Here is a 144,179-nt window from a genome sequence, read left to right as displayed (position 1 = left end):
ATAATTCCAGTATGTGAAATTAAAGTGAGAGTTTAAATATCAGCTGAGGACAAAAGCCTGTTCAACCTTGGTAGTTCCAGTTATGCCAATTTGATATACACACAATTGACAGAGTGTGATGTTTGAATGTCATGCAGATGTTGTTTCTTAAAATCTATGCCAAAGACACAAGCAGCTACATTTGGAGAAGGCTAATACAAAAAATGGCGACGACAGTAGGGACAAGTTGCAAAGTTGATATAAATATGTATTGCTATGCACATAGTTGTGGCATTGCAAGGTCTACTTGGCAAATGTCAGAGGAGAAAAGGGACTCCATATAAATAGGAAATTAGTAGGGAAGGTGGTCAAAAGTAATTAACTCTCCTCCTCACCGCTGTCCATTAGCCCTGACACAATGACACAGGAGGAAAGTAACATCCATGTCAGCTCTGGCAGCCGCCTGTTCTGATCAGATAAACAGTTTTTTGTTTTGTTTTGACGGCTGATTACAAAATGATTAGCCAGCGTGCCTGTCTCCTCCTTACCCTTCACCTTCCCTGTTGTTTGACTGACAGATGTGGTGATACGCTGTTGGGTCTGGCACCCTTTTAGACACAGTCGCAAATACACTGTGGCTACTGTGTTTGTTAGTGGAAAATCATATATTAAGTTCAAATGGAAAGCGCGTTCAGTAATGTAAAGGTCATTGTGCTTTTATATAATTATTGCACATACTGGAGCAAGAGATTTACTAAAATAAAAATAATGTTAAATTTCAACTTCCACTACTTAACATTGAGACACAAATTGACGGCAAATATTTTTTAGGATTATCCTATTGATTACTTGATTAATTGGGTAATAAATCCCCCCCACCCCCAGCTGCACTTTTTTTTTTTTAATGACCAAGATGAACATCTTCGTTTTTGTCATGTATACAAAATTTGACATTCGACCATCACACAAATTATTAACTCACCTGAACTGTAACTGTTGTTCTTCACTGCCATAGTGTAAAGACAAGGTAACCACTTTATAATTAGTATAAATAAAAATATATAAATTTTGATGATGTGAGGTTCTCATTACTTTTGTTGTAGAAATCTCCCCAACAGACTTTACAGTGCATGTTTTTTATTCAAATTTCGAGAGCCCAAATACTTTTATCTTAAGGCCCTAGAGTATCACCAATAAATCCACATTGGTTAATATGTATTATTTTTTTTACATTGCATTTTGTAAAACAATATACCACTAGTTAGTTTTAGTTTTAGGGGGTAGGACTAGATAAGTTCATGTACTTCTTCCTACTCCCTTTGAACATGTAAACTATGAAATTACTTATGATTCTTTTCTTTCTTCAACTTTTATTTTATATTGTAATGTCAAATGTGTTCATATGTTTATATGTCCAATAAACCAAACTAAACCAAACTAGCCCCTTAGTCCCCATGATGATAACGTCTTGGCATGAACACTCTGTTAGGGCGGGAAAGCAATCTATTTTTATTTTTTTTTAATGCAAGTGTTAGAAAGATTACTATGTTGTGACATTGTGTAAGTTGCGTCTTTGTGAAATAATTAAAGGTCGCATATATACAACATAACTGTACATGTACAGTATATATTCAGTATCAGTTATCTGCCAATATATCGTATATCATCAGATATAAAATTGGCTTCTTCTTTTTTTTTTTTACCCCAATGTAAATTGTGTGTCAGGATGAAATGGCAATAATGGACAATCTTTTGAATGAGTTGTCAAGGAAAGCTTAGTTTGGTCTGACAACAATAAAACCTAATTTGAATTATAAAAAGTGTGCATGAAAGTGTAAACATAGCAGCAAAAGTCCAATGATTCAATGTGATTATTGGCATGTCCTTTGCCAAGACATATTTCTGTCAGTGCAAATTAAATATATAAAATGAAAGAGCACTTTTGCATGGGTATTTACAGCAGTAATCATGCTGTCACATCCTGGACGTTAATCATTTACCTGCTCCTGATGTTTGACACCGGCTTTGCACTGCCAGAGATAGCAACAACAGATAAGAATGTAATCAAGTACGGTCATGTTTTACACTTGAGGAGTGACCCTGGAATTTTACAAACCTACAATCAAAACTAAAACTTGGGACTTCTTTTTTTTTTTTACGAGCAATGTCATTGATATTTCGATTTTATTTGGCAAGTGTTTCAGAGTGGAGTGGCTTCTTGCCGAAGACATTTGAAGAAGATTGTGACCAACGATGAACTAATGAATTTTGTGATCATTTGTTTTGATAAAGATGGCTGGAACATAGGATGTCCTTGTGTTTGGTTCAGTAGCAGTAGGAATGTCCGCTCATCCATGGGGTGGGGTGTAGGAGCTTGCATTTTGATAAGGTTGCAATTAAACATGATAAGGCCACTATCTTAAATCTTTGCATGTATTGATTAAGTGCTGTGGGTAAAAATGGCGAGCAACACCACGACCACAGGTATTTTTTGAAAATGCATGTCTTCTCCACTCCTGGGTCAAAAAAAAAAAAAAATGCCAACACAAAATGGTATTTTAATAATTTACAAATGTGACACCTACCTTTGTTTCTTGATAAAGTGCAATATTTATAAGATTTCTCTATACTGTACTAAACATCCTGGAAGTATTTTTAAATTCAGCACTCATGTCTGTTAGGTATTGCACAAAATAAAATCATTATATATTTTCCATCATTATTGTGACCTAAAACAATGTGTGATTTTCTATTATTCTCTTTTCGAAGGGAGAAGTAAATGCAAACAAGTGAAATAACGTTTTTGCACAAATGTCCACACCCTTTCTTAACTGTGATGTGGCGGTGTTCTGAGTTAACCAATCAGATTCAAACTCATAGTAAATGTGAGTCATCATCACACACTAGCCACCATTTAAAGTACCTCTGAATAGCACCCAATAAAGTGAAGCTGTTCTAGTAGGATTTTTTCCTGTCATTTTTCCCCCTTTCTAGCAGAAGCCTGAAAGTTCTGTGCTCACTGGCTGCATTTTCGAACAATTTTTAACTCCATTCACCTTGTCTAAGGCCCTAGATCCAGCCTCAAAGCATGACGCTGAAGGCATGGTGTGTTACGGTCTGATGAGACCAAAGTTAAACATGTTTACAGTATTTATTAGAGAAAATCAAACACAACATACAATGGCATAAAAACATAAATTCAGTCAATTTAATTCATACATGATTAAAATGTATTAGATTTTCCCGAATGCTCTCCTCACTGTTATCTTCAGGTTGTACGATATATTGAAACAAATGTCTATCATCATTTCCACCTTAATAAAGTCATAAAAGACACCACTTTAACTTTGGACCCAATTGACACAAGTGCATCCTACGATTTTTGTGACCGGATGGCTGCATGGTGCCAATTACAGTACTAAGTTGCTCAGTTCCACTGTAAAGAGGTCAATTCATATTTATTAAGCATGGAATAGACTCTATGCAAGTAGTATGAATACATTTTCATTTGGTCAATGCCTCTAAAGTGAAACTTGTGCAGGTGTGGTGCCTTGTTTTTCTTCTCCCAAAAACACCTCGGCGCATTGCAGTGGTGCTGATAACAAGTGTTGTGCAATCAAACAGATGTTCTTGACGCCCTTAACCGACAGAATCATGTGTTTCCACACATGGTGGTGTGCCTTGGCCTTTGATCGCTGGGTGACTCAGTAACAGCAGTCACATTTCACAGCGTGCTCTTGGACGTGCGAAAAACTATTAATTAACTCACTAAGACTTGCAATACAGTAACGGTAAAAATTTACAAAAAAACAAACAAAACAAAACCGTTATTTTTTTTCCACAACAACAGTATATTTTCCATAGTTTGAAATGTTTTAGGTTTGCGCTACATTATTTAAACAATCACATAACTCCATGTTCAAGTCCACTAGTTTAATGCTGACACATAATGGGAAAAGCCATAGACAGACTAACAAATAGCACCTATGTGGCAGTGTTAAAATAACGCTTGATGGCTATTCAAACACAAAAAGTCCAGCAACACATGCTGACAGAAAATACAACAGTCCTCACATATAATTTTTTATCCTGTGTGAAAAATGACAAATATAATACAGATTACTGAGACACTTACAGTAGAAGTAGTGAAACTCATCTTTGTTTTTCTGCATGACTTATTATTATATTTGAATTATACTGACGCCCGGAGGCCAAGTTGCACATACCAGAAGGAGACGCATAAAATGTTCTTTACAGTCTTAATTATGTTGTCATTATTATTATTATTACAATATGTTTTTATAAAGTAAACTATCGGAAAGTGCAATTTTGATTTAAAACACATCGCAAATTTTATTTGTGTGTTTTTGGGGAGGCTGTAACAGATTAATGACATTTCAATTGATTTAAATGAGAAAGATGATTTGAGATATGTATAGTGTTTTGAGTTACAAATGTGGTCAAAGAATGAACTAAACTCATTGCACAGCAGTAGTTGAATGTCTCAGATTGGGATGTTCAATAAATAATTTTTCACACTAATACCAGTACGAGTACTCAACTCTTGAGTTGTCACCAATACCACGAGCACTGTTGATAAATACCACCTTCCTCCCCCAATAAAAAACAATGGTAGGTAATGTAAAGAAATACCTATAAATTTCAATATAATTTTTTTTTTCTTTGCATGACATTAATGGCATTTTTTCTATGCTTAAAATGTCTAATATCTCGTTCTTGAACGTAAAATAGAGGTCAGTAGTGCCGTTGCGAGTACTGATACCTTGAAAAAAAGGTCTGATATTGGACTGATACTGATACCTGTTATTGGTACTTGCCCATCCCAGGTTCTCGGAAATCATAAAATTTGGAATTTGACCACCTTCAAGGAAGAATATGCTTGTAAACATCAAAACTCTGTAAAGCGTAAAATAATGAGGTGAGTATTTTGGGCAAACAATTATATTACATTTAGTTTTATTGATGAGGTGTTAACTTATTTTTGACACTCATTTGACCTCAGGGGTTGTGCCGCAACGGCCAAAATATGCCAGTTTACAATGACGGTAATGCCTTTTACATACAAAACAAACTGATTAGTTGCAACAGGTGAAGTGGCTAGCCATGTTTTTTATTCTAACCATCTGGCGTGATAAAGAATGGCGCTGACCTACGGTGATTGCTGATGGAAATAGGAATGAGCCAACCCCTCTATCTCTCTGTGAAGGCTTCCTGTGGAATCTTCAATATTCATGTTGAAATGTGATGAAGTCATAGCTAAGTTCAGGACGAGCTAAGTTCGGGACCTTCCATTATGCCACAACAGAGACTGGACGCTTGGCTGATTATAAATCACCTTGGAAACACACGCTGATGCAAAATCCATAATGCGAACATCATGCTGGGAACCATATTTAAGTATTCAGGAGCATTGCCGCGATTGCCTGTTAGCATGCGTTTTGCATTTATTTACCAATTAAAAATGCATTTGGTATGGATTTGAGAGTACTATGCAAAGCTGCAGTGCTCCTGTAAACAGATTATGGTCCTGGGGGACAGTGTGGTATTGAATGTCTAAATAGGCCTGCTATGATTTATGATAATGTATAAGAGAACAGGGCCCATAACTCCAACTGGGAATTGGAATATTAACATATCACTACTATTATATTTTTGTACTTCTTAGTAAAGTTGACTTAAATGTAATACGTATCTAATGTAATTTTATTACCCTTCATAAATGACTTATAATAGACATTTTACATACAAAATATGATGCTGTTGATGCGACCTATCTTGCCAGTGGAATGGGAGCCACGTAAGATCGCCAAAAGAGTTCAAGTTTCCTTTCCTCCGAAGGAATCTGGGAATCAAGGCCAGCCTGCACTTGAGCAAGCTCTGATCTCCCAGCTTTAGCGTACAGCCATGGCGAGGGGCCGCGGCCCATCTTAAACAGCGACTCCACGAGTGGGAGCGAGGTGTTCATTAAGGTCTCTTTCATTTCCTTTGACGGCTTGAATGCTCAGAGCAAAGGGAGATTTGGGGCATCACTATATGTGACAGAAGAGCTTACAGAGGTAATCCTGCCTGCTTATCGGGGAATCATCTACTCTTCAAATTGCTCTTATTAACCGGTTTGCGCTCGCAGTCGGTGTAATTAAGCAGTCTCTTAATTTACACCTATGCGACTTAGTTTCTGTATTCAACAGAGCAATCGGACTAAATATCTTTTATTCCGTGGCTCAGCTATGTTTCAGTCTAAGGCCGAGCTATTATCCGTTTAGCTGCGGGTTTGCAAAGACTTTAGAAGAAGTAGTCTTGTAGTTTTGTATTACAATTGGCCTCGGCAGCAGTACACCTCATTACAAGGGTTGCTGGCAAAGTCAAAGGGTGTTTCTTTTCTTTCGTTTTTTTTCCCACCACAAGCAGATTTACAGAATCACGGGTCAAATTAGTTCTATTATATTTTCATTCGGCAAATCTGAGGTTATGTTCACATCTTTTATTTCTTTTGGCCTCCAAGCCACAAAGAGCGCTACATGCAGGGTAGAATATGTGAGGGTTCACATTTTATTGTGGGTTTTAAGAATTGCAAATAGCACCATTTAAAGCAGGGAAAGGAAATATGGTGTGCTATTTTTTTCTAGCTCTCCCCTTGTTTTAAAATAGAACAGAAGATGCACAAGTAAATATGTTTACTAACACATTTTGTCGGGTATAACCTTATGTCTGACCATCTTAGGGGGCAAATTTTGTTTTGTTTTCTTGAAAATATAGTCTTGTAGTTTTGACTTCCCAGTAATAAACAAACAATTGACCTTTAACCCCAACCGTCTTGTTTCTGAGTATGTTACAGTCAAAATGAAAAGGGCTTCCAATTTCCTATCCATCCATTTTACTTGTGTGCAGGAGTCGATCACAATTGTCTTTAGGTGAATGCTACGCTACAACCCGGATTGGTTGTCAATCACAGGACAGTGGGGGTTATAGGTCACTGGTTTGGCATCCATCCAACACCAACCGCATTTCTATCTGATATGTAGGCCACTACCCTATGTTCTTTTCCTCTGTATTTGCAGGATGATATTATTACTTTTTTAGTATTATTATTTGGTTCCTATAGAGTGTAGAGGGTGGGTGAGGGCACCTGGTGACACATTTGAACATGTAAAATAAAGTGGAATTTCACATCCACTACAGTAGGTGGCAGTGTCGCGCTCATTGTCAAAGTGCGCAAGCATCTGCTCCTCTGTAGAGGTGGACTTACACTAATTTTAAAGACATGCCACTATTTATACTTGTAACTATTTATACTTGTTGGGGTTGGGAGGGCGTTAAAAAAAAAAAAAGATTAGCAAAGCACTGCTGTATATCCTAACAATATGGAGGACAGTTGACCTTTTGAACTCCTTAATACTAAATTAAGTGATTCTGTAATCGCTCCATTATGCATATTTGCCATGTGTATATAAAAAGCAAATAGTCGGTATTAAACCAGTGCTGCAAAATATGCGAGGCGATCACTGCAACAGAGGGCTCTCTAATCCTTAAACCATCAATAGAGGAAGACAGAAACACGTGTTATACTATCATGATGGTAACATGGGTGTTTCCCTTTGTTGGGCCTGCTTTAGGAACCTTTGAAATGTAATTAGATTTTATCAGTCAGTAAAAAAAAGCCTTGTGTCGGGGTCAACTGTATATGTCATGTGATTACGGCATTATATTCTGATAAGGGACGTATTTCAGTATGAATGAACATGTGGCCTTTGGCCTTCTGTGCTCTTCAAGCCACACTAACTCCCGCTTGTAAAAAATAGTGACGTTGGGTCAATGGCTGTGAATGTCAAACTGTGAGGCTGCAGGAGCCCCTGAAGCATCCATCTAAGAGTGTTTGCAAAAGAATGCGGTGATGATCTCTATTGCAAAACACAAATGAATGCTAGGAGATGGAATATTTGAAAAACTTGACTTTGCAATGGCCTGTTTGCTGTGATTGCTTCCATTCAGTATTGACGTGTGGTTGTGTATCTGTGGAACCTCCTGGCAACAATAAAGGAATCTCTTCTTTTTCTTTTTTTTTAGGATGGGTAGGCATTCTTCTAAGGATGATAAAACATTAACTGTTATGGAGAAGTCACACTTTAAAGCTATCTATTTAAAAAAATGACCTGCCATTTAAATGACATACATTTCACAGTTCAAATTTAATATGACAGCTCCCATTTACATGTTAAGTCTCCTATATGCTTCTCCAATGTCATTAAATCAATCTCTAACTTGTGCTTGTGTAGTATCATCTTGAATTTTTGTGCTCCCTTCAATCAGGAAGACATTGCGTACCTGCTTGTAACTACGTCTAGCCTGCATCATAACACTTTACACATTTCCTTCTGGGGAAGGCAATTTTAATAAATACAGCATTAAAAAAAAATCATTTGCCGACTAAGGTCAAACTGCGGTTTACAGACATGAAACAGTCAAAACAAGAGTGGAGAAGCAATATTCATTGAGAGCAGCTAAAGCTACCCTGCTGTCCTACTAGAATTGGATTAGCATGCTAACAACCAAGCAAGGAAAATCTGGATGCATCCTGTTGCTTGGAGGACTTAAACAGTTTCCAAAGTTCCAAACTATTCAGACGGGTTTAAGACTAACGCACACATGCCTATTAAACAATAATTCTTTCATAATGCCAATATGTATTGCATTGCATTAAAAATACAAAGATAGCTCTTCAGAGCACATAAAAGTTGCATGATATAAATCTGAAAAGCAAAATGACTCGATTAATAGAATTCTATTTTTATCTTTGGTGATATTGATCTCATCTACAAAGTAGACGTTTCTTTCTCACTGGAGTTTGTTTTCCCAGATGTCTTTCTCTAAATTCAAATGATAGGAGTCTCACTGGTTTTTATGCCCCAATAACCATAAACACCAAAATCAATAGTAAGAGTTTAGAGGCAATAACCGAAATTAAATCGGACAACCATTTTGTTAGCTCTTGTGAGTTTTGCTCTGCAACATTTTGTGAAGATTACAATTGACTTAACACAGTTTTGCCTTGTTGTTACGACACAAAGTCTCGGGTGCATTCTGTGCCAAACATAACCTCTCACACCGGTTTCATTCATCTGTTCGACAACATTATTGCCTCCTTTTCAGACCTTAATTAAAGCACACTACCCAAGCCTACTTTCCAACCCAGTTGTGGGACCCCTGTGCAGGGGGATTATGGGATTATACCAGTAGGGTCCAGCCTGTGAAAGCCCTTGCAAGCACCCGACATACAGCGAGAACAGCCCCGTGGCACAGCAGAATCCTGTGCGGAATTCTTACGGGGGCTAATATAGCCGTGGCCTTTGTAAGCAACACGGCGGGTGAGCATCTGAGGGTATGTTTTCATATTGGCTCACCTGCAAGCGTACAAAAATGATTATCCATATATTGAGTGAATTAACTCCACTGAACTGGAATGTTGAGAATGCCGCTGAAGACGGTGCAGTGCGCCTTGTATTCGCCCTTAAGTGGAGCACAATTAATAATCAGAACATCACTAGTACAATTACAGCTCTTTGCAGGAGCCAGAATTCACTTCCATGGAAGTTCGATGCGTCTAATTAAAAGTGCCGCCGTCACTTTGGCCCGAGTGTCTCGGAAGATACATTTCCCGTCCAATTACAAGGACAATTTTATGAGGAAGAAAACCGAGAGCAATTATTCTATTGAGAATAAAGCGCTTTCTATCGAGCGGTGGCCGTGGCTGATCTAATATTAGTGCTTGTACGTAAGCTTGAAAATGAAGAGGAGGGCCCAAATGATTGTACTCCCTCAAAGGGTTGTAAAACAGAGGGTGTCCACCTCCTACCACGACTCCATGTGTGGCCAACGACGGTGTGTGCCCGTGGCCAACGCAGCAAGCATTTTCATGGGATGCATGCACACACAGACACATACAATTATTCAGGCCTAATATATCATGCACAGCATGATTATATGAGAAAAAAAAGTGTTTTAATGTGTGGAAGTTGAGTAACGTAATTTTCTTTAGTAAATCTACATTTGTCAGTTTGGCCATTGAACAGATTAGTGATACAGTATTTGCATTATTGACTTTGGTGAACATTGTTTTTAATTCACACCAGCTTCCTAACAGTGATTTAAAAAAAATATATATATATATATTTACCTTTGACTTTCCACCAGATGCTGGTTGTTCAACAAATATGCTGATTCTACCATTTTAATACCAATTTAATTTAAGAGAAATGGAGGTGAATCTGAATTTGACATGCCCCTAAATGCACTCGCACCATGGCTTGTAAACTGCATGCCACAGGATGTTCAAACACATCTGATACCAAGTGACCTTTCACAGAAGACCCGAGCGCAATGCTTGCCTGTCTGTGCCAATATACGAGACTCCTCTACATTTCCAGTCCGCACACATTCATCAGGCCTCCCACTAAGTCCAGCAGCACGTCTTCATCCTCCATTATATTCCCAATTAGTGTGGTCTTTCAGAATTAAAATCATTTTCTCTCGTAGTGCATAACGTTTAGTCTACCGCTGTGATTGTTTTAAGTCTCTAAAAGGTAGGTCATTGTTGACAACAGCATTCACTGTGGAACGTTCAGGAAACTAAACTGTTTGGTCAAAAACGCACATGAAGCTAAGCAATATATTCAAACTTAAATGTTTTCTACCAATGAGTGTGTCGAAACTTTAATGACAGCCAATTGATACAAACGAAAGAGCTATCAATAATGCCAAATAGTGTTACATTACACTATCTCATCTTAGCAAGGATGAGAGAAACAGCAACCAAGTGTCATTTACATGTTTTACTTATTTCACTTTTAATTAAAAAAGCTCATTGTTGCAGGACAGTTTTCTACTTTCGTAAATGAGACAGCAGCTAAGCAAAAAGTAATTAAGGTGAAAGCTGCTTGTTTTCTATGAAATTACTAATACTTTATGGGGTTTTTTTCTGTTAGAAAGTTAGGAAACAACATTCCTCATGTTTTGCTATGAAAATTGCTGACTTTTGCCCTGAGAATTCTCAGCAGTTTGGGCAATCCCTTAATTGTTCATGGTTGTGAGTTGAATTTGAGCAATGTTCAACTAAATTCTCTTCACTTCACTTCATTGGTCAACAATGTTCTGTAAACCCCCAATGTCTTGCTACTAATTTACATACATTCAATAACCCTTTCAAAAACTGGATATTAGCAATATTCGGGTTTTGAAGGGCGTGTAAACACGGACAAAACCCAAATAAAACCCCTGGCATACCCTTTTTCTAACCCAAATAGTTGGTCATATAAATGTGCAGGTACAGTGTTCCCTTGTTTTCTGCTGTTGTTAGGTTCTAAAAATACTCGCAATAAATGAAATCCGCAAAGTTGTTAGCTTTATGTTTTACATTTATTATAAATGTTTTAAGGCTCTGAAACCCCTCGCCACACAGTTTATACACTTTTCTCATCGAATCATTTATATTTTCTCACATTTCTCTCGTTTAAACATTCTCAATGTTCAAACCTTTGTAAATTATATAAAATAGGTACATTGTTGTAAAAAAAAAAAAAATGCATGCAAAATTGCACCAAAAAAATCCGCAAAAAAGCGAGGTCAGGAAAAGTGAACCGCATCTTAGCGCGATAACACTGTACCTCCAATGAACAGAATTTTGGTTTGTGTTTTACGCATGCTCTATTTGCAAGTATTCTTGGCCTGAACTACTTGTATGTGCGGCGGCCATCTTACGTTACCACTCACTAATTGAATATATCAATTTAGTCCGCTGCATTTTCCTGTTATTTTCTGTCTCTACAGCAAAAATGCCTCAGTGTGTGTGTGTATATGCACAACACATATGTATATAAGTTTGTGCATGTGGTACGTAACCCACTTGAAATAAACAAGCTGAAGTAAACAATAATGGCAAAACATGGCGACTCATGTTGGATTGAGGAGGAAACGGACTACAGGGAGTCCTTGAGTTACGTCATATGCGATCTACGTCGTTTCGACGTTACGGTGCCCGTGCCTCGTCCGTAGCACCTTCTTTTTAGTTAATTTCCCACAGATCAAGTGTAGTGTAGTGTAGTGTAATCACGCCATTTTAAAGTTTTTTAAAGTTGTGTTGTTGTTACTTCCTGCAAGGGACGTCCATCGAGCAGGTCGGCTTGCCATCAGGCGCATCATATTTCCGTGTTTAAGTTAGCTCCGCTTTGCCGTCCGTCAGCAATGAATGTCCGTGCGGAAACAAGAAATATTGGTTCCGGCTCTTCCGGTTTGCGCAAATATGTTTTTGAAATTTACTGTGCAAAGTATTTTGATGTAAATATAAACTTTAACCGTGAAATCAGACTTAAGACGAAATTCGGTTTTACATCGCCAGCGTATGAACGGAAATCGGCCGTAACTCGAGGACTTCCTGTATTAATAAGTATGGTGTATTTATGTTGACCATAGAAAGCTAAAAATGGAAATGACGTCTCTTTGCGAAATGACGTCCGTCCATCACAATGTATATTGGAATATATATGCGGGAGTAACACTGTCCGCTCACGCATGTCAATGGGTTGTTCCGAATGTTTGAGAAACTGGAATTTTGACCTTAACCCAAATATTGACCGCATGTAAATGTAGTCATAACAGTTAACATAATGTTTTTCTTTTTAGACTAGACTGAGCAACAGCGCTTGCTTCTGGTGGTAATAAACTCCATTTTTAACACTTGATCTACAATCATTTCCATACAGTCAACATATTGGTTAATTAATGATTGAAATGATTGAATCATTTTTATGCATATTTATTTACTGTTTTTAATCATGTATATAGCTGTCGCTGCCTGTCGCCCAAAGCCAGCAGGTATTGTTTCCAACTCACAAGTGGCCCAAATGAGGATAAGTGCTATAGGAATTGGAAGGATGAAAATCTGAACTATCAATGCCAGTTTAAACCACAATATGTTTTACCTACAGCAAAAACAGTCTATAGCAACACGGATATTGACAACAATTATAATCAAAAATGTAAAACAGTCATTAATATAACTTGCATTCACACTGTAGTTGTAACAAAACCTGATGTTCAATATTATGCTCTGTATGCTTGGCATCATCTGCCCTTTCTAAATAATTTGCTGAGACCAAAATGAGGCAAATGTGGTTCCATGTAAAACAGTATAGAGAGGGGAAAAAACAAACATTGTAAGCTGTATATCCGACTAAGTCCTCAAGTCTCCTGCACATCTGGCCGTTAAATTACAGCTGCTGAAAACGAGGAGAAATTTATAGCGATTCTGACAGGGTCTCAGACTGGGCACAGCGCCCAGTCGCCCTACCTCACACTGCATTGGAGCCCGGAACACACATGGGGGCTATTATTTGTAAAGTAGCTGCGGTGGCACCAGGGAATGATTTGAAAGGGGCACGTGCATGTGTGCGGAACATGCTGCCTGGGTATATTTACTCACCGTTATCACATCCGCATATCTCCAGAAGAGATTATTATGATGTTTAGACCCGAAACTCTGCGACATTGCGCCTCTTCTGTAATTGAAAGGAGGATTATCATTTCAAGTACACATTTATCTCTCGACGTTTCCTAGTGGGCCTTGTTTATTTTTGCGGTAGATAAAGCGCAATTTAGCAAGGGTAAGTTTCTGATGAAAAAAAAGTGTTTATGAATCTCTAAAAAACAACATATACTGTACCTGAACACACATTAGAAGAATACTCACAACATCTTAGAAACAAAGGCAAAAAAAAGGAAAAAGGGGATTAATATCTCTGGCGTGCAGCCCCACCGTAAAGCCACTGCCTGGTCATGGCTCTGGGCTGTAGACGGGCCGTCTCCTCACTGTGCCGGCTGAATTGAGCTGTGGTTCCGCAGCAAAAACCTCAGCCAGCCTCAGCAATGTGCTAAACCCAGACGTGACTTACGGCTACCCACCATAGATTTGGCCTCCAGACCCAAGACATACAGTTTAAAAATGAGATGTATCCCCACACAAAAAGTGAGACGATAGATACCATACAGGTAGGAACTGGCAAGATATGCTTGGTAGATTCCTACTCTATTAATCAGATTGAGCCTGGACAAGCCTTGCCAATGGGCACAGCTCTTTGGGGTGGGTGCACGACTGTAAGGACATTTTGGTGAGAACAGAGCTATGAGGCAGAGTCGTTCCTCTTCAGTCTGTGACCACAGTTCTAAGGTATACTTCCAAGTTCCAAGTAGGACGGACAAATATGAGGAATAATGACTGGAACTGTTAAATAACGTAATGTTGCTATTCCAAATGCTCCCATTGCAATACAATTCCACCAAATCTCTCAGTGGGAATTGGAGCATACATTATGACTGATTTCCATAATGTCTCTGCAAAGGCCCCACTGCTTTGAGTCGGAATGAGACGTCACATGTCCAGACTTGTAACATATTTTCTGAGGGGGAAAAAAAGACGGGGTATAAGCAGTATTTAGTCATCCTGCTACATGTGCAATGTATCGCAGTCATACCAAAGCCTCTAAAAGAAAAGAAAAGATCCAACTCTATGTTCAGGCTGATTCAGCATCCAGAGTCTAGTCAATCTCTTTAAGCTATCATAGGTTCATCCGTGCTCCCGCGTTCGCATTTTCTAAATAGTTCCATATCATTTATAGCGTTTCACTCAAACACTTTCATCAGTTATCAACTAGTCTTGCTTAAAGCTACCATGCATTTGATATACGGATCGACTTCCTTAGTGAGATGATGAAGCTTGCAAGAGGTACTGTAGGCAGGCTGGTTAGTGCTGAGCTGGCGTTTTTCTTTTTCTTTTACCATGTCTTCATGGTAATTAAACTGTGCAAGCAATTTGTTCAAATAGAAGGTAGCCAAAATAAATAAATACATAAAAAATGACAACATAGCAGAAAAAGATGAGACTTGATTAAGAATGCTCGTTGAAATACCAAGATGCAATCTGTGAGACCCAAACTGTTTGTGCATTTCCTTGAGCAAATAAATACTTGGGACTTGGTATCATGGATAACTACTGATTAAATTTGCAGTAACCAGAAGCAAAGAAAAATATTTATGTATAAAATAACCATTCAGCATAGTTTTTGGTGTGTAGGCTTTCCCTTTAGTTGTAAAATTGAATTTACAATATAATAGAATTCTATTGAATTTACAATGGAAGGAACACAATGTGTGGTCTGGTTATATTATTTGATAATGATCTGAATAATCTGAAATGTGTAGCACTTGTGGCTTTTAACTTGTGTTTTGTTGTTGTTTTTTGTTTGTTGCTGTTGTGTGTGTTTTTTTGGTTTGTTTTTTACAGTATTGATCCTTTTGATAATTGCAATGTGATATTAGTTGTATTAAGAGGTGGTTAATTTTATAAGTCCCTACTAAAGGCCAGGTAGCAAATCCATGTCCCATTATTGAGCAAAAAGTTAATTCTTAGTTGCTTGTTGAACCGAGGACTAGCATACTGAGCATGCAATGCTATTCTCCTTACAGTTTTAGTCTTGTAAAAGGAATACTATAAATGATTTGTCATTAGGTTTATATGCTAAAATGTTTTATGTAATAAATGGCCTTACTATGTGCAATTTGACAAGTACTAAACCTTGAGCCTGAATAGTTAAATATCTCTTGGCAACCCTGCTTTGTTTTCAAACTGAGAACTACGACCTTGTAGCCAGTAGCTAGAAGACAACATTGTAAAAAGCTAATGGCTCAACAATTTTAAACAGCATGTGAAGATATTTTGTAACACATGACACCGGGTAGAGGACTTTATAAGAGCTACTTGTGTGTATGAGCATGTTATTTCAGGCTGTTGAATATTACATGAAACAAAACAATATATATTAACCAATGCTCACTTGCCCCCCCCCCCCCCCCCCTTCCTCTAAAATAGAGGAAGCGTGAAGAAGAAATTAACAGTAAAATGCAATGATAACTCAAAGACAGAGTCTCATATGAAATGACAGATTTCACCAGTTTAATCCTTTATCAAACAGACTGCACAATGAGAATTCACAGGCCGTTTCCAATGTTTGGTCAGGGAGGATCCACAGGGGTGTCCTGTTCTATCTCTGCTATAACCTTGAGTAGAAATGTGTCTATTCCTTATGGCTTAGTCGCTCATATTAGTGAAACATAAATCCACTCCACACTTATTTCATAATCACATGAAGACATTTTCTAACTCCGTTATGTTGACTTCTTTTTTTTCTACACTCAGACTTTTTCTTCAACAGCTGGCTGAAGAAGAAGATTGGATTTCCAACTTGCACGCCATGTTAGTTTAGTGGGTTTACTCTGCTGCTTATAAACAATGGTAATAAAATAGTCACATTAAACAAGCAAATTAATAATTAAAGAAGATTTAATTCCATACTTTTGCATGTGTAAGTGGTCAAATATATTCCGGACAAAGACATAAGTGTGGCTCATTCCGGAGAGGAGGGTAGGGTTTGGAGCGAGGTGTTCCATTTCTTTTTATATGTGAATAATTAATTCTAGAAGCTAAGAAAATTTAGCTATTCATGACCTTGATAGTAGGCACATTAAAGAGGGGAGCATTTGCTAAACGTGAAATTATATGCGACTAGAAAGCGGTAGCTACATCACCGGAGTCACCCCAGAGTAAACAAATGAGTTCAGCAAGCAGAGGAGGGATTACCATATCTCCACTTAACTTATTTTATCCTGTGAGAATCATCAATATTAAAGGGTAAGAAGAGGGAGAGAAACTGCTGAGGTTGGCTTTTAGCAGCAGGGTGAACCACTGTTTAAGGAGAGAGATAAATGAGAGATCTCCGTGGAATCTACAAAGAGCGTAAACATAGTCTTTTTATCTTTTCACCGTACATGCTCTCTTCACTTTCAAATAGTTCAACAAGCAACCATTTTCCCATCGCAACATGTTGCTGAAGTCGTCGGGATTGTTAACTTCTTTATTCTGATCTTCCATGACCAGTTTTTTTTTCCACACTGCAAAAAGTTAGCGATAAATATTGACTCAACAGTTTTTATTTATTTATTGTCATCGTTATGTTTTAAATTCTTCAATCATGGCTTTATGATGTTGATGCTAAGTGAGAAGTGACCTGTGTTTGTCTGCCGTTGGGCTAAGAGTGAAATGCTGTGTGTGCTTGTCATGCCAAAGTATAACATTGTCTGGAGATGGCGTCCGCCGCAGGGCTGCAACAATCAGCACAGTTTCTGAGTCAACTACTGATACGGGTTGTTTACCTCACCTGTCACTGAAGAAAACCAGAACATGTACATTTCAACAACTCGCACAAGCGTTATGGTACTCAGTCCAACCGTAATATCGTAATTTAGATAAGTATAATATACTGTACCTTCACTGAAGACTTCCTCTGGATTATGCCTAAATGTTGTCAAAGGTTCAGCCACTATAGAGGAAAATGTCTGATCATTTAAAAAATAAATAAAGATCTACAAATGTTATATCGGTAAGGACTCAATTTTAATGAGTTCCTCCTTGGTCTATGCGCCTTATCTCTGTTACCATCAGGCAGTTCAGTTTGGTTGAGCACAGTTGATTTGGGCGAGAGGCAGGGTACACCATGGGCTAGCTACGGGCAATTTGAGGGCATATTTACAGTATATGGGCTTGTACTTTTCTACCTTTAACCCTGGAGAACCCAATAACCCTTTTCTTCTTTGGAAAATTATGAATTATACATTAAGTGACTGCTATAAATTCACTGAACTGTTTTTTCAATGCTTTTTTCAATTTATTCCTGAATTTAGGATTAGGGCGACATTTGACCCTTTGGGATTTAGGGGTATCATTTTGAAAAATCTGAATAACAAAAACTGTCAGTAAACTATTTCGAATTTAAGAAAATAATCAATCAAATACACAGCTACATTGAACAATATAATTTTTTTGTTTTATTTGTTGCATTTTAGCCATCTTTTCACCACCACTTTGGCTCATGTAAGTGCAATATTCATCCACTAGATGGCCCCATGCAGGGGTCAGAAGTGGCACTCTGGACTTTTGAAGTTAAATTTGTAAAAAAAAAAAAAAAAGGTCTTTGTTATTTGAGTAGCAGAATTTATAGGGGCCAAATTTGACCCCGTGGGTTCTCCAGGGTTAAGGCCTTTATACACCAATCTGATGTCAGATGTTGGGAAGTGGCCGTCATGTAATACGGCAATAGTTCACAACCGTGTCTGTCCGTTGCAGTGATTATTTACATCAGTATTCGGGCGTGACATGCTGACGGTCAGAGTCTTGGTCAAATTTAGCTGACGTATGATTGCTGTATAGAGGCCTTTTAAGGGTTTTTTAACAGGACACAGCATCAGAAACAACTGGGGGTTCTGATAAAATCTTTGGCACAAATAATTACTGGCGACTTGAGCTAGGCTGTTATATCGCTGTGACCTTTTTACTTGGTCCTACTTGGCCTTCCCTATCTATGGCATCCTTTGGCACACCTACTGGAATCCAGTTAAGGCCGTGGAGTCACACATTATTACATGGCTTAGGTGAAGTCGTTCCTCTATGTGAGGCGGCTAAGATAGTATAAGGACAGGAATCATTTTGGAGAGGGCAGACCTTCTTCTGTATCTAGCAGAAAAGTCTCCACGGTATCCATTTAATAATTCAATTCAGAATTGGGTTAGTCAGTGTCGGTGTTAGTATAGCAAGTATTCAAGAGCGGAAGTTTACACTTTGACATGGTCACAAGGGCTCAGGATCAAACCCATAGCTTTCAGGTTGGGAGACGAGCACCCTACTTCCTGGGCCATATCGCACAATAGACAATCACAGAAAAAGAACAATTCACGTTCACACCTATCGACAATGTACCCCCAACTCCAGAACCGCGAAGATGTGCAAATTACACTTTTGTAGAGTGGATCTAAACGCAGATACTGTACTTAAATGTTGCGGTGGAATTTAATGGGAACAAAACATTATGAGACGAGCTGACTGTTAAATTAAATTGATGGATCTTCTTGTCTAAGGGGACTTGATTTTTGGGTCTTTGCTTGCACCAGAAGGGCTTAAAAACAACTGTACTCCCCAAAACTAAAAAGTGGGAGGATGGGGATTGGGAATGGTTATTAGAGCGACACATAATCTTTTCTAAAGCACTTCTAAGGTAAATGAGGTACAAAACATCTTTGCCGGCATCCTCATTTTGATTTTCTTCTCAAATCCGTATCTATGGTTTCTGCTTGTTTGATTTTGGTACAAAATACCTGAACCCTCGAAACATCTGCTTGCTCAAAGACACATGTGCTAGTCAGGGCAGATGCAGCCTAGAAGGGGGGGGGCTCCTATTATATGTCAACAATTCAGCTCAACCTCCAGGTGATATCAGTTATCGATACTTAACTGTCTCCAATAAAACATTTTAAGAGGCTGTTATTACATACAGACACAAAGGAGGGCCTTCATGCAGTGGGGTCATATGGTGTTGTAAAGAATACTTTAAAAGGCTTGAGTTAATGATAGAAAATTTGCCCTCGTGTGAGACGCTGCGGGGTGGGTCGTTGCTTCTGTTTTGTGGTCTACTAGCCTCAATGCCTCAAGCCCCACAACCTTGGTGTGTGTGTAGGTGGGATATGGAGAATTTTTTTTTAGACAGAACATTGTATTAACTTCAACTTAAACCTGTCAATTCTTCTAAGTTCATACTATTAACACTATTTGAAAAGGAAAAGGGAGTAGAAGGGAAGTAAATGCTTATTTCAGTCAATAGCCAGGACATTCGTTCATTAGGTTTGTGTATGGATTTTGTTTTTGTTAGTGTGTGGGCCTAGCCTGGCACGGACTGAGTGAGGTAACTTTACGGCCTCGTGACACGGCAGTGTAACTGGCAAGTATTAAGTTAAAAAGTATTTATTGTGGTTTTAGTCTTGCATGTGAAATATCACACAAGTTTCCGTACTGACATTAATTTAGAAATAAACTCTACAGAGAACTATACATTTCTTTACTTCTGCATTTAAAAGCAGGGCAGCTCCCCCTAGTAAACCCCAGCGTATGCACTGATTCCATCAGACTGGAGCAAAAGTATGTTAAAGTGGGTTATTACAAATCTTGGCTTTACGTGTTTGTTTTTCTGTGGGCGTGTATCGAGGGACCAGTGTTGCTGAACTTGCATACATGCACATGCAAACAGTGCATACATCACAAAGAATGTAGCATTTTTCCTTTTGTTAAAAAACAAACAAAAAAAAACCTTATAGAAGTTCCTCACTAAGTACCTTAAGAAGTAGCCCCGACCTACCCAAACACTTGTGGGTGAAATTGAGACTGGGCTGCCTTCATACGTAACCGCTTTCACAGCTGTCACTGTATGCACAGGGAAACTAAGAGGAGATGTTTTTTAAATGTCACCAAAAAAAAGTTATCGAGCCATATTGTCTTGTCAATGCAAATGCTTCTGAATGATGTAAGGGCTGACTTGTAGCCACTCACAAGAAGGAGTCATGCCATATCACCTGTGACAAAACTGCTTCCAATTTTCTATTTCGTTACATCTAGGTCATTTCAGTGCATGGTGACAGTTGGTTGTGATCTTGCCAAGATCATTTGTCTGTGCGAGCTGATCCAAGTTATAATTACAATGTTACACAAAATGGGGACATACATCACTTTCCCAGGCATTCGGGATGAGCTAAATCAAACAAAATGTGGCTTTTATGCGGTTGCTGGCTTCCCCAAAATTATTCGAGTGATTGATTTATTCTCTGCATGTTCGTTTCTCTTCCACTAAAACTTCCGATTCCACACTTCAAACTTTATTTTGTGCTTGCGGTGCTGTCCGGAATGTTCCATGGTGGAAACCATCAGAGTTACTTAAAGTACAAACGTTCATAAATACGGCAGCTTCCACCACTTTTAAAGATGTTGACAAGCACATGCAATCAGTTAAAATTAACATTTTGGGATCTTAGTATGTTAGGACGCTAATGTTCTATTTCACTTGAATGAAGTTATCTCTATTTACGTATTTCTCCATTACACTCCTATGTTGGTCGCTCTTTCACCACCCTTCCTGATCTTCCATTAATTGCATGGTTCTCAATGTGCCGTTACCATTCCCGAGGGAGGTTCTACCATGAATAGCCAGCGAAGTTTAGCTCTATGGGCTGTCACCATGTCCCATTTGGCTTGGCTATGGTGGAAAAGCCGAGTGGCAACCACATAATGACTGGTGTCTGAGGGCCTGGCTAATTTTTCATGTTCAAACAGGCGACTGACTCCTTGGCCCAGACAGAGGCTAATATATGGTTTGCTGTGCCCTGAAGGGCTTTTATAAAACATGGCACAGCAAGCAGCTGATCTCTTAACGCAGTCCACACCAAGATGTGTTCGACTGACAGATTTGAAAACTTATTCCATACACATACTTGATAACCAAAACAACAAGCAAACAATGGTTGTCATCTGAACATCAACAATGAAACCGTTGCCATTGGACGATGGTTGGGTTCTTCATCGTAATCCAAACATCATCACCCCCGCCTCGGGGCGATTGCTGTACTGTTTTGCTCTCGATGTCTACCTCAGAACAACACTTGCCATTTAGAGTTTCCTCTGACCAGAGGCTCCCACAAACCCACAGATCGCACTGTAGTTCTGCCCGTTGAGGTCTTTATCATTTCCCGTTTCGTCGTCCAGAATCATGACTTCATTCTGTACAGCATTTTATACAAAAACACCCCAAATAGTATAACGACAGAATAAACTGGCATCCATTTAAGTGCTGGGTGGTACAAAGGAAAAGGGAAGCATTGGTTTGGGAATCTCGATTTTTAAAATAAAAAAGTTGGCTACAGAAAGACTTTGTAACATCAGGGAAAAAGTAGGTTAGCAGGAAAAGAGAAGCGCACACAGATGTGTTGGTGCTGTCTAGATGCACTAATTATTTGGAGGTATATAAAGAATAAGGCTCACAGATGAGGTAGAGTAAGAAAAATAGACCACCTATTTGCTGACCCACATAATCCATTATGCAGATGAAAGCAATATGACTGTCTGCATCTGCCTGTGTGTAAACCTTAAATACGGTACACGTACTGATATGCACTGGTTTTAATCTCCCACTACAAAAACAAAAAAAACCTTTCAGTTGGACTGAGTGGAAGAACAAGTTGCAACATAGCTTCCTTTAAATAGCAAAAATTGCTAACATGACCAAGTCAAGTATTATTTCTGTTTTAAAGATCAATGGAATTCGACTCTATCACTGAGTGAATGTGTTGCTGACATTTCTGTCATGCAGCGGGAATGGAAGTGGAAGAATACAGATGTCTGAGTGTGAAAAAGAAGCATCATTTACATGTAGGTGCCAACAAAATGTCCAACTACAGACATAAGATCTGGGAACATGTGGCGCCGAAATTGACAGGCAAATACAAAGAAGACTAAGTCACTTTGTTATTTATGTAGCAAATTACTAAAAAGCTTCTGGATCCCAGCCTGTTTCCCACCATGGCCTGTCTTGCGCATGACCAAGCCAGGTGCTCACATCATTTTGAAAACATGTGAGAGCTACAGACAATTACCACTAAGCAGTGTAAAGATGAGCGCAACATCTTTTTGCTATTGCACATTTTCTTACGGTGGTATAATGTGATTAAAATAAATAAATAATTCAAAGTAATGGCCTGTTTACGAGGTACCAAATGTTACCTAAAACAATGCCTGTACGGCACTATTAAGATAGTGATATTGGTATTGCACATTTTTACACACTCAATGTTTGACAAATTGAACGTCAACCAGCTTGCTGGAACAGTTTTTTTTAGAATTTGCATTAGTTGATGGTTTTTCTTTTGTGTTTTTTCTCTCAACCCAATTCCAAGTATTAGTATCAGGAGAACCAATGTAAAGCACTAAATAAGGAACCGAGGTTGATTCATAATGAATAAATAATAGATGTGTAATCGTTCCGATGTGCGATTTTCGGAAAAGCTATTCAGAATGCTGGAAGTGAAGATGGATACATGCAGCTGGACTATGGGAAGAACAGGTTTCTCCTTGGCAGTGTTCGTGCATAGAGACCCAGTAATAGAGTCGTGTTTATGCCAGTGGCTGGAAATCTAATGCAAATGTGACGCAAAAGAGGGCAACTTAAAGAGGGGGTTGGAAAAAGACGGGATAGTAACTCTACTTCTGGGTTTGTGGCTTCTTGGTAGCTGCCAACCCTGAGACAAACACAGTAATTTACCCACATTTTAGTCTGTTAATTCATGGTATCTATAACAGATCGTTGTAACACACATAAGCGGACCGAAAGAAACTCACACAGGCATTTATTGCGAGGGATCGAAGAGACGGAAAAAAAGTGTGTTTGGACTGGTCAACCAAGAAACACATTAGTTCACTATTAATTTATGAAATGCCTTGCATGAATGTTTTATGGCTGTGCAAACCTCAATAGGAACACACTCAATAAATCTTTACAAGTGTGTATTTGGTGTGAAATTGCTTTCATTCATATGAGAAAGGGAAAGCAAAGCAAAAAGAAACATTCTAAAAGCAAGCTGTAACATCTCTTTTAAGAGACACTTTTTAAGGCCAGATTAACCCAAAGTGTACTGATAGTCTACTTTAAGAGGTTAGCCTTTAAAGTAAGTATGTTTATGTCTTATATGCTGATAGATATTCATTTTGTGAGGCTTGAACTTTCCAAATATTTCAGCAGTTGTCCTATGAAGGGATGAATACTCCAACCTATAACAGTTACTTTGATGTAAGCACACATAAGAAGTCAAAAAATATTTGGCGTCACCACTATGCATACATGGCTTGATTCGCATTTCAAGTATTTATGTTGCATTTTCTATTTTTTTCCCCCCCTGTATGAGACAATGTCAGTGACTTGTCTCATTTGCAGACAAGCCCTCCATCCGTCAGGGCTTAAGTAGTTTTCCAACAGTACATTGACCTTGAGTGCATGTTATCGATTTCCTGTGGTGTCACACTGAGAGGGGTCGTTACCACGTGGCCCCCACTGTGGGCTGTGATCAGGAACAGATTCGTGAAATCCCGATGCGATGCTGATAGATTGCCGGTCCCTGCAGACCATCAATCCTCACCTACCGTAACCGGCGCGTCACCTGCACTGAATTTATCATCATACAAGCCACAGATGCAGCAAAGCCTAGCAAGCAGCGTGTCAAATAAACTACAAATACAATTGCTTCAGTTGCATACAAGATAATTATGACCTCAGCTAAGATCCAGCCAGTGTTTTGCTATCAGCGACACAATCTTGATCCAATAGGATAACATTTCGATTGGTGATAAGAGGATGATATAGGTCAAGATAAGACGGGTTGCAAAAATAAATAAATGCTCAACCACGTATCGAAGTCTCACATTGTAATACAGAAAGAAAGAAAAAAAAATGTTTTTTTGTTTTGTTATGTGTAAAAGCTTATATTTCATTATCAATTGAGTTTGAGGTGGGTCTGGTATGACAAGACTGCGAGAATAATCATCTTGTAGACTATTTAATTTCAGAATCATTTTAAGGTGTGTAATCAACTGAAGGTCTGTGTTCAAACATATTTGTCATGTTTTCTTAGCCCCTCACCCTCTCTCTGCGCCTACAAACCTGAATATTCGTTTTCTTGTTCCAGAAGCAGAAGTCCTACGGTACAGCCTGACCAAAATTGTGAGCCTCCAAAGCAGCCCCCATGTAGGGAAGAACGGCTTACAAGCGTTGCCCACCAGGCAACCACTCCCTCAACACTCCTTTTTACTGAGTTCCACCTGAAGGCGTCATACAAACCAGATACAGATACATGCAGTAAGAGGCATGAATCAGTTACACACACACATCACATACATTCATTGCATATCAAAAAGAGCATAAAAGCTCTCCGTACTGCTATCTATAGTGTGACAATGATGTTCCTTCCTGCGCTAAATGGGAGAAACTAAGGTTGGCTATTTTATATTAATTTCCATAATCAGCAAGGAACACTAAATAACTTTGAATTACAGTATTTTGTTAACTATACTCATAAGTGTATTGGACACCAGAAGGGGAAAAAAAAGACCATAAAATATCAGAAACTCAACATTTGAAGACATTATGGCAGATGTGACGGCAAATAAAATCATCCTTGCCATGAATGAAACATAATTTTATTGGTTAAAGATCGTCCTCATAAATAGAACGATACCGACATGTTCATATTTTCCTTCATATTTGTGGCTTTGTGATGGCACAGTGAATGCATGGGATTGGAGCGTTTGCAGTGGCTTTTCCTGTTTCCACTTGTGGTGTCGTCTCTGAGGATTACTGTAAGAACCAGTTCTGCGTATTCCCCATTAATAAAGTGACAAGGCCTTACTCATGTCCTCCACTCGAGGAACATTTGCATTTCTTGATCGTATCCATCGTGGAGAGTTGATAGAGGTGATGAATGCACAAGTGCTGTATTGTGCAAAAAGAAATCGACATGGTCAACGTTAATGTGAGTGGGAATGGTCCAGGGTGTGGACGGCCTGCCACCTGAAGCCAGCGGAACCAGGCAGCAGCTCACCCGTACCCTTGCGCAGGATCAGTGGTATAGAAAATAGATAGATGGGTGGACAAACAGAAGAGAATTGCGTCACTTTCAGCAAAGGATTCTTGCATGGCATCACATCTGAATTCTTTAGTCTTGTTCTATGTTTATTTAGCCTCTTTTAAGACTGCAGCAGTTTAATTAGTTAAATCCTTCCCACGAGTCTGATCGTTTACTTTCTGCTTGAAGAATATGTAGCATTGATTAGTTATCAAACCCTAATTGGAGTGTAAGCTCACTCTCTCACACAAACTGAAATGGAAGGAAATGCAATATAAAAAGATTTCTGGTGACTGGGCCTTGGAAACCCGAGATGAAGGATACACTCAAATCATTTCAAACAAAAAAAACATTATAGCATTTTTGTCTAGATTCCATGTCAATGCTTAATCTCCCAATTCTTTCACCTACCTAAATAAGATTTCAGCCTGAAAATCGGAGGAGTAGAGGCGGGCGTAGGCTCTGGCCACGCTTACCACACTGTGCGAGCATGGCGCAGTGTGTGGTTTCAATGGGAATAGACCGTTAATGGGCACTCAGAGGATGGTGAAGACATTTTCTTCAAGAGACATAGCGGTTTGGAGGTTTCTTGACCGAAGCGTAGCAGTGACATTCTCTGTCTCTTGATGTCCACAAAGTCAATTATTCAGCATGTTGACACTACAGTGTGTTTGCCCAGATGCTTGTCTTGCCAATCAATTTTTTTTTTTTTTAAAGTTTGGATATTTTAGTTAGAATACTTCTCAACCATCAGCCCGAGTGTGACTTCGACTTTGCATTGTTGTTCCTTACATCCACCTGAAAGTGTGGATCGTTCTCCTCAATTTTAATTCTTTCATTCATTCTACAGTATTCCATTCCTTTTGCATGTTTGGCAGAAACACGCGACTAGTCTGGTTACTGCCAGATGTGCAGCGGCTCTTGATTCACTAGCGTTAAAATGTTTGATGACGGGTACTGGCTGTGCCCCGAGACTTGCGTACTGTACAGTCCAGACATAGAATACTGTGTGAGTTTGGTGTCACGTTGGGCTAAGCTGGAATCAGCTGCACATTTTCCAAACTTTTTTCCACCCCTTGCTTTTTAACTGCATTACTACGAGGCTGTCTTGTTTCCGTTCACACCTCATATAAGTTGGGCCCGGGCTTCTACGCACAATTGATTTTACTGTCTGTATTTCCAAGACCGTGGTCGTTTTTACCACCTACAAGTCTTGAAAATTGTTTTATAATATGCAGTATATTGAATATGTTTATGCGATGAGGCCAGGTAGGAAATGGACCAAATCACAAGCTTGAAATTGATCAGCCTCCAAAGAGTACAAACACTACCTAACCTTTGTCAGGTTTAAATGGAGCAGCATACTACTAAAGAGTCATATAATGAGACTGTTGAAATGGTTCGGAAAAATAAGTTGGCCAAATGTTCTTTCATATCTGTATTTAAATAATAACATATTTGACAATTGAAAGTTTTCAAATGACTCCTACTGTACTTCTCTGACCTCATACGCAGAGTGTTTTTTTGCCACAGTACAGATTATTGTTGAAGTGTAGGTGTTTGTGAGTGAAGGATCTGTGCCTGTGGGAGGGAACAAATCTGCAATGGGAGGCAGAAGTGTCCAAATGTGACCCCCTCAGCAGAAGCCTCTGTAAATGCTATCTAATTGACTGGCTGGTGCCCTCATGGTTTTGTCCATCTCCGGTCCCTGTTGATAGCCGTCAGATGGATTGTGTGAACTCACCCGTAATCAAGACCTATTTACCACTAATGAGAATACACTTAATGGTCAAGTAATGCGTATGTACGTTTGGATTTGTAGGTCAATGCATCAATATAAAACAGAGGACAATTATAAATGGAATTAAAAAGTTGGATATATCTATTGAGGTCTGATAATTCAGCCATCAGATTCTTCATAGCAGCAGAATTTCATGGCTGGTTAATTGGTTATGTTTTACATTTATAGGCCTTCTGTTATCATAAAACATGCATTGTTCGTTTTGTCACCATGTTTTCCGTAATGGCATGTTCAATTACTTGGGGTAAAGTTTATACAACCCAAACATTCTCTTAACTAAAGCACTTGGATGCTTTATGGAAGGCATACATACCATACAGGCATGTTTAATGCCAAATTTTCATTCTACTGATAGGCAGTGACTGATGTGTTTTAAGGAAATGCAGAAAATGATTTGAAGTCAGATCATGTTCTTATGTCAACATAACATTTCTCATTGAACAACATCCTTCTATAACATTTTACATCACACGGTCGCCCTGGGAAACAATTGAGTGACAAAGTGGTGGGGGCACAGAGTCGATGGGTATCTTTCGCTGATGTCTGTATCGTATAATCTTTATCTCATTCTCGGAGTTTCTCTTATGATCTGTTTAAGATGAACATACAGAATTCAGTGTTCACTTTCCTTTCTTTTCTTTGGTCCTTCCTCTGGTCTCCTGACGGCCTCACGACTCTGGCTGGAAGTGTTCGGTTTAGGTGAACGGTATGGGATTTTTTAAATAGGTTTTAGGTGAACTAATGAATACACACACACTCGCACGCACGCACACGCACGTACACATACAATGATGATGACATGTCAAATCGGTAAAATTACCGAATGAACAATACTGAGCTCTCCAGAAAAAAAAAAAAAAAAAAAAGAATTCAGTGTTTGGCCACTCTGTAGCAGAATCTGCAGAATCCACTTGCATTACTTTTTGTGCCCCCAACAGAGCGTAACATGCCTTGAATGACCATTCGTCAGTCTTCCTTGCTTGTTTAAAAATAGGATAGTCCTTTAACTAGCAGATCTCATCCATGTAGTGTATTAAACAACAGGCGTCCGGATCCGCAATGCCACAGGAGAAACAACCAAGCCATCCATCACTGCTTTTTTGAAACCCTTCTACGAGGGGATGAGAGGCTAATAACTGTTTTGCTTCATCTAGTGATAGAGCCCTGAGGTGAAGGACGACTTTCTCGTGAGCCACAGATTTGTCCATGTATGATTCTGTGAACTAAATTGAATGTGGCTAAATTCAAACATGTTTATTGTGGATAAAGTCTGAATATAGTGTGGTGTTAAGTAAAGGCTTCTGTTACAGTGTGTTCTCTTCCCTCAGAGGCTACTGTGAGGGGGCCAGGAGGGGGACGAGAAACAGAAGATTTATGTCTGTCTGTGACGCATGCTGCTCTCGGTCTCATGTTAATGGAAAAGGAGATGTATAAGAATCTGGCAGATATATACAGCTCTCTTTAAATCCTCTGCTTGGCAGACAGTGTTTTAATAGCATTACAGTCTACTGTGATAAAATTGTTAAGAGCATACTGCATACAATACAGTATGTAACATTTTCATGAGACTTTCACAACTTTAATACATGGAGTGGTGCATAACGTTAGATTAGTAAATGGGTATAAGTAGTGAAAAAATGGGGGACACAAAGCCCTTCAAATAAAAACTTTTATGACTGAGAATTCATAATGATGCAGACGTAAGTTGTAAACATTACACACCCATTTTTCAACATATCTTCCCACTATGCATGTAGACAGAGACAGCTGTCATGGAAATGGCCTCACAATGCTTTACCTAAAGTGTGTGAGAAAATGGCTCGGGTCAGTCATGTAAGCTTTCCCAAACAAGGAGGGACCATTTCAGTTTGCAGCCATCACAATTGCCCTTTGTGCATTCAATGTGACGTCCGCATCATTCCCACATGTTTCAGATGCCTCCCTCTTCCTTGTTTCTTCAATTCTGTGACTGTTTACTTTCGAAAGAGATTTTTGCTGCCCTCTGTTCTCAGCCTTACTGCCCACTGCTCTGTAGGAGAGGAATTGAGAGTTTACTAGTTTCACAAATATGTGAATATTCACAGTTGAGGTGGAGTATATGATGAAGTGACAATAGCAAGTCAAATATTGTGGAAAAGTCTGTGTTACGATCAAGGTTATGGGAAATTTCAGATGAGAAAATGCATTATGCTGTTAATTCTTAAATTTGAGGGATTGATGTTTTGTCAATGAACAGAACAGTGGGCATCTTCGGTTTTGTGCATTCCCTAGAACACGATATATCAAATTAATCTGGTTCAGGGTCAAATTATTACCCTAGTAGTACCTTTAATAACTGCAAATGGATTTTTACAATCACATCTGTCATGTAGGACTATAAATTGACTTGAAGATGATGCAGTACCAAAAGTGGGGAACAGTGTACATTTTAGGACTTGCTCCTATCAAAGTCATGTGTCAAATGTAAGATTAGTCGGGGCAATGTCACTGGCTCAAGTGACTCATGCTAATAAGTTAGTGAGTGACCCAGAGTATCCCGAATCCATGAAATGAACCTTGTGCCCTCCACAACTCAACCTGAATAACTGTAATGGGAATCTTTCAAAGGTATTCTAAGATGAAAATAGAATGAGCGGTTTTGAAGATGCATGCGTTCAACTGCAGGATCATTCCAGATAACTCTACACTCCTGTGTGAAATACATGGACCAGCCCATTAAACTGATTGTATTAGCTGTTCATCATCAGAACAATGTATCAATAACAACAATAAAATGTAGTATAATGTCTTGTAACAAGCTTCTATGTATGTCTACTTCACAATCATTGATTTATGTACTGTATACCAAGTGAAAAGCTAACACATTTAGCGTACACCGTTGCTAGAAAGATCCAATCAAACCAAAGTAATGTTCACAGCAACAGCTACTGAATGATGATAGAAATGTGATCCCATCTATAATGACCTCAGACTTGATCTGGTTATCACTACCGGGCATCTCTGCTCATCACTCGGACCCTATAGCTCAGCCTCATCAGCCGACCAATCCCTAAAACAACAGAAGGGGAGATAAAAACAGAACTGTGTAAACCGCAACAGCCCCTCTTCCTCCTAAGCACACAAACCATTGGCCACCACTTCCCGTTGCAGAGATGGCAACAGGATTTCATCCAGGAAAGGATGAGTATTCGCTTAGCTAATCCTACTTCTGTGGTCTTGGTGGGATTAGTCTGACTGTGTGGCTAAGACCACTATGAGACTGTCATATATACTGCTAATATTAATGAGAGATGTACTGACAGCTTGGATCACAAGTAATTCTAAGTTAAATGGAATCGTATGCACAGCTATCAACATGTTTTTTTAAATATATATTTGTGTCATAAAGAAGGATCTAGTGTTCTTTACATGGTATCTACCGAGTAATTTGCTACATTCTAGACCACAAATTAGACTCTGTGTACACTGTACCATATTAAATCTCATCAAATATAACAGCCCAGATCATGTCATCTCAGTCTGGCACTCCTCGGAGACGCCAACAACTCGTCTATCAGGTCTGGACCGGGTTCAAAATCCTCAAGCAAAGCCAAATTTGTGTAACCAGATCTGGACCCTGAGACGCATGCCTGCCACAACAAATTGGCCTCATGTGGAGAAAGAGAAACGAGAGGAGGTAGGGGGTAGGCTGAAAAGTGAGCGAAGATGCGAGATAGCACGAGGAGGTAATCTTACAGCCTCCATGGCCTGGAGGGACCCTGCCCCCTGATGCTAAGCATTTGGCTTGGGCCCAAATTGTGAAGACAAACATCGTGTCTTCTTCAATTAGACACACGCCTCTCTGGGTGGGTTACACGTGACGCTCGAGCGAGCAGGAGGCCTACAAGGTGCTAACTCATATCTGGGTAACGATATCTGTCTTTTGCAAACGTTTATCGGCATGTCATTGTCTAAAGTCTGGTAGCTTTTACATTGAGTTAATGGGTGGAAGTAGCTATGGTTCAAAATGCTGTATTAAGTCATCTTCATGCTTAATAGTTCCGTTTTTGTTTTTTCATATTAGAACAGTATTCATGTCCTTGTAAAAAACAAACAAACATTTTTCTTTAGTGTCCAAAGTATTCATGTCCTTGTAAAAAAAAAAAAAAAAAAAAACATTTTTCTTTAGTGTCCAAATTATCGGTGTCCTCTATGTAACATTTGTCAGTCTCGGACTGTAAAATAAACATCAAACAATTACTGTTGATTTCCGTACCGTATTTTAGCGATGCAAAATGTCCTTTTTTTCTCAAAATGAAGCAATCATTTAATGCACAATTAACTCAACCCTTCCCTTACTCAGTTTCTCCTAACCGTGTGCAATTTAAGAGTTATTGACTTCTCTTCACTTCACAACACAAATGGTTAAAGTGACAAGGTCCCATCTTGGCAGCGGTCCCAGACTAGGACATGCCTCTGCAAGAAGAAGTGCAGACAGTGAGTACATACACATACTGCATCTGTACATGAACTGTGACAATGGATCATGAGCAAAAACATCAACATAAATCCTTATTGTTTTTGCCTTCCCTCCTTGTTGCTAGACGTGTCAAGTCAAAAGAGGCAAAAATGCTGTCTTCAGGCGACAAGTACTTTAAAGTGTATGTACAATGTAAGTCCATCCATCATGTTAATTACCCCCCTTTTTTGATTAGCTATAACTCAATTCTTATTATTATTTCATTATTTAATCTTAATTATAGGTACAGTACTATATACAATCCAATTTTTATGCATGCAAGATAGCGGCTATCCCATTTCATAGCACTGTACAGTTAAGTTAAACACAACAATACATGCAATGTATTCTTCATATTAAATTGTGTAGCCTAATTAGAGCTTTTAAACATGTAATATTTAAAAGAGAAGTCAAGTTATTGCAATAATTTGTTCTGTGTGCTACCACTGGTTTAAAAACTTGTGGAATCTGAATTAAGAAAAATACACCCTGTTTAATCTATCCGAGGAGGCGGCCATTTTGTCTTGCACTACCAGTTCCTGTGAAATGGTAAATGACAACACAGTGTCTAAGAGCTTAGGTAACGACCGTCACAGCCCACCTGTTTTCTGACGGTACCAAGCTGAGCCCTTAGGTACTACTTTACAAGGTACAATACAAGTACAATACAAGGTAAAATGGCCGCCCACTGAGATGGATAAAGGCAGGTCGATTTTTCTGTGACTCATTCACTGCCTTTGACAAGTAAACTTGTCAATTACATTTTTTTTCAACGGGGCTGGATAGGGGAGACACTTGGAAACAACTTTACTGATGCACGGCCTACAGTAAATGACATCATTGCCACATTTTATACAAAATTAACAGTTTGAGAGTCCATGGGAGTAATAGCAGCATTTGGTGCAACCTACATTTTTTTACTGTTGATTATAAAAGAACGGGACAAGTCAGAAAGGAGAGAGTCTATTCTGTCATTTGGCAGATTTGGTTTATACATAATGATTGAACATAATATTTCGTGGGTATTGAAAATTTTGAAATTTTCTAAAATGGCTGGCAGTGAATGTTAATTAATATTACACTAACACAATATTATTCATAAAACACCCTGTAAAGAAAATAATTTACTTGACTGTCCTCTTTAAATAAATAAATAAATAACACCCGCCACCCTTGTGAGGAATAAGCGGTTCAGAAAATGGATGGATGGATGATAATAATAATAATCAAAAATATAATAATATTAATAATAATAAAATCATTAAAAATCTGCTACCAGGGCTAGTGGAAAGTTATAGAAAGAACAATATGTTTTGGTTCCTCCAGTTGAGGTGGATGGTAAACTATATGAGAGGATCCTTTTGTTTACAAGAGCTCAACAATGTCTGATGTGTGGCACACCACAGAGCAAAACTGCAGTCCCCTGAAGCAAAAAATGAGAGGCACCTCCCTTTCCAACAACGCAATCAAAAACACCAGAAAAGTTTGACTGGTTGCCAATGTGATTTCTCCCTCCTTCTATGATATACTCAGCATCTAACACATCGCCTCTCCCTGCTACTACCTGCAGGTGGTAGTTTACAGGTGGAATTACTACCCTGACAGGGCCACTTGCCTCGTTCGTCTTCTTCTACAGCTGTGTTGTCTTTCAGTTTTATTCTTTCTTCTCAATTCCCCCATTATGTGGTGACTCTTGCTGGAAAGGTACGCCCTATGCTTCCAGTAAAGAATCATGAAGGGGTGTTGCACTGCCATCCATCTACACAGGTTGGAGCTTGGTTAGGCATACACTGAGCAAAAAAAAAAAAAAAGCACAGTAAGACTTTACAGTATAAAAATGTGTGTGTTTGGGGGGGGTGGCTTGATTGATTTGCACAGGCCCACACAGCAAATGCAGATTTACCCTATACATTAAAAATTTTGTTTTGCAACCTATTGCATTGACTGTCCATGACCTGTTTTAGATTTCATCTGATAGAAATATACACAGTGGCGAGCTGTTCTGGTTTGGTCCCTAATTGCATGCCTTAATTTAATATTGTTGAATTAAGTAAGGAATTTAAGATAATGGTAACCTTAGAGAGAGTCCGGTTTTGCAAGTCTCTGACTCAGTGCCCAGTGTGCAATAAAGACAAAAGTAAAACGCACAGCAGTGGGATAAGCTCTCAGACCCTCCATACACTCCTCTTCACTCTAATTGACAAGTGTAATTTGATGGCACTGGTAACAGAGTTAGAAAGCAATTAGCGTCATGGCCCATCGGCACAAAAAGTGCAGCGAGCCCACCTGTGGGTCACTTTTTAATTTGGTTAAGTGCTTAGTGCTTAGCACAGGACTCTGCCTTTGATATACTCAGTAGATGGTAAATCCTGTTAGCGCTAACTCTACAAACTATCCCACCGACTGATATCCATCTAATCCACTGGTTAGAGGCTCACCAAGCCCCACAACAAATTATTAGGGTGTCATCTGTCCGTCGAACAAAAAAAAACATACTCAACGGTGATAAAGAAACGAGATGGAAAAACAGATGAAAGAGAGGGCAAGGAGCGGCAGGGACGAGGCAATGAGGGGGGAGGGTGTTTAATTAAAGCAACTGATCCGTGCTGTTTGCTGAAGGACTAATTGTCTTTCCCCCTGATGAGGCTGTTTCCTCCAAATTACACCGCAGACGGTAAATCCTTGTTGGCTGTTAAGAGAACTGCACAAACTGGAATAAGGAAAGGAATGGTTATTGAAAATAAGTTAATGTCAAAGAAGTAAATAAATCCTTCTTTGATAGAGATTTAGTTGGTCTATTGTGGCTTGCTTGTTCTAATTAGGCCATTGTTGTTGATCTTGTCAAACACCATAATGTCCTATTTTGCCCCTGGGCAGCGTGTTTAACATGTCATCCGCAGGGTACCGTAGGTTCTTGACCTGACGTGACCTTTGACCTCTCATTAAAGTACCTTTCCTGCCCACGCTGCTCTGTCAGACAAATCATTCGTTTGCTACCTTTGACTGTAACTAGGTATGGGCCAGTAACAAATTCTGGTATGATAACATTTGCAATAATTGTGTCCCAGTATCGTGGAAGTAAAATTGCAGTTCTAAAATTATTATTTTTGAAATGTTACAGTAAGTAACATTGTTATTTATATTTAACTGTATGGTTTAAAGGAACAAATATTAAGATTTTTTCTAAATTAAGTCAAAATGTGCCACAAAGTGTAAGTAAAAGAAAATGTGCCAGAAAAATAAGCTTATGTTGGCTATTAAGCAAGTCTATAATAGTTATTTCACAAACTATCAACTTGCTAAGTCTCAAAGCTGGTTGCAAATGTTCATTTCAAAACAGCATTATATTAACATATTAATCAATTTGTCGATGAGTGATAGGTAAGCGCTCTTGTAAATGTGATATTGTGTTGGAAGTATTTCATCCCCTAGAAGCCACTCTTCATAAGCATGTTTGGCATCTTCCTCTACCAAGCCAGGTTACCCGAAAAACTCCTTAAAGAGCCGTTTTTTTACAACAAGGGGAAAAGTCGTAGGGCTCACTGACATTGCTTGCACCCACCAACAACTGGGGGTAATGCCACTTTGCCTGTACTGATGAAACCGCCTGCTAATAAAAATATAAATAAAATATAACTGCTCAGACTGCTAATTGAAAAGGCTAACTGGGTCAGGTAGGGTACCAGTGTATCAAGGTTAAACTGAAGTGGCTATCCACGTTTGGCAATATCATTTGAAATCACTTTTTAAAGTACTGTGCAAAAGACTCGAGGCACCACAGATTAGTTGTATTACTTTTTTGACAAAGCAACACAGAAAAAAACTTAGGACAAATCCAGTTAGTAGAATGGTACAAAAAATTTAAAAGCAATTTCCACTGCTTGTTGTGAAGGAGTAATGCATAGGCCAAGTTAGAATCCATCAAACATTGGTGAGGGTCGGGAAAAAAAAATGCTGATTTATAAAACGGCATCACAGTAACCATCCACACCAAATAATATTATTGGCACCTCCCATTCTTTCATGAATAAACACAAAGAAAAACAAATGTGACAATATTTTATTTTAACCTTTTTTTCATGAAACAAAAACAATTCACCCTCATAATCAAATAATCAATATACCGGAGGATGACTGACCTTTGGCTGTTTGCTTAACTTATTCACATATCAGCATACCTCACTGATATGACTTTTGAAATGAAAACATCAATCATTGTACAATCCAGACAAATAGATTATTCTCTGTTTTCTCGTCAGGCAATTGATCCCTTATCATGTTGTGCTTGCTCGCGTGCAAATTCAAGCCCTTTACAAGTCACAGCCTCTGATTGGTGGACTGGAAGCCGTCATTTGGTAAAACTGGTCAGAATTCTAAAAAAAATAATAATAATAATACTACAACCGCATGAACAAAGCCAAACATGGGCCCCTGCCTGAGCAAACAAAAGTGTAAAGCCACAGACCAAATGACAGCTCCCACAGCACGGGACAATGACATAGCGACGACGGGACGTGTGCGAGTCTGCTGAAAGACGGAGGCAGCATGTTAGCTCTTTGTATTCATGCTACAACAACATCGCTAATCACGGTCGTAAAATAAAACAACTTTCTTTTACTTATGTCTTGCTCTGACTGCAACACTGTAGCACAACGCGCATGTTATTTTTATTACTAGCATTTGCTGCAACATTTTACATCAGGTTGTATATTGGAGAATAAAATGCATATTGAGGTAAAAGCTCCCATGTCTTTTGTATTTATTGCTCTTATAGGTTAAGATAATATCACAAATAAATCCACTTTTAGGGCTCTATTTAGCTAAAGTGCATGGCCTATATAAATAAATGTGTGTGTTTTTTTGTATATCAATAATGGACCCTTTTAAAATTTAGACTAAGGGCCTACTAACACTGGGACGGTTCTACCGTGTTGCGCTTTGGCCTCCCCTGTCCCCCGCTGACCCGTACTCGCGCTGAGCTGCACTCATGCGTACTTGAGTGCATTTACACAAGCATTTTATCATAATACAACCCTGCATTCAGGCAACTTTTCTCATTTTGTCTTGTTGGGGGAAATAACTAGCAGACACTTGCACTGCACCTTCTGCCTGGTGTAATATAGAACCTTTAATCATGAAACCCAATTAAAGAAGATGCATTGGTTTATGCACTGACTTGTGTGACTATCTGGCATCCTTGTAATAATTCCAGTCTGGGATAATGCTTCTAACAGCCAGTTGCAGCCTGAAAGGAACGCAACAGGAAACACATAGCTGTCATCCAAACTCTACCAGCCAGAGTTCCCGGTGATGACAAAAGAGTTCAATGTATGCTGTAATTATTTTTAGATTTATAGTTTTTATTTCATATTGGTTTGGGAGAGTGTGGCGGTACAAAAAAAAAAAAAAAGAAGACTCATCTGGTATTCTGCATTATAAGAAAGTGAGTTGCCCTGTGTCTTGGCTTCAAATCGGTATGGAGTGGGAGCAGCAGACAGATGGCGGACAAATATTCTTTTGAGGGAAAATTGCACAAGACATGGTTGCTGAACAGCAGCAGCAGCGGTGAGCAACCTTTGCCGCAGACGGCTCAAATAGCGACACAAGGGAGGGGGAAAAAAACACAAAAAATTCTTCCATCGGTGCAGTACAATACGCCATGTCATGCAACTGAAAAGGTGGGACATGATTGGTTTATAGTATTTTTAACATTTGTGGCCAAGCACTTGCCAAAGCATTTCAGACATTCACGTTGATCCAAACATTGTTTTAAAACTTTCAGCCTCAGGATTTAAATATGATCAACTTTTTTTGTTGTTCATTCGTCACTGTAAAACCTAACAAGAAGGAGTTCATTACCTACCATCTTTACTACAGTTGACTTGCTACAGTCGATGACAAGTGGAAGTTCTTAACATACAATCATTCCAACGTGGCATAAGGCAAAAGGTTTACATCAGGGGTGTCAAAATCAATGTAATTCAGGGGGCACTTTGACCCAAATTTGATCTAAAGTGGGCTGGACCAGTATGTCCATGGCCTAACTCATAAATAACGAAATGTTAAAATACATCAAATTTTTGGGTGCAAATATTTACACATATTTAAATATTCCCATTTTTTAAATTAAATGCAGAGTGATCTGAAATTTTGTTAACAAAAATTAGCGTCAAATATTTAAAATTCTGAGTAACAGCCACATGTTTGTCAGTGCGCTCTCCAGTGGACAAAACAGTCATTTTTTGTGAAAACCTGCTATTTGTGTTCAGTCCTCCCGGGCCAAATTGGACTCCTAACGGGCCAATTGCCCGCAGGCGATATGTTTGACACCCCTGGTTTAGATGGATTTCCTTGGACCAAATTGTCCCTCCTTTATTATTATTATTATTTTTAAATAACTTTACATTGTGCAGGTGTACTTATTGAAGTGTATGTGAATGTATATACCCCATATTATTGTGCCTGGATGAGAACATCTTAAGTAAACTGAAATCCACTTTTGGATGGAGCATTTTCCAAGAGTAGATAGGATAGAAGGATACTTAATAAGGAATGATGCCATTTGCATTACATATTGAATATTTCATTTCACACCAAATTGCAAACCTGGACGCCTCCCTGGGGAGGTGTTCCGGGCATGTCCTACCGGCAGGAGGCCCCGGGGACGACCCAGGACACGCTGGAGAGACTATGTCTCTCGGCTGTCCTGGGAACGCCTTGGGGTCCCGTCGGATGAGCTGGCTGAAGTGGCTGGGGAGAGGGAAGTCTGGGCTTCCCTGCTAAAGCTGCTGCCCCCGCAACCCGACCCCAGATAAGCGGAAGAAGACGGACGGGCGGACCAAATTGCAAACCCCATTTCGCTCACAAAATTCCTTCTCGGGCCATTATCACATACTGTATGTAGTGTGAATAATAGTTGTATGATATATAGTACAGGTTCCAAGTGTTGGAATGTTTTTAAATGGGACTTGAGAAATAGAATATGAAGGGACTTTGTTGGGAAGTTATCAGGTCAGGAAAGGTGGGTAGTGGAAAATGTCAAAACGTATTTATTACTTATTTAAAACACATTATTTCCAGAAAACAAACTTACTGCCTGGCCTATTGCCAATGCTTTTACACTAACGTGAGAGTGTGCAATGACTGACAATTGCTCTAATGATCCAGTTAAGTTTGTTATCAAGACTGGAGCAGAACAACAATGTAGAGCGTTTCTCTTGTATGCAAACAATGGTGCTTATTGTCCTGGTGAGGAGGTGTATTGGTCTGGATTGACCCATAGAGCTGTAATTGCTGGCTGGAATGTCAGACGTGTCCAAGGATGTGCTCCGACTACTGGGTATCATTGTCCATGTGAACTCTGATGCCACAGCTCTGGAGTCACAGATCATAATTTGGATGATGAGCATTTATTAGCCAATTGAATTGTAAACGCATTGCAAAACATGTGATGTGTGGAGAAAGAATGGGATTCTCAAGGCTTGTCAGCAGGTGACATCCATTTGTTATTTAGTTGTTTGGCATCTTATTTCGCAAAAGCGCAATTTTACATGCATGACTATATGGTATTAAGGAAGTTTTACTACAGTGCCAAAAAATATTGATTTTACACCGCTTATGTCCATACTGGTGACCATTCTTTATTCAAAAATACGGCAGGGATAAACACAGCCATGATTGAGTCTCAAATAAAACTCAACATTCATTGTACACACCACATGTAACAAATTAAGGTCGCTAACAAAACCTTCGTGTTTAGTGTTGATATATATATATATATATATATATATATATATATATATATATATATAAGCGTCAAGATCAAAGCAGTCAATAAGTTCAGCAAATAGGAACAAAGCTGAAGTAATGCTAACTTAACAAGCCTGTGTGCTAATTGCCTTCCGGTTTTACACTCTTTTCACTTCCCATCATTTGGGACGTTTGTGGGCTACACAAGACACAATTAACCTAATCAACAATACTTTCAACTTAATCATCAGACTACTCAAAAATCAATCTAATTATTATTTCCATCCATACCAAAAGCGTCAACAAATTATGTACATTTTATTTATTTTAAATAAAATAATCACTTTGCATACATGACATTCTGATAAAGCTTGCCATAACACATTATTATCAAAAAGTATGAGATTCAGACACAATTACTAGTAAACATGTAATTTGTCTCCAAATATACATCATCTGTAGCAATCTGTCAACACACACACGGTATCCCCGGCTGTGTCAGAAAAGCTTGGCGACTCATTGTTCAGCAGGAAATGCTCTCAACATACAAACTGTAGGTTTGTATACTCTAGATTTAACCAATAGCGTCGCAGTCTTTTACCATACAACATCCGTTTGCTTTACATTGAAGCCGTTACCAACACAAAATAGAACGGGTCAAGGTTTGTAGGAGACTGACGCTGCAAGCGATTATAACATTTGGAGATTTTATAAAGTAAAAAGAAACATTGTAGCTATCTTTGTTTTGACACTTTTGCCTCAAGCTAACACGCTAAAATGTACAATTCTATCCTGTTCTGCCTCAAGGCCAATAGTTTTCCAGGAACTGAGATGACTACAGGGATACAGCTGCTGTCTCTTGTACTCATATTGACATGGATTCACCCTCCGGTCTGACTTTGTCTCCAACACACAGCTGGGGTGCAAAGGTGAGAATGCAGGCCTCCCATTACTGCCAGTGGTGCAGGTGTGAATGGGTACAGACATTTGGCCCACCTTAAACAACTTTCCAAAGGAAGGTGTTTTTTTATGGTCTTGGCAGGAAAACTTGCACTTTAACTATTGCCTCAACCCGCTCGTTTTATGACTGACAAGTCATGTCATCACCACTTAATGCACCGGTTGAACTGTACGTAAAATGAAGTTTGCTTTGCCAACTGTATATTGCCCATGTTTTTAAAGATATTTAGTTAACAATTAAATACTATTACACTACATAGCCTTGTAGTTGAAAGAATAAAAGCTTTGTCATTGACAGCATGAGCCTGACTTTGCATCTAGGCTAGGCAAAGATCTGCCACTTTCAAGTGATGGCTTAATTATACCACGGGAAACACTTTTTGGGTCAAAGTCAAAAAGTAAGCAGAGCTGCTTTTCGTTGGGATGGATGCAAATATTAGCTAACAGTGTTAGCTTCTGATAAGCGGCACATACTTGATTGCTCAGTGAAGTCGACTCAGTGGGGTTGGCAATGTGTCTTGTCTGTTGAATTCTCTCCCTGCCTCTTCACATTCCATTAAGACTCACTCAACACTTCAGAAATGTCTTTAATTACGCTCAGGGTGTAATTAAATGTTTTCCAAACAAGTTAATTAAAATCATCTTAATAAATTGAGTCTGGTTTTAATGCTCAATGTGGCGCTCAGTTTTTTACCCACGGGAAAGGTTTAAAAGGGCCAAGCTCACGCTCACAATCAGATGACATTTCACCAGCTAAGCCAATGTAACAATTGAGATGACATCATTAACTGGGATAGATACAGACTGCAGGATTGAAACAGACAAAGGCCTTTATAATGCTAATTAAAGTGGCAGCACAGAGATGGAGGTGATGCACATTTGCGGGTCAGATGTCTCTGAATAAGATAATTCCATAACCCTAATTTTCGTCGTGGTTGTTACTCTTTATTCGGCTGGACCAAATATGACATTCCTTGTAATGACTTATATCACTATTTTAGATTAAAGGCGATTAGACAAAGATAATAGTGATGATCTGAGAAGAGACAAAATCTATCTACTCACGTTCCAGCAGGCCAAAGGTTTACCTCATAAAACTATAAAATCTACAACAATATAAGTCTCAAATGTCACTGCAAGAACTGCAATTAGAAATGGATAACATTTTTACAGTTGCAAAATATTACGAGGAGGTTGATTAGCCCTGAATTCTAAGTCCTCTTTGTTATTAAAGCAACAGTAACTGCATGATATACTATACGCTTTAGGTTCATAGTGGCCGTGTGAAACTTTTATTCACGCTTTTGCTTTAGGTCCAGTCCTAACCCTGAACACTCCCAGCATAATAAATGCAATAATTATGCGTTTGTGAAATAACTGTAAATCATTTAATGACCCTACAAGGCGAGAGTTATTTTTAAAAGGGGATTCATCAATATTCTCCAGGGGTACACGCGGAAAGGTCAGAAACTCTCTCATTAGGCTATGGGGCATGCGCATGTGCGTCTCAGCGTGAGCATTTACGCAAGCGTGGATTCAGTCGGCAGCAGATTGGCGTCATTTGCGTGGGGATTGTCGTCTCTCCGTGGGTGACGTGCGGGTTACCAATTCACAATTAAGAATCCAACTTATATCATTTGATATAACAGTATATTAAAAAAAAATCATGATGCTGTGAATTAGAGCTCAGTCCTCCACCAAGGCTGACCAATCGTAATTGAGATCAGCATTTGACATTAATCATCAGCAGAGGTGAATTTTTACAGCTAAACTGCAAAAGGCAGTAACATTTCTGTATATCTTTCCCAAGTTGACCACCTGTATTGGTATCTACACACTGTGTTGTACACAATAAGGTGGACTCATGTAAACAGTACTTAATTCATTTAGGGGATTAAAGCCAAAAATACTATCATGCCTGTGAGATAATCGTATGATTACAATGAGACAGTGATCAACCTCCAAAATTGTTCAGATTTAACAATTTCGCCCATAAGAAATAATATAAAAAAGTATAAACAATAACAACTAAAATCCGACGCCTAATGAGACCAAGGTAACTGTGATTTGTGATAGGATGAGCGAGCCAGGGTGGGGCATTGACGATCGGTAGGAACGCTAGATATTTTCTTTGGTGACATTCATTCATGTTTACAATAAAGAAGGTCACTGATCAACAAATGCTTTGTCTTTGCTTCTTTTCATTTCTAGTGTTGCATTTTCAGATGGGTATCCATTGCAGTTGTGCTTTTCTTACATTTGAGGATCAACGTGCATATTTTGCAAGTTTGCCGTAGTAGTACAGGTCTTGTTGATTTTAGTGAGGCGTCCATATTGTTTCCAAAACATGTGATTGACAACTAATCGACCACAAGCTATAATTGCCACTGTGAAGAAGTGAAGTTGATGCATCGACTTGTAAGTTTAACCCATAATGGAAAGTGAACATTATAATCTCTGTATATTTGTCACTGTTGTATTGGTTTCCATCAGATTTTCCAAGTGTCTGTTCGGTGTTGGATTTCACTTTCCTTTCTTTTCTTTGGTCCTTCCTCGGGTCTCCTGACGGCCTCACGACTCTGGCTGGAAGTGTTCAGTTTAGGTGAACGGTATGGGATTTTTTAAAAGGTTTTAGGTGAACTAATGAATACACACTCACACACACACATACTCACCCACATACAAAATAAAAATAAATAAATAAATAAAAAGAGAGAGCAATGATGATGACATGTCAAATCGGTAAAATATACCGAATGAACAATACTGAGCTCTCCAGGAGACAAAAAAACAAATAAAGATTTGTACCAAATTAAGTGACCAGTATTGTATGTCTGGGTTGTGGTTGTTTGATATCATAAGGTATTAAGCTGGGGAACATTTTTTTTTTTTTATAAAGTTAAGCCTTACGGCTGTTTTAAACACAATTTCAGGTGCAGAATCCAAAACTGATATCATTTTTTTCTCTATCATGTGAAGTTTTTGAGATGTAGGATCCCCGTTCTCCTAAAATATTCAAAATAAGTGTGTATGTAAATAAAACACTAACATTGAATATTTACAAGCTTTGAAAACAACAACAAAAATCTGCATAAAACAAAATAGGTTACAGGGTCAAGAGAAAGCCAGCACTAATCATCTTAATTCCTACTATGCTAGGTTTCTTTTTGCAGATACTGATAGTACTGACCAATTGGGAGCGGAACAAACAAGTTGGCACACAACTGTAGATGAGTCAATTACAGCTAATCAGTGGAATTTTGCTTTTCTGGAGGGTAAGCTGTGGAGGAAAAACTGACTGCAATTCTGGAATCAGCATGCCAAGTTTTGTTTTAATCATCATACAAATCTAACTCAACTGTTATTTACTCGTTACATTATCTTAACTGTATGAATGTGTGTATGTAGATGTACTGTATGTATTGAATTGCGCTTCTGGACCTAATAAAGTATTCGAAAACAGAATCTGATGCACAAAGACAGGCACACACGTGGGTAAATGTGACAAGCAACACACACACACATACAAAGCCTTCTTGGTTATAAAGCCTAAATCACGTGAATGCATGTATAGGACCTGAGGTGATAATCTTAGAAATCTATCCAACAGTTCATATATCATTCAGTTCTATACACATTAACTTAGCCATGACAGTAAACCAATGTTTCATGTGTATTTGAATGTAATTATGGATAATTTGTGCAGTATTGACTCAAAGGTGCTCAACATGGACCGTGCAGCTCACGTTTGTCGTCAACCGGGAAAAAAAATAGCAATTTAATAGCCTACATATTAACCAAAAAATGTCAAAACAGTTTACTACTGCAGGTCTGCTCATGAAAATCTTAAGACAAAAGTCCTCTTATCACACAGAGGCCACACACTGACTAAATAGTTGCCACCAGTGTCAGAGAGGCCATCCAAAAATCCACGTCAGAGTCCAAGATCTGTTCTTCTTGTGGCCTTTTCTGTCCGCTCTCTCCTTTGTTGCACTCGCCACAGCCTCGCCCTGCCTCAAACTAATGGATCAGGGTCATTATGACATGGCTGTGCCCACATTCTGTTGCTCGGGTGAAAATTAATATTGCAGCTTTGTTGTTCTCACTTGACTGCTGATGAAATTGTACAGGCAGACAGCAACGCTTTGTACAGGCAGAAAACAAGTGTGTGTCTTTCTTGAGATGTACACGACTACACAATGAATGGGATTTGTGCTCTTCTCAAAAGTTGTGTGACGTTCAAGCTTATATTTGCAGCGGTATTATCGGCTCACAGGTTGTCTTCAGGACTGATAGTGTAATGGGCTCGTGTTAAGGCCTGAATGCAAAAGTGATGGAATGCAAAGGAGCTGATTAGATAGCTGTCTGGACACACACAAACGCACACATATAGACTAGCAGTCATACAGCAAACAATTCAGTGACCTATGCTCTCTCCACTCACTCATTCACTCACGTCTGTCACGGAACACTCTGCAGGAGTGCAGTCGTCAAACTCGCATTTCAACGACAAGCGTCACAGTTTTAGTGATTAAGTTACGTTTATATTCGCTGTTATTCAAACAGAAGAGATATTTGAATATCTTAAATGGCAAAAATATGAAACATTGCTGATACTGTACATAACATTACAATGTTAAAACCTCTTTTTCTTTCACATTGTATGAATTTGGTGGTTGATACCTTCCCTCTCCTCTTCTCCACGCACATCTCCGCTTGCGCGGCATCATCAATAACTTCAGCCACACAAAAGCAGCTAATTTAGGTCCGCCACTTTCTTCTGTCATGACTAATGAGCTCTCCCTTCGTTTGTGTATTAGTCTCGCTCTGCTGTGGTCGCACCCCAGGGAACGGGCCACTGCTGCGCAGGTAAGCCCAAACAGATGACAGGGTAACCGAGTGGAAATAGAAACAATAGGCTTCTATTGGAAATTGTGTTCTAATCCAAAACTCCGAGTGCCGTATTGACGAGCAAGCGCACAAACACCGGTTACGTCTGCGCCCATTGTTGATTAACTTCAGTGCTGACCTGCTACTCAATGAGTGTGTAAAACATTACAATTAAAGGGGTCTTAGAGCCACATTTACAATTTTTTTTATTAAAGATAAAATCAAGAGAGGGAAAAGGGAAATCACAAAAAGATGGGAACACAAGTATTTTCCCCTATAATTATAATGCCATATTTCTAGGTTGCTCTTCAACGCAATCAATATGACATTGTTGAGATGATGCATAGCACATGCTGTTAAGGGTGTGTAGCATAAACGATACATTAAAATTGAACTAGTATTAATCATTAACTCGTTGGGTTTTGCGCATTGTGTCACATACAGTTACTGGTTGGGTACATTACATATAACTTTTATTTTTGGCCCATACAAAATGACAATTATGTTAGTTTTATATTATGTATATGAAAAATTGACAATAAAATTATTAATTGTTTGACATTTGGTGAAAAACATTTAAAAAGTATACTATATACAGTAATGGAAAATGTACTATTAAATAAGTCAACCCAAATATTTTCTTAACAATAATATTTTCTATGCAGCCCCACTAGTCTAAAAACATACATATAGCAGCAAAATCCACCCATTTTATTCATCTCGGAAGGCGGCCATTTTGCCACTTGTTGTCAAATGAAAATGACATCACAGTTGCTCGGGGTTCAGGTAACGGCCAGTCACGGCTCAGCTTCAGTAAACAGGTGAGCCGTGATTAGTCGTTTCCTGAGCGCTGAGAAACTGTGATGTCATTTTCAGTTGACATCAAGTGTACAGTACAAGGCAAAATGCCCGCCCCCTCAGATGGATAAAAACGGGTGGATTTCACCATGTTTAGACTAGTGGGGGGTGCATAGAACATATTATTGAAAATAAAATGTTTGACCTGACTTCCCCTTTAACTCACAAATACAGAAGAATGTACCATGTTTAATAATAAACTTGTATCGTCTTGCACGGTTATTGGCTTGCAAGGACGCGTCAGATCCAGCCTAATATACAAGAGACAAGAGTAAACTCAATTGGCAGTTAGTAGAGTGCAGACCTTGGCCAATTAAGACCAAACAATCCTAACTGGGATTAACCTCCAACTGTCTATTTAAATAAATACCAACCTCTTGCTAATTTAGATCCTGACGTTGAGAAACATGTATTACCAGGGATGTGATTTGACCAAAGTGAAATTATCTGAAAATTTAGCCGGGGGTCTGGGGGCCGCTGGCACCCAGCTAGGTCCAGGGCAGTGCCCTGGTGGGGGGACAAGGGGAGCGAAGCCCCCCGGAGCTCATGGGTTTTCCGTGTTTTTAAGTACTTTCAATGCACTCACATGACAAAGAAATAGACAAAACAACACCATAAATTTTCAATGTATATTGAACTATCCCATATAAAATGGCAGTTTTAGTCAACTCAAAATCAGTCACATTCAAAAACATTGGACTGCCTTTGCTTTTAAAAACTATCACTGAGAATATCATCATATCTAATGTGATTACTAAGTTAACACATAAATAATGTTGAAGAGTTCAAATTTCATGAACAAATAATTGTATCATGACCAAATGAAAAGTAACTCATATTAGAGCATACCACAAATGTCTTTGTTATAGCAGAAGATGTTATCTGTCGAGAGTCATGTGCATACACAATGAAATACAAAAAAAAATAAAAAATAAATCGGATTTTTTTTTTGGGGGGGGAGATAAAAAAAAGCGGAATTCCGCGAATTAGCGGAAAAATCACATCCCTGTATTACACACAGAAAAATAAAATATGTGAGAAATGTGTTCACACAATAAAACAACTAAAGAAACAAAATGCAATTAAGCACAAGCTAAAATATGAATGGGGACAAATTACAATAGTGAAAGAGTAACAAATAATGCTTCTCTTCCATAAAAAAAAAAAAAAATGCAATTTGAAAGCACTATGTCAGTCGGTTCCCCTCTCTTGCCGTATTCTTACTGAATGCACCTTGTGCCCGCCGTTTATTGCATTTTTGTCATTATGGTGCACACAATGGGGAACTCATGCAAACGGCCTTAAATTCCACATGAATGCAATGCCTTTCTGGTCTTGGTACTGCGTGAGAATGAGCATTATGGAGGAGGAACTTTATCAGAAGTTAGATTTGAATTCCTGGCACCACGCCACAATATTTAATACCAGCCAGCTATTTGTTTGCTCCACTGAAATATGTGTACAACATTAAAAAGATAAAATCAGTTGTACTACTTTTTTCTTTTTTAAACATCTGTCACATATGTCCAATAGTATTTTTATCAGGGCTCTTCAGAATAGCCTGACGTTTAGTTTTTAGCTTTTCTTTTCTTTTTTATTAGCTGTGTTTGTTTTTAATTCACTTGGAAAAAACATGACCTATACATTTCGCTTCTAAATCCCTTCATATACGTATTTCGCTTTCTTTGCACCCAGCACAGCTTCAAGACATTCTGTGCCTGATTTGTCAAAGTAGAACAGGAACACAACCAAGATCCCTTCACATTTCACACTGAGAATAGTGTTCTTTTCCTTGTAGCCTTTTGTTAAAGAAAGAAACATTTAACATTGTCGCAAGAGTGTTATCCTAGAAGCATTTTTGGCTTGTTGGCCAACAATCCCACAATATTTTAGTGATCATTGTGTTTTTTCTTTCATAGAGTGCTACCAACAACTTTGTCCATGTGTGTATAGTGAGTTTTTGACAATGGACATCGGGGTGAGAAGGTAACCAGGGTCACAAACTGTACAGAAGTCGAATGGCTGCGTTGCACACAAGTCAAGTCAAAGTAGGAGACCTCTGAACTGAGATAAAGTGCAATGAAAGTGAGCAGATTATACGAGCGCTCTGCAACATGACAAGCCAGTGCTTAGATAAAGGCATCTTTATGGCCATGGGACATGATAGCTTGGATGGAACATTGGGTTCATGTTTATGCACAACAACATCTTCAGCTTTGACTGCCTGATAATACCAAAACTTAGTATTAATAATAATGGCTGTTGCATTGAGGAAAGTCAAACATTGTAAAATAAACACTTTATTATATTTCTTTTTTCCTCAATATGATTGTGAGAGAATTTGATTATTTTAATATTTGCTATGTCCAAAAGGTGGCAGTGTTGAGTTTAATACTGGCACTAGTGCATGCAGCGTGCTCTTTAATTTATTTTTTATTTTTCAATCATTTTATTCAACATGAACAATACAACATGCATCTGGATCATGTAGGGTTTTATGTTTAAAAACGTAATTAGTGCCAACTTAGTAAAATATATGCATAAACAAATGCATTTATTGCAGTTTATAAGTTACTAATTGACAATAAAATAATGCACAGAAGCTTTACTGTATATTCAAATAGAAATAGATTAAAAGTGATCTACCGTTTCAGAAATAAGACTAAAAAATAGGAATGAATCAACAGCGTGCCTGTTTTTCTAATTTCCACTGACATAATTAAACAACTGTCATTCATGCAAACAGAGGTAGAGCAGGGAGATTGTGCTTCCCAGCTGAGTGTCAGTTGACGGCCTTTGACAGTTGACACGGGAGGGGGTGAAAATTTTTGGGCTCCTGTAGTCGACTAATATGCTAATTAGCTATCGGAGTGTGCGACCCCATTGGCTCCTCGTCCGAGACAATTTCCCACTTGCAGCCTGACGTCATGTGAGCTCCAAAGCTCTTAAACTCAACTGCTGTGTGATGCCTGCTTCAAAAAATCGCTCCCGTGTCCAGCCCACGCTCGCTCGCTCGCTCGCTTGCAGCCGGCTGCTTCGGGTCGCGATGTCTCCGTGAGAAAAGAAGCGTGAAAAAGTTGTGTTAAATGTTTGAAATACAACACGCGCGCCGAGAAGGGACTCCGCTCCTCGTGTGCGCGACACCCGGCCGGTGTGTGTGCGCAACAGCCTCCGAGCGACGGCCAAAGTAGTCCGAGCCAGGACGCTAGAGAAACTCTTCTTCTTCTTCTTTAACAAAGTTCCTCAAAGTGGCTCACGTTCTCGCCAACCAGCCCGGCGCGACGGCTGCTCTTCAGCCCGTCTGGAGGACTGTGAGCAGCAGCAAGAGGATGGCATCAGAGCTGGCAATGAGCAACTCCGACCTGCCCACCAGTCCCCTGGCCATGGAATATGTTAATGACTTCGATCTGATGAAGTTTGAAGTGAAAAAGGAGCCGGTCGAGCCCGATCGCACCATCAGCCAGTGCAGCCGCCTCATCGCCGGGGGATCCTTGTCTTCCACGCCGATGAGCACGCCCTGCAGCTCTGTGCCCCCCTCCCCGAGCTTCTCGGCGCCCAGTCCGGGCTCGGGGAGCGAGCAGAAGACACACATAGAGGACTTCTACTGGATGTCCGGTTACCAACAGCAGCTCAATCCAGAGGCGCTGGGCTTCAGCCCCGAGGACGCGGTCGAGGCGCTCATCAACAGCAGCCACCAGCTCCAGTCGTTCGATGGCTACGCCAGGGGCCAGCAGTTCGCAGGCGCAGGCGGCCCGGGGGGCGCCATGGCCGGGGAGGAGATGGGCTCCGCCGCGGCGGTAGTTTCGGCGGTCATCGCTGCTGCCGCCGCGCAAAACGGGGCTCAGCACCACCACCACCATCACCACCACAACCACGGCGGGGCCGGGGGCGGTGGCGGCGGAGGAGGTGGGGGCGGCGGAGGTGCCGGCCACCACCACCACCATCACCAGGCGCCGGGCATCCAGTCCAACGGCGTCTCCGGGACAAATCACCACCCGCACATGCGCCTGGACGACCGCTTCTCGGACGAGCAGCTGGTCAGCATGTCCGTGCGGGAGCTCAACCGGCAGCTGCGGGGGGTCAGCAAGGAAGAAGTGATCCGGCTCAAGCAGAAGAGGAGGACCCTCAAGAACCGAGGCTACGCGCAGTCGTGTCGCTTCAAGCGCGTCCAGCAGCGGCACGTCCTGGAGGGCGAGAAGACGCAACTGGTGCAGCAAGTGGATCACCTCAAGCAGGAGATCTCCAGGCTGGTCCGGGAGAGGGACGCGTACAAAGAAAAGTATGAGAAGCTCATCGGCAACGGCTTCAGAGAAAGTGGCTCGAGCAGCGACAACAACCCTTCGTCTCCGGAGTTTTTCATGTGAGTCTCAACATATTCACGCAGAAAAGAAAAGAAAAAGAATTGATGAGTTACTTTGCCCCAGTATAAAAGTTTGTTTGAACTTTTTTTCCCCCTTTCCCCATTTTGGCGTAAATGCCTAATAAGAACTATTTTGTCTTTTTTTTGTTTTGTTTTCATCTGACACATTTTAAACAGGTTTATATGGAGCGATGCGTTTGCGTTCACAAATCTCATGTAGTCTACAAATGACCCATTTGTCACTAGTGCTCAACCCTCATTAGATTTGCAGTGTCTGATTTGGATCCAACTTAGTTCAGCAACTTGCCCTTTGCCATTTTTTTTTCCAAGTTTGAAACCAGTGTGCAGATACTTGTTAAAGTGCATTCATGTAATTTTGTTTTGTTTGCCAAACTTGGAGGATTGCCAGCCATTTCATGCATTTGCTTCTTCTTCAGAGACTTTTATGTATTCATTGTTTTTTCAAAGAGTTATTGAACTATTCCGCATGCTGGACATGTATGTTCTTTTTATTATGTTTTATTTCTCTGTGCTATGTCTTTTTTTAATTATTATTATTTTATGAGGTGACTCCAGCATGGCATTCATATTTCATTTATGCCTCCTCACTTTTTTGGGACAGTTACACAAAAAAGTGACAGGATTTCCCACCTGTGTACTGTACAGTGCGATGGCGTTTCAGCTGTGTTGAAGTGCACCACCACCCAACGTCTTTAGGGTGCAATGAATATGACGGAAGTGGATCAAGCGGGGATCCTGCATGGTTCGGGGGTGAAGGAAATCATTTGTTAAAAACTGTTATTTAAATAGTATTCCTCTGCATTTGACAAAAAAAGATGAAAGTGTAATATAAGTACAAAGTTTTATAAATTTAAGGAGAGAAAAGTGCCACGGTTTGAAGCGTCTAGATGACTAATGCAGCTGATGAGCAAAAGCATTCGGTTTAATGTGACTGGCTCGGGTCAAGTGGATGCAGTGAGCAGGATTGTATAGCACATTTGCGACAGATGAGCGAAAACTCCCTTTTGCCACTATTTTCCAAAAACAAATTTGTTCAGCTCGTAATGCTTTAAAAGGAGTTTTGTGAAGAAGCTGAAGTATTGTGAGTGCAGTGCACTAAACACTCTGGCCTGTCATCGTGATATGGAGGGAGTTAGGTTTCCCACAGTTATTTGGCCCATGTTGGTATTTGTAACATGCAATACTTTCAATATCACTTCAGGAAAGAGGATGTTGTGTTGAATTCAACAAAGTCAATATTTGCAAAGCAATAATTGATATAATTGATAATGTCTGGACATTGTTAGATGGTCAGGGATTGATACCCTGCATGTATAAATTTAAAGAAAAAAAGAAGAGGGAGCCTCCTTTTGAAAATATGTGAATTAATCTTACATCATACATACATATAAATATATATATTTTGCTGTGCAAAATGATTTCACTCACTAACCATATGTGATGTTCATATGTGCTCGTTTTTGTCATTTCATACAATTAAATGATATGCAATAAATGTATAATTGCCTTCAATAAGTTTCTTACTTTTCTTTAACTGTTCCTCATAATTTTCACTGTGATCCCCAAAACAACAACAAGCAGAGAAATCCATCATAAAAAGTTCTGCAGCACAAAAACTATTATTTTCTTCATGTATTGTTTTCCCACAGACCACCCAAGAATTTGGTTTTAGCAGCTGGTATTTATCCCCAAATTAATATGCCAAAAATGGGAACACAGCACATGTTGAAATTATTAGAGGCATGCAAACATGTCAATACACATGCAACATGAACACATAACACAATAATTAATTCATGCAGTGGTTTTTATTGTTACTTTACTTTACTTTAATTACAGTTGGCAGTTTGATAGATGTTTCCTATTCTACATTAAGTCTGAAAACACTTTCTATAAGAGCAAGTCAATTTGGAATTTGATTCACAGCAATGGAAAGGGCCCATGAATCAAAACATAACTAAGAAAAAACAATAGGATGTATTTTATATAGTTAGACCCCCCCCCCGCCCCCCACACACACACATATTAGATGTTTACATTCTTTTAATTGCATGTTCCCGTCAATAAGTGTGTGTATCTCAGCAAGCATGTAAGTAAATGTGATATGTGCATGTATTTTATTCCCTCTCATGTCATGTTGATCAGATTTTTTATTTTTTATTTTTTTGACTACGCGTGTGTGCTCACACTTTGTTATTTGTGGATCTTTCAATTCCACTCCACTTCATCCTGTTTGTCAGAGGGCCTCATGGATGTTGGCTCGGAGCTTAGTCCGAGCAGAGGGGGGAGGGGGGTCAGTCATGTCATGTGAGGGGGCGCTGCTAAAGGTAGAAGAAACCAGATCATGTAATTTGGGTGTTTTTGGGATATTTCTTTAAGATTTTTAAAAAATATATTTTGCCTAATAGAAGTCACTTAACTTTTCCTAACAGTGGCTTTTTCTTAAATACAAGAAACTTGTCTAGGTTTTGAGCCAAAGAAAGTGTAATGGACATTTTTTTCTCCATTGTTTCAGGACAATCAGTTGCATAAACCAGCAGCCACTTAAAGGCACTTTTTTTTTTTTTTTTATGAAAACTAACATGTGCCTGTACAAAGCTACAAACGAGGCTCTGTTAGTCCCCATAGTATAGTTTTATAATAAAAATGCATCTTACTGGTAGTAATGTGCAACCCATTGGGTGATTTTTGCTAAGCAACATTTGCATGTCTGCTTTTATTCCAGTGATTTCCTCAGAGGTGTCTGCTGTTTTGCCCAGCCGACAGACTGCAGAGACTGAGACAATAGTTGGGCTTGTGCTGAATTAAATGCTTTTGCTGATGATTAATAGTGGTGCGGCCCGCTAGCTCCTGCGATGTAGGGATGATAAATCGAGAGCGTAGCTCCGTGCAGCTGTGCCGTTCTCGGCTTTTTGCATGCGTGCACATGCTACGCGAGTCACAGCCAAGCCGCTCGCCGTCTTCCTCAATGTATCTAATTACATCTATTTGATCAGAGATGCGGCAGTGCTATTTTCATATTTTGTTCTAACAACGCATTGGTAGGCCCTTAGATTAGACAGACACTTGTTTGCTTTTCTTCCAATTCAGAGAGCGTCTTTGCAAACTTAAAGGGACAGTTGGACTTTCTTTCATTTATTTTACAGCCAAGTGTTGTGGGTTCTTAGTGGCATGTAAAAAATGACAACATGGTTTCTGGTTAAGATGTCCTCTTTCAACTCTTTTTGCGTGCTCGTTTTGATTGTTTTCTCATTGGCACACAGCGATTTGAGCCAAACTAACAACACACTTGCATACTTTTTACAACTGAAAACACACTCAAACAAAGAAAGTCGACGTGCATTGTTCTGCCCGATATTCCATGAAATGAGTCACGGTGGCATTTGCAGACAACATGCGTACAAATCGTGGATAAAAATCCTTTCAAAGATTCACAAGCAACTATCTGGATCTGCTTGTGTGTGTTCATGTTTTTTTGTTCAACGTGCATGTATGTACAGTAGGTGTGAACACATGAGCATGAGTATGTGCGCATGTACAGCTATCACCTTGTCATCTTCTGGAGCAGACGATGAGTAGAGGTCAAAAGGGACGGCGCACAAGGCTGATTTCAAAGTCATTAGAGTAATCTCTACCCCGGGGAGCCCACACTCATTTCCTCTGCCCAGAGCCTAACAAATGAGATGGACAAGCACATCCGAGATACAACACAACTCAGTCAGTTCCAATAATTTATTTATTTATTCATTCATTTATTTATTTATACCCATTTTCTGTTTGGCCATTGCCAAATTATTTAAAGTAAAAACCTTCTCTATTGTTTTTGAGGAAAAATGTCATCATCATTTGCTATATAGTGGGTATAATAAGTCTGCACACCCTTGTTCAAATACCACCATTTTATGCTATTTAAAAAAAAATAAAAATAACTTTTTGGGACCTTAACGTTAATGTGACCTAGTGTATAACTCAATTAGAAAAAATAATTTTCAAGCTGAGGAGTAAAAATAAGTGACTTACACACCTACTTATAACGAAGACCGTGTCTGTATTTAGAACTCACCAATCACGTGCAAATTCATGTTAAATGGGAGTCAGCATGCACCTGCAACTATTTTAATACCTCTGAGTGACCCCAAATAAGTGACAATGTTCTAGTAGGCTTTTCCTGACAGTTTTTGCTTTCCAACAGAAAGCCTGGGTGTTTTGTGCTAACACTGACCGCTATTTTTAACTCTTCACAATCACGTCCACCTTGTCTACAGCCCCAGTTCCAGCTGAAATAAAACAGCCTCAAATGTTTCCCTGCTGGTACGGTGTCATTTTGGTGAAACCTACTTTTTGGAATTATGATCAATAGATAAGACTTTCATCTTGACACCCAATAGCCATAGACCAGACATATAAAGAAAACAGGAGATTGTTGTCACATGTCAGAAATGGCAAGTGCTTGCCAGAAATTTCTGCAGCTTCTTCAATGTTGTCTCTTAGCAACCTACCTGACCAGTTTTCTTTTTGTCTTTTCATCAATTTGAGAGGACCATCCAGGTCTTGGTAATGTCACCGTTCATTATTTTATGAACTTGATGATGACTGTCATCATTGTATTCCATGATATATTTAAAGCTACTGAAGGCTGAAAATTCAATTTTGAATCACTACTGCCACCTGTTAATCAGCTTAATCAGAGGTATAAATAGTTGCAGCTGTGTGCTTAGTTAAAAGAGTGTGTGCACGTGTTCTCTTTACTTTCACCTCTCAAAAATATTGATTTTGTTTCAATCATGTTGTACAGGTCATAGGTCTTATTAATGGTATGAAAATGTTTTGAAATGATTTATCTTGGTCTCATTATTTTATATCACAAAAATCTGGCATCTGAACAAGGGTGTGTAGACTTTTTATAACCACTTGAATGATTATTGTCATTCCTTAAGAACACATATTTTTCAGAGATCAATTTCACTCCAATTAAATTTCTTTCCCGTCACAGAATGACATAAATTTGTTTCAATTTGTTTGTACTTTTTTTTTTTTTTTTTTTTACAGTGTCTCGAATGGCTTTCACATCTGAGGATGGTATTTACAGATTTGCAGCAGATGAAGAAGATAATGAAAATCCGGTCTCCTGTCATTCTATATGAGCGAGATAGAGTGTGGAAACACTAAACTCCTTCAGAATTAAACTGACATCAGGGAGCCATTAAGGTGCTTATTCAATCCGAGAATGCTTTTGCTATTTCTATAAATTCCCCCCGCCCACCCCCTTTTTTTTTTTTTTTTTTTGAAGTGGGAAGTGACTGTGTGCTTCAAATAGACATTAAGCGGATACGTGTGGTGTCATTAGAGAGTTGTCCTTGAAAGACTGGCTGCAGGTTATGTTGGTAATGAGGTGCTCGGGACCTGCTGCCGTAATTTTATATGTCTGTAAATGGACCCAGACCAAGAGACGGTGACTTTTAAATAAATGCAACATCATCCCTCAGCAACCCCTTTGCACATAATGGTGACTTGTTCAAAAATATGGGGGGGGGGGGGGGTAAGAAATCACACACTTGTAACAATCCCATAGCACATGCTGAGATTGTAATGGAAAGATCTATTGAGAATTTTTCAAACTAAAAACAAAATGAAGATACTTACCAGTAATTTGTTTGTACACAATTATTAAAAGTGATCTGTGCGCCATTTATTTGGAAATACAAGATTTTCGTTTTCTTTTAGTCATTCTTCCTCACCGGGCTTGTTCGGCATCCCAGCACAGGGAGCCGCCATCCAAGCTAACATTTCCACATAACATTTATTGAGCCACTGAGTAACTGCACACACCTGCGCTACTACTTGAAAATGAAAGTGTCTCTCATGAAGTGTCAACGACGAAGGCCACAAATGCCAAGCGTCACAGTTCATTTCTCTGCGTGATGAATGTAGTCCCTTTTTGAACAGTTAATTGTATCATTTAATGAGCTGAGCAGGTAAAAAGTATTTTGTCTTCTCTGCGCAGCGACACACCGCACGCTTAGATATTTCGTCTCTGGTGGTTACAGTGTTTTGATGCATGGGGCTCTGCCTGTAAAGTCTATTTGCATGCAAATTTTTACATTTCCCTCTGCATCAAACACTTACTGTGATCCATGTACTGTATTCAACCAGACAGACAAGGCGAGGGAGAATCTTGCTCAGAGTGGAACTATTTGTTTCTTTGTGAAATGTGTGGTGCATTTATTTGTGTGTGTTTGACAGGGTGGCAGAGAATGACACATGCTGGAGAAAACAGAGGAATGAGAGCAAATGGCACCGTGTGTATTTACCTTGATAGTCATTTATCCTCTCCTGTGTTTTTCTCCAATCTTATCTGCTTCTCTAGGTCATCCAGAAAATTCCTCCATCTGTGATTTCAAGCCCCATTCCTCCGCGCCCTTGGTACCCTGAGGTAAAAAACAAAAAAAACTTCTATCAGTCAGCTTTTTTCCCCCCCATTATTTTTCTTTTATAAGAATAAGTGCCATGACAATTCATTCACAATTCATCGTCAGTAACATTTAACTCTTGCATGTACTAAAACTGTTGCTAGAATATTTTAAGCCTAAAGGATACAGTGTCTTCCTATTTATTGTAAATTCCATCCGTATGTAAAGTCAGAGTCATGAGAATTTAGGAAGATTTAAAAGCACTCTAGGTAAACGGAAGCAAGATTTTTTGTAGTAAAATGTTAAATATCGGTTGTGTCATTTCACACTAAATGAGCGTCGAGGCACTCTTGAGACTCAACAATTTGGATGTAAGCAATTAAAAAGTACATGTCCCATAATATATCCCATTAAATGGTCTGCTGCAATGCTTAACATTCTCTACAATTTTATGTTAATGTCAATGTCCCACAGCACACAAAATAGCAGCTACTGCTGGACATTAGGGTGGTGTGATTCCTGAGATCCATTCACACAAGCATAAGAACTCATAAACCAAATTTATCTCACTGAAGTGAAGTTGTAGGATTGATTAAAAGCAAACCTTCAAGATGTGAAGTGTGGAAGAAGCTTTGTGTTTCAATGTTCATACTGAATTCACGTATGGACGTGTTGAATGTTTTTATATTTACTTCATTGTGTCTATGTGGGCTGTGCGGTGTATGATCAGAAGCTGGCCTTTCTCCAGCTCTACTTTACTTCAGAAGGGAGGTAGGACAAAAGCCATCAGAAGAGACAAGGACAAATCTTGAAAAGATGAAGTGTTTTAAGTGATCCCCGCTTCCACACGTCATCACTGTGAATTAGGCGCCCTTTGCTCACGGCTGAGGGCTGGGGAGTATAAACAATGCCAGAGGAACGGATGTTAAACAAATTAAAGTGGAAAACTATGAGGATGTCTATCTCAGGCGGCCTCGTAAATCTCTGCTCCCTGGCCGCATTGGTTGGCGATGCGGCGCTCTTACAGCCTGCCAGCGGAGCGCAGAGGGGCCCCGTACAGTGTGGTCGGTTGTCAGCGGTCTAAACCCATACGGGAGGTGCGTCTTTGTTTTATGCAAATCCGAGTGTATGAGAAGTGTGTGTGTGTGGGGGGGGGGGCTATGAGCAGTCTGACCACGTAGCTCCAGAGGGACAAGCTGAGTGATGGAGATGGAGAGCCAGGTCTTGGTGTCCTTGCCGGCAGAAAGTGTGTCCGACTCCGGCCAGGATCGAAGAGGTGTCACCAAAATCACTGTGACTCGACCGAAGCTACGCAGAACTGTGAGCGAGCTAGATTTTGAGGGGATAATCTCAGATAACCACGCCAACTGGCCTGTGTGCGTTATGAAAGTAGACGCAGTAGACAAAGAAATGCTAGAGTTCAGAGTCCCGAGAGAGCGAGAGCGCCACGATATGCTGACACAGATAAAACACCAGGTGTGCGTGTGTATATATGTATCAGTGTGTGAAAAAAAAGGTGAGATGAATGTGTGCAAATATAGATGGCAGCCGGCTGGTGTGTGATCTCATAAGCATTCTGTAAGGGGCAAACCCAAGCCCAACTGACGTCAGCCAAATAGCTGCAGGGGTCCGAGTGCTGCTTCGCCTCACTGCATCTGTGTCGCACTTCAACACGTCACAAACGCCAGCACACATTAATTGGGAAACGATTGAGACGTACCACTTACTGTATGCAAATATTTTATCAGCATATATCTTACTTGCTTTAAAAGCTTACTAAGATATTTTGGACAATTCTGTGTTTCCAACACTCCAGTGAAGGCCATTCAGCCTTTTTAAGGTATACTTGGATGACTTTGGTGTGGAAAAGGCCGAGGTCCCTATCAGACTATGTTTGAACAAAGTAGAACCAAGATTGTGAAGCAGGCCCCCTCCCATCTCCTGAAAAATGGTCTGAATAAATGGAGGGGATAAAAAAGCTTAATTGTTGAAAGTCTTCTCAGAAGAGTGGAAGTTGTTGTACAATCTGTTTCTGGACGCTAATCAAGAGAAGTTTTCAAAAATATTGTTTGCCTTAATACAATTGTACTAGGTAAAACTGTTATATATATATATATATATATATATATATATATATATATATATATATATATATATATATATATATATATATATATATATATATATATATATATATATAAATAAAGACAAATATGTGTTCTGTGTAGGATGTTTAGTACTGTAACATTTTACCCCTTTTAACAGGCATATAATTGTAAAATGAGATAAATCACTGTCTAAGAAAGCAAAGCAAATTTAAATCATATTCTATTTTAATCAATATTAGATGATACGACAAATGCTTAGGAAGTGAAAGGAGAGTTGAAATTATGATTCATGCTTTTTAGCATTCTTCACTATCATACATGAGTAAATAAAAATAAGTAAGATAAAAAATACTGAATGCTAAAACTTAAAAAACACGAATTTTGATACCACTTTTTTTCAGACTGATACAAGTATTCAACTCATCAGTACTCACCGACAGAAATGCCAAGTGCCGACGCCACTAAAATAAATAATAGTTCCAAAGAAACAATGACAGATAATTGTAAAGAAAAACCTATATATACCAATATAGCACATTTCCTTAAAATTGCATAAAATTAATGGTCATTTTCTATTATCTTCTTCCATTTCTTCAAAAAAATACATATTTTTTAGCTATAGAACACACAATAAAATGAATTAAAAAATAAATAAAATGAAACAAATAATCCAGTGGCCAGAAAAATCCCAATCAAAATATGTGGGATTACGGTGAAGTGCATAGCATCAAATTTAATACAATAGTGCTTCAAATAACATTTAGGAATATCTACCATTTAACAGAGTTGTAGCAACACGAGTTTGTCACTGATTTAACTGTGGCATCTCAGTCTGACCATGATGGCAGCTACATAATGACGTACTCAAAGAAGAAGAATTTATTTACGTCATTCATAGCATAGCTGAACTGAAAAAAAGAGGTTGGAAAACGTGAAAGATAAAGACAAATACAAAACTGGTTGTTTGCAATTACAACACTGACCAATCACGAAATTCTGGTACAGACACACCTTACTTAAAATTATATGTAATTCATGACAATTTTCTGTTCTTCTAATTTATAATTTCTTGCTCCTGATTGTAAAAACAGGTCATCGTCGCTAGTACCAATGCCTTGAAATAAGGCCGGGTATTAATCCAATACGATACCTGGTATTGGTATTCGCCCATCCCTACATAATTAAATGAAGTCCTACAAGATATTCTGACAGAAAGACAGACAGTCTAATAGAGCAAATGTCTATCAAATTTTTTCGCCGACCAAAATTAGTTTGCCACCATTTTCACTTTCTCGCAAACTGATTTATTGAAGCTGACCAGGCAATTAGACCCCTGCTGCCAAATCAACAGGCCCAATAGGCTGGAAAAGCACACCACTCAGACCACAAATCGATGAGCAGCGGCCGACCCTCTGCCCATTATGTGCACGACTTGCCCAGGTTTCACTCAAATCCACCTGACTTCAAAAAGGTTGTCTCTTACTTTTGTCACATTTCAAAATGATCCAGTTTCCCTTTTCAAAACTATCATTTGTATCCTTACGTCAGTGTTTTGCCCATCATAGCAGTTGGTTCACGTCAGTCACACATGCTCAGAGCTGCATGTAGTTACAGACAAGCTCTTCTATCACAGCGAGGTCTATTTCTGGGTCCCAGGATGTTGCTCTCTGCAATGGAGGGCAGGTGACATCGATCCAGGTTGACCTCTCGCGTGGAGGGGAAAATTAATGAGACAGACGAAGGTGCAGACGCCTGAGAGAGACAGAAAGGGGGCGCGCGGATAAACATTAACAACCTTCTGGATGGTTCATCCAAGTCTGGGCGTGACCCCTTTCCAACTCCTTCTCCAGGTGGGAGGGAGAAACTGGACACTTATCAAGAGTTCACTATTTTTAGGCCTGATGACCAAAAGACACTTAAAAGTTAAAAATAAAAACAACGGTGTACAGTGAGATGTGAGCGGTTTGCGTCACGAGCACATATCAGTTTGAGCTTTAAAGGTGCCGAAAGGGGGGACGTGGGGCTTCATTTGTATGTGAAGTGGTGCTAGATTTAGTGTAGCGTGCTTGGGCAGCGCTCCACTCTGCTAATTATTTTTTTGAGTTTTCAGTGAGGAGCACCTCTCTCGCTCAGACGAGGGAGGTTTGGCAGTAAATGCTTAGTCAGCCGACTCCGCGTTTGAGATACTGTTGGGTCTCTGGTGGACTGTCAGGTAGGCGGAGCAGCCTGGGACTTTGGGGAGAGGGCATCATCACCCATCAGTGCAGGGGAGGGGAGTAAAATGCTGCGGTTGGGGACATTTTTGTCTGTAGTGGCCTGATTTGGTCGGTTACTGTTGGAGAAGTTCCGAAGAACTCATTGCACGAAGAAAAGAAAAAAAAGCAGCACTATCACTTTTGAAAAAGCTTAAATTCCTAAAAATAGTGGTTCATTGAGATCATTCCAAGAGGTATGATTGTCTGGCTGCTTTTAATGTATCTTTTTTTTAAAAATTTTTTTTACCTGAGCTTGCAAGCAATAATTTGATATATGAGCACTCAACACAGTCAACTCAACCCAACTCATTTTACAACAAGCAGCAGTTATGCAGCTAGCGAGCAATTCTTAAAATGTGTTTTAATTCCACTCCCAGTTCAAGTTGACTATTTAACTAAACAGAAAATAAATATACATTGCATATTTTAAACAACCACACAAGTTTGCCTTAAAGTCCACTAGGTTAACACTAACGTATATGAAAGCCACAAACAGGTTAACAAATAGCATCTTTGTGGTGGTGCTTTAACACCTTCAATATTTGTATAATGTAGCTAGTGTTCCAAGCGTATGTTTATCCTCTGTAAATAAATTAATTAATACAATAATAAATAATGATAATAATAATAATCATCATCATCATTATTATTATACTGCAGCTTTCTGAGTCACAAGTAGCTGGGGAACTTTTCTTCATCTGTGTTTGTGTGTTATTACACACCACCCACTTTGGGGCCAAACTTGGAGGAGAATCTGGCGCAAAGACAGACCTTTACGTAGTTTTACTTTTAAAAGTTGCTCCACAGATCATTAGATAAATAAAAAAATATATTTGGAGGGAAACTAAATAAATAAATAAATCACACCCTATTCAAGTTACCTCCACGGGGCTACAAATCAACGCAAGAATAGTAATACAAAGTACAAACAAAAGAACAGTTGTGTAACGCGGGAATTGGGTATAAACAAAAACACCAAAAACAAAGCTTCCAACTGAGATCTAAAGTAACCAAAACCAGAACAGCAAAAAGGTAAACTAGAGTAACGATGACAGAAGGTACTTACGCAAAAGAAAAGACTCAAAAAAGTACCCAGGACTGCTGACACAAGGAAATGGAGTCTGGCTATGGCAGTAAGCAATTGACTTACAATAACCCAACACTGGCCCTCCAGTTGCAGTGTGCTTAAATATCCTCCTGATCACAATGACTAACAGGTGTGGGCCAGGAAGCTCCACCCATTGGCCAGCCCCTGATAACGGAAAAGAAAAAGAAAACAACAAGCAGGCCAAGGAACATGACAACTTTACATTAATTCCAAAATGTTACTCAATAAAATATTTCTTACAAGCTTTGTATAAAATAGTTGAAAAATGTGATCATCCCGATAAAAATGATTGTGATTAATTAGTTAAAAAATATGAATCGCTTGACAGCATATTGACAAACAAATTATTTTCTTGGGCGGGTGAACTGATATCATTTCCATTCATTACAATGGTGTGTTTACGAGTGTAGTGACAATATCTCAAGGCAGCATTGTAAAGGAATAACAAACAAACCCAGTGCAAAATAAGTGAACACAGGTCAATAAAATCACACATTCTGGAAAATAAATGAATAAATAAGCAAAGTATCAAATAAGAAAATACATGATTTGACTATAAAAATGACTGTAAGGCCTCTTAACCTGCTTTATGCAAATGTCTCCATATCAAGCATACTCGGTCTAACCGTGTCCTGTTCCTCCTTCTAAACAAACTTCCTACTTATTCCTTCCATCCCAAAATTAAGTTTACCTCGCTTCTGACCCCTCCTCACCACATTGCACCTGCTTGCCTAAGCTCCCTCTCCCATTACACACATACCCACACACGCACCCCTACACACACACCTTCTCCACTTCCATTCTCCCCCTCGTTAGCTTGATGAATGGCTTCACTGCAGGGAAAGTGCTGATTTTCATCCCTCTGTCTGATTTCTGCTGGCTGTTATTAATTTCAAACACTCAGAGAAAAGCAAGCGAGTCGATAAATAAGGAAATGAACACACTTCATCCTGCCATGCCGTAGCATTCGCAGTCAGTCACCCTCAGCAGATGCCAGGCTCGCATTTAGATGGTTCAGATCTACGCTTGAATCACTACAGGAGTCAATATTTTTATTTATTTTTAAAAACAACATTCAAAAGTATTTTGCTGCCGCATGCTTTCACTTGTTTCTGGAGCAAACAACACAAAAATAAAACCACCATAAGAGTCAGACTGAAAACAAACAAACAAAAATGAAAAAAAATAATAATAAATGGGAAAAAAAAGAGAAAACAGCAGCCAAATAACTTGAATGTATTTAATTAAAACCTTGAAGTGTATTTCAATAAGCCGAGTTGGCCCAGCCAGGTACTGAAACCTCAAATATTAGAAAAGAGAAAAGATAAACTGGTGTGTTGAGTGCCCAGTTAATATAAAGAGTCTTGAACTCATATTAATACATATTATCATGGTTTATTATCCCCTAGGCAAGATGAAACAATCATAATAATAAACAGAGAATTCTTTGGAAGAGAGGAACATAACATAAATATTAAATGAGAGTGAGCCAACAAGGAAGGCAGAATGGATAGAAAAGAAAATGGAAGGAGGCGTAGAAAGGAAAGAAAAGGCGGAAGAAGAAAAGATGTGGAAAGGGAAAAAAAGCAACAGAGAGGAGAGAAAAGTGGAGTAGATGGACGGGAATGAGGAAATGAAAAAAGGGAGTGGAGGCGAGCTTGTAGTGCAGCGGAGCCTGCGAGTCTGCTGCAAGGCTCGCGATTGTCAACAGAAAGGCCCACTTGCTCTTATTGTTAACTTGTAATGCTGGCGCTGTGTCGGAGGCGTTCAAATCAAGGGAGGGCGGGGGGGGGGGGGTGGGGAGTAAATATTTGTATCGCTCAATTTCTCTCATACTTCTGGTTAACCAGCCAGGGAATGTTCATGTTTTGGTTTTATCAGTACAGTCTGGACAGTGTCAGCCGGAAGAGAATATGCCTTTACAAGCCTAATGAGGAGGCGGACAAGCTAGGACGATGTAAGGGAATCACGCAGCGAGATTTACACTGGAAAGTGACACTACGCTAGTCCACTTGGATGTCTTTTGGGTGGCATTGATATTTATTTGGAGACAGCTTTGCGCTTTGCTCTTTTCCATTTGTACGTTACAAACAATCCTCTCTGCATCAGTCTTTATTTCTTCATGTCAGTGCATACAGTAGCTCACTATCTTCACACCTGCGATTTTGTAACACTAACGAGTCACATGAGCCTGGGAGGGAAAATGACTATGCTCAATTTGTACATTTTCACTTAGGGGTGTACTCACTTTTGTTGCCCAATTTTGAGATATTAATGGCTGTATTTTGAGTCAAGTTGAGGGAGCAATATATTTATACTGTTATATAAGCTGTACAATGACTGATTTTCATTGTGTCAAATTGTCATTTCTTTAGTGTTATCATACATGAAAATACATCATTACATATTTGCAGAAATGTGAGTTGTACTTTTGTAAAATAGTGTGGTTATGATACAAGGAGGGTGGCTGGAGCGATGAGTTCCCAGCTGATGGGCTCTGGTTGCGAGGAACGGACAGCAGTGTAGGATGACATTATCGGAAGTAACTGCACATTGATACCAAATAGGGGAAAAAAAAAAAGAGTATACATATTTCCCTCAATATAGACACCCTGCTACATGCATTACATCAAAGACATTGGACAAAACAAAAAATAATAAAACACTGTTTGTTTGCTTGATTTTTAAATAGAAAGGTCTAAGCCTGAGAATATGTTTTCTATTTGAATGTACAATGCAAAATTTATTATGACCAAACATACTGCACGTTAGCAAAAAAAAAAGTGTAAACAAGGATCAAATATGTGTAATCTAACAACAAAACCACACCAAAGAGGGATAATAAAAACAAAACAAAATGTTACCTCCATGGCAGATGCAACCAGGGAATTAATGAATGACTTGGTCCCTACAATACGCGTTAGCCAATAAGTACTCATACAACCATGACTTGATCCCATGGGTGATCACGAGATAGATATCAAACAAATGCAATTCCAAGATTTGATGCACACATACAAACTCTCATTTCCCTTCCATGTCTCTTGATAGTAACCCTAATAGACCTCCTTTCCCAGTGGCACGCTGCACTTGCAAACACTCACCTTCGATGGCTTTAATGAGATGTCTGTGCAGTGTGTGCGACTGTATGCCTGCCTGAGAAAGATGTTAGCGATCCTCATGGCCCTGTTTATCTCCACCCTTGTGTCGGAGTAGAGGGAGGTCAGAGGAAAGGCTGCCTGGATCCTTCTCCATTCCCACGGCTGCTGTCTCACAGGCACAGTGGCCACAGGAGGATGAAAAGACTATAGATTTCTTTTTTAACCTCTTCTTCTCCCTGTTCTCACCGAGAAGAAGGATTACACACAAGACGAGCACATTCTGGCCTATTCAAAGCAGCTTTAAACCCAACATTAGATGGAACTGACCCGAGCGCTACAGTTCATGGAGCAAGTGCACACATACACACAGACACACGGTAACGTAGACAAGATAACTTGGTCTCACTTTCTGGTTCGCTGCCTTGTCATTTACAGTAAAGCTTTGGTGTTTAACGCTGATGTGCTGTTTACACAACATAAGTCGGAACAGAAAATGGGATTTATTTGAAGTAGTGTACATGCCATCAACACTTTTGTCTAAACCAGGAGTAGGGCTGCTCCATTATGAAGAAAATATGAATCATGATTAATTTGGTAATAATTGAAATCACGATTAGGACATTCATTTCTTGTTTCGGTACAAAACAAGAAATAATTTAAACATGTAAAAAATATTAAGACAAACACATTTATTTGAAACATTATAATTATGCAAGTTCCTTTTGGACCAAACAGGATTTATTACATTTGGAATTTTAAAATAAAAAAGGTGCAAATATATAAATTTATACAACTCAAAATTTGTATTAATAATCTTTAACATTTATTTGTTTATTTCGAGTGTAATAAATAAATAAATGCGAACGTTAGTAACTCGGATGTTCGAAACTAGAGGACTACCTGTATTTATAGCTTACTCACGGACATGTTGGTCTGGCCCATTTTAGTTCAAATTTGATTAAGAGTGGCCCCTGAAATAAATTTAGTTTGACACCCCTGGTCTAAACAACGAAAATGGTAGTGTATAAATTAAATAAATGGTTGTTTGTCTCTATATGTGCCCCGTGACTGACTGGCAACCTTTTCAGGGTGTAGTCCATCTTTGGCCCAAAGTCAGCTGGGATAGGCTTCAGCACCCGTGCATTCCTTAACAGGATAAGCAGTGTGGTAGGGACCTGGGGGTTGTTGTTTAAGATTACATCATATACAGTGGTGTATAGAGATGTAGTGATATGTTATAGGAAGGTAATAAATATGCCCCCCCCCCCCAAAAAAAAATAAAATAAAAATAAAATTAAATAAATATATATATATATATATATATATATATATATATATATATATTTTAGTTTTTATGTTCATTAGCAGCACAAACACCAACAAAGGTAACAACATCGCTTATACGGTCAGTATAGTATTGCTTATCACGATACCATACAAAGGGTCTTTTCAGGACAACACAAAACATATAGCCACATTTTTATGTCATTATATTAGCAGCGTTTAACTCATTTTGCTAGCTTGTGGATTTAATATTAACTTGAGGGACGAGATAATTAGCATCTTGACATGCATCAAGAGTCCGTCATAGACAGTTGAAACTGAGAGAATCCGGTCACTTTTCAAAATAAAATGATTAAAATAATAATAATAATTTTTAGCCTAGAATAAAATGGAAGTACTGTAAAGGGACAACTGCTGTATTCTATATTACAACTATATATTTGAGTGCACATGCATTTTTGGGCCCGACACAATGCAATATAATTAGCATATTTAACAAAATGGAATCTTCTGGATAAACATTAATTTCTCATCCAAAATTACACTTGCGGTCTTTTGAGTTTATGAGCTGATATGTCACTAATATATGCCAAGTATGATGGCCATGCCTGGTGCAAGACAAGCAATTACGGCATGTTATTCTGTATGCATCAATTGTGAGGTTTGCTACTTGCAACCGACACCAGAGAGTGAGGGCAACTTTCCAGTAAGCAGAAGGCCGACGTCATGGCACGAGAAGGACACACTGACTTTACCATAGACACTGGCACATATGGAGTGGACAAGGTCACGCACAGACACACACATTTATTGGCAGAAAATATACTGGATATAATCACAAATCACTATTGCTTGTATTTTTAATAAAAAAAAAATCACTATTGCTTGTATTTGGGAAAAAATGAAAATCTGTCCTTTACTTTTCCAAATTCATTTTTTCCAAGTCAGTTTATGCTATAGCAATCATGAAGCCTCTCTGAGCTACACACCTTGGCAGCATCTTGCACTTGCGCTGCGTGTGCTGTAAATAGCCAGAGTGCGTCGAGCATCTCTGCTGCGTTTGGACCTATTTTAGAGCTGACACAGGAAACACGGCCATCCTGACAGTCACCCTGCCAACCGGTTCTGCACACAGCAGCCCCGGAACCTTCTGTCACGCGCGCATATGTACACGTACTCACACAAACGGCTGCTATTTTTCATATATCACGCCATTTATTAACTTTCCGGCGCATCATCCGACGAGCAGACCTCCTCGGATCGTTTATTTTGGTGCATCCCCTCTAGTTTCATAGTTCTACTTCGTTATTCCGCAAACATTCACTGGAAAGACAAGCGCCCCGCAGTGTCACTCGCTGTCCACCACACATCCCCCATCTTGTCTTTTTCATCAAAAAAAAAAAAAACGCATGCATCCGAGACAGCTAAAAAGAAGCATACTATTTGTGTCTAAAGCATCTGCATAGTAAGCAAAAGGTAAGCAAAGGTTCACTTGAGCAGAGAGCTCAATTACTCACAACACTGATTTCTGCTTTTAGCTGCTCGGGACAGCTGCAGGGCTCGTGCTGAATGGACAGTTAATTTGGATCTAATTGAATTATTGTTTCTTTACTGGTCTGTATTTTTGGTGCGAGTCGATTATTCATTAACCTGCTAAACATTTTGGTCAAATTAAGCGATGCTGCGCGAGCATGCTCATTTAAGCATAAAGACATAAACACTGCTTCAAACACCTCCTCAGCAGCCTCTCATATTTGAGCTGGAAGATAAATGTTGCTGGTTTCTTCTGCTTCCCTGTGTAATTATGTGCGTGGTGATGTGCTTTTACAGCCTGCCTAACAGTCGGAAATGATCTCCTGGAAATGAACTCCAATTAATTGTGACACTTTGCAGGCACACCAGTGTGCAGAAACACTGTAATGACACTTAACGGGAAATTGGCTCCAGTTGAAATATTTAATCAACTGTATTGTGAGTCGGAACTACTGTACCTCGTATGATTCTGACAGCTAACATGGAACCTTGCAAGGAGTAGACAGATGGCACACTGACCAGATAACATGACAGAACTTTATGAATTTTTACATTATTGTAACTGAGGAGCTCCAACTTTTAGTCAACTATCTCTGTAAAAAGAGTAAAATATGAAAGTACATAGTGCACAATTGCTTATAAATAAACATAACATTGTTGGTGGGTTTTTTTTTGTTTTTTTTTCGAATAGGGAAGTCTATAAAAGGAAACAAAAAGAGACCTTTAGGTCTGTTAGTGTTCAGTGACATAGTGTGTCATGCCACGGCTGATACCTTTTGTTACACACATTGTGATGAGCCGGCACTTTTGCAGAATCACACCTATTGTTTTGGGAGGATCAGGCATCATGGCTGAATCTATGAAGGCCCAAATTTTTGTCCACACAGTCCATTCATGAATTATACATTTCTATTTTATAATAGAAGTGGTCACCCACTGACAATTAGTGCTTTTGTGTTGATTACTACTAAATGATTACTTATTAATTTATAATGCTTTACATTTTTTGGTGAAAGATATTTTTTTTATTATGGAAACAAGCTCATGCTTAATTAAATTAACACTTCATTCCGGGGATCATTGCTGCAAAAATTAAGCTTAAAGAGTTCCAAGTAGCTTAAAGGTACAAAAGTGCTTTTTAAGTGAAAGCCCATTTTCCACTTGAAGGCCCGTTCTTCCATTCCAACCCCTTTAAAATTAAACTTTTCCTAAATCTCAATTGCATGTTTGTTTTCCTTCAACAATCACACAGCTTTGCAGGGCTTTATTGAAACAGATAATCAACTACTAGATGCCCCGAGCATCCCCTAAATCAGCACCTCGTTTTGCCTCCAGTCTTTCAAAAACAAAAAGGAAAGAAAAAAAATATATAAAGCAAAGGAATCTCCTCCAGAAATTAACACAATTTTTTGCACACAGTGCAGAATAGCATTAGCCTGCAGCGCTTCACTTGCAACTACTAAAATACTTTCCTCCAGTAAAACAACTGCGGAGGAGGAGGTGCATCCCCTGTGCGCTCGACCTAATCTGCATGAATTCTTCCGTGCTTCATCCTTATATTTTGGGGACGTTGCTACCAAACAGCGTGAAGGACTGTGAATGGCAAAGGAATCTATTTCACATACAGTTGCACAAGGCTTGGCGTACAGAAATAGGATATAGAACAAGGAACTGATGTGTTTTCAATTTTACTCTGCCTGTATAAATATATATATATATATATATTTATATATATATTTCACAGAGGCCCCAGGATTGAACCCTGTGGAACACCATACGACAGTGGGGGCAGTACGGGACTCAGGGTCAGCTGCATCTCTCTTGGCACTAGAATATTTGGGGGAAAAAAGTTTAGGAAGGGGATGTATCTACGGTTGCTTATGTTTGTGAATTATTTAAGGCTTTTTGTCTGTATGGGTTGGCCTGAGCGCACTATGGTATCCCTCCATTGGAATCAATGACAGTAGAGTAATATATCAATTTTTTAGCATATTAAATTCACAATTGAATATGAGGCTGTGTTGATGTTGGTGGTAGCAATGTTTGGGCATTCAAATAAGATAGCTCTTTTTTTAATGAAAAGTTGTTATTCTACAGATGCGAGTACAGTAAAGAGAAGCTACATGAAAGTGCATTAGCAAGGTCAAGAATCCCAATGAATTATTCCCCTTATTTTTCTTCAAGAAAGATATAAACTAAATTCAAGGACGACTTTTCATCAATGGTGGGAATATATTCTGGGTATTTCCAGTAATGTCATTATGTTGATACTGTATCTTCTAAGTACAGTGCATTAATTTTTTTGTGAGTCCCTAACAAATTATTACAACTGACACGCTCATGTGTGTGTATGTGTGTGTGTGTATTGAATGGTACCATGGCCACAAAACCAGTGATGGTTGTTGAAGACCACATAAAAAAGATGAGTGTTTCAATCAAACAACCACAATTCATTCAGAAACGCCTAGCTTGTGAAACCAGAATTTTTTTAATATCACATCACCAGAATACATATTTCTGATAAAAAAGACAGAATGTATAGACGTACTATGGTATTGAGCTCACCATCATAGTTCTGCGGACTCAGTGGAGAACTGAGGAATCGTACTGAAGAGTTTTCTGTCAACTAGGGGTCAAAATCTCCATTAGGTTGTCTCATTTGGCTTTAAAACTCACATGCTATACCTCGTTCCCGCTCCCTTACATCCACTTCATATCGCGGCTATTCCCACGTGTCTCGCTATGTCATTGTCTAATCCATCTCAGGTACTCAGCCTCCATCGTGGAGCCGTGTTTTAGCTGACCCTATTAATGACAGGCAGCTTTCAAGCAGCAACCCTTTCTTACATGCACCCCAATTGTTCGCAAAGAGCAATGGGAACTTGCTGTTACAATTAATGTAACAGCACATATCTAAACGTAAAAAAAAAAAAAAATCCCCATTCAACATGTTAAATGTGACATTCCAAATCTATCTGGTTTGATAAGATATGTTTCAACTGAGTGTGCTTGAGGGAGTGAGTGCGCTTGAGTGTTGCGCTGAGAAAATGTTATTACATAAATGGACTATACAAGACAAAGACGTTGATATTATCATAATTAAAAGTGAACAGCACCATATGGCGAGGGAGAGGAAGCGCTCATAAACAATCAAACTGAAAGCCTCTCAGTGAACGCAAGTACATGAAACCCTCATTTTTCAACTGCGACAAGTGTGAGGGTGTGATGATATGCCTTGAATAAGCGCAGCACAGGTGTCATTGTGGGGTGCTCGCTTGTTTGGATAGCAAATGCACGAGCGCCCATGCGCGTGTTCGTATTTAACGTTGTGGCGAGATGATTTACTGGTGCTCTCTGAGCTTGATGGAACTGAAACGTGCTGTGATGCTAGCAGTGTTGCCACAGTTACCTTAGTTACTTTACTGATTACTTGCTTTAAAATGTACCTTAGTTACTTTACTGATAACCTGCTTTAAAAAGTACCTTAGTTACTTTACTGATTACTTGCTTTAAAATGTACCTTAGTTACTTTACTGATTATTTGCTTTAAAATGTACCTTAGTTACTTTACTGATAACCTGATTTAAAAAGTAGCTTGTTACTTTACTGATTACTTGCTTTAAAAAGTACCATGATTAAAACGTTACTAAGTTTAATTACAAGTTACTTTAGTCGTTTCATTTAGCAGATATCGACAACTCTGTTTAACATAAAAAATATTTTTGCCACTTACTGGTATTTGGATGTCTGTATGGCTATTTTTAGCAGTAGCATTTAAGAACAAAATTTGTTTTTATTAAAATCACAATAAAGACAGCCTTTAATAATAAAAAAAATTTTTTTTTACTTGTAATTATTTTTATTTAAAAAAGGAATGTTTTCAGGATCTACTCACAAATTAGCTACTTGTTTTTAATAAAAAAAAAGTCTTTCTGGATTTCACTTAATAATACATTTGTAAATAATTTCTAAACTAAAGGCAGTCTTTATTTTACTTGATATTATATATATATATACAGTATATATATATATATATATATATATATATATTTAACTATTAATGTTGCAATGGCAAAACAACATTAATCATGTATGTACATTGTTTAAAAAATGTAACAATTACATTTGAAGAAATCCTGCAGCCGCACAATCTCGTGTGACTGAACGCATACTGCCCTAATATCGTTCTTTATTTATTTTTGGGGGGGACAGTGTTGAAGCTACATAGATAACGCTGTTATACTGCTTGTTTTTAGGTGACACAAACACAAAATATCATCTTGAAAAGACACATCCCTCTCTTTCCTCTTGCTGCTTATGGCCACACGAGTCTTAATACGCTAAAATCGATTATGTCACTCCCTCAGACATGAACATTAATTTGAATAATCCCGCAATGCATTCCACTATGTACAATACAGTTCCCTTACGAGTTCTATAACGTATAGTTTCTTGTTTAGTGACTTTAGTGAGTACTGTAGTGCTAGGAATTAGGTGTCCTCTTGTATTTTATTATTCACTACCAATAATTTTCAATAAAATGCTGTATGTGTGTGAGGCGGACACCGTTGCTGAGAAGTGTGTGTTGTTGTTTTTTTTAAGTCTTGTCAATTATTCCTCACGACTGCATTAACTGTAACTGTGTGTAGCGGTATAATATCCCACTCTCTCTGAAATGCTACTCTTGCTCACAAGTAGAAGCATATGCATTCTACAAAGTAACTATTGGGGGGTTTGAAGAGTAACTTTAGTCTGATTACCTGTTTGGAAAAAGTAACGTATTAGATTGGTCGTGCTATTTTTTAACGTGTTATTGACATCACTGGCTATCAGCCACATTGAAATAGCAGCGTGGAATTAATTGTGGTTTACTGATGTTAATGATTATAATTCAACGTACCATGTCTGTGTCACTTCAAAAAGCCCTCTTGCATGTGTTCGGGTTTGAATCTTCACTCCAAAAGCTGTCAACTCCATTGCTTATTTTAATGTCACAACACTCTTGACGGGATTGATTAGGATCTCATTGCTTTGCTATCAACTTTGAAAAGGACTCTCTGGGAGGACCAAGAGTGAAGTGTTTATCCTCTGGAACATTGCTTTAAAAGAGATGACTGAGATGTTTCCAAAGCCCCCCGCCCAAATACCTTTGCGCCCCATTTTATGCGTCATTTACATTTCACTGCATAGTGCGCTTTGGATAATTGAAATGAGGCTCACGGCTATACGGCTCAATGACCCTCTTTTCTCTCATCCCATATAGGAATATATGCCCGGTGAGTGTCTTGGACCGGCTATGGTGCTGCAGGTCCAGAAATAGTTGAGTCACGTGGCTGCTCAGTGGGATCTGTTCCCCTGGCAGGAAGCTGTTATATGGTTACAGTTATTTTTGTTGTCTGTCTGGGGATAGTTTTTACAGCGCTCCAGAGGATCAATACGTGTCATAAAAAGACTGCGTCACCCGTTGCCCTCTTTATGCAGGACAGCAAGGATGTGCGTGCGTATGTGTGTAGGTTAAGGAGGTGCATGTGTGTGTACATTTCTGACTGTGTGCATGCATAAATAAGTGTACACAGCCATGTGAGAGCAGGGACCTTTGTGTAAGTACTGACAGTGCATGTGCAGCTATGTTAACATTATAGATAGGCTGGGGACGTGTATACATGGGCTTGATTCTATGGAATCTATGAAAGGTCTTTTACATGCAAGGAAATGAGTCACAGAGTGTGAGATTTGAGGTGATTTGAGAAAAAAGTTCCCACGAAGGGTCACATGACACATAGGTCAGTTACTGTTACTCTGTTCGTGATCGAAATCAAACAGTTATTAAAATGATGCTCTCTGGGTTAAGATTTATTTGTTGATGAGATGCCACAAAATACACATTATCATTCTGTACAGGCCAGAGGAGGTGCGTATTAAGGTTTGGGGCAGATTGGAATGTTTGTATTGATTTTTTTCTTCTTCTAGTATACAAATTTAGGCAGGGGTATATTAGTCTGGAAATTCAGACTCACTCGTGGCTTTGAAACGACTTGCAGAGAATGACGTTGCTCACGAAGACGACGTCACGCAAATGGACAAATTTGATTGGCCGGCCTGTTTTCTGCCGGTGCCGAATTGATGTCTATGGATGCCTGTCCAGACCCACTTTCTTTTTCATGAAAGTGGGTGTGGCTTACCAGGCTAGGGGTATACGCTCTCGACAGGCCTTCTCATTTTAAAGTGGTAAAGTTCCTCTAAAGGGAAAATACATTTACTGCTAAATTTGATGCGCCGCAGAGAAGAGTGTTGTTGACAACACTGGGAAATTTGGATGATTAAAAAAAAATCGGGACTTACAAGCTATAAAATTGTAAAAATCAAACCCCGCCATAAACTGTCAAACAGCTACCACTATTACGACCTGGAAAAATGGATGCTACTTTGTCTAGTATCTTTCTTATGCCGACACTGCAAAATACAGTATATCCACTTGAAGCCTCTATTGACTGTCTAACCCCTTTCTCTTAATGGTATTTGCACACTCACAGCCAACAATGAGACACTCTAAAGAGACCACACCAGTGAGCTATGCGAATTGAAGATGAATTTTCAGTGGCCATCACATCTGCACCAGATAGCTGCTGTTGTAAACTAACGTGCTCAAGTTCTTATATGGTTGGGGAGTGGCAACTCATGACAGGGCCCTCTTTTAGCCCAAATTAGGGAAACCGAAATCGTGAAAGTTTAACGCTATATCTCCACAATTGAGTACTACATTGTTCAAAATCCTTAGATTTTTTCAGCAATTATCCTCAAATAAGTATAATATAGTTAGAAACAACTCTCTGAATTCATTTTACAGGGTCTTAGCACTAAGGAACTTTTCAAACTTAAAAAAATATTTTCAAAACTCTTGAAAAACTAGTTGAATGATACCTTTGCCGTGGCCTGACGGGGTCTGTATCCTTTTTACTGGCACTAAACAACTTTGAGGAGGATGGTAGGAACACTGCCACACAAAAAAACTACAACCACAACTATGTTTACTGGTTTATGGGATACATTACTTCCCACTTTATCCATTCGTTACAAAGACCGAAGTCAATTTGACTGTCCTGAGCTCAAAAATGGCGCAATACGCTTGTCCACATGGGAAATGTGGTCTTCCTTTAGGCATAACATTACCGCTTTGTCCATACGGAGCCTCCATAATCAACATAAACTGAAAGATCCATAGTGTTGCTTTAATATCAATATATAGTAAGTACTGGTAGTTAATTAGCATGAACAAAATTATCCAGAAGCTATCATATGCGCTTATTTCTTTAGCCTCAGGGACCACAACCATTCACTTTCTACCTGCCAGTAAAAAATACAGAGCTATATATAGTATAGTCACACTAAAAACAAACTTTTGCTTAAAAATAGCCAAAACAATTACATTCCTGCTTTATTCAGACAGGTAAATCATTGAATTGATTGCACACACACAGCTAGTAGATGCCACAATTGCTTCAAGACTACGGCTACATTGATATCAATGTTATATTGAACAAGATATGAAGAATGTATCACTTGACGAATCAATTTTACATGCCCTCCTAATTTCATGGCCCATATGCAGAATATCTTTGCTATATGTGCCACCAAAGTTGCAGTCAAGGCCTGGGGACTCCCAGATGAGGTCCTGTAACAGCACACAGGCAACGGAAGCTGGCTTCCAGCTAATTGGTTCCTGTGTTAGCAACACAGGGATGGTGTCAGAGTCAGCACTTTCCCTCTCTTTCCTTTTCCCTAACAGTCTTCCCACCTCTTCTGCCAACCACAGATGCTTTAGGTCTGACGTCTGTTAAAAACGACCCAAGCTCATATGCTCATAGCTGCGACTGGATGTGTTGATAAAAAGCAGTTACCTCAAAGGTCGATCATAAGCCGATTTTGAAACTTCTGATGGCAGTTAAATTTTTTGTTTGACTTTAGAGACATGTTTTTCTTAAATACTTTTCATAAAGTCTGAATCGAACAACCTCAGAGGTATTCAACTTTAGAGGTTACACTACTTTTCCCCCATATTACCACTATCACAGCGACACACTGTCTTTTAGACCATCTAAACCCTCAAACAAAAGCTTACAGCACTGCTACTGCAGATGAAGGTCACGATGTAAGTGCGCTTCAATTGACCCTCCCCTTTCAAAGACACACCACCTGATGACCACAATGACAGTGAAGGTAGACCATTGCTGGTAATCACAGGTTGTGGGGGGTAATACGTGTGCAGCCGACTGTGCTCTACTCTAGTATTCTTAAGAGTTTATGTCTTTTCCAACTGTGGAACAGAAGAATGTGAAGTGTATCCCACTGTGACGAGAGTGGAACTGACGAGAGCAGACTTTTCCTGCTCTGATCACAAAGCAGACGTCTGTCAGGCCGCAGGCTGCTGTTGCGTGTTTATCATGGCAGGATGTCCTTTCGCAAACAGCCTCAAATTTATGAGGCTTGAGCTCCCCCATAAACTTTATCAACACTCTCTTGGCTTTGACAGAAGACACATGGCTGGGCTGTATTTTCTTGACAGTTTAGGATGCTGGGGTGATTTGTGAACAATCTGAATGAACATTTGATTCAGCATAGTTTATTGTGGTCAAGGATCAGTGCGGCATCACTATTTTGCCTCATACGATGTTTAAAGAGGCTTGAAGAAGGGTCAGATTGGCCGTTGCTATATTTCTGCAAAAGATTTTTCAATTCAGTAAAGTGATTTTGGAGCAGTAAGCACATTATTGTTTGTCGATTACGTTTCCGTGTTTTAGACCAGTGGTTCTCAACCCCGGTCCTCAAGTACCCCTATCCAGCCTGTTTTCCATGTCTCCTTCTCCTTCAGCCAACACAGCTGAGTATCGTTATTAAGCTTCATGCAAAGCTTGCTGATTAGCCGATCGTTTGTAACACCTGTGTTGGCTGTTGGAGACATGGAAAACAGGCTGGATAGGAATACCCGAGGACCGGGGTTGAGAACCACTGTTTTAGACAATGCATACCCATAGGTTGTAAAATTCTACATGAACACAAACATGTCTTAGGGTCTTTGTTTTTTTGCACGCCTGGCTTGTCCACTTTCAAGGTGTGACGAGGATCCCATTCAGACTTCTGACATACCCACTGATGTGTAATCAGGAACATACTCAAGAGTGTTACAAAAAAATAAAACAGTAAAATAGAAACACAAATGACCATAAACATTTTTATATCATCATCAACTCATTTTAGACCTCCCATGACAATATAAAAAAAACGGGATTCTCAAGATCCATCTGTAATGTACCGTAAAATAGTGTGAATAACACACACCCATGTATAACACGCCCCCCAAAAATCACCCTTAAAAGTTTTCTTTTCCCTGTATTTGTATATACAGTAACACAATTTCCCAATTTGCTGGTACCTTTATTATCAGATTGAATAATATGAATGAAGATTCAAAACATACCAATGAAGTGTCAATGCTTTTAAATCCTGGATAAAAACTGCTTTTTTTTCTTTCACAGATTTTTTAAAATCATGTTTTCAAAAATTGTGTGGTTGCAGTATACATTCTATTAATGACTTTAGAAAGCAATTGTTTGCATTTATTTAATTTGCTTTTAAATCTCTTTCACAGTGTTTGCAACTGCTTTTAAATGTTGCACTTTTATTTATTTTCCCACAATGCATAGTAAATGTCTAAACAATGTATGTGTGTGTTGTTGTTTTTTATATTACTTATTAAGACCCATGTATAATACAGATTATCGATTTGGGATTTTTTGTGAGGAAGGGGGGGGGGATTTTTTTTAAATTTCTATTTATTTATTTTTTACTATGAACAGGGTTTAAACTTGTATGCCCATTAAGAATCTTAATTTAGCCCGTAAAGGTTTGACAAATTCACCTCAAATGCGTTTGCACTGGGAGCTTCATGTGCCTGCTGTCAATCCTTAACAAGACTTGCGCGCACACGCCAACCTGACAAATCCACTGTTGACCTCCTCTATGAGGATGACAGCTCAGGCTGGGCCCCACTATACATTAAACATTGATGAACCTTAAAGCGAAGGCTGTGGAGCCTGCCTCACACTGTGGTCTGGTTATAGCCCGCAGTAGCCAAGTCTCATCTCTGGTTGCAAGTGATCTCTTTGTTAAAAATTGAATTCCTTTGTCGAGTTGATTTTTCCTTGTCCTAGAGTAGCAATTATTTACACTTGGCCATAAGGCGCTGCCTGCAGCTGCATGTGTTGTCAGTGTTCATTGAGACACATCAAATCTACAAAAAAAAAAAACGGGAGAGATAGCAGACTGCTGTTGCTGCCTGTGGCCCGTTTCACAGCAGTTAGACGTGGCTTCCTGGAAATGACTGTATGTGTTCGATTCCTGTATTTGCATTACTGTCGATGTGAGGTGCATTTATGTTCTGCGTTATGAATCTTACCACACGGCTCGGCTGTATGAAAGGAAGTGGTAGGAGACACCAATACTTTCCTTCCTTTATCAGTGTGTATGCCTGTGTGAGGGTGTGCATGTATGTTCCAGTATCGCTGCATAACATCCGAGCATGAGCAAAAAAAAAAAAAAACATACTAGGCCTCTTGCTTCGAAATCGCAAAACATTTACACATACACACCTCAATGTGTGATTCACAGTGGAGAACAGATATGAGATGTTTCCAAGGAAGAATGTTTTCGTTCTTTCTTTTTTTCTATAACTACTTCAAAAATCCATATTAAATAAAACCAACGTATTTATGGAGGCATCCAAGTTGCAACTAAATTATTGTGATGTGAACATTAAAAGATTGAGAGATATTTTTTGCATTGTTTTTGTCGACTTTTGTTATCGAGTTGAGGCTGAGCAGCGGCCTGGATGTGCAGCGTCCCGTTACGGCTGTACATGTCAGAGCAATGTGTGTGTATTCATAGAGGGAAATATGAGCTGTGTGGGATCAGGCACGTGTGTGAATCAAGGGTCATATAATATTACATGTGAGTGTGTGTGAAAATATCAAACATCAAATTGTTAGTATGCCTGGGTTTGCTAATTTATGTACAGTAGGTCAAACCTGTGCTTGGAATGGATCAGATTTTAAAATATATATATAGTGCACTCCTTAACAAACTTGCAACCTCCCAGGTCGAAAACAATCATTTCCGGAACTCTAATCATCTATGTTTTTTTTAATTGCAGAACTACTACTCGTTTAATAAGGGAACATTAGTAATCAGGGAAGCTGAGTGATTGTTGTGAGTGCTGTATACATTAAAATTAAATGAAATTACCCTTTGGTGATGTATACACAAGGGGAGGGAGAATTCTGAAGGTCAGTGGCTAGAAGGGGAAACTGAAAGACAAAACATAGCCGAATTGGCTGTTTATTTGGTTCTTCTTTTATTATTGACATAGAAATATTGCACCATGCAAGCTCACAGGGCAAAGATGCCTGTTCATATTCTGTTGCAACACAAACCACGACACTGTGATAAAATACAGCAAAAAGTGGAGTGTTAAAATGACTGCCGAGTGTCAATTTCAACACTTTTTTTTCTGGGTTTTAATTGTGCAACACTCTAGAGAGTTGAATCAACACTTTCTAAATAGTTAACCAATTTACACTGTGCCATGTTACTTAACACCGTGGGAGTAGAATGGTAACGCTGGTGGGATATATTTAACAACTTGGTTAGTGTTAGTTTCACTCCCATATGTATTACAATAATTCAATTGATTATAGTTGTTATTGTTTATTAGCAATAACACCCATTACAAAAATTAGGTTTAATTACCTTTATATTAGCTTTTTTTATTTAACAAAAAAAAAAGACTGGCTCATCTGAAAAATTAATAAGTGATTATACTAACTTTACCCAAGTTTGACACACGTTGCCCCCTCACTACAACAACACTTAAACACTGATGTATTAGTGAACTTAACACCTCTTTGATTGTTTAACAATAAAAAATGTCAAAAAAAATAATAAATAAAACTAACTGTAATGCTTAGCACTCCAGAAGTGTTTGCATAAGATCAGTTCTAGTCAAGTTGGCTGAGCCTACTTTGATTAACTAACTCTCTGCAGAGCTGGTTTAACATTGAACAAATCAACTCTGTCAAATGAACAAATATTGACCTCCATTTAAATCAGACAGTGTTTAAAAAAACACTTTACCTTATAAGGTCACTGTCATGAAATCTTCACTGATAAATATTACAAAAAGACAAGCGGTACTGTGTTTTTTTTAACAGACACATTTGGTCAAATTCCAAATTTTCCAACTTAAGGAGCATTTTAAATTAAGTGTAATTTGTGATAGCAGTAAAGTGCATTCTTTAAATAGATTTTTTTTTTTCAACCTGCAAGACTCCAATTGACAAAATCATCTATATTGGCAAATAAGCTTAAGGATTTGTATTAATTTGAGGAGCTCAGAGCAGTTTTTCTGATTAAGGTAGAAAAATCACTTGAGAATAATCCTCGGTGAGAAAATCACAGCTCTAAGCAACAGCAAACGGCGATGAATAAATAAGTCTGTTTAAATAAATGATCAGTGATTGTTCGGCTCTAAGTGGCGTTGCTGTAGCGCAACATCCTGATTTAGTCGAAGCCTTCAGCCATCCCTCAGCGGAGCCGAAGTCTTAGCGGAAGAAAAACAGCTCAAAAGCCTCATTCTTCTTCATACCTTCAATATTCATTGAGAGCACTAATTGCACCTCACAGACAGAAAATAAAGGAGAGGTGGGAGGTAGGCTATCTACTGGCTAATAGTATGTAGGGGAGGAAATAAAGGAGAGCAAGAAAAAAGGGAGGCATTTGGGAAAAATATCCTCAGGAGGTTCCTTCTTCTGTCTTTTCACCTGTGCATCTCTTAGCTGTAATGTTAATGCTCATTAGCCAGTCTGTGTGATATTCAACGTACATGTATCCATAACATGGATACATATTCAATATTCATTTCTCACCCCCTCCGCCTTGTTTTTTAAAACTTAAAAGTTAGTTGGAAAGATATTTAGGAATATTCGCTCAAGGTGCACCCATTTGATGGTGCGGTGCATCTCTTTGTGTTTAGAAACTACAAGCACAGCACTTTTCTTTTCTCACATTTTTCCCCTTTAATCTTTGCTGGGGTTGATACAATAAGTCTTCATAATCACTGGATCGCTGTCTTTTGACTTACTTGGGATGAATGAATGGGCTTAAACGAGTGGGGAAGAAAAGACAATTAAATTGAAAACAAAACAAGGCATAAGAAATGCCAATTTTGTTTTATAGGTTTTTCAGGGTAAATGTGCTCCCTTTGACCACTAGGGGCAGTGTGTGCAGGCGCTCTGTTGTGTCCCCTCTGCAGCGAGTACTCTCTCTGTTCCCATGTTGAGGGCACCTGAAATAATGCTGATTTGCACATTTCACATAAATCCTAACATTTCCCAAACAAAGCAATAAACATGTTTGTTTGCATTACTTAAACTACTGTTCTGTAGGTCAGCTAAACAGCAGTGTGTGTGTGTGCGTGCGTGTATCAAGCATCAAACAATTGTTTCTACACTTGTATTAGTGTTGATATTTCAGAATTTCCAGCCAATCAGCAATTAGTCGTGTGTGCGTCAGTTAAAAGAGTTACTCCACATTGGGTGGTTTTACTTGCTTTTGCATACAAATTGAAGCCTATATTTTGTAGATTTATGTGGTAGGATCATTAGATCAATTCTCTTTGTTTGTATTGATCAGGAAAGCTACTGCAACATGGATTCCCCCCCCCCTCCCCCTTTTATGTTCACTTTGAAGACCAGCTATTCTTTTTGCTTATCAAACAATTGCCTTATATTTATAAAATCAGAATGAGTAAGAATTTGATCCAGGATGTTGGTTGAACTCAAATTTGTTTGAATTCTGATAGATTTAAAAAAAAAAATGGTTTTAGGGTCATTTTGTTGCCATCCAAACACATTTTGTTGACATTGTTAACATTCATATACTGTACAATGCTACTCTGGCAGCTGGTGTTGCTATTAACATTTCTTGCAGAGCCACAAAAAAAACTAATTGTGTAAAGCCTAGTTATATGACAGTGACGATTTTACCTGAAAACTAATGATCTAACTATACATTGCATGTGGGGCCTGGAGTTTATTCTCAATGAATCAATTAGATCGCTGATCGGCCGAAAAATCCTGCTTGTGTAAAGCCTATCATAGACTAATTAGACAGGACGTATGGGATCATGTTGTGTATTGGCCATTATGATGCCCTAAGTTAAAATTCCAGGTCTCCATTCATGTGAATAAGAAATAAGTCACTGCAAGACCTGATCAAGCACTCCAAGAAACCCTCTTTTTGTTCTTTGCCCACTATTGCAACATGTTATTGTCCTGTTGACTCACATTCTTTCCGCTTCATTCATTTTCCTCCGTTGCTAAAACTTTGAGTAAATCACTTGCCAAAGTGAGGAGGTATCCTTATCCTATTTTTGTTATCTTGACACGCAGCCGTATGAGACAAGCATCAAACATGCAGCATCCTCACTTCACACAAGAAACCTCAAAAGGAGGGTGGGGGGAAAGCCCCCGGTGACATGGTCAGTGGGGTAAGCGTGTCCTGCATCATGGACTTGGCAGCTTTATGTGCCCTGGGGGACCATTAAGATACTGGCTTCCAGGACCTCAGCTGCTCCCAGAGTTGGGGTTAGAAAAGCATGAGGGACCAGTGACAGGATGCCTGTTTGTTCGGACCGCATTCTTATCTATGATGTGCCTACCCATGCAACAACAAGTGGGTCATCCAACTACTAAAGGCATAATGAAACGTAACCACTCTATAACGATATAAAATGGCATGCAATACCTAAACAGTACCTGTGAAAAGACAAATAAAAAGGAATGTTTTAAACATAAACAGCTATGTAGAAGTAGAGGTACACTTGACGAACAGATTACTTCCTGCTGTGCACGTACCTGTGGCATGTCACTGACAGATGGATGGGTCATTGTTTGTTTTAGCAGTGAAGTCTTTCCAGAAGGAAACTCTGTAATCACTATATCAGTGTTTAGACAGTTACTGTTTGGCCTAAAAGATACACATGCTTTTTGCCAAGTCAAAAGGACACGGATATTACCCAGGGCAAATACAGAGAAAAGGCCAAAGACGCTTTCTAGGAATCAGAATAAAAGAGGAAATGAATACATCAAGAATACATTTTATATTAACAGGCTTTCATTAAATGCCTGTTGTTTTTTTCTTCCGTGTGTATTTTTTCTCTCCGCATGACCTTGTTTTCATTGTGAGTATAGTGTCCCACTTGGCAAGAAGTTTAAGAAAGATTCAAAGAGATACTGTACCCCCTCACATTAAGGAGTTAATAAGATCAGGTATATAAGACTGGGACTAGATGAGCAGCACATAAAGGTTTAGACACAATGGGAACACTTGCAAACCTGTTTTTATTGAGATGACACTGATGAGGATCGAGGACCTCGACTTCACCGCCTGCGACGGTGGCACCGATAAACTCATACATATACGCTCAAGTTAAGTCTCCACTCAAAGTCAACATTTAACAAAATTGCCAAAATGCTGTTTGATGGAAACAGGACTATAGTAATCCACATGCAAACTTGGCAAAGACTGAAAGTACACCAGCAAAATATAACTTTCGAAACAATATTGTCAAGGTTTGAAACTCATGGCTATAGGAATAATAACATGGTGTGTTTCCCTGCTGTCATGACTAAAAGCCAACTGCCAAAGCGACAAAGGAGAAGACGTGAGTCAATAGAAGCCTCAGTGTTCGAGCTGTGCGCCGTTTTCTTCGAGGCATGAGCAAGTGTTCCCTTTACAACCTTTGACAGTAAAATGTGAATCATCCGGCATTTCATCATCATCATCATCACACTCTGCCTCCCTCAAGAACACAGCATGGGGGCTGTGACCGCTACGGCCCTGTTTTCTAGTAAGGTGTGAGCAATTTGTTATTTCACCTCGTTATCGCAAATCACCACCCTCTTTGCATCTGCAGCTGCTAAACACTGCGAAGTAAAAATACATCCATAACTTAAGCTACTTTTGCTTGGTTTTATCTAAATAAGATTTTGCAACTGTGTCAAAAGTACAAGAAAAGGCAAAAGCACAACTACCTTAACCACTGTGTTCCAACGAAAATCTGTGGTTTAGGTAGTCGCACTGAGGTTCACAATTGTGTGTGAGTGTATGCTAGAATGTGTTTAGGGTGTTTGGTCACATCTTGTGCAACTTTTAGCGAGGACAGAAGATAACATGGTTGGTCCTATGTGAAGTTTCTGTCACCACAAACAATGTCACTACTTTTCTGATCACCAGAAATTGAAACTGAAGGAAACAGCAACTCAGAAAGCTGCCTAGAAAATAATTAAGTGGGATTTTTTTTAGTAGTGTAATTGTGCAAATGTGTGTGTGTAGAAGAAGAAGAATCTTTAATGGTCAATCAGAAGAGATTTTCATAATTATTTTGTCAGCCAAGCGGTTCTTAACCTTGTTGGAGGTGTTGAACCCCACCAGACTCCTATCCACATTCAGCAAATGTGAAACCCAGGGGCAGCAGGTACAATGGAAACAGCAGAGGCCCCAGAATTGAACCCTGTGGAACACCATATGTTACGTTATACACGTGAATTCATATTGCACATATCTGCCTGACCCCTTTCTTTTTTTGCTGGACATTGTTCATATGAAGGGATTACAATAAGCATCACAACAGCCACAAGTCTGCACAGATAGGCCAAGCAATGTAGCGTGATCGCCTGCAGCCTCTAAACTAGATGTAAACTCTTATATCAAGACATAAAGTCTTATTGATCTTGTTCTGAGAATTATATACTACGTAAGAGCACAATTTTTAAGATACTTAACTTTGTTTTAAGATTATTTGTCTTATTTCTTACTTAGTTTTGTAAATCCTAAAATGTGTTAATTTTCATGCACAATAAGCTAAATGCCTTAAGAGTCTCTGCTTCTTGACCTCCACCGAACAACTGAGACTGACTCATCCAACCTCTGTTTGCCTAAACATTGCTATAACTAAGTGTGTATTGAACTGCCCTTAATATGCTTTTCTCAAGCCCATAAAAAAATGTGTTAGATGAGAAGCATCCACACCAACACTGTCATGCTACACTTAAGAGAAAGAGCAAGCCGTCTTGCCCTGCAAAAAAGAAAACAATACTGAACCAAGTGCAGTTAGATCCACCTTAAGAAAAATGTCTGTATAGACAAAGTAGCAGCAATATAAAACCCTGAGAAAAGTTACGACTAAAATAAATCGGACTCAAAACTTTCCCTCCTCTGTCGCAGTGTTTCACATTACAACAGATGGTCAATAATGTGTGCAGCTTGTGGTGTTGAGCTGTTAGAGGTTGCAGGGGAAACGAAACTGAGATCAAAAGAAAACGTTCATTTATTTGTTTTTGCTTAAGAATTATTTGGGTGACTCCGGGAGAGCATGTAGTGTGCCTTCCACTTGGGTTGCATCTTACAATTGTAATTGTTTTCCATTTTCAAGTGATTATACGATATAAGCTGCACCTTCCAAGCATTGCAAAAAGGATGGTATCTGTTTCTGCTCCTTCCTGCAATTGCATCTATATCTCACCATAACCCTATCATAGTTATCAAGACTAGTATATCTGTCAGCCTCGCATGTGTGAAGCTTCCTGTTTAGTTTGTGTGACCGCTGCCACCGCCTCAGTGATCTCCTTTGGTTTCGTTAAAGGGAGACACAGCAAGCCAGTCCAAATTGTGATACTGGGCCACTAGAAATAAACAATGCATGACGGCGATATATTTGCTGCACTCCACGGGGGTGTATATTAGTCAAAGGTTTATATGAAAGAGATAGAGTTTAAGGATGTGAAGGAGATACAAAAAGCAGACCAGTGTCTAAGCACCATTGTCATCTGAATTAATAGAAGCACTGCTACGTCCATTAAGGTGAGGTGTTTGGAGAATAAATCATCTAACCTGTTCCTGTTCAAAGCCTTACCTTGTCAAAGCTAATCTAACCTACCTCTGCTGCTACCTCCCATGCCACCATGGGCCCCCCTCCTCCCTCCCCAAGTGAGCAAAGCCGTTTACAGCCTCAGGCAAGGGCTGGGGAACATAAGAGCAAAGTCACAGCAGAGCCGGAGACACCACCATTGTTTCCATGCAGGCTACACTATTTGCATCACACGGAGGGTCCCTCAATGTGACCCGAATAACTTCTTCCATTAGCGCTTGGTCACCTATCAGTTGAACTACTTTTCTTGGAATTTAAGAAAAAGACTATAGTCAAATTGTGAAAAGAAAGCAGTTTGAGGGGACCGATGTTGGAATGAACATGGATGAGAGCGGCCTTCTTTGTGTCTCCGCTGTGTCTGTCCACAGTGTGGTTTTCACCACAAGACACATCCTCTATTCTTCGGGGAACTATAAGGACAGCCTCCATGGCTGTACGGCCAAGCAACAAATAGACTCTGACCGCGACTAAGGAGTTTGGGGAAAAACCTACACACTGATGGTATCACAGGCGCAATTTCATGAAAGACTACTTCCATGCGATAGCTACACTCACAAGTTTGACTGTCAGTGTGAATGTAAGATGGTCCAGAAAAGAACTACAGTATTTTCAATTCCATTCCAGCCCCAATTATAAAAAGGCCGCATGAAAATGGCAAAAGAATTCAATGAGTTGTAAAGAACTTATTGGAGCCAAAAATGGCTTGCTCTATAGCTAATATATCTATAGTCTCCAAAACTAGCTAGTAGCATACAAGCTAACGCATGCAGCATTCAGGATGTTTGCAGTGAGCACTATTTACGACACTTTTACAGCACCAAAGTTTGCAATAACCGACCGAGATTCTACTATTGGTCACAACGCAACGCAAAATTCTATTTAAGGTAAGCCATTTCAAACTTAAAAGAACAAGTATTCTGTTATTACAGCAATGCGTATCCTGATAATTGTAATGTTTCCAAATAATTGAATGTCAAGCTTTGTAAAACGGTTTGGACACCATATATTGTCGATAAAGCGCTGTTAAGTCTTCTCCATAATTTACTAATTTGGTAAAATCGGATTTATTTTCCAGGATATACCTATGTCTTTCCTCGGAAATACGTCACAATAATTTGCAAATCCAACCTGAATTTCTTCGCTGATGTAAGCACGATTAGTTAATCGAGATTTTAGGAGCGAAACGAGCCCCTAGTTTGTACTATTAGCTTAAGTATGCACCTATGTTTAGAGCATTATTCAGTGACTGACAGTGCTGGATAAGGGATAGTGTGTCTGGCCACAGTGCAAGCACGGCTGGAGGTGATGAATGGCAGAAACCTGATCCAGAGACCAGTGACACCTCTAACTCTGATGGAGTTCAAACTCAATGCTTTTCTATTTTTCATGGAAAAGTCTTGATATGCTCGAGCTCCAAGTTACATACATTTGTAGATTTTATAGTTTAATACTACTGTCTAATGGAGACAAACTGAACCGCTTGCTCAAAGCGTGGCTTTTGATGACTTGATGATTGACGTTTGCTTTGCTGTCAATCACACTTCCATCACAAATGAAATCTGCCATCTGTTTGCCGCCTCTCCTTGATAGCTGCTTTCAGTTTCTATTATTCCCAAAGCTACTGCTATTCAAAATTCCTGTTGGGCCAAAATAACCTTAGCATTCTTTACGTTCTGGAATATTTATTGAAAGTTTATTTTTATCAGTATTTTATTGCTACTCTTGTGCAAATAAGGCCCCAATAGAGCGTCTAGCCCCTGCCCTTGCAGTAATGGCAATGTAAACATGGGAAAGTAATTTGAATTCTAACAAAGTGGAGATTAGCGGGTGACAGTTTGTGGCATGGATGATTATTTCTAAAATAATCCTGCTTTGATATGCATCTGCGGCCCGGCAGGAATTTTCAATTTGTTTTCCCATTGCTGCATGTAAACAAGCTCTAGTGTCTCCTTATCATGGCGTCGCATGGACGTGGAAAATGCACAAGTCCTCAACCTCCCGCACCCCCTCCATCTTCCTCGTCTCTCCATCCTGCTTCTGGCAGGAGGAGTCCAAGCAGCGGTGCTTGTCTGGGTTTCAACAAGTCACTTTATCAGAAGCATGTAGCAGGTTTTATGTGCGTAGTTGCAAGTCATTTGCAAACATGAAGTCCTCACAACGGGCCTCCCTAAATGTGTTCTGCTTGAGGAATTTGGGCCATTCCCCTGTCTGAATGGGCAAATATGCAGCATGGCAGAATGGACTCCTCTGTGCCAAAGGAGCAATCCCAACTACAGGCCTGAGGCCTGTGATAAATGTTTACACTTTTGATTGTCAACTTGGGAGTTACGGAAAGAGCTGGATGCTTATTTGAATAACTTTCACAGAAAATTCACTTCAATTTAAAGTTACAGACTTCATCCCAAATATGGACGGAAACGCGTGCATTTTAAATGCATTTGGTGTTACGACCACACATGTGATTCGGCCCTCATTAAAAGTGATAGTAATGTATTTCACAAAGTGCCAAAGGTGGTAATGAAAAATCCAAAGTAAAAGGTTGGTATTTGTTCATGAGCATGGAAAGCCGGAGGGCTATTTATCACTCTCTGATTGACTGCTTTTGCCTGAAGCTAATCAGCATGTAGCTCGCTGTGTCTTAATGTTTATGGGGATTATAGGAGGATAAACATGGTAATCCCCAATGCGGTGCAGGACTTCCAATTATCACACCGCTTCACCAAAAATAAGGTCACCATAGATTTAACCTATTAATACAATATAAGCCAACCGACATCCCCTTTGCTAATTTTCACCAAAGTTACACCTGACTTTAAACAAGAACTTGGCTGGGAGTCAACGCTGATTCATCTCGGCAACAGTAGGTTGTGACTGGAGATGACGAGCTCGGGAAAGCTGCGGTCGCCGCCGTGACTGTGGGGGGCTTCATTACTGATAACAGGCAGAGGAAAATGTCTGGTCTATGCTGACAGTCTGGATCGATTCGGGGTGGATCATTTACACAGAGCGATCATTCCAGCCACACCCCAGTGCTCAGGTGGAGCCAGGGAGTGACTCATGTCATCACAGGGACTTGACAGCCCTGACTTCTGGGGCGTCCTTGTCACAGCCACTACCTGAGTTAGTTTGAACTTGGATGGCATGATCGATAAATTCATCAATTGTGTATGATCTGTAAAATAAGCTCAGTAGCCTACTGGTAGAGTGTCCGCCCTTAGACTGGGAGGTTGTGGGTTCAATCCCTGGCCGGGTCATACCAAAGACTCTAAAAATGGGACATATTTGCCTCCCTGCTTGACACTCAGCATTAAGGGTTGGAATTGGGGGGTTAGATCACCAATGATTCCCGAGTGCGGCCGCTGCTGCTGCTCACCGCTACCTCAGGGGATGGATCAAATGTGGAGAATGAATTTCGCCCCACTTAGGTGGGTGTGACAATCAGTGAATCTTAATCTTAAAATATAAAATAAAAACAGTGGTCCAAGCAACCATCCATTCTATAACCCTTATCCTGTTCAGGGCCACTGGTATGCCCACATGAAGCCTGGACTAAATGATTGAAGGTGCATTTTCCTGATCAATAATCAATCCAAGTTCATCAAATACCATCTTTAGTTTGAACCGTGTGTCACCTTTCATCAGCAACGTCGGTGCTGAAACAACTTTTTTCATGCCGTGTGATAACTTTACTTGATTGAAATGGCACTTAAAATAGCCCACCCGTTGTTGTTGGGTTTACAGTCAAGTTTAATGGTAGGGATTTGGTCAGTGTTTAACCTAAGTGGTACATGCTTCAATAGTCGAGCTGACTACCTCGTAAAACTGACATATTAACTTGCAGAGAGAGGTCTTGAGCATCAGGCAGTGGAATTTTGTTGTTGTTGCACATTTCACATTTTATTGTATCGCTTATTGACACGTCGGTTGTCACAGTGTAATGTTTAAATAGCAACACTCGTGTCTCACTATGTGTGACGAAAGAATGTTGGGAATGCACAGGCAGTGTATTGGAGACAAGCAGGAGGGTTCCTTCAAGCAATGTACCTGAAGTGTTTGTGTGTGTATGGCAACATTAAGCCACCTAATTAGCATTAAATTCAACTGTTAAGCGGTCAGTAAATAAAGCCCATCTCGGCAGAGTATATACACGTTGGCATTGTATGGCGTTACTTGGCTGTTGGCTTCCATGCTGTTCTAGCAAGATACAAAGCGAGTTTGCAAACTTGGATGCTGGACCCAAGAGTCGAACTCCCCAGAGAGCTTGGTTAGCTAGGATGAAGCAAGAACAACACAACGTGGACGGCTTTATAAGACGAAAACCAATAAAACACTAAATGTTCTGCCATTGGCCAGTGTATAGCTTTTTTAAACTAAAAAAGGAAAACCTTTCTGTAGGACTTATGCGTCAACACACTGGTGTACACGTTTTCAAATTAGTTCCATGTTTCCATTGAGTGTTGGCAATGTTCAATTGCTATCAATAATGATCAATAATGTAGCACAATTCCAATAACCCCAAACAATTCAAAACATTTCTTGAACGTGCATTCCCCACAAAATGGCTAATATCATTGACAAGTGTCAAATAAAAACATTGGATTAATGAGGGACTAATTTCAACGTGGTATATTGGACATTCTTGAAATCTTTCAAGATGCCTCCAGGTATATAAAAAAAAAAAAACTGTGGTAAAAATCCAAGGCAGGGAGCGATAACGAGAGAAAAAGAGGGTTTATCTTAGAAGCTCCGTGTGTGGCTTGACTCATGTCGACGTTGAGCCAGGTGAGGTTTCCACTTCCCCTTAATATTTGATAGTTTTCTTCAAAGAGGTCCTGCAGCACATACTCAAGTCTCAGTGTGGGTTTAAGATTTCGACTTCCTAACTGGTATCTTGGACCTGTCCAGTGGTATGCTTCACTGATCTACTTCCTCTCACAGTTTATCTCCCTGGAACAGTGACTACACAATGAACTAGGACACATGAGGCAAGGCGGTGTATCAGACTCCCAAACATATTTTTTAGCTTGGTTAGAAGATGTGCAGTTTATTGATAACCATTTTTATTTTATCAATGCGCTTTAAGTTGAACACTGTATTTTCTCATCTAATCTCCTTAAAACATTATATGCTGCAAATTATATTTGACAACTAGATTTAGCATTAAAGTCAAAGTGTAGACTAGAAAATAATCATCACATTTGCATGCATTATTTTTCTGCGGTATAGCATGTGACCAATTAGATTGATTACAAATCACAGTTTTCTAAGTAGCTCAATTGAAGGTTATATGATCTGTAAATGTCTATTGCTGCCACTCTTCACAGGTCACTATACAGGATTATTTCTCTGTGCCAGAGTAAAATCACAAATTACATGCTATGCTATGGTTACAAATTTGGAGCGAAAGACCACTGCCAACAGTCTCTCAAACCACACTCTCTACCTTATGTCGTCCATTGACTCGATCTCATTTGCTCCCAAAATGTATTTATAATTTTTTGGGGTTTTTTTTAAGCTGAAGAATACAGATGGCTTTGATGCAGCCTCTGAACTGCAGAGAACGGTGAAGCAATGGTCGTAATTACAAAAACGACCTGCAGGTGGAAGTAGAGTATAAGAGATCAACCAAGGCCATGTTGAAAACAAGCTGATTTCCCCAAAGTTCTAAACAGATTTGTGAATAGTGAGGAAATTTATCTGCATTCTAATGCTAATTGCTGCAAAACGGAAACAGACAGAAATACACTTTTTGTTTCCTGATGAAATAAGACACTCTAATCTTTCTTTTGGTAGGTTTCATGTTTTTATAGCAATAGAACACAATATTCTGTGGGCCTTGCAAAATCAGTCAAAATCCAGTTAAACAGCCAGGAGCGAAGGAGATTGCTTCAGTGAAAAAAGCTTGGAGTGAATGAGTTATGGACATCAGCTTCTTCCTTGACAATTATGCTATCTTTTTGTGGTTCTATAAAATAATAGGGTTAAGTATATTGAATATGGAGCTTCAAATCCAATACAGGGTCACAGTTTTTCTGTTGCAGCAAGCCAGTAGACATACAGAGCTCAATCGTTTGGGTTGTGCTGAAGAGTCACCAAATGTAAATTTTTCACAATTGTCCATTGAAGTTCTGTTCGGCCGGGGCGCTCAGTGTGTGGGGAGCCATGGCTACTGTAAATGTGCATGATGATCACACTGAGAAGCAAATCCTAGGGGTTGGCTTTGCAGACTGAACCAAGCTGTTTGACATTAACATGTCACATTTTCAAGTGTATACATAAGTTGAAAGAGAGAAAGAACATATACAGTACAGTATGTATGTATTCATAATCAGTGCCTAGTTACCATCAATGAGACTGAATTTTTGAGAGACAGATAAATCTGGTATTACTTGAACTGCAAAGCGAGAGAAGGGTATAAAGTTTCTAAACTCACCATACATATTATAAAACTGTAAAGTTACACTTTCTGATCTATGGCAGAAACGTTTTGAAGTGGCCGAGGCTGCCTCATTCGGTCGCTCAACATACAGTAGCTGAGTGGATGGCCGGTCTATTAACTATTTAGGTGCGCACAGAGATAGACGTGGTGGCAAGCATTTTGATGAAAAATAGCAAGTTGAATAGCTCCTGCTGGGATGACACTGGTTCAGATTAACATTGATATATTTCATATGCTATGATTTAGATGTCAACATCTGTCTTATTTTGTATCTGATTACACATATTTAAACACCCTTAACCAGATGTGTGGTGCATTGCCTCCATACAAGCAGTTTTTTTTCTTCTCCTCTCAATGTCCTCAGGTCTCGAGAATGAAAAAAATGCAACAAAGTCCAAATAGGTCTGAGTCAACACCAAAGGGTCCTTGCATTTCCCCTGAGGGACTGTTCGTCAATCCAGCGTTTATTTCTTGGGGATAGTGTTAATGAGGATCACGGCTTTTTTAAACTTGGAGAGGCACTGTCAAAAATCTGCTCCAAAACTCTGTGTGCTTGCCCGGGGACACTCTACCTTTGGGATGACAGATGGAAGAGTTTGAATATATTGCTGCTTCATTCAGTGTTGGTTCCTAAAATAGGGTTGTGGGCTAAGTAGGTACATGAGTAGGGATTGCTAAAGCAGTCACAGCTAAGCCTTGAATCTTGATACCATATGTGGCAAAAATTAATCATGTCTCTGGCAACAAATCTTTACAGTATTCTGCAGACATATCCAAATGTGAAGCAAGTTTTCAAACATCTCAGGCAAGATCAGATAATTGTAAAGTTTGTTTGCATCTTATTACAATTTTAAAACTAATCTGGATTCTTATGAGACTTCCCAGATGTCTTAGACCCATTAAATATGATCATTATTACATGTCTCTAAAAATATTAAAGTACGTACATTGCCTGTGTCAAAAGTTATTTCCCCAAGTTGTGAAGTTTACTTCTCACATTAGGTTCGTTTGAACTTCTTACTCTTAGTACAACAGGAAGCCATTTAGCACGCAAGCTCAACCATTGTTCCAGTCTGTTTCTTTCAAAAAGCATTTATGGCGAGTCTTAAGCGGTCTGCCAAGGCAGAAACAAAGATTTGTTGATCATTTGGTTCAGTTAAAATTGCACCCATGAGGTTTGCACACTTAGCACATGGAATAATTACAAACTAAGTGAGGCAAGAAAGGGTGCTGGAGGACGTCACTATGAGTGACGACATCAGCGTCACAAAGTCTAGTCAGGACAGGTAACTTCGGGGACACTGCAGCTTCGCATTTCGTTTTTCTCAGAAATGTTTCCAGTCAATCCAAAGCATATCCCCTCTCACCTTATCTGATTCTAAAAGCACGCCTTACTAAATGCTTGTGACTGACTCCGCTATTTTTAGAGACAACAAGTGTCCAAGTGTTGTGTTTCACAAGTAACTTGATGGTTGAATTTTGCGGAAAACTGTAGAGATAATGATTTGGCATATTTACTTATCACATAATAAAAATACAAACACAACATTTACGCAAGTATATATTATCAAGAGCTAAAATCAATAAGTGTGGTCAACCATAACTTTGATCAGTAACACACAGAAAAAATCTCTCTATGATAACATATATAGTACATAAGCAGCTTGCAAAAATGTTATTCTTATTTCTTTTTTTGGGGTAGGTGAGCAACTTAAATCAAAATGCAAAGCTTGATGACCGTGCTGCAGAGGCAAAGGTCACCTAGTTTAATTTGCATGCAAGGAGTATGACTAATTAACCTACAAATCTAAAGACAATGACCGTGATGTTCAAAGTCAAAATATACTGTAAGCTGGCCTTGCCAACTGTGAGTGTTACAGTGCTTTTGAATTATCATGGTATGCGTTCACACAGTATCACACATTTTGTCGGAAGCTGTAATATTCTGCACCACATCGTCATATGGACGTGATTGCCCCTTGACCTATCTTTCCCAGTCTTTTTCAATGCTTAAACTTAAGTCTGTTCCTTGACCCTTGCTGGTGTAAGCTGCTTTTGGGTAGTCAATGGACAGAAGTTAAAGTTAATTTCCATAGCACAATGTCAGAGTCACCAACGACTTACCATTAACAACAATGTGTGTGGGCAGTTGTAAGAGGATTAGAGCGACCAGATGTCTGAGTGTTTAGTTTGGGTTTTAGCTCAGACAGGTTCAGGTCCAACGGGCCTTTAAATACTGTACATTACTGTACTTCATTCAGGGAAAAACAAGGCTGAATTTCATATACTGTAGAGTCAACCTCACAGTTGTAACCCAACTGCTCATTAAAGTATTAAGTAACAGATTTTACTGTAAGTAGCTATGAAGCTTTGTTAGGTCCCCCTTATTTATTTTGTTTTATTTATTTATGTTTTTATCCAATATACTCAAGTGTTTATTGAAAAAGACACTGTTGTATTGGTTTGTGATAACATAATATTTCCAAATGGGTGTACAGTATACAAGAATGCTGAGCTACAGAAGATCATCTTCTGCCATTTCTTCTATTATCTCATAGAGTTTAATCTGTAGCTGTTCACATATAATGCAAGCCAGTGGTCGTCATCCTCTAGAGTCACAGATGATTCGGAGAAGCATTTCTTATGAGCGTAATAGCAGCTGGGGTACCACAAAAGGACAACACAGAAGTGGTCCCACAGAGAACTCCCAAACCTCAAGACATCAGCTTTTAACATCCATCAAAAAAGCCACCTGGTCCCCCCTCATGTGATGTGGCTAGGGGCGGACCTGACCCGCAGCTGGATATTAGCAAGGATTTGAGGCAGGAACTCATATACCTGGGCCAGGAGTCAACCGGCTCTAGTACACACTATTAGTGCTCAGTTTGTGCCCTTAAGCACATGTGGGAATCCATTACCTCAGAACTGCAGCTGTCACATCAGATTGATAGATAAAGGTCTGAGTGCGACCTGGCTGACTTTCAATCTTGTTATATGGACATATTTAAATGAGGGGGCACACACTGCATTGTGTCAAGTCTGCCTGAGTTTATGTTGTAACTGAAGGCGGTCGAGAAGAATCATTTAAAAGATTTCTAGATGAATAGCAGTTTGAACTGGGGGTGCACCGATCAAAATTTTCTAGCCGATCACAAATCCCCAATCTTTAAAAAGTCTAACTTGACTTTTTCAGACCTCTGCGAAGGGAGATGAGATCTGTGGAAAGATCGGTTTTATTTAAAGGAATTGGTTGATTACCAATCCCGTAACAAAACCCCAAAAATCGGCACCAATTCCGATCCCATCTGATTGACAGTTTAAACTGTAATTATTAACTTAGAATGTCAATTAACACACATCCTGAGACTATTAACGGAAACAATACAGTTCACAAAATAATTTAGGAAGGCTGTGGCCAAGTGGTTAAGATTGGCACCTGCCACTATGGGGACCAAGGTTCAAGACCCCAACACATGGCAGTGCTGTCCTTTAGCAAGACACCGATACACCGACTTATTCAATGGGAACTTAAGCAGCCCACTGATCCAGTGGGTGTCACTAAAAGCGTGTTCCAACTGTGATTGATCAAATTTTGTGTACATGACACACACAAAAAAACAAAAAACAAAAAGATTCTTTGTACTTCATTTTGTCCCCCAAAAATGTAGGCTAAATTGAAAATGTTATGTTCTTAGGGAAATTGGAGCCCATGTATTTTTTTTATTAAACATTATATATTTGATCTAGATTAAATTAAATTAGAAATTGTAAATTTATCAACATTTATTCATTAAAAAAATATACTAATTTAAAAACTACGCAAAAAAACCATCACATCTATGTACATTTTTCTTTTTATATATAATCATAGATCTAACAATCGCTAATTAGATTACATTGGTTGTGTCGTTCCTTACAGGAGGCTGTCATGTTGAGCCTTAGATCATGTGCTTTGTTTTGTTTTGAATGTTTGTTTATGCACATTTTGTGTGTGTGTGGGTGTGTGTGTGTGTGTGTGTGTGTGGGTCGGTATTGTGGGGGGGCGGTGGGCTGGGGATTTGTTTTTAAACTATGTAAAGTACTTTGAGTTGCTTTTTTTTTGAATGAACAGTGCTTTACAAATAAAGATTGATTGATTGATTTTCTTTCTTTTGCCCCCCATCTTTCTGCTACGGATACCCGAAAGAGGAGGACTTTGCGAACATAGTAATTGGTGGCAGGCTTGCGAAGTGTGATCACTCGGAGGCACCGTAGTGCACACGCTTCAAAATGCTCGCACTTTGACCTTAGGACGTTGAATTGTATTAGTTCACCACTAGATTTGTTCACCACTAAATTCAACATACAGCCTCCATATTAATACATGCTTTATAATTTAGACAATGTAAGAATATCATGCTGAAGTGGTGATATGTTAAATAAATGCAGTTTAGCTTGAATTATTAAAATAATTCAAAAGGCAGAATCCAAAAGTTTGTAGAAAGTCTTTCCACAACAATGGAAAAATAGCTTTTTTGGACGATGTTGTTGTTCATATAGACAACCATATCTAAAGAGTAGCATTCTTTTTACGGTCACAGTTGTTTTGAGATTCATAAAACTCTGCCTCCGTCTCCTCCTGTATGTGTGACGTCTGTTGGCATTGGAGGTGACGGCCTCTCGGTAGCGGAAGAGCTTTGAACCTGAGGGCTACGCTCTCCTTCAGAGGCTAAGCACCACTTCAGATCGGGGGGGGGCTTCCCCTAAACAAACATTTACTGCAGTAAAGACAGGGTCGGGCCCTAACGATGTAGGTCAGCGGGGCTTTTTACAGCAAGGCCCTTTATGAAGAGGCCAGGGATGGACAAATAGCAGGACATTAGCGGTCAGCAGCATCAGCAGGAGCCAGATCTGGACGCACTTTAATAGCTGTTTGTTGGTGCAGAGGAAGAGGCTCATAAAAGTGGAGACTCTTATCTTTTGTAGACCCCGCGTGTTTGTCTTATAGTCCATTTTGATCATGGTGAACCGCCATGGACCAGCCTAAACCAGAGATGGACTGCATGCAGGCCATGTACTAATGGTAATGCAGCCTTTTTTTATGTATGCCACATGGCTGATTTCCATTTCTTACACCTCCAGTAGCGTCTAGTGATCATAATAGCAAACATGATGTGTAAACATAGTAAACACAGACTGACAATGGTGTAATAGATTTTTTTTTTTCTAACACCGTAATCAGTTCATCCAACAGGGTTTTATTTGGTGACTGCTCCGAGGGTCTTTCTCTGCCCGAGGAACTCTCTTCCACATGCTGACACCTTTAACGACTTCTTAAATGTCACAGAATGTCAGGCGGCGGAATAAAAGCAGAGGACCACCTCTTGCTTGCCGCTGAACCTGTGTAGTTTTTACTACGCTACAGTGCTGCTAGCCAGGACACATGCACTCAGGTGTGGCACACATTTTTCTCACTAGTGACATGATTTAAAGCACTTGCTACTAAGCAGGCAGACGATAAGAGCTTCTTGTCAGTGAAGGAGCACTGATTGAACACAGCATGGCCTTACAAATGTGTGCTTTGAGCTTGTTTCTTATGAGACAATCATCTATCACATGCAGTTTCATATAAAACCTTACATGATAAAGCTTTCTCTGTAGTGCACCATCTAGCCTCCACACACGCAGAATTTTTTTCCCTTTCCTCTTCCTTTCAAGAGCTTTAAAATCAGTTGTATTCCCGGGGGAGCGGACTGCTGCTGGGATGAAATGAGCATCAACTCTGCTCAATTTTCCATTGAGCTAACCAGGCAGCTCATCTCCATTAGTGTGCGCCTAACCAGCCCCACTCTGGATCTCCTTGGCTGTGATCGCACCACAAGCCGACTGGGTGGATGCGTGTGCGCGTATACACACGCTCGCGCGATTTTACGACGGCTCCGAGCCCTACAGCTGTGCGAGATCTGAGCGTTAGGCCGCAGCGAGTCTCCGGTAAGCTCAACAGCATGAGACTGTATCAATTACGCTGCAACAGCGATACAGACACAGCGTGCGGCCTTCAAAGACAAAGACTGTGATCGCACAACATCGCAGTTTCTTTAGCCACATAGTCAGCTGGATAACCTTCACGCAAGTCCCGCATCCCGGGAGGAGGACAGAAAACTGACAAGTTTTGTTTTGATTGGAACTTATTTGTAGTACAAAATGACACTACATTTATCAACAATATACATGAACTGGGCCAAAGGATGTTTTCTGTATATCACCATTAACGTCCAACAATTAAGAGCTTGTCAGTTTCACTATGTCAAGTGGAAGGGATGGAGGGTCCATACTTATAATCGAGCCAGCTGAGCGGCACAATTATTGTTTTTTGAGTTAATAGTAGGGGTGTCTTAATTAGTGCGTTCATTTTGAGTTAATTTAAAGTTCCTTTTACGCCACTATTTTTCTACTGCACTATTAATGACCAACAATCAAAATTTTGCAGTAATAAATCTAATAATAATGCATATATTTGTGGAGACTGGGGTCAAATTGTAATTTACGATTTTAAAAATGTGCAGAATTTCACAAGTTACTTCGTTACTTGAAGATTAGGTAGCTCGTAATATGAAAAGAAAAATGCACTGAGCTGTAACCAATGTCTTACAAATGCAATTATGCCATCTAGTGGCAGAAAAATTACCTCAAGGCAAATCAATATCACACTCGTACATCTTTTTAATTTTAACTAAATTTTATGAATTATTATTAAATTCCTGTATCAATGACTAGGTGGCTGTATCTATGACTATCAAGATGCAGCCATATTTCTATAAAAAATCCACGTTTATGTTAACAAGAGTATAAAAACTTGATTGTACATTTTATAGTACATTCAGAACAGATACAATTTGCGATTAATCGTGAGTTTACTATTCTATACTATATATATATATATATATATATGTCATGTAATTAATTACAATTAAAAATGTTAATCGCCTGACACCTCTAGTTAATAGCCATTCATTAAAGAATGTCCTAGGACTATTGTAATTTGTTCTGATATACTACACTACATTGCCTTTGCTGGGGAGGGGAGTTTTCTTGTTCCAAAACTTGGCAGATTGGGGACCAGCACTCATTTGAATATCATTGAAATCTTGTTCCCAGACTGGGGAATAAAGGTATAGATCACAAGTGGGCAAAGTACGGGCCAAATGCCACATCCGGCAGGCCAACAGTCTCTGCCTGGCCCTCACAGTATCAAAACGGTCAAAATGTAAAATATGTGGTGGTTTTTATTTTGAAAATTGTGCTTTTATTTTAAGTGCGCACATGTGGACAGTCGTATAAGCAAGGTAGCGAGCAAGCGCTACGACTTGTCTGTGGTATTGCCAACTTAGCGATGTTTTCACTAGTTAGTGAGCAACTATTTTTGACCAAAAATAGACTGCAAAATAAATGACAAAAGTGGTCCTAACGTTAGCAACATTTTTATTCCCTGCACAGTGGAGCGAAGAGGGCCAAGAGGCATATGTCGTAGACCGTACACAATGGGTGTATTTTAAGTCATCACAGTATCATTATACATCACTGTCAATAATATTATACTTCCTACTTATCTATATATTTGGGAGTCCTTACTAGGAATACCTGATGTGAGTTGGTGGACAAAATTGCGAGAATTTTAAAAGTCATTGTCATTTTAATGGCTGCTTATAATTTGTATTATTAAAACAAGAAATCATAATTATTCTAACTTATAATTAAGTAAGAACTACACCTAATCCACCAGTGATCAACAAGAAAACTGCCAGACAGACAAACAGCCAGAAAAAACAGGAACATAACATTAAGTTACCGTATAGCATGCTGCAAATGCCTTGTGAGAACAAAATGCACCACCTTTAGTCAGTTAATAGCGAAAGAACACACAGAACATAACTTACTTGCTAAAAGATTGATTGATGCATTGTTTTATGAGGTAATATATATTCAATTGACAGTACGCCACAAACACAATTACTCCCCGCATATATTACAACATCGGTCTCGTTGAATACTGAAGATGGACAAATTGACTTATTGTTTGGCTCGGCACCAAAATTACAAAGAGTCGGAAAGTAGAGTATGATGATGATGATGTTATGGAAGATTTATAAGGAATACAAATAAGCATTTATTACTTAGTCTGACGCAAAATGATGATAGAAAGTCCACATGCTGGGGAATCGTGAGTGCAATTTGAATGCATTTGAAATGTCCAGTCCGTTGCACATGGCACGAGCGAGAAGGAAAACAAAAGAGTAGACCGAGTAGAGTTAGGATGTGAGAGCCTTCTCAGGGGAGCTTAAACAAACCGATCGGGCTCAGGGAGAACACTTAGCACTGCTAGAGACACTCTAAACAGCCACTGAGGAATTGGGCTCTTACTGGGAAACTACATCTCTTCCAAACTAGACATCCATATATGTACCCGCTACACGCATATGTGGCTGTTTGTATGCTAGTAAGAACATATCGCTGTCACGTAAACACAAAAGTTACCATACACGCGACAATTTCGCTAATAAAAAACAGCCACAGTGTATAAGAACGGGTTCGCTTATGTTTTCCCCCAAAAAAGTGTCGCAAGTGACTTGAGACGAGGCAAAAAATGTTTTCCACTTAGGAGACGTGGTGACCTTATTCCATCTTCATGTAAAGCAGCATTTTGCCTACATCGCCAAATTTGGCTAAACATGATGAGCTTAAATTTAGTCTGTTGGATGTCAACACAAACACTGCATCGGAAGTTCATGTTTAATTAGGTGCACCCCCCCACATACACGCACGCACACACTTCACTAAAGTTCATTTCAATTAGTCCCACCTCGGCCCCACTTCCAGGTCTCAGTGATTTGTCAATGCCGTAACTTATTTGTAGCGCGGCAGGACACAAAGCAGCATGCAAATGTTGTGTATGTTTGTGCACGTGTGTTGCTGGTTGTTTTTTGTGTGACCTCGACATGAGAAGAAGGGAAAAAAAGGAACTCCTGTGCCCTTGACATTTCCTTTGCGTTCTTAAGATGAATTGCCTGTGTTATTTACGTTTTCAGGGAAGATTCATATATCCCTGCTTTGTTCCCAAACACTCAAATATAACACACGACAGCCATAAAAATAACCACTGGGTGGAATGATTTAGTTGCATGTAAAAAAAATATTTTTGTGCATTACAGTTTTATTTGCTTTGTTGTGAACTTTTAATTTACTCTAAGCACTAAAGCACCAATAATTAGGGATGTTCAATACTATCGATAGCAGTACGAGTACTCAATTCTTGAATAGTCACCTATACCAAGTATCGATACCACTTGTACTTTTGATACATAAAATTCATAATTTTAAAGAAAGGCCTTCATATCCCAATATAGCATTTTTCCTTAAAAAAATATATTGAAATTAATGTAAATTTTCTATTCTTCCAATTTCTAATGTTTAATTTCTGATCGTAAAACAGCCACATGGTCGTCCACCGTCACGAGTATCAATACCTTGATTTAAGGCCGGGTATCGCCCAATAGTGATACCTGGTATCGGTACTCGCTCATCTCTACTAATAAGAGATGAATTATATTGCTTATTTTTTTTATTTTGTGAATTATTTCACAAGGTTATCAACAAAACAAATTGTTTTGTGACAGAAAAGTGTATTTTTGTAATAAGTGTAATCAATTTTAATTGCATACAACTGTATGCTTGCTTTGTTTTTACAAGTTTTCTCTTTAGTTACAGAGCTATCATATATTGTAGATGTTTTTCTTCCATATTGCAGTAATTATTACTGCATGGTAATATACTCCACCTTTCCTTCACCTTGTATGATTTTTTTTTTTTTATTAAATTAAGGATGGACAAGTACTGATTATTTCAAGGCATCGGTAGTTGACACACTCTTGAGGCTGTTTTATGATGAGGAACTAAAAATTTGAAATTACAAGAATAGAAAATTGCCATTAAGTTCATGTAATTTAAAGGAAACATGCTATAAAGGAAAATATGTTTTTCTTTTTTTTTATCAGTCATAAATCCCAAATGTCTGATCTAAAAAGTATATGCTGTGGTCAGACGGCCTATACGTCCTTCCGCGGAGCTCAAAGGTGTTCTGTGTCTGCCCTGTCCATTTTGTGCCACCCTCACCAACATAAGCCGATCAATCAGCTGTAAGTGAAGCCATCAGGTCACCTTTGAAATTTATCATTTTTTGTGTGCGTGTAAAATGAAACGCCCCCGTGATGGTATGGCCGCTAAATTTAGATTACCTATATGCCGACATCCTCTACCCTTCCTGCCTTCTACAAAAACAAGGTTCCTCAAAGGTGCTGAGACACTGAGTCCTTGAAGACACACACAAATGCAGGTTTCTGGGTCTTTAGATGCAAGTTGAGCATCATACTTCTGTTTCTGTATTTTCCTAATGGATCCAGGATGCTGAAACGATAATATTAAATTAAAACAAAGGTAAGAGTCCAAGACTTATGTGTATGTAAGAGTAATGCACATACATAAGTTTTTAAAGAGTTGGTATGAAATGAAATGTTAAGTGGCTAATCAGCAAAAAAAAAAAATCAAAAATCACCTGCCAGAATTATTTTCCATGCGGCTGCGGTGCTTTTTTGTTGCTTTGAGAGGTGCTTAGTAGCTCTTGTTTGCACACAATCCGTCGGTGATTATTTGCCGCTTCTGGCTTCATGCACACTGATGTGTCTTTTCACAAAGCGGCTTCATTTGCATAGATTTGCCCAAGTAGCTCTCAAATCTCAAGGAGTGTACTTGAAGGAGTTTAAAAAGCAATCACGACGACGGATCTTCTTGTTTGCGTTAAAGGTCGACGATATGCCTATCAGCTTGCACCAAATAAGCTCTTTAAGTTAAGTTGCTTTTTGAAGCTATCAATCATTTTGCAGGATCATCTCAAAACATTTTTGGGAATAATGAGGTTGAAACGCGAACGTTCGTACAGTTTGGTTCTTTGAAAACTCTGTCCGCTTTGAGTTGGGATGTTTATGTTTCTTTATTATGTGCTGCCTTTTTTTTTTTCTGCTGAACGCAGCTGCTGGGGTTCTGCCATGCAGAAAGGCCCAATATGGCTGTGTCTGTTAATCAGAGTCCGGAAGCCAAAAGACAGAAAAGAGCGGAGAACCACCCGGCGAAATTTAGCACACGATGGCTCCCAGCGGGCATCATTTGGGGACCAGGGAGAGTTTTTTCCCCTCCTTCTCCCTTTCCTTTTTCCTGCATGGTTAGCAGGTTGGAAAGCTCAAGTCCAACATTGCTGCTGACACAACCACTCAGGGACGGCTGTAACAGCTCTCTTAGCATGGCACCTGTTATTGAGCCGTCAAAGAGAGAGGAGGAGGAGGAGGAAGAGGCTTGGAGGAGGAGGAAGAACATTAGCGGAGGTCGGTGCGGATGCACAAAACAAAGTGAAGCTAACTTTTAATTTGAAGAAGACAATAAAACGACGGCTGTATACTTTCGTGTGCAAGCTGAACATTGCGAGAATGATCACGCGTGTATGTTGTAATGTGAGCATTCATCCAGCATCTGAATAAACCACCTGATTATAATTGGATTCACCACAGGCTACTTTAGAAACACAACACGCACGTACCTAAATTGTGGTCATTTAAGAAACACCACAGTGAATGTAAGTTGTATTATTTACTCAAATAGTCACATTGTTTGCTTGGTTATGTACAGTTTTTTTCTAGTCTGTTTTTGACTGATGTAAAGGTAGGGCTGCTCGATTATGAAGAAAATAATAATCACAATTATCTTTGTAGTACCGGTCATTTAAATCACGATTAGGACGATCATTTATTTTTTGGTACAAAACAAGAAAATGTTTAAACATTGAAAAAAATATTAAGACAACTAAAATTCTTTGAAACACTATAATTATGCAAGTTCCTTTTGGATGAAACAAAATTTATTAGATTATTATTTTAAATTTGAAAAAAAAAAGTACAAATGTATACATTTAAACAACAAACAACTAAAAACATTAGTATTAATGATCTTTTTTTACGATTATGCAGATTTTGTAATTGTGGAGAGTAAATGAAATTGTAATTGAATTTCGATTAATTGCACAGCCCTCTGTAAGATTTTTTTTCTTTATATACACAGTTGTGTACATTCATTTGCTATTTTGAGGCAATAGTAAAACGGACACAAATAAGAGTGACATAAACTCTCAAATGCATAAGCAGATCCATTGTTTAAAGAACAAGTTTTAGTCATGAAAAAATACCTGCAATGGTGAAATCCTTGCATTGAATTATGTTTTAAAACTAAGCTAAAACCCACCTTAGTTTTCTCAGACATACATTAAAATGTTCTCACATTTTTCTCGATTATACAGTCCAAAATTTCAAAATGTCATAGATTTAAAAAAGAAAGTACAACAACAAAAAAGTACACTACTCTACACTGCAGGGAGTCACTGGGAATACAATTGGTCCCGGGACGGCGGGACATCAATGGCGGGTGCGGATGGGGGTTACGTGTGGACGAGACGACGGACATCATATTCATCGACGGGGGTAGGGTAGGAAATGAAAAAAGGAAGAAGAAAAAATAAGAATCATAAATCCAGCTACACGATGTCCTTCACATACATCAGATATGTTTGTGATGGCAGCAAGCAATCATTAAAAAAAAAAAAAAGCAACAAGAAACTTATTGTGTTGTTACAACACATATATCAAAATAAATATGCACTGAAATGATTTATGGATTTAAAAAAACAACAACAAAGCTTCATCAAGCTTATACACCCTTTTCTGGGGCTCAGCCAATAATACCATTAACAGCATTGTTCCAAGTCATTATGTGATGAGAAACACAATAATAATTGCCGGACGACTAATGCATGATTTCTTTTATTGAGCTAATCACTTTGGTGAGCATTATTTGTTTGTCTTCCTCTTTCTCTCTGCTTTTTCTTTCTTTCTTAATATGCCATAAATCCTGCGAGAGGCTGCCGTATAAATCCCTGGTGCAGACTCAATATTGTATTTTGCGGAAAGTGGCCATGTACACTTAGGAAGCCGAGACCTTGGAGTTATTAGTCAGCGGGGACAGTGGACATCGATACAATAAGATGAGCAGTTGAACTCTACAGTGGACTTGATGCTTCACAATCCAAAAGTACAAGTGTTGGGCTGAGCAAGAGGTGAATATAAAACCCCTGGGGGGAGTACTGGTAGGTATTTTCTCATTTAAGACAAATATTAGTACAGCTCTTACATTAGCTGTCATTAGATTGTACAAGTGTATCTAATGTCGAGGCTTAACATACTGCCAGTTCTGATAGAGAACCTTTGGAGTCCCACACGTGATGTCATGTGGTTTAGTTTAGGGCCTTTCTGACAGAAAAGCTTTTACACTGCACATATGGCCCACTGACAAACGTGACAGATGAAACACTGCGTTTGCTTTTGTTTAAGCAGCAGCTCTTCTCCTAATACAAGCCTTTTAAGTGATCAAAAGCGCCCAGCGATATTTGATGTTGTTTGCGGGGTGATGGTGGCTGCCGGTGGTGGTGGTGGTGGTGGTGGGAAGCAGGGGGGTTTTAGAGGCAGAGGAGGTGTCATCTAGTGATATAATGCTCCAGTCCTCTGTCACGCTGCGCAGTGTCTGCTGGGAAATAATCTGACATCTTGCGCTCAACACTTCGCAGCGATGAGTGGAGAAAGAGATGGGGGAGCAAAACGTATTCGGCAGAGAGTGATTGGACAAAGAGAGGAGGGAGAAGTGAAAGGGAAGTAAAAGGGAGGAGACGCAATCAATTGTGCAGTCCTGTCTCCATCATGTCATCACCTGTCAGCATTGATTTAAGAATATAGCTTTTGAGAAACCTTCCAGTGCAAATGTATGATCGATGCTTGAACAACATTCAAACGTGTGTCATGTATGGCACCCAAAAAAAAAAAAAAGTCCTCATCATGGAGGACTATTTCAGACCATCACAAGTCTGGGTCAGGACACATTTTCGGATTCAAATAAAAGTTTGCATATTTTGTTGAGTACAGAAAACAAGACCTCCAAATTGCGTCCGGGTTAACCAGTTGGCGAAAGATGAGTAGAACAAATGAAGAATTGGTGACAGAGTGAATAAATCGAGTCATTAAGCATGTGTTTGCGGGAGCCCCGCTTCCATATGACGGTGCGGGGTGGCAGGATGCTTCTGTTTCTGTTCACTGCAAACAGAGCAGCAGCTTTTCCGCTCTCCTCGGCACAGCTTTTGCCTCCTGCTTCTCAGGGAGACTTCTGCTTATGATTTATTTGACATATTTAAATTAATTAACCTATGACAATTTTTTATTTAAATGGTTTCAATTTCTTTTGAAAAGCAGTCACTAACCTGGGTAAAAATTGCACACATTCAGGGCAACATAGCACAAAATGGATTGGTAGCCCGATAAACACAATGAAATGTTAGTAATCCCACAATTATAAAACTGTGTAGTCCAAACTAGGGCCCAGGGGCCATTTGCGGCCCACTTTCCATTTTTTAGCGGCCCACAACATATACTCAAAATAACAGTTGGCATGTCCTGCATCACTATTTTTATTTCTTTTTTCATTCGTCTGAAAAGTGTGATTGTTGAAAAAGTTGGGGTTGCTATGCTAACAATATGAAAACACCAGGGATGGGCGCATACCGATACCATGTATCGGTATCGGTGTTGACATCAGCTTTGTTTTAAAAGGAACCCCGACTGTCATGACAAGTTTGCTGTATATTATTTATTTGGTTGTTACTGAGATAACTATTCAGAAATTCATTTTCCAAAACTCATTTCCAGTTTAATACATTTTGTAGAAACTTTATTTGGACGTACGTTGCCATTGTTATTTACATCGCAACGCATCCAGTGCGTAGTGACGTAGAATGCCGGCAGGATTGTGAAACGTCTAAAAAGCAAGCAAGTTAAGCCTTGTAGTGTTTCTAAAGCAACGCTGCGCTCTCGTCATTCACCAGACACATTCATGAGTTTTGATCGTCCCTTTAGGAACGCTACGTAGGCTTACCTTGCTTTCTTTATGGGCGTTTCACATTGCTCGGCAGAGAGCCTGCCACCATTCTACTGAATGCGTTGCGACGTAAATAACAATGGCGGTGTATGTCCAAATAAAGTTTCTACGAAATGTATTAAACTGGAAATGATTTTTGAAAAATAAATCTAATAATTATGTTGGTAACAACCAAAGAAATAACATAGAGCAAACTTGTCATGACAGTCGGGGTTCCTTTTAAGGTATCGGTACTCGTGACGGCCTCTTGTGGCCATTTTATGATTAGGAAGTAGAAATGAGAAATTAGAGGAATACAAAATTGCCATTAATTTCTTCTTTTTTTTTTAAGAAAAAATACTATATTGGAATATATATAGGTCTTTCTTTAAAATTATCTGTCATTTTGTATGTGTGTGTGTGTGTGTGTGTGTGTGGGGGGGGGGGGGTTATTTAGTAGTGGTATTGGTATTTGGTATCAATGATTACTCAAGAGTTGAGTATCCGTATCGGTCTGAAAAAAAAGTGCTATCGAACATCCCTAGAAAAAACACAAAGGAACTCACAAATAAATACTGACTAAAATAGTAACAAACTTTCTCTTCATTATGGTAAATAAAACAAAAATGTTTTCCTCCATTTTCTGCCCCTTGTCAATATATAATTAATGATCCTTAAAAAACTCAATTTGATAAAAAAAAAAAATTATGGGTCACAGACCTGCACAAAATTTGCTTCCCACCTCTTAATAGAAAACTGTGTTGTAGATGTAATTTGTATGTATTTATTTATTCATAAACAATATGAAATTGCTTGGATGATTGTTTTTTCCACTTCTAAGAAATTAAAAATAAAGAATTCCAAAAGGGTCAAGGTTCTAATAAGAACACAGGGAACATGTGACGTTAGGATTGGTGCATGCTCAAACTTGCAGGTGGAAAAAAAAAGTGTCCAGTCAATAATCACATATTCCTTCCATTGTACGTTTCCCTTGTAATAAATAACAGCAAAAGTGCAGAAAACAGCGCAATAAATTAGCAAGCCACGACAAGATGTTTTGCTCCAATTGGTTGGATCTGATCTCATATTTCTGTTCCACCGTAATTGTCTTCCGTGATTATGTTAAGTGCCACCACTGGAATGGAACAAATTATTCACCGGGCAGTGGAAAGACAGAAGACCAGTGATTCTGCCTCCACATGCGGAAATGTTAGCTCAAAACATTCTGACAATGTTGAAAAACTGAAATGATACATTCACACGTAAAACCAAGATGCACTTCCTGACCTTTTCAGTCTCGCCTGTGTGGCTTTTGTTGACACACACCATATTTTTCTCTTTCGTTTATTTGGTCCTTTACATCTGTTTCGCTCAGTCGTATCTAGATTTTAGTGCAGAGCTCAATCGTTACTGAGTGATGGTACCATCAGCATAGTGCATATGTTGTAAAACTGTCGGCTGCTGACAGATTGACAGACACGGTCAAGCCGTCGATCACTTCGAGCAAGAGAGAGAGAGGACAAGAAGGAGGAGGGAAGATAGACAGAACTACAGAATGCTTGCATTGCATTGCTATCACTAACAAACTTCTTTTTTAAGCAACATTACACAAAAACTGCTCAATTGGTTAATGAGCCAAAGAAAAGCCAATATATTTTTGGCCTATAGTTTTGTTAAGATTGAATTTTCCCATACTTTAATCTTGATCAAGGTTTACAGTGGAATCTGCAAAGCGGAACATAACCCAGTTAGTCGTGCTAGATTTTGTTGAAGTACTTCTTTCCAAACAAAAGTTTCCTATTGAAAGTCATATTTTAAAGGATTTGTTCTGTAGTCTAAACTGTCACCAATAAAACACTTAGTGATTGTCCATGCAATGATTGAAGGAATAATTTAACATTGTTGAAATAACTGGCATAAGTGTACGAGAAGACATTCCTTCCCAGAAAATGTAGATGGAGGATTTTAAAAGTCTACACACCCCTGTTGAAATGCTAGGTATTTGTAATCTAAAAAAGAATAAGACCAAGATAATTTCAAAACTTTTTCCACCATTAATGTGACCCAAAACTCGTTTAGCTTTTTAAATTAAAAAACATATTTTCAAGAGGCTAAAGAGAAATAAACCACTGACATAGTTTAGTTGCATATACTGTATGTGCACACCCTCATAACAAGGATATGTCTGTTTAAGAATTAACCAATCGCATTCAAACTCATGAAATGGAAGCCATTACAGTATACACCAGCCTCTGTTTTAAGTGTTGACAAACCCAAATAAATTCCAGATGTTCTAATAGGCTTTTGCTGACATTTGGTCTTCCCATACCACAGAAGCCTAAAGGTTTTGGGTTGACACACACTGCTATTTTGAACTGTTCATAATTTACACCACCTGATCGCTATATTTTTACGTGCCATCTCTATTTATTTATTTATTTATTTTCAGTTGAGTTGTACAGGTTATAGGTCACATTATGGTGGAAAAGGTTATGAAATTAATTAAAGTGATGGAGAATTGGGTTCATATTCTCTTTCCTTGGCGGAGGTCTACGCGCTACGGAGTGTCCCTATTTTTTCTCTGTGATCAAATCTGGCATTAAAATTAAACTGCACGACAAACACAGTCGATTTTAGAGTAAGTGCAAAAATAAAAGGAGGAATATATAGAGATTAAGTGTTACTGTGTAATTTCCAACAGATGTTGATTCAAAGGGGGAAAACTTTATTTGGTCCAGATGGTCTCAGTCAGAGCAGAATGTGTGAGTTGACTTCATTGGCTCTGGCAATGTGTTTTCCCTCCTGATAGAAATTAAAATGGTCGTTCGTTTGTCACCGCTCACTACACAGTTTAAAACGCGGCAATGAAATGTTCCTTGGCGATAATGCACCATAATTACTCAAACGCCTGTTCTTTATCTGCAGCAGAGGGTGGACATAAGGAACATTTCCCTCTGATGAAATTTTAAATGCCACAGAGCTTACTTGATTGAGAACACAGAAAATAATCATCCTTTTTTTGCCAGCCAGAGTCATAATGCCTCGAAAACAACGCTGCATGTTATGTGACCAGTTTAACAGAAAGACTCGAGCGCAGTCTGGCAGGAGCATCTCCAGCTGCTGGATGCGCCTCAGTATCTGGGCCTGCAATCAGATGTAACACGCTGTAGCAACGAGGTGTAGCACACACCTATCAGGCTTTGATAAATGTATTTGTTTTAGCAGCCTGATGGGTATTGATCTCCAGAGGCGAACATTATGGGACCCTGGAAGACGAGAGGACAGGCGGCCTTCTCCACCGGCGTATACCCCACACGCTGCACAAGAGAGGGAAGGTTTGCAGTGGTCTGTGACCGCCACTTGTTTTTTTGTTTTTTTAAAGTGGCAATAGCTCAGAAGATGGATGCAACGTGCCGATGAGTGAATGAATAAACTAAATTAAATGTAGTTATTTGAGTCCAAAATTGCCCAGAAAGTCTACAGCATAAAAATTGCATGTACTATGGATGGATGGATGTTCAGTGCATCAGATAAGGAGATATTCTCAATACTTGTGTCCAGCCGCAGGCTCACAGCAGTCACAATGCTTCACGGCATGCAGTATATCACAGACACGCTCGTTTTTAGCCCTAGTTTCATCTCTCTATTTTTTTTCCTTTGAATGCCTCGTCTTTGTCCGCCTTGCTCAAACTGTTCTTGTTTTAAGCTGACAGATGATCCATTGAGCTTTTTAAATGCCTGCTCAAAATGTCACTTCTCCACTTTCAGTCACATTTGTCACTTTTCTCCCTGACAGAAATCAAAATGTTAGAAATAAAAGCAGCACTAGAGGTTGGAAGAAGACACTCGAGAGAGTGTTTTCTTGTCTTTAATGGGTCACATGCACTGGAAAACATATGAGACACAACATGGACATGCCATCTACACTGAAGGTATTTTCAGACTAGTTGCCCATGCCCATGAAGCCCTTTTTGTATACAAGTATCGCTTACCTGGAGGCGCTGAATGAGGAATATGCTGCTTTTATTTGTGAGATAATCTAGTAACACACAACCTAGCATACCAGTATGGGCATGGTGCCTCCATCCTGAGACTCTCCACTGTCTAACTCTCAAGCATAACTAGTAAAACCCCTTGACTTGATCGAGAATTTTCTCAGCAGTCCATCATAACATACACATTTTATTATCTATAAGTGATAAATAATGATGTGTGTGCAGTGTATCTGATTAGAGTTTCCACCACAGTGCTTTTTCCTCATAGATGAAAGACGGGCGTTAAATGATGACTATTTTCCGCAGTGCTGCACTGAGTCACAATCCACTTGACCCAGTGGCCTGTAAAACTGTGCTTATCTCATGTAATGATCACAATGATTTTTGAGGTCTCTCAAGAAGAAAAAGACTTAAGTTTGTACATTGAGCGGACTAAACAAATACAGTATACACCGTCATGTTTTAATGCAGACTTTCAATTTCAGAGGCTACTCGGATCTTAGCTTTTTGAACAAGGAACAACTTCAAGCTGAGAAGTTTTACATTAAACATTAACATGCAACCACTCAAACTTTATGATAGTACAATTTGACATCATTAAAATATTATAATGCAATTTACTTGTTTGTTTTTTTTCCAGTTAGAACATTACATTTTAACATTTATGGATATTTTTTGCATTATTACACACACACAAATGGTAGACAATACATTTGGTAATTACCAGTGTTAGGCAGCTACTACATAAACGATTAGGTGGTAATCTCGTAACATTTTTTAAATTTAAATTTTGATTCACTTTTACTATTTCACCATTTTATTTTTATTCTCTTCCTTTTATTTCCTGTTTTAATTCACTTGTGGAAAGAAATATGATTTTGTGCTAAAACAAAGATTGGTTTTACTTGAGTGACACTGGCCTGAAGTTGCTGGGGAAAATCAGTTAAATACCGTATGTTTAAATAATGAGTTTTTGGAATGTAATACTATTTTTTGGGGGGAAAGTTGTTAGTACTTTATGCCATCATGGCTATTCACTTTGTTTAAACACCAACGAGTGCATCAATCATCTTGCCAAACATGTTTCCTTTGTTTTCATCTTCCCATTATGGCTGTCAATATAACCATAGAGCTTCCACTTCCTGTAATATTACATTAGATTTCCAATATCCCTGACGTGTTTTTCCATCTTTCACAGATCAAGACTTTGCAGGCTTGTTAGATGAAAAATTATCAATACAAAATAAAGCATCAGCAAAAGAGTAAAAACCTTTTTGCCAACATGCTCTTGTGCCCAGCATCAATAATTAAGCCACTGGCACAGAACTTTATTTTCAATGCATGATCGAGGTCAACCGATGTTCGATTCAGTTATGTACTGTATTTGTTGAGTAAAATGTAAACAATAACAAGGCCATTAAATTTTTTACATTCACTAATTTTCAAGCTCTAAATGCTGAAAAATAAGGAGAGTGGATTTTGTTTGTGTGAGGGGATGCTGGTGTCTATTTGCTTTTCGAAGCGTTTTAAAATTGGGCTAGTCCTACCAAAAATTTAAAATGAAAGTGGTGGAGCTGTATTATTTATTTATTTATTGATTCATTTATTTATTAATGTGTTTAGTGTTGCACACTTCCAGTGCGACTGATTTCTTTTGTTAATTAAATTAATCACCGACACCTACCACAAAGACCGAAACGCATTATGGCATACTTCAGTTCTTATTTGTTTTATGCTACTGTTTAATAAATATTGATTTACTATCTTAATTACACGTTAATCTCAAAACACCAAGGTTCCAGGGTTATGACTCTCTCAAGCCATCATCCAAATTTCCTGTTTTCCCCAACGGCATCCGGAGAGGGCTATAAAAGTGGAAAGCAAACATTAAAAAGACAAGTGTCAATATCAGCAATACAGCCTGACCTAGCTTCTTATCAATGATGTGCAGCAGGTTTTTTTTTTTTAAAGTCATTCATAAAATGCAAAGACAACAGAAAAGTTTTTTTTTTTTTTTTTTTGCAGTATAAGCATAATCTCTTTCTGAACTCCTGTTTCGCTGCCAGCATATCCCAGAGGATGTCTTTGTTGCTGAACTTCCCAGAGCTGATATAGTGTTAGTCTTAATGTTAATTGTCATAATGTTTCATGCATGATTCAAAATCAACTTGACTCAACTATTAGAATTATTAAGAAATAATCATTCAACAATATCCCATCCTCAAAAGACAGGCAGTTATCCATCTTCTTCTTCTTTTTTTAACAGGGCATTTATTTACTCATTAGGAATGTGAACTGGGACCTATTCCAGGTGACTTTGGTCAAGTGCTGGGGTATACCCTGGACTAATTATACCAGCCAATCACACTCTTCTATGCGCTGTATCAAAAAAAGAAGCCATATTTGTTTTTTTTAAGCGCCTGTGATTTGCTAATATCCTTGCTGCAATTAGCATTTTTACGTTTTGTTTCTGAGATCAAGGTTGCTGGTTTAATTGAGCCTGTACTAGAACCATGGCTGAGAAAGCAGGCTAGAGCATTGATAAACCATAAAATGGTTCCAATATGGCCGATCGATGAGGCTTTGTGAGGAGGTCCCTTGAGGCTTTGATTTTCCTCTCAAACAACAATCCGGGATCTCTGCTCTTCAAAGGCAAACGCCATCTTTGCTGTTATTGTTGTTGTTTCTCTCCCCCATGTTTGAGTGATGTCACTGAGGTCGATTTTATCCATGTCCATAAAGGCTCTCCCACACTTGAATCACCCAGGAGACGGCATCTGTTGGTCTTTGCAATGGTAACAACCGCCAATAAAGGTCAATCTCCCATGGTAATAGCCAATTGGGTTTGTTCCCATTATTGGCGCTCTGAGCTGTGGTCAACAGATGGAGAACTGGCACCACCGCAAGTTACGCTGCAGTCTAAAGTGGCTTGCTTCAGCCTTGAAGCAATCTTTGCTTCAGCTTGTGTTGGCCTGCACGTCACTCCATCACCTGCAGCGCCGATACGAGGAGACTTGTCGCAGTTGCGTCACAAGAGCGTTGCCAGTGAAGGCGAACTGTCTAACCATTTCTGCTAATTGCCTCATTAATGATTCACCAGTGTTAGGCTGCTCTAGCACTTCGCTGTGGGGAGCAAATTGTTCTGATTGGTTTGCCTCTGTCAATTATTGATGAGGCGGTGAGCTGAAGTGCTAACACCTGGCTTTGCAGGTCCAAATGGCCCTGCATTCCCATCACATACTCTGTTATCACACACCCTGGGACCACATTGACTCTTGAAGAGCTGCCGAGTCCTGACTGCTGCTGTTTCTCTCAGAGTGGATGTAGCATGCCCGGGGCAATGGCTGTGATCTCTGTGGTGAGGTTATTGGCTCACTAGGCTCTCTGCTGAGCAAAAGGTGGACAATGCTGCGTGCTTGTAGCAATTTGTGGCTCAAATGGTATTGTCATATGGAAAGAGACAATGGATATGACTGACTGTGTCTATGACAAAAAACTACTAGATATGATAAAACCTGCGCCAATGTGTAAAGGCCGAATATGAACACAGAGGATTCATAGCATGGAACAGTGCAAAGTTTTACATAAACTGAAACAAACATGGTTGGTGTGTTGCAAATAACCTGTGAATACAAAAAACACTATTTTGTGTTCAATCGTAATTATTCCCATGGTTCCAATAATTGTTATTAATCGCATATTCATTGCACATTTTACTTCTGTTCTAAATGTTTTGATAAAATATGTTATCAGTTTTTCAGTCTTGCTAATATTTACGGTACTAATTATTAACATTACAGTAGGAAAAAAAATATGTTAACCTAATACAAATATGTCAAGTTTATTTATATAGCCCTTAATTACACTAGACTCTAGTGTAATTAAATCAAAGGGCTTCACATGCCCACAGTTGACAAATATTAACGACATCCCCTGATCGAACTAGAAGAGGGCAAGGAAAAACTAAAAAAAAAAAACATCAGGGGAACAATGGGAAACCTTGAGAGACGAACAAATATGTTTTTTAGCTCATTGATACAGTAATTTCATAAAAAATAATATCATAAATAATAATATCCTAATAATTATAATTCATACTGTAAAGTTTGTATTAGTATATACGTTAAAAAGAAGTGTGAAACATTGATTTGCATTGACATCATTAGCTGACATTAGCTTTTCATGTTGGAGATTGTTGACAGCAACATTCCATTTTTCTTTTCATACTAAGAGCTGTTGAAGCAACTTGTGGACTTGTGTTCATTTTTTAAACTGTAAATTACAACTTGACCGCAGTCTCCAGAAATATTTGCAATATTATTGTACGCACACATGGTATCCCTCTATTTTGAAGTATAGTTTATGGTTATAGTTTTATAGTTGGTAGCTGTATACGGATGTGAATTGCCATTGGTGGGGCATATTTCCTGCAAACGAGCAAGAAATAACATTAATGTGTTGTGGAAGATATCTTCTGGAGTTGTGGAATAAAATATGCCACCAGTCTACTTCAAGAGACAAAATAGAAATACACTTAGCTTTTGGCTTTCAAAAGGGTCTGAGTGCCCACTGCCCATGCAGACCCCTTTGAGAGCTGCAGCAACCTAGCTTGGCGCTAACTGGCAGTAGTACCTAGTGTATTCTCTTCTCAAAGTAGGGAAGCGGTGGTGGTGCTTCGCAGTCCAAATGGCTCTTTCAATCCAACTTTCTGTTCCACATTGTCTACCTTGGCTGCAGTGCATTTCTAAAGGGTCATTCATACATGGACGCATCTGCTTGTGTCAAGACCAGTATTTCCCAGGGCTTTCCAAATGAGGGGTGTGCATTAGGGCGTAAAAACATGTTCAAGGAACTTCAAGTTAGAACACTATTAACATGTTAATTTTGACACACCTAGTTTTTAACAAACATGTACATATGTGCAGCAAGACCAAGTTAAAAGAAAAACCTTCACGTGATGCACGGACACCTTGGAGTTGTGCCAACATTCAAGTCGCTCGTCTACCTTTGGCCTTAATTGAAGCTGATTGAAGAGTCAGCCCCCACGCAGACGACACTGTCACTCTGAATCTCTGCCAAGTGGGCTCGCCGTGTACACTCACAGGGTGGTCACTCTGCCTTTGTTTTTACACTGGCATCGGTGACAGCAGAGCCCTCCCCACCCCTTATATAATGTGACCGTGACTCACTGCGTGTCACCATAAACCCTGCATGCTGAGACAAAAGTACCATACAGCTCGTAATGTGGTCTTCAGTTTCTCATGCTCAACATTATAGCCGTTGTATGGAAACACGACATGTGTGAGTGCGGTTGTCTGAATCACACTTAAATAACTACACCTTTTTCTCTGTTCCCACCCTCTCCCTTCTTTCTTTTCTCAGACAACTCCACAACTGACTGAGCAGTTAGGACATCAGAGCGGCTGGCCAATCGCATGAAGACACCAACAAAGCACAACATTGAAAAATGTCTTCACCGAAGGGACGAAAGACAGACCTGCTGAATTTCCTCCAAAATTGCTACTTCTGACTCCTTCCCTGATATTTTACCTCGAGCTTCTTTTTCTACCAAAAAACCCCAAAAAGGACGAAAAAAGAAAATGACTTAATTCAAGAGACAGTGACGACGGAAGGACTATTTTCCCTACAGCAGGAACTTCACTAATGCATGCTTCTGTAAATAGATCATAATAAAACCGTACCCACACTCCTAATGCGGGCCACATACCAAGTCATTCTCACCATCCCATAAACCTTCACGATGTGTATAGTCCTCATGGCCCACCATTTTCCACATGAAGCCACTATCCTTCTTGCTCCAGACACCATGTAATTATCATTTCCAGTATCATTTCTCGTCAGCTTATTGGGACAGAAAAAAAGGAAAAGTTGCGTCCAATTATTACTGGCCTGGTCTTCCCCTTCCAGTATCCACTTTAGTACATGTAAATAGAGACGGACGAAGACAGAAGTATGAAACACTATACATTACATAGTGTATCACTGCAGCTCTTCAGTGCTATTTTGCAGATCTCAACATCCATATGTGGATATTTTAGAAAAGGTTTCCACAAAACTTTATTTTATAAAATGAACATTCTAAAACACAATTATGTGTTTTAGCTAGACTGCATTAACATCTTAGATAGGTAAAACTATTTGTAGACAAGCTTGTGACATTACAAGGTAGAAATCACAAACGTTCTCCCTTTCATGTCTTGGAAAAAGTTTCTTTATATTGATATTATTCCTCCATTCATGACCTGTGTAATTGTTCCTGTCGACGCTGCCCACCTCCTCATTTGGGTGGCACCTTATTTCTTTGCATGGTTGCTGGTGCTCTCATCCTGACCTAATAAAAAGGGGCAGAGAACACCTCATCGACTGCAATGTAAACAATGACTCCTCTGTCTTCTGTGGACAATTATGATAACCAAATGGACTGAAAGATAAAATGCCAAACCGGTGGACAGTCACCCTCAGTGGGAACGAAAGACAACTTCTTATATGGTCAACAGGGAACTGAACACGGCACTTCCACCATTTTACACCCCCTACCTCTCAGCAAGTGATCTGCACAGAGGCTTCTGTCACTTATTTCCGACTCCGTCAATCTGCTTCCCTGCTGCATGGCACGAGGAGGACCATGGTCAATGTTGGATGCTACAGGCGAATAAAACAATTGTTCACTTTGACGCTCAGTGATATAAGCTAGCACATGCTAAGAGGTTGACAACCAAAACACAGCACTGCTCAAATATATCACTGTATATATGTACAGTATTTCCACAGTGTATAGCCAGAGATGCTGCATGATGAGTTGGAACTTGATCACTACATAAACCTCATTACTTCTCCTCACAAGTAATGCAACCCATGTAGTTTTAGCTCACCTATTCCAATAGTGAACATTGCTATTCTGCCAAATAGGCAGCAGCGGAGTAGATAGGTCTTAAACTTTTTTTTAAAGGACACGTAACCTCACCTTTGATGTCCCACAGAACCTGGCCACAGTGAGCGTGGGTGGGGGATGAAGTGAAAGCAGGCAAACTGGGGCGCGCCAATTAAATGGCAGCTTACAAAGTGGCACAGGGCATCCTGCCAGCAGCTGTCCATTCATCCCACGTCAAAGGGATTTGTACATCTCAGCGAGTCGACACGCTGCCAGAGAAGTCCAAAACCAAAGTAGAGCTCTGAAAGTAAACAGCATCCAACTTTTGGTCAAGTGCACTCTTGGTCCGTTTACCCTTAAAAGTAATTGTTTGTGATCAACAGCAACATTGAAGAGATCAACCCCCCCACTGACCTTAAATGCTAGCATGTTATGGTACCAACTCTTGAGGCTGTCCTTGACGTTTACTTTGTGCGAATGAGCACTGCCGTCAGCTCAACCAGAGGTTTGGAATTGAGGTTATTTATATGATTCTCTATCTACAATGTTCTATTTTTACTACTGCTGTTTAATTTAAGACAATGTATTTTAAAATATTAGTAGAGGGTTTCTGACATGACTGTTGGGCAGGATTTCCTAACCAAGCCCCTTACCAGGATCGAGATGTATGAAAGCAAGCACACAAACACAGCAAAATCTATCATTGTTGCTGTCGAACACACACACATGCACACATTATAATGTAAAGAGCAAGGCAGTATGTAAACAGATCGTCAACATAATGGGAATGTTCAGTGTGCAAACAATAAGCTGTTAGCGTAATCACAGGTCAAAGATATATTACCCAGTTGGCCATGTTGTGGGTATATTAACATGATGGATATGTGGGTGGGAAGGTGGGCTGTTGGGATGCAAATGATAGGGAATTCTATGGACGTAGAGTCACCCACTAGACTACGTTTCTCTCCTCTGTGCTCCATTGAATGAGCTTCTTCATCTCTTTGAGCGGTTTCTCCTATTGTGGACCATTACCATTTAAATGTATTTTTTTACCTATCAGTAAATCAACCCATCGATTATCTTCCCAACAGCCCAACCCAACTGTAATCATATTTAGATGAATATACTGATAAATGTTGCATCTGCACTTTTCTGTGCTTGGAGTACATAAAAGTGTCAGTCAGGATGGAAGATATTGTCTACTCCAGTGCACTTTCAGCTAATTAACTTATGTGGCCTTTATTGGATTGATCACCATCTTACCCATTCTTTCAACTTGTTGAAAAATCTGTGTTTATCTGACTAAACATCCCATCAATGTCAACACTGGCTCTGTGGACCACTGAAGCTGATTCACAGCAGGGCAATCATAAAATGTATTTTTCATGGTGGAGGATAAGTAAAAGAATAAAATTCATAATACCTGCTTAGTGCTAAAATCACAAGAAAGCCTTCAGTGGAGTTATGACATTATTTCTTTTTCACTATCAATTAAGAATAATGATCAAATCAACCTTGCATCTTAACGAAAATGTGTTTGCTGCGACGTTGACACCAAGTGTCTGATGGCTGGTGAGGCGTCACAATTAACTCGTGGCAATTGCTCTGCTCTTAATCCCAACCTTGTGCATAAAAACTATACTCTAGGCCATACAGTACACGTGTTGAAACACACTTCACTGTATGTTGTTGGTAGAGATACTCACTTTTTTATGATGTCATGATATAAAGAGACAAGAGATAGCGAGACCCTAGATGATCTTTATTCTTGCGACCAGGAAGCAGCTAAAACTGAGCAGCCCTCCTTATGTCATAATGTACAGATAACGCAGGGATGAATATTAGAGCCTTTAAATCCCACCCTCTCTCCTTATTCTGTACGAACAGTTAGCTATCAAGCCACTCACTGAGATGTGATGGCCCAAGAAGATTTAAGGAGGAATATAGAGAATCGGATTAACCAAAACAAAAACAAACAAAAAAAGGCACTGGACAGACATGCCTGAGAGTAATGTCATTGATAAATGCTCTAAACCAAATATTTAGTCTCTGATAAAACAGAAGCTTCAAACAAAATTTTTTTGTGTACCCCTATAAAAGATCATCAAGGAAAAACATACCGACTTTGTTCAAAACAAGAAAGCGAGGGATTTATGATAATGTACAATTCTGCTGTTGAAATAAATACATGACCAGAAGGTGTAGACAGGTGGTGTTCCACTCTGCAATGTTTAGCTGTACAGTCTGCTTTCTGACAGATTTGATTTACTATGCTATTTGCATGCTTTAAAGCACAATTGATGAAGCTAATGTATTTAAAAAAAACATCAAATGGACTTCCTGGTAGCTGAGACAGGCTTATTTAAGACCACGCAAAGATGGCTTTGCTCCTATTCAGGCTGAGGTATGAGAGGCTGTTAGAACTGCTGGCTGGACTTCAGGGTTCACAATGTAGAGTCAAGTGGCTTAAGAGGATAGGCTGGGACCGCATGCTATTCTCCCTGCTGTGAACAAGACTTAATCCTTCAGTTTAAGAGTAGTGAGACGTTTGTAGCATTCAAGACAGTTATACATAATATCCCTTCATCCTTTCCCATACAGCAGAAAGTGTAGTTCAGCAGGGGGTAACCAACCATATGCTATCAAAGTTGTCCACTTAATTACCACATCATCAATGGACCTGACAAAAAAGGTGTTTCGGAATGCCTGAAGAAACATACATTCTCAAACGTATGATAGAAAATGTCGGTGTACATGTCTTTTTTTGTTTGTTTTATGTAACACCTTTGTGTGTTCCCTCTAGTTTAAATTTCATTAAATCACATGAAGGGGCTCTTAGAGACTGCGGACTGTACTTAATGCAAAAACTGCTGCTGTTCGACAATTACGTCTCCTCATATCACATCACAATGGGCCCCCATCTCAGTTAGCAGAGGTTAATTTGAGTACGCCCTATACTGTTGTAAAGGTGGATATTATTTCCCACACGGGCTTGAATGAAGACTTTGATTATTCAAAAAAGTAGGCCCTGGGCTGGCTGCGGTATCGTCAGAGGGGTCGTAAGCTGCGCTAACAGCTTCTAGGGTCTTATTGCAATGGCGATCAGCCCCTTGCCACTTGGCCTCTGTGACCCCAGTCTGAGATAAGCTTCATGGGAAAGCACATTAACATGCTCCTGGAGTCACTTGCCTCCTTTATCAAAGGCGGTTATGTGAAATCGAGTGTTTATGGACCCCCAGTGAGGACACAGTACTGCCTATACGAGAGGCCGAGTGTGGACAATGAACCTGTACTTGTGGGGAAAACTGAGAATACGATGCTGATGTGTTTCTTACTTACTGAGCAATATCTTTTTTGACTGCAATAACCCATGAGGAGGTTGCCTAGCCATGAATCATAAACACTGTCTGCAGACTAACTATATCCATGTCTTCCTTTTCTTACCAAGAAAATGGTTAAATGTACATATGAATATAACACACTGTATTATAGTTTCCTGTTATCGTTGATTAAATGCCCAACCTTTTTCCTTCATATCTTTTGTAAAGAAAACTTTCCAAATGATGCCTTTTTTTTTTGCATTATCCTCGGTGCGTACCTGCCAACGATGGGATCACCGCTTAAAGACCCTCTCAGTTTGTCCGCAATGATGGATGGTGATGCATCTTCTAACATGATATTTTCACTGGACAGACAGAGGGAGAAAGATACGGCCTCAGCTTAATGTCCTTCCCTGGTGCTGTGCATGCTCTTTCCTATTTGCTTTTCCCTTCACGGCACAGTTAACATCATAAATTAACTTTTCCAAGTACCCTGCGCACAGAGACTGGCGTGTAATAGAGACAAATAAAAAAAGAAAAAAGAAAAGAAAAAAAATAGTATGTTATGCAATGTTGGTCAAACCCATAGCCTGTAACAGAATTAAGATATCCCTTTGTATCAATAGAGGATTAAAACAAGTTCTTAGGTCATCAAAGCGTTCTATTTTACTGAATGTGCATGTACGGTGTACGAGACAAACCACATTTGTTCTCCATCTAAAAACCATAACTGAAACATAGGAAGGTAAACTAACAACAAATCTCTCTCTTCATAGTTCTCATATGTAAATAAGATGTAAATATCAAATACCTATGCATGCTAATAAACAAGCAATTTGTTCAGGTACTTTTGTAATCCAGAATTCTCATATGGCATGGAAGGAGGGGGAAAAGAAAAAAAAATGAAAATGCATATGGTTTGTAAATCATTCAAACAAGAAGATATGTATTTACTGTTAATGTTTTCTTACTGATGCATCGGTCTGACATTTACAGTCCTCTGCTTGTATTATTAATCCATGTTTGTATATTTCGTAAAAGTAGGACTGAGGCAAGAAAGGACCATTAATCATATTTTGGTTGAAAACGTGTGCGTGTATGTGTGTGTGTGTAGGGGGGGCCCACATTTATCTTCACATGCTTACAATTGATGTTTAATTGTGGGTCCTTAGAGTCGTACAAATGATCAAATGCCATGTAAAACAGTTTAGCTCTTACTTTGGTCAGGCAAAAATTATCACCAGCTGTTAAGTATGCTGCTATTTTGAAAAGGCATATTCTTGAAAACAAATGCAATACTTACCCCCCCCAAAAATTGAAGCCGCAAGTAAAGATTTAACAAAATTTCATGATTTCAATTTCTCTTCTGAAAAAATTTTAAGAAAAAATTCTCTGTCAAATTTGCCTCCGCCCTAGTAACTTGAATGTGACATTTTATGACGATTGCAATGACGGATGTTGGGTGAAAATGTCTGATTTTAAAGAGTGTTTATTTTCAAACATGTTAAAACATTACATCTCAAGGCGCTCATGGTAGAAGGAAGTGTCAAATTTTTAACCAGTGCTAAAGATATTTTAACTTTAATAAATAATTATTGTATCAATAAGCCTTGATGGTCTGCTTTATCCTTTCGGGTTGCACAAATGTCACTTGAGTGTGGAATAAGCGAATCGCGCATCTCGGCAACGCGGTGCATTATGGGTAGGCCGGCGATTAGCCTGCTACCAACTTTTCATTGAAAACTAATGGAGTCTAACGGGGGGAGCGCTGATTTAGACCATTTCAACCGCTGGAAAGTTGATGTTTTTTGTTTACTCTATTTTAAACATGCATAGAAGGTTGTTACTGAATGCCCTCTGTCGGGACACTACAGTTAAGCTTATTTAAGTGCTTAATATTTGGCTGAATGTGTGCAACAGTGCACTTTACCGGGGGTTGGACCGAGGACACAACACTGGGACGCGGTCAGGAGACAGGTAGGATCTTTCTTCACTGAGGGGGTCAATTGGAGCTAGAAGCAGGTTCTTAAATGACCGTCACTCCATTAGTTTGGTTACACGTATGTCCGCTAGCAAGCATTGTGATGCTTCCGTCTGTTCCCTCGATTTTAGGATATTGAAAAAATACATGTGTTAAAGAAATGTTCCATTTTAGCCTCTTTTACGTCCATTTGGATCTTTATTTTCTGTCTGGAAATTGGGAAGAGTGAACGGAGGTTTCGAAGCGTACACTTCGGTCTTCTCGAGCTTTGCTATGGTGTTTTTTTTGCCGATAAACTCCTTTAGGACAGTTAAAAATAGCACCAAGTGCACCTTTTGTTTTGTCACTTAAAGCTGAAAGCCGTTCAAACAATGCTTGCAAGCTTTAAAGGTGTGCAGTTACGCAAACACTATCAGCATTCCATTCGCCTCCATTCAAATGACAGCTATGTTCGGTAGCAAGTTATTTTTTTAACTTGATTTTCACGCATGCGCAAACATAATGCGCACTTTGCTTACACAGATGTGAGGGAACAGGGCCTCATCGGAAAATTAAATCTCCTCACCTTTCCTTCACCTTTGTGTAAAAAGTCATCGTGTCTAAATGAGATGAAATGGTGGCTCTTTTCAAACATAGCGAAAGACAGCATTGTTTCAAATTAGACTCCACTTTTCCTCACCGACGTCATCTGTCGCCAACAGTGGGAATCACTTAAAAGGATAAATCTATATTGATGTGGACGTAGTCTTTCTTAAATATGAAGTTGGCATTTTTATTTCTCGTGGAAATTATGGACTCTGAAAATAACTCTAGTATGATCATTGTAAGTTATTGTTTTGCAGCATAAATTAATCATGATTCAGATTTTTTTCTTTCTTTTGCTTATATACTCTCAGGTGTCTTTGTGTAGACTTAATACATTTTGTCAGTCGCCTTTTGCTTTAAAAATTGCCGTAAATGATTATGAGTAACATCCTCATAGAATAGACTAACCTAATGCTGAAGGTGGAATAAAGAGGAACTAAACAAAAAAAATTGTTTGCAGTAACTATTTGCTCCCACTAGTCTGAACACTGTATTCTGATTAATATTGTGTTTGTGAAATATGAATTAAACAGATTAATCTATAAATTTTTCATCCTTTTCAGGTGGCTGCCATTTTGGCATCATACCACCACCCTCTGCTGTCAACTGAAATTAACGTTAACCCACCCTCTGGCTCGCATTGCAGAAGTCACGGCTCGCCCGTTTTCTAGGTTTGATCACATGACGTTGGCAATACGAGCCCGAAGGCATTGTGATGTCGATTTCTGTAAAGTGTAAACGATAGAGGGTGATCAAAATGGCAGCCACCTGAGATGGATGAAAATGGATATAAAAATCTGATGCCTTATTATTATTATTATGCAACAAAGGTAATATTATGTATTTATAATACTGTACTGTGTTTTGGGGGGAAATTTTAAAAATATTATTGCAAAGATTGTTTTTGTGTTTAGTTCCTTTATTTACTTTCCTATGCATAATTAGAATTCAAACAATGTTTCCTCCAAGTGCTTCCTGGTCATCTAACTTGGATAAGATAGTTAAGTCTCTAAGTACAAAACAGAACACACTCAACACTACGTTACCTTTGCGAAAGACGTCAAATGTTTTTACTGTGCGAGTGTTCCTAAAGAAAAAAAACATACGACAAATCTTTTGCATTGTTTTACAAGGAGATATTTATTTTTATTTTGGATCAGATGTTGAATGGTGGCCAAATATCCCACCAGTTCATTTCATCCAATTTGGGCTTTTGATCTCTATCTTGCCTAAAAAAGCAACAAAGGAACCATCCCTCTCACTATGTCGTTTTCCTCACTTTCATCCAGCAGCATAGATAAACAATGCAGTGACAGTCTCTCATCACTCAAGAGGATAAATCTCTGGGCTGGACCCGATAACATCAAGTGTACTGTGTCACCTGTCAAGTGGTGTGTGTCACAGTTCAATGGGAACTCAAAAACAAGACTGTGTGTGTGGATGATGGGGGTGGGGGATGCTGTGGGTTTGAGGGTGCCTCTTGGCATGCAAGTGCAGGCCTCTCCAGGCAAGAGTGGAGTGGAGAGTGGTGAACTGGGGATGGTGCTTATGAAGGTGTATCATGAAACAGAGAAAGAAAGAAAGCGGGAGGCGTAACGAAGCAAATGAGAAGTACTTGTGCAGACACTGTGAAACTATGCCATTTTGTAAGCTCTGCTAGTCTCATTCGCATGCTAAGAATACTGTGGGTAGGGGATCTAAGAACACAATTATTTTCACCTACTAAAGGCAACATATGCTGGGATCATAAAAGTTCTTATCAGACAGTAATTTATTAAGCAAGTAATATAAAAAAAGAGAGGTACGGAAGATGTCGTTTTTCCTCTCATTATAGGCCAAAGAATTTCCAATGCTCTTGTAGAAGAGTGACAGATGAGTGAATATGATGTTTATTAGATGATGCTTCTTTTTTTTTTTCATTCAGTACAAAATTATTCCCTTTCAGAGAGTGTGAAGTTGTAGAAGTGCGGGCAAGATTTGAATAAACTAACCCCACACTGGAGTCTCTGACCAAAGACCCACACTGAACAAGCAACGTTAGCCACGGCTGCTACGCTGGTAGCATGACTTTTTTTTGTAATATTGTGTTACTATAACCCCAATGTTATTGGTTTTAAGTTTGGAAGGAGCAATCAATTTCAAGAAGACGTGATAAACTACTGCCAAGCAGAAATTAATTCCGCGTCAGTTTTGAATAGGGAAGTCCCTGGCATATTTTTTTTGTACCCGAGTCCGAGTTACTTGATTTTGAGTATCCACTGATACCGAGTCCCAATACACTATCTCAGCAATGGACTACATCCAAATTGCCCCGATTATTATTAATCATTATTTGAATGAGGGTGTCCCAGGATTAAAACCCTTCATATAGCTATATACAATATGAGCAGTAGTTCAAATCAAGTAAAGAACTATATGTTATTCTTGAGTTTAAGAATTTAAACATCTGACCTCAGCCGATACCAGTCATCTGAAAATCAGGCCCTCATGTCGATTGGATCAGTACAACCCGAGTTTTGAATCCTCTCCAGCTCTGTGGGGCAACTTTTATGTTCATTCTTGTTATCTATCTAGTTCCTTCTTTTTAACGTTTGTTGGTAACCGGAGGTGGACATTCCACAGCAATTGCAGCAAAGCTCCAAAATTCCAAGTCAGCGCGTGAATGCGGGGTGCGTTCGCGGGTCTACGGCAAATGATTGACACCTTGTCGGTCATTTCTGCCTCTGATTGGTTCCTTTTCCTCAAGTGTGTGGTTTCTTAAAAATCAATGATGAATCATTTTTTTCAGAGATAATTTTTACTAAGATAGGCAACCTATTTTAATAAACATGTGCATGAACACAGTGCAGATCCAATTGATTAAACTATCCAAAGTTCCAGTCGTATACTCTACCCGCTGCAGGCAAGGAGTGGCGAAATCTCGCCTTCGCATGTAACATTCAATTCTAATGTACTGCTGTCAGGTTTATATCTTGAGAGCTTTAACCAATATGCTAAAAATAATTTTGGAGGGAAAATTGCAAACCCTTTAAGCACTGTATCTGTATAGCCTGTTTAGTGAAACCCTTGCATGTGCACTTTGACAACTTTGATTACTTATCATAATTAGATTCCCTTCATACTAAAAAGTGTGTAATGTTTACATACAATTTGTCATCTCCATTGGCTTGTGGAACTGTCTTTTAGGTGCAATTTCTGAAGAAGAAAAAAAAAAAGGATAACTTCCAGTAGTGTCTGAGCCATTTTTAGTCACATAAAACGGCAGCCACTGAACAGAGCTATCCTCCTCCTCCTCAATGTCTAACCTCTGTAATCTGAGGGGCTTTCTCTTCTGAATTGTAAATGGTTAAAGTATTGTTGTACACTGAATGAGAAATAATATCCCACAATTGTGATCATTATAATACTGAAGAAAAAGGATTAGCAATGAAGAGAATAGTTTATTGTGAAATTTATCAGCATCTTCTCATTATCCCTTACATAAAGAGCAAGGGGAGATTGTGATGCATGTGGCGCATTTTCTCAGAACATTGAAGGCATGTGCATTCTATTCATTTGCTGAACAAAATTGAACAAGGAAAATATATGCTATTGTGTGCGCTTATTGTAATGGTAAAATACAGTTTTGTTAATGTAGATGATTGTAAATGACTCTGCTTTCAGACAAGAGCAAGGTATTTGCATCCTTTAAGCGAGATGAATACCATCGCAAATGAGCCCTCGCAAAACAAAGGCACAACAGGGAAAACATGCAATTGTAATAGGCGGAGGTTTTATGGGTGCCCATTGTGTTCAATCTGGCAATATGCTTGCATGTTTGTTGTTGCTGCTTTTGACTCATTCAAGAGTGAGGAAAAAAATGGAACAAAATGTATGTATAGTACTTGTGTACAAACACTTATACAGTATGTATAGCTTTGGTGGGAACTTTCAAACAATTAAATATCAATTGCGTCATATCAGTGATTAATAAACCCAAATTATAAACACGTTGGGGAGATACCAATGGAGACCATTAAAACGGAACCACTAATAACACTATAATTCTAAAACTATTTCTGTTTTAAGTCATTCTTGTATTTAAAATTAACCGTTTTCACTCCATAGCATGAAGATGTTGATATTAGCTCTCGTTGTTTCACAAGACACGACACTGAGTCATGTTGTGTTGTGCAAACATTGACTCTGATCGTTGATGTCTCTCCAGAGTTCTTTACTTGGCAATCGAGAGTCAGCGGAGCATGAAGGAGTCACTGTTCATGGATATAACAATCACTCTCTGGTGCTCTACACTCGGTAACATCAGGAAAATAAGAGGATACAAGAGTAGCGACCGCTGTTGTTCATATTGTACGAGTAACAACCGGCAGGTTATGCTTGAAAGGTTACATACCCTTGGGTTATGTCAATTTAGGAGCACAACTGTAAATGTATAAAAGCTAAATGTCACTTAATGTCACAAAAATGCTATGAATCGTCACTAAAATTGATATGCACATTTCTACTCATGTCAACATCAACCTCTGAAAATATCAAAACAATCGCCACAGGATTTTGGATTGTATGGGCATTAAGCCTTCTACTCACTATACAGAGTGCTCATGAGTTCACATACCCTGGTATGCATGACTGGCTCAAAAATGGACCAGCCAATCGGGAAACTCCCGAAAACTTGAGTTTTCACATGTCATCAGGCACCGTTGTAAGTTTGTAACTAAAATCAAATTTGGATTTTGGTTGATTTTAACATTGTATGACATCATCTTAATTTTAATAGTCCACTATGTGTTTTATTAATATTTTTATTAGCTTTTAGAGCAAGTGTCTCAAACTTGTAGGCTGGTAGCCATTTGCAGTCCACAGGATGATATTATGCGGTCTCCTACATGACAACAAAGTTAAATGTTAGCGCAGCACCCACCTTTTTTGCTGTTTTGTGTTTGCATTTTATTGTTTTTTTTTAATCACTTTTGGGCTACCGTTTCCCTTGATCATGACAATTTTGGGTGAAAAATATGTAGCCCATCTGATCCCCATGTAATACAGAGAAGGGCCCCAGATTTGTTTATTTATTTTAGGTTGAGTTTTAAAGTGAATGTGTCCCAATTACCAGATTGAGAAAACGACTATTTCGCTAGAGTAAATAGACAAGACACCCAAATATCAAAGTTGTTAAGTCGTGAACATTTATGATTAACAGAGAGAGAAAACATATTACAATCAAATGACCTTTTTGAATGGGGAAAAAAAACACAACTCTTCAAGTTGACTAATATATTTACTTATATTAATAAGTAAACAGATTGACTCACTTCTCAGAAGATCTGTTTCCTAAATTGTATCAACACAAACCTATTTTACAATCTAAGCCGGTATAAAAAACAAACAAACCCCAAAAAAGAATGTTGCAGGCCTGAGGTTCTTCGTGCACAAATTGTTTGGATGGAGTACTCACAGTTCTGGTGAGAGTTGGAGATGGTGTGCTCCATGGAGGGGGAAGAAAAGGAGAAGAATAGCAAAGAAAAGAATGTCGGGGGAAAAGGGGCAGAGGTTGCGCTTCACTCTGTAGTATAAACGGAGAATGAGTGGAACGGTGCGAAGAATCAGCCCTCAGTCCAACCCAGTAGCAGAAAACGGGGTCTCCAGACGTCCAGCAGAGTGTTTTCCAGACTGCTCACAACTGACCACGACTGCTCCTGAATTAACAGGGCAGTACTGACTGAGCTACAAGTCCATATACTATTTCGTGTAGAACTAGCAGGAAATTGTCTCTCAACTCACATTATCATTAGCAGCGACAGCTAACTAACATCACTGTACTGGTCATGCTAATAGCTAATCGCGATTAGCAACAAATGCTAATTCAAACCAAACGGACAGTAGTAGTTTAAAAAAAAAAAAAAAAACATAACCTGACAGATGTAATTACCTCTTAGTCATCCAGTATGTACAAAGATCCAGTAAAAACGAGTAGTTTGTCCCGATGAAGCGTACAACAAGCTCACACAGTTCGATGAAACAGCTTCACTCCGACAGGTGCTCAAGTATTCTCCTCTCACGTCTACCGCAACAACGTAGCGTTAAGACCCGCCCCTTCAATCTCAACGTACCTGACATTGGCTGAACTTGACATTTACCCAATGACAATACAGAATAAAGATGAATGACAGTTTGCATCTTTAGGCTGTACTCGTTGCCAAAGAGTGAATATTACGGTAGAAAATGTACATAAACTGAACAAATAAGGAACTCACATACTTATTTGTAGCAACTATTTATTTATTTTTACTATGTATTTATCAACTATTTCTGAACAATTTGACTCAGTATACACTGGGCTACACATAATTCTGAAGTGACACCAAATTGAAAGATAGGGCCTACCCTATAAGCCAGTGGCAATCATGTATTTTTCAAAATCTGCCATGAAGAGAAAGTTTGGCCAATTTCAAGAAAAACAGGAGATGCAATGTTTTTTTGTTTTTTGTTCTTAGCACAGGTGCTCCCTAACATGTCTTGAATGCATGTCATTACTCAAGCAGACAGACCAAGGAGATGAGAGGGAGGACCGGTATACCAATTTTATTCACGTTTAGAACTGCTTATGTTCTGAACTGTTATTAATAAAGATTGAGAAGAACTGATTAGTTGTACTTTTTTTTAATACTTGATCCACTTTGTTGTGGAATACTTGATGTGGACCAAACACACCAAGACTATCTCCAGTGGTCGCCACATAAGTTGAACTTGAGACCCCTGTCTTAGAGGATCTATTTTTAGATCATTGTGAATTAATTACTGACAAATGTGAATTAGATATGTAATGAGAAAAAGCCAGAATTTCTCAGTATTTTACGCCTCTATAGCGCTTTATTTTCCCACAGGCATTTCGTTCTTGACAATCACATATTGATGTAAACTTGGTCAAGGTTGCACAGGTCAGTTGTTCAGCTTGTCGAACATGTCCAGATCATGAATGCCGAACTGTCCAGAGGGCAGACAAAGCTCTAATCCCTTGTTTGTAGAGTAATCAATGCCGTATTGATCACAGACTAATTATATAATCATATTTGTATTAATACCATAAAAAATTGATTGCAGAGTCCATATAATTCAGATTCAGATTCAATTTGGTTATATAAAAGTGAGTTTGTTTTCAAGTTCCTCATTCCTGTTCAAAATAGTAAAACACTAGAACTTAGTGGAATTGAAAGAATCTTTAACATAGAGCACTTTTGATGCTGAATGATCCTTGTAACAGGTGCTCTTATACATTTTAAAGCACTATACTGTGTATAAATGTGCCCAACCAAATGATGATTGCCTGGTTTGTTTGGCCTCGTGCCATCCTTGTCCCTCATAGAAAAACTTCAGAGAGGTGACATGCAGAGAATTTGATGAAGCAATGAAGGAAAAGCCCTCACATCCTCCTGACCTTCACCTGTTGTAGAGACAAATTGCATTAGAGGATGGCATGTCATTCATCTGAGCTAGCACTTGAAGGATCATTTAGATAATTTAATGATTAATATGTTTTACACCTCTTAATAATTTCATTTAGCCCAGTGATTGAAATCCTGGTGCGCTGGGCAGAGCACAGCAGAAGGCGTAGGAGGATGAAGACCGTCTGACTGGGATGTGTCAGGGCGTCGAAAAAGAAAGAAAAGGAAGGAGAGAGAGAATCTCCCTGAGGACTACAGATCAGTCTATTACCACCGTGACCTTTTCTCTCCATTGCATATGCCATTAGAAGGGGGGGATGTGGAAGTAAAAGCCTTGATTAACACAGTGATCCAACATGTTGAAAGAGAAATGGAAAAGAAAAAATATGTTCCTTCATTAGGAAAATGTTCTGCATTATTAATGTTAGAAAAGCTGGGCTGAGGGGACCTTGGCACATTAAGGATTCTTGGTTTAACCAGAGGTGATCAGTGTAGAGCCTCAAAGTCTGTGTTGTACAACATTTCCACAGACGTCTCACTCACGGAAATACAGGAATCTTTAGAAATGAAGCGTCAATGACTCATCAACAATATTAGTGAAGTATATGAGTATTGAGAGAGAATATGAGTATTTATATTAGGGGTGTCAAAATTTGTGTTAATTTTGAGTTAATTTAAAGTTCCTTAAACCCCACTCATTTTTTTAACGCGTGATTAATGACCGCCCCTTACTTGGAAAGCTTGTACACGTCAAAATTTAGCAGGAATAAATTTAATAATAATGCATACATTTGTGGAGAGTGGGCTCAAGTTGTATTTTACAATTTAAAAAAAATTCAGAATTTCACAAGTTCCTCCATGTTAAATAATAGATAGCTCTTAATATGAAAACAAAAAATGCACCGAGCTGTCACCATTGCCAACGTCTTACAAATGCAATTATGCCATCTAGTGGCAGATAATTCACTTCAACACAAATCAATATCACACTCGTTTTTTACAGCCCAGTACATCTTTTTAATTTTAATTCTATTTTTATGATTTGTTATAAAATTACTGTATCAACGACTAAAAGATACAGCCATATTTCTATTTAACATTTTTTCCACTTTTATGTTAACAAGAGTATGAAAACATATTGTATATTTTATTGTACATTTAGAACAGATACAGAATTTGTGATTAATCGTGAGCTAACTATTGAAGTTATGCGATTAATTATGATTAAAAAAAGATTTAATCACCTGACGCCCCTAATTTATATACTCTATGTGATTCGAATCAATTGCATCATTGCCATGATGTCATGCAACAAAAGCTGACCTGATGACCTCCTTCAGAATACCTAAAACACACAATGACCTTGTGGCTTTCCGCCCAATGCCCACGCATGGTGACCCCATGTCACACAAGGTCACACCAGATCCGAGCACATTGGTTTCCAAGCGAGCTCTGTGGTGTTTGTTTGAAAGCAGAGCTAAACACAGAAAGACCTCCAGACAACCTTCGAGGGCCTGTTCCAATCTATACAGCCAGCAGCTGATGCTTATCTGCGCTATGGCAGGAAGGAGTCCTCTCTAATTGTGTGAAGCCACGTATTGTTACGGAGGACAAAGAGGCTCTATTAAGTTTGTGATATGAGAGAGGTGGCGACACGTAAGCCAAAGAGGAGCTGGCATCAGCTGAGTGTGTGCATCACATATTTGCCAAAGAAGACTTCATAGATTTCCACCTCCACCATATTTGCAAGTGCATGGGCAAAACAATGAACCAATCTGTGCGTCTTTTATTCTTTGTTTTTTGAAATCATCCAAATGGATAAGGTAATGTTTTTAGTTTTTACCTCAGTTTGTGTTACAGTCGAACCTTTAAGACGAGATCATACTTTTCAAAATTCAGTCATCATTTTCAGGAACTATGTATCTCTAAAGATGATCAAAACTTGATTGGTCTAATCCATGGGTGACAAAAATAAGGCCCGCGGGCCAGAACCGGTACGTCAGGGTGTCCAATCTGACAGTGAGGACAGAACACAGAGGTCAGTTTTTCGATCAAATTAACTGTTGCTAATTTTGTCCATTGGGTGGCACACTGACAACCACTTAAATGGCATTCTGAAATGTTTCTGTTACTCAAGATTTGATGCTGTAAAGTTCAGATGGGAACTTTTACTGGTTCTTTTATCTTTAATGCTTACTGTACTAATAATAACAACCAGGAGACTGCATATTCTCAGTTGAACTATTTACTCAATGCCAGAAAGATAGAATACACACCTATGGAGCCTTATCTGCTTAATGCGGAAGAAGTTCTAATCTATTCAAAATGGTCTCTGCTCTTACACTCTTGGCAGCTCAGCCTAGCCCATATGAAAATGTGTGACCTGATGGTCTCAACTGGTTTCAACTGGATAAGTGCACCAGAGTGCAGATAGATAGGAAGAGGCCAAGCCTGGACAGGCAAAAGCAACACAACGGCCTAGCCCAAGTCACCTATCAAATCATTGAGAGGCTTAATCTAATAATGCAAACAATTTTGTATGACAGTCACGAATGTAATGTCGCTACTTACAAATGTTAAGTTATGTAACGTTTATACTGTTTTATGTTGACTCCAGTTTGACCCTTGAACAAATTATTTCTATTTCCATTACATTATATAGTATAAGAGCATTTTATTTTAAATCCAAAAACGAAGGTCAAACAGGTTCCACTCTAGGCTATAGAATTTAGTATACCACCATAACTAAAGCATGACTTCATTTCAACAAACCTATATAGACAAGTGTGACATGTGCCAAGGAAAAAATCTGTTGTGTATCCAACATCCGCCCCCTCCCTCACCGCCACCCCATTATGTCTTCTCATTTGTCTTTTTAACAAATGGTGAGTCAAATTTGCCCCCTCATAACCTCTGATTGATCTAAAGCAGTAATATAGCAATATATTGGTAAGAATCTAAGAAGCTATGTTCCTGCTCGATGCACTGAGGAATAACAAAAATCCTTAAATTGAAGATTGGCTGGTCGTCAAAATAGGCTTAAGGGGAAATCTACCGAAACGCAAAGAATGGCAAATGACTGGTGTCAAATGACTGATGAGTATTTGGTTCGGACGCCTGAAGCATTGATGAAATTCAAACCCGTTCAAAAGCTAAGGAAAAGCCTTCTCCGACAGGGTGCACCTCGACAACATTGGGGCCAGTGCTTAAACTGAAGAAGTATGTACTTTCCCTTTCAAAACACTTTTGTGCCCACTCATGACTACAGAAAAAGCTGAAAGTCACTGAAAAAGTACACAAAAGAAGTATGTACTTTCCCTTTAAACACCTTTGTGCCCACTCATGACTACCGTAAAAGCTGAAAGTCACTGAAAAAGTACACAAAAGAGATGTGCGTGCAAACATGAACTCACAAAGAGCTACACAACCTCTGTTAATTACCATTTAGCTTGGAGTAATAATTGCGTTTGTTGTAGTGATGCCAAGGGGTTAATATGCATTTCATTTAGCAATTATTATTCTATCAGCAGCTTTTCCTTGAATGTGTGCTGTTTATTGGCAATGTGCTCTACTGTAGTTGGCATGGTTGCCCTGGGTGTTTTTAGTTACTCAGTCACGTTTTAATTGCCTGCTTCCACCTGTAGAAAGAGGAGCAGGGAGGCCCCCCTCTCGCCGGCAAGCGCGGCAGGCTTTGAGATGTCATCTGCTCTCTTTAACAGGCCAATGACTGCTTCCTCCTGTCACAACTTTGACTTCCTGCACAAACATAACCTCATTAAAACTGCCACCGCTGGTTAGTGGGCGGGCCTCCTGGCCCTCCCCTCCAATTAAGAGTAGCAAGCTCCGTTGCTGTGACAATTCCCACTTTGAGTTAAAATCGGAGTGCTCAAGGGGCTAACGCCATGTGTCAAAACATAATTATGATCTCAGCCATGCCTCTGTCCAAAACAGAACAGGGAGTAAAAGCGAGCCAGAGCGTGCGGATTGAGAGAGGAGGGGCCGATGAATGAAGCCACTGAAAGGAAGAAACAACGGTGAGGGATAATGAGGAGATTTGACCATCATCACATCATCACCCTTCCTCTCATGTTTTCAAAATTAAGTCCGACATTTTGTATGTGCCAAAAGAAGACACATCCATCACATCTGTTGACACATGAATGCACATTTGTCAAAAGGTCAGTTAAACCTATACACTTTATAATTAAAAGTGAACTTTTTTGCAAATCCTCCACAAGGTAGTGAAAATGGGAAGGTATTGAAACGGAGGTTGATACTAGCATGTCAGGCAAAGGAGGCTTGGGGTACACAGAGGGCAGCAGCAGCAGCGTGAAGCACAAACACCAAACTGCAAGCTGTGCCCTTTGTCACAGCTGCCAGTCAGCCACATCTGATTGATACTTGAACTGTCAAATGTTACTAATGTAGCCTCCCATGTGAACCCCTTGCTGATAAAGACGTTTTAATTAAACTTCAATTCTGGCAAATTAACAATGCAATTACTGCGAGGTATAATCTACGGCATGCTAAGACCCGAATGCGGCGTTTATGCACTATGCGGGCACAAGAGGATTCTTGTTCCCTGTTGCAAATTGCAATAATGCCCTCCCCCGCCGGTGTCCTGTAAGATGGGGCGAGGTAACCAGACAGGTGTTCAGGTGTGTCATGTTTGACATGCTCGCACTGTGCGCATTCATCGCTGGGAGACTTGCTTGACAGCACCAACTCTCCAACCTTGATTACATTATCTGCTCTTCAAGGTCACTCCCTGTGGTCGAGACAGGAGTACAAAAACTATACTGAGGATTAATTGATGTGTTTAGGTACACTAATTACTTTGTATATTATGACTGATAACAATATTAACAATATACTTACAAAACATGAAAAGGTGTAATGATGTTCAAAGTTATACTTTTGAACTGATTATTCCCAATTCTATTGTTTCCTGCGGGAAAAATTGTTTGGAAATCCAAATCGCATGTCAATCAACAACACGGTGGGCCTTGTGTTCAATCGTGGATTCTCTACTTTTGGTCAGTGTATCATTTATAAATATAGTGTATTAAAAGTGTTGGATATTGAAATAAAAAAAAACTAGCAGTTAATGTTTAAACAAGTTAGAAGTAGATTGCATAACACATTGACTACATTTATATGTACAGTAATCAGTAACATCTAAATGTGCAAAATGTATTTAATTATGAGACTCATATATAAATAGGATGTTATAAAACAAAAATAGTGAAAAACAGTCTGGTTAGACCTCAATAATGTTTAATTTTAAACTATTTTTGTTGTGTTTTAACTAAGCCTACTCTAAAATCAACTAACGGCCTATCTACTATAAAATTAAGCTAGATCACGTCCACCCACGTCAGGAATCGAACCCATGCTGCGATGTCTTCGGTTTGGGAACAGAAAGTGCTTCATGTGAGCTAAAATAGTCAACATAGTCCAGTACCTAAATTGCAGGATCAGTGGAAGTGAGATTTTATGGAAAACCTTTTTTTCTTTGAGAAAAAAAAGTTTCTGCGGTCTACCAGACCAGTTAAGCGTTGGAAAATTGCCAGTAGTTTAAAACAATGACACATATGTAAAACAACTTAAAATGTATCTGAGAAATATGTCTTCACTGAATGTATGTTCTCTACATACGTGCCACTCATTTGAAAGACATTAATTCTGCTTTCCTCGTAAAACCGTGCTTTTTTCAATTAGACGGAGAATGACTTCCCATTCAAGTGTGGCTCTGGCACCTGACGTATTATGCAATATTTTCTTCGGTTTTACCCGCCCTACTCTGTCTCTGATTGATCATGCCTAAAGTTAACCAATCAAATCAGTGAATTAGTGAGTTTGGTTTAGGTGAACGGTATGGGATTTTTTAATAGGTTTTAGGTGAACTAATGAATACACACACACACGCACATACAAATACTCACCCACATACAAAATAAATAAAAAAAATAAATAAAAAAAGAGAGCAATGATGATGACATGACAAATCGGTAAAATTACTGAATGAACAATACTGAGCTCTCCAGAAAAAATAAATAAATAAATAAAATAAAATAAAAAATAAAATCAGTGAATTCGAGACAGGAGGCTTCGCTATCCTTGCGTAAAGAATAATTTGGTAATTTGACTCACAGATATTACTGAACGGGGGATTTAGAAGAGGGTAGACGCAATGTTGAGTGAAAAAAAAAAGTGGGTGTACGCCATATACCCGCCTATACCCTGGACGACACCACTGGTGGTGATTGAGATGAAAATAATGACGTAAAGCGGAAATGACGTCTATTTGCGTCACGACAAAGAATGTGTCTGATTATAAATCTTTTTTAGGCATTGATTCACGTGCAGTAGTTTGATATTCTTTATTAATAAGCCAAGCAGAATACAGACAGCAACCAATTTTATTGGAACCAGTATGTCCATACAGTTGCTACAGACCTATTTTGTGTCTTTCTCCCTTAGGGGAACTGTGCGACTGAAGTAGGGGGGGATCACTGGAATAAATGGGCCCAGTGTTTGTAATGGAGAGGAGTGTGGCTTCAAGCCAGGGATTTGAGTTAGCGGGCCTTGGTCCTGGAGAGGAACACTTCACACTCTGCCAACTGGGGCTGCCCATGCAGGGAATGGCATTGAGTAGTGGCGGGGGTGGGTTCTTTCAATCTCCTTATATGTCTGTGTTTGGATGTTTGCGGGCGATTAAGGGAAGTCCTCTGGAGCATGCCCGTCCGCCTCCCTTCTGTAGGCTGACAAAGAAAGCCGTGCTTTGGCCTATTCTCGGCATTTGCAGCGAGAGCTGTGAGGTAGCCATGGAAAGCATGTGCTGAAATGCCACGTAGTGGGTGTGTACACGTCCCCTCGGACAGATGATTGTGGCTATTGTTGTTTTTAGAAACCAGCAGCTTCTTGGACTTTACACACGCATGCAAGCAACAGTGAAACACGAGCGTGTACACACACTAATTGCTGTAAGTGAGCGAGCGCTAGGAGCGGGTGGACAGGTCTGGCTGAGCGTACGGTTTCACGCGTTCATGCACTGCTGCTCTAGCAGCATAATGGGGTGTGACGCATCAGACTAAGTGGCTAATGGGGTGTGAAGTCATTAGAACACTGGCTGTCTCTAACTCCATCTCACCAAGCAACTATATCTCATTTGTTTGCAGCATCTCGTCCCTCCCCTTTTACATATTCTGCCTATTTTCTTTTTCCTATAACTTTATGAATATCTATGGATATTTGTTTCAACCATCAACTATAGCAAATATCTCTTCATTGTTTGCTCATGTGCATGTTCATCAACCGTGGCTATTCACCCACCTGCTCTTACTCTGGTCTATGGTGAAAATATTTTTCCAACGGAGTTTTCATGGAACGGCCATAAAGGAAGTTGAAATATTGCCAGTATAAAGAAGTTTAAGAATGTTACAAATACGGTCAATAAGTCGTAGAATAAAGATTTGTGGACGCCCAAGAAAAAAAAGCAAAGGGCGGCCACCTTCTGTAACAAATAGCTTTGTGTTGTCTCATTCTATTTTTGTACATCTATCTCATATTTGCAAATTAGTGAGCCCTTTACCACATGGAACACAAAAACAAACATCTTAGGTAAAATCAAATTCCTTCTGGGATGCTGGTTCAGATTTTGGATTATCTAGTATTAACACCTGAACTTTGTATTCCCAGTATAAAAAAGATGATCTAAAATATTCTAATCTTCAGATTTAAGATTTGAGTTATTTGAAAATAATGACACTATTTATTTTTCTACTACAGGTATATCTTTTCAGCTCTCGTGCCACAACTGTTTCCAGTCAACTTTTCTAACATTAAAGACCCTCCATTTCCCATGGCAAATTTGTGCCAACACTTTTAAACTCTGATAGTGATTGGTGTGAAGAAAAGAGACCTGATCTCATAGACTCAAAATTTCTTATTTGAATTACGAAGACATGTGACACATAACTCATATGTGAAGACAACAATGTCTATTATCGAGTTAAGCGAAAAAAGGTCAGGAAGTTAGGTATGCTTCCAAAACATCTCATATTGGCAAATTTTTAAATGATATTGGCAAAAAAAAACATAAGAAAACTTCTTATGTTAATATGCTTACATTGAGTGCAGTATTCTTACTCAGCTTGTTTTTTTTATTTTTTATTTTTTTATTTCCCCCCATCACAGCAGCTGTGCTTTTTTGTATGAGCCAAGCAGGTTGGGGTACATAATGTTAAGACAGGAGTTCCATGCATAAGCATAAAATTTCCTCCCAAAACAAAGCCAATGTCATTTTCAACCCAGTGTACATTTTACTATCAAGGGCAGAATATGTATCTTGCAATTACGCAATGTGTGACATGCTTCACATGAAAAAGACTTTAAGTGTCACTTCTATGTCCTCAGACATCTGATTTGGACAGAAAAGTGTTTTTTTCTCTTGTTAAAGAACCAATATATGTCAAATATATATCCTATGAAGCTATGTAAATAGCATTTGCGATAAAATTTGAACTTCAATAATAATAATAATTTGAGAAAGGGGTTAACACTTTTACATGGCACTCTATTTACATTTCTACTTCAACCTTCGACTAGTGTCCCGCAAGAGATTATATAGGTTAGTGGATCCACCGTATTAGTTTATCTTTCACAAACACAGAGCATAGTACCAAATAAAAATATGTCAATGGTACTGTTAATTTTATCCGCCATTTTTAAATTTAGTCTCAGTTTTAGTCCAGTTTCAATCACCTTGTTAGTTTTTATCATACTGTAGTCAACCGCATCCCATTTTTATTCAGTTAATTTTTAGTCGACTATAAATCTAACTTTTTATTGTTTATTTTAGTCCAAGAAAACATAATTTTATTCGGCTAGTTTTAGTCAACAAAAACTGTCAACATGTTAGTCTATTTTTAGTCAGCACAACCTATGTATTTTTTCTTTTTGTCACCAATCAATTTCGGATCTAAAACTATTTCACATAAAATTTTCTCTCATCGTTTTGATAAAAAAACGACTTCACACACAATTACAGTATATTAACAAGTGGCTACTATGGCTCCACGCTTTGAACTATTAAGTTAGTCTGCATTAGTTAGCAGTCAGATTAACATTATTGAGGAACGTTATAGCCATTGGATTAATGTTAATTAATGTTATAACTATAATTTACTTTTTTTGGTCTGTCCCATGTGTTTGTCTCGCTAGCCGCAGATTTGAATTTGGGTGTGTCACTGTGAAATTTTACAAAATCATAGAATTTTTGTCTCGTTTTTGTTCATGTTCTAAAATGTCCATAGATTTTGGTCCAGTTTTTATTAATTCAAGTACATTTTCGTCTCATCCTCATTAGTCAACACAAATTTTTATTAATGAGGGTTTTAGTCTAGTTTAGTTTTAGTGCGGTGAAAAGTGTTTGTTGACGAAATTATTTTTGTTTAGTTTTCGTTGACGTAATTAACACTGGTCTATGGGCCCTGACGCTGATGGTCATACATAACGACATCGTCTGGGTGCCCACATACAGAATAAAATTAATTTCAGGGTTCTCTAGAGCAATGCATGTGTAATTAGATCAATACCCACACTTTACCATTTTAATATGAAAAGATTAGAGGTTCCCCAAAAGGGATTAAATGTTAATTGGAGTGCCAGCTATTATAAAAAATTCAAGATTCAAAGCTTATTTCACATAGACACAAAAGTGGCTTATACAGTTATAAACTCGTCATTTAACGGAGAATATTTGATGACATCTTTAAAAGGATGAAATTGAATATCTTGTGTCAGGGAAGGAAAGTTTTCGGAGCGCAATGTCGAAAGTGGCTGTGTTGGCCTTGTCCACCATTAAATTGTCTGCTCACCTGTGAACAACCACTGCTGTGGAGCAGGTGTGACACCATATGCACATGGTAGTAGCAGTGTGGCCCGGGAAGACGAAGGACAGGAAAATTGGTTCTGATTGAATTGGCGCTAAACAAGGTAAACAGCAGTGCTCAATAGGTCCAACCACAATTTACTAGCAATGTAGCAGCCAGACTTTTGAAGATGGCTGTTCTAATGTACAAACAGCAGGAAAATGTTCAACAGAGTGACTGAGAATGAAATATTCTCAGCCACACATTACTCCAGTGCAAACTAGCAACATATAGCGATGATGGCAAATGGCTTGTTCTGTGGCACCATTAGACCAATGACTTCCTTTTCTATTACATGTCGATCTGTAACGTTCATGGCTATAGCATGCAGCGTGATATTCACTTGTCATGACTGTCCAACTGAATTCCATATGTCAGAGAAAGACTCCACTGTGTTGCCACACCATTGGTAAATACAACCCTAAGTGCTCTCTTCGGGTCATGTGACTGCCAAGTACTGTGGAACACTCGTTATGGAATATAGGAGCAGGAAATGATTATCAGGGGGTCAATTTATGCGAGGGAGAGGCAGGATGACAGAGTGAGAGGTCAGCTCCCGTCCATATCTCTCGGCATTAAAGATTGACATGGTGAATCTGAGAGGGCTCCTCCGCTGCCTCAGTCCTTACCACACGCACGCACTTCCCCATTTAAATATCTGACAGACGATGAAAGTGCAGCCATTAAAACGTCCACAGAGCGCTTCAGGAATGAAATGGGGGAGATAAAAGAATTCCCCTGGGTAATCAACGGGGCTATGAATTAGCCCTGAGTTTTAAAGAGGGGGGTATAGTTTAAAGGACGGCATGCATGTTTAACACATTTGTGGTTCATTTTTTTTCAGTCGGTCCAATCAGTCCAGTTAAGACACTAAGAACAAGCTCATACACTTGAAGCATCAAATTGCCCTTTCAGACAACCTAATATGTAGTGGATGGCTTAGATAAATTAATTATAGAAGGTGCAGGTACTCGAAATCCTGAACTTTAACCTTGTCCTTTGGTCAGATTTCATCAAAGCACAGTCTAACCAGCGATGCCAACCCTTCCAACCCCCCCCCCCCCCAGGGATTCCAGAAAATGTGAAGTAGTTGGTATCTCTAAATGATCATCTTCAAATTAAACGTAGAGACAATACAAACAAGGGGTAGTTGTACTACGGTATGACTCTGAAACTGACTTTGAACTCAATTTGGAACCAAAAAAAAAGTGGACAAACAGATGGTAGATAGATCTGCTTGATGGATCCAGTAAAACTTGTTTAAAGTGGTTCTCAGCTTTCAATTTCTGTTCAGAATTACTTTTCACTTTCTGGCAACGTAGTTGTAGACTGTAGACTCTCTTTTGGTCACTGAGGAACTTCAAAAAGCAGAAGACCATATTATTCCTCGGAAGATACAACAGGCCTTGGATCTAGTCTAACCGTTGCGGTTGACATGGCTCCTCAGTGTCGAGAAGGGTTTGAGCACAGAATTTAGGATAGCTCAGAAAATGGGATTTGACCTGTGTAACAGTGCGATTTTGACTGGATCATACTTTGAGTTCTTTTTTTTTTAAGCTAATAGATGAGTAAAGGGGGGTTTCCCACCAGTCAATGTTACGCCCCTTTGATTTTTTTACTATGTTGGACACCAGAGGAAAGTAAATTTAAATCCTATCCAACCTGGTGAGACAGTTGTTAAAAAGGCCAACAGATGCTGGTAAATGTGTACTTTATTATAATGTCTAATAATTCAATGTTTGGAAAGACTTAACCTATAAATTCAGGAACACTGTCACCATCTGTTATCCCAGACTGCATCATTTACAAACATTGTCAAACAAACCAGTTGAATGTTTTAAATTGTAAATCCCTTTGCACTATACAAGACAGTACTTGCCAGGGCTTGCTATTTGATTTAAGAATGGCGTTCAGTGCAAGTTGTTTGAAGTAAACAACAGTTAATATCAATTCAAACCTCTTACATTCTTAAAACATTATTCCATTTTATTAAATAT

General features: G+C 39.1%; 1 protein-coding gene and 1 long non-coding RNA gene across 6 annotated transcripts; one reads left to right on the top strand and one right to left on the bottom strand.

Moving 5' to 3' along the window:
- Positions 1-49,295: 49,295 nt before the first annotated feature.
- mafa (MAF bZIP transcription factor a) lies at positions 49,296-118,722 on the top strand. The gene is made up of 3 exons (XM_077564009.1): positions 49,296-50,700; positions 57,089-57,154; positions 117,410-118,722. The coding sequence occupies exons 1-2, from the start codon at positions 49,670-49,672 to the stop codon at positions 57,114-57,116; spliced, it is 1,059 nt and encodes a 352-aa protein (XP_077420135.1). The 5' UTR covers positions 49,296-49,669; the 3' UTR covers positions 57,117-57,154; positions 117,410-118,722.
- LOC144050603 (uncharacterized) lies at positions 53,052-130,892 on the bottom strand. Of its 5 annotated transcripts, none has more exons than XR_013293877.1 (5): positions 130,735-130,892; positions 130,261-130,501; positions 119,013-119,220; positions 57,033-57,149; positions 53,052-54,392 (listed from the first exon to the last, which is right to left on the bottom strand). It is a non-coding gene; the product is annotated as an uncharacterized LOC144050603 (long non-coding RNA). The 5 variants fall into 5 exon arrangements; XR_013293878.1 differs by lacking the exons at positions 53,052-54,392; positions 57,033-57,149 and adding exons at positions 111,980-113,892; positions 118,586-118,690; XR_013293879.1 differs by lacking the exons at positions 53,052-54,392; positions 57,033-57,149 and adding exons at positions 118,162-118,379; positions 118,586-118,690.
- Positions 130,893-144,179: the final 13,287 nt, after the last annotated feature.

Source organism: Vanacampus margaritifer, chromosome 4 (genome assembly GCF_051991255.1).
Source record: "Vanacampus margaritifer isolate UIUO_Vmar chromosome 4, RoL_Vmar_1.0, whole genome shotgun sequence".
In the NCBI taxonomy this organism is placed as follows: domain Eukaryota; kingdom Metazoa; phylum Chordata; class Actinopteri; order Syngnathiformes; family Syngnathidae; genus Vanacampus; species Vanacampus margaritifer.
This window is presented reverse-complemented; position numbering and strand designations above follow the sequence as displayed.

Coding starts and splice junctions, on each gene's coding strand:
- mafa (XM_077564009.1), top strand. CDS start 49,670: ATGGCATCAGAGCTGGCAATGAGCAACTCCGACCTGCCCACCAGTCCC. Junction 50,701..57,088: donor TCGTCTCCGGAGTTTTTCAT/GTGAGTCTCAAC, acceptor CTGCTTCTCTAG/GTCATCCAGAAAATTCCTCC.